At 32.7% G+C, this 113,719-nt stretch overlaps 7 protein-coding genes across 14 annotated transcripts; 3 read left to right on the top strand and 4 right to left on the bottom strand.

The window, feature by feature from the left end:
- The first annotated feature begins 2,195 nt into the window (after window positions 1-2,195).
- LOC149902867 (glutamate receptor ionotropic, kainate 2-like) lies at window positions 2,196-12,534 on the top strand. The gene is made up of 16 exons (XM_090109492.1): window positions 2,196-2,507; window positions 2,618-2,713; window positions 2,955-3,098; window positions 3,695-3,804; window positions 4,665-4,821; window positions 5,265-5,473; window positions 5,738-5,923; window positions 6,554-6,706; window positions 7,058-7,495; window positions 7,583-7,806; window positions 9,186-9,323; window positions 9,513-9,711; window positions 10,273-10,504; window positions 10,709-10,824; window positions 11,492-11,650; window positions 12,358-12,534. The coding sequence occupies exons 1-16, from the start codon at window positions 2,501-2,503 to the stop codon at window positions 12,532-12,534; spliced, it is 2,745 nt and encodes a 914-aa protein (XP_089965618.1). The 5' UTR covers window positions 2,196-2,500.
- A 1,556-nt stretch (window positions 12,535-14,090) lies between these two features.
- Window positions 14,091-33,374, bottom strand: LOC149902868 (glutamate receptor 4-like). Of its 2 annotated transcripts, XM_090109271.1 has the most exons (16): window positions 33,234-33,374; window positions 33,038-33,175; window positions 32,189-32,292; window positions 31,472-31,634; window positions 31,097-31,311; window positions 30,414-30,563; window positions 29,360-29,557; window positions 27,385-27,585; window positions 25,879-26,106; window positions 24,355-24,578; window positions 23,458-23,595; window positions 22,603-22,801; window positions 19,613-19,844; window positions 18,710-18,825; window positions 17,435-17,590; window positions 14,091-14,318 (listed from the first exon to the last, which is right to left on the bottom strand). In XM_090109271.1, the coding sequence occupies exons 1-16, from the start codon at window positions 33,307-33,309 to the stop codon at window positions 14,121-14,123; spliced, it is 2,736 nt and encodes a 911-aa protein (XP_089965397.1). In that variant the 5' UTR covers window positions 33,310-33,374; the 3' UTR covers window positions 14,091-14,120. The 2 variants fall into 2 exon arrangements, with proteins under 2 accessions (XP_089965397.1, XP_089965398.1); XM_090109272.1 differs by lacking the exon at window positions 25,879-26,106.
- Window positions 33,375-33,489: 115 nt separating this feature from the next.
- On the top strand, window positions 33,490-40,527 carry LOC149902869 (glutamate receptor ionotropic, kainate 2-like). Of its 2 annotated transcripts, XM_090109273.1 has the most exons (17): window positions 33,493-33,813; window positions 33,911-34,018; window positions 34,312-34,386; window positions 34,529-34,861; window positions 34,946-35,037; window positions 35,241-35,357; window positions 35,538-35,729; window positions 35,951-36,109; window positions 36,394-36,594; window positions 36,769-37,026; window positions 37,529-37,752; window positions 37,841-37,978; window positions 38,343-38,541; window positions 38,810-39,038; window positions 39,420-39,535; window positions 39,739-39,891; window positions 40,314-40,527. In XM_090109273.1, the coding sequence occupies exons 1-17, from the start codon at window positions 33,726-33,728 to the stop codon at window positions 40,500-40,502; spliced, it is 2,871 nt and encodes a 956-aa protein (XP_089965399.1). In that variant the 5' UTR covers window positions 33,493-33,725; the 3' UTR covers window positions 40,503-40,527. The 2 variants fall into 2 exon arrangements, with proteins under 2 accessions (XP_089965400.1, XP_089965399.1); XM_090109274.1 differs by lacking the exon at window positions 39,739-39,891 and having other exon boundaries at window positions 33,490-33,813.
- A 2,594-nt stretch (window positions 40,528-43,121) lies between these two features.
- On the top strand, window positions 43,122-52,999 carry LOC149902870 (PI-PLC X domain-containing protein 3-like). 2 transcript variants are annotated; one of them, XM_090109145.1, is made up of 8 exons: window positions 43,122-43,276; window positions 44,588-44,668; window positions 45,839-45,990; window positions 46,985-47,229; window positions 48,430-48,642; window positions 50,695-50,782; window positions 51,107-51,341; window positions 52,336-52,999. In XM_090109145.1, the coding sequence occupies exons 1-8, from the start codon at window positions 43,213-43,215 to the stop codon at window positions 52,677-52,679; spliced, it is 1,422 nt and encodes a 473-aa protein (XP_089965271.1). In that variant the 5' UTR covers window positions 43,122-43,212; the 3' UTR covers window positions 52,680-52,999. The 2 variants fall into 2 exon arrangements, with proteins under 2 accessions (XP_089965271.1, XP_089965273.1); XM_090109147.1 differs by lacking the exon at window positions 44,588-44,668 and having other exon boundaries at window positions 43,133-43,276.
- A 128-nt stretch (window positions 53,000-53,127) lies between these two features.
- Notum (palmitoleoyl-protein carboxylesterase notum) lies at window positions 53,128-64,061 on the bottom strand. Its single transcript, XM_090109144.1, has 3 exons — window positions 63,681-64,061; window positions 54,594-54,697; window positions 53,128-54,344 (listed from the first exon to the last, which is right to left on the bottom strand). The coding sequence occupies exons 1-3, from the start codon at window positions 64,011-64,013 to the stop codon at window positions 53,204-53,206; spliced, it is 1,578 nt and encodes a 525-aa protein (XP_089965270.1). The 5' UTR covers window positions 64,014-64,061; the 3' UTR covers window positions 53,128-53,203.
- An 8,473-nt stretch (window positions 64,062-72,534) lies between these two features.
- stac (C2 and C2B_Munc13-like domain-containing protein staccato) lies at window positions 72,535-112,211 on the bottom strand. 5 transcript variants are annotated; one of them, XM_090109726.1, is made up of 20 exons: window positions 112,017-112,211; window positions 109,288-110,264; window positions 89,901-90,168; window positions 85,688-86,034; window positions 85,360-85,407; window positions 84,785-84,944; window positions 83,386-83,565; window positions 80,840-81,041; window positions 79,832-80,264; window positions 79,416-79,673; window positions 78,847-79,138; window positions 77,722-77,954; window positions 77,191-77,281; window positions 76,605-76,814; window positions 76,209-76,292; window positions 76,029-76,103; window positions 74,746-75,052; window positions 74,342-74,465; window positions 73,575-73,768; window positions 72,535-72,911 (listed from the first exon to the last, which is right to left on the bottom strand). In XM_090109726.1, the coding sequence occupies exons 2-20, from the start codon at window positions 110,160-110,162 to the stop codon at window positions 72,799-72,801; spliced, it is 4,494 nt and encodes a 1,497-aa protein (XP_089965852.1). In that variant the 5' UTR covers window positions 110,163-110,264; window positions 112,017-112,211; the 3' UTR covers window positions 72,535-72,798. The 5 variants fall into 5 exon arrangements, with proteins under 5 accessions (XP_089965852.1, XP_089965848.1, XP_089965849.1 ...); XM_090109722.1 differs by lacking the exon at window positions 76,209-76,292 and having other exon boundaries at window positions 112,017-112,210; XM_090109723.1 differs by lacking the exons at window positions 76,029-76,103; window positions 76,209-76,292 and having other exon boundaries at window positions 112,017-112,209.
- Ssadh (succinic semialdehyde dehydrogenase) lies at window positions 90,698-93,006 on the bottom strand. The gene has a single exon (XM_090109353.1). The coding sequence runs from the start codon at window positions 92,791-92,793 to the stop codon at window positions 91,276-91,278; it is 1,518 nt and encodes a 505-aa protein (XP_089965479.1). The 5' UTR covers window positions 92,794-93,006; the 3' UTR covers window positions 90,698-91,275.
- Window positions 112,212-113,719: the final 1,508 nt, after the last annotated feature.

Here is a 113,719-nt window from a genome sequence, read left to right on the forward strand (position 1 = left end):
CCTACTTATACTTTTAGATATTGATAGCGTAAGATAAGCTTTCAAGTTTATAAAAATAAAACAATGTATCAAATCATCTAATAAAATCAAATACATACTTCAAATAAATTGACTCTCTTAAAAACCTCCCTCCGTAATATCAATTTATATTACCAAATACATATAATAAACTAAAAGAATCATAACATACTGCTCATATGAAAGAACAGATTAAATTTATATCAATAACTTCATATCAAACAAGGGTCTACACGTCAATATAAATCAAGCATATTACTTCCGCATTCTTCTTGTTCCCAGAAATAGAGCTTTTGGTATTTTTCCCAAAGCGGTTTACGACCACAAAAATGTTCCCTAACTGAGGTCGCCCAAATAAAATGGAATATTTTTTACACACCGCAACAAACTTTTTTAATGTCTACCGATCTATCTATCTTTGTAACCGTGGACAAAATACTTTTAATGTATATAAATTGTTGTTTCGAAATGTTTCACTGCTTCCGTATATTTATTTTGTCTTAAGTTTACCCTATTAGGGTAGTTTAGGAATCAATGCAAAATTGATATTTTATTTAAATTTTTGAACATTTTTTACAATCTATACATGAATACAACATCACCATACTACCAGCACCACATTTTGCAGAAAGATTTCGTGATAAAACAACAAATCTTGAATAAAAAAAGAAATTTACTAATCCACGGATGACAAGCGCTGCGGAAAGCATGTACATTGTACAGTGTAACTATATGTAATAATATGATGTTCCTGTCCCAGCCTCAGGCCGAGTCCATTTGACAAATTGACTCCATCAAATATCAGAGAATATCTCATTTAAAAGCATTGATTTAAAAGACTAATGACAATAAAATGCTTCAAAGATTATGCACGATGAAGTGCATTAGCTAATAATAAAAATAGTAGATGTTAGATCTGGAGTTAGGCCAAATGTTTGAATGGCCGTGACGTATCGCATCACCTGTTATGCGTACATGTATGCGAGAGTTGCACACATGCGAATTGCTATTTAGTTCAAAATTTTAATAGCAATGAAAAATATTGCTAGGCTGAAAAATACTTTAAATCCCTGCTTTCCTAACACAGTTTCAAATACCCACATTTACTTTATAAGATGAGCATTATAAAATGAAAATGTTGTATTGAATCGGAAATTGCTTTCATATTCCCATTGCATATCTATTCTAAATCATATGATATGCAAAACGTATGTGGGTTATGATAAAATGATTCAAGCAGGAATTTCTGTTTTTATAATACTTTATTAATTATGTCTTAAAAATAGAGTTATATATCCACTAACTCTTATATTACCTAATATTTCTATCTCTTTGGATATTTTGTCTCAATAAAATAGTTCTCTAAGAACAACAATATTATAACGCTATCTAAACGAACAATATGGGTCGTTGTAGAAAATCGATTAGTGAAACAGAACAGAAATATTTCGTGTACTGCCACTGCGGGACTAAGGGACGTCCAATTTACATGTAGGTACTGTTGTTTAACGGTAATTGCTTTTCCAAACCTTAGCGTAAGAATAAATAGAGTGTATGTGTAACTGTATTTACAGCTTATATAAAAGTATATTTTATAAAGGTTTGCGTATTGCATCATATATTATGCGTTTGTTCATGTTAGAACTAAATTCAATTGTTTATCAATTTTCACACTAAATGGAAAATTGGGATACTATATAACTTTTACTCGTGGATTTAAATGGATAAATCTTCATTTACTGATTGAGCTGATTTTATCATAACTCTATCAAATATAGTTTACGTTTAGTTTCTCTATCAGCTTTTATTAAACTAGTATTTCAAAGATTTATTCTGATACTCAGAATGTATAAAGTTAAGTCTGAGTTATAAAAGCTATAAAAATATAGTTTCTGTTATTGAAGTAGTATTCCACATCCATGTATGTTATTACACGCAATCATACAGGAACATAAATATTTTTTTAGTTTGTACATTATTCTAGAAAAATAGCGTACATTTTATTAGACTGTAGGTACCTAGTGAAGCAAAGTATAAGACTATTTCTCCTACCAACTCGTTATAATTGCTTGCTTTTATTAGATAATTATTTACTTTAGTAATCGGTGCACTTTGTAGTTTCTACGAAATATGTGGTTAATGCGTGCCGTTCGATCACGCAATGTATCATCGTAGTAACTACGACGTAACACGTGTCAAAGCAAGACTGTTTGGCTGCACTTCTGGCCAAGATCGCATCGACCGGCTCCACTGACCCAGTCTACATCTGCGCTCTCTAATCACCCGCACATTATCGAGAACATTGTGTTTTTAATTAATAAATCTCCCAGTTTATAACCCAAAGAGCAAACGTTGCAAGCTAGGAGAGCTAAGGTTGCAATACTCAAGGCAAGCACGATTACAATAAAGTCGTAATGCGACAGATGCCAGCGGGATCTCCTTGTTCCATTTCTACGTTTATTCGGAAAATATCATCATAAAAATGCAGGGCAAGTATCTTTTTATACTTTTAACTCCACCAGCTATTTACCCGGAATAGTTTCAGCGGCCCCTATTTGCTTAGGTCGTAAATGTGAACTCGCGAACTTTTCTCTTGCAGAATTTCATCTCATAGTTTTAGGACTTCTGGCATTATGCAGCAACACCGAAGGAGCGTTTCGACATTTTATATTGCTTAAAAAAACTATAAATATTGGTAAGTGTTGTGTTGTTCAGTTCTTGTCATACATGTACCATAACATAAAATGAAACTTTGGTACTAGCAATATATCTTACCGTAAATATAGTCTTGAATTGATGTATTGGAGCTATCAATGTAAATTGTAGAGTATATTGTTTTATAGGACATATTTTAAATAATACATCTACGACTACATATAGGTACTTATATTAATAAACATGACCAAAGTCTCCAATACAAACACAATCCATTGCAGGAGTGATATTGCCTCCAAATACGGTGACTGAAGTGGCATTCGCGTCGTCTCTCGCCCGTGCCTCTATGGAGAGTCAGAAATATAACTTCGTGATGAACATTAAGTACGCACCCCATGGCGATAGCTTCGCGGCTTCGAAAGCGGGTAAGTTCCTTCCTAGTTTTATTGACTGTTAACTGCAGGAACTTGTTATAAAGTAAATAATAAAATATATAATAGTAAAATATATATTTTTGTGGCTTAATAAGCTTTATTTTAAGGTCTATGATTGGAGTTATTATTTATTCATGCACGTTCTTTTAGTGAATGTTCAATGTATGTTGATTTAATAATGATAAAAGGACTATTATATATAACTAGCGGCCCGCCCCGGCTTCGCCCGTGGTACATATGAAAAATAGATGTTGGCCGATTCTCAGACTTACCCGATATGCACAGAAAATTTCATGAGAATCGGTCCACCCGTCTCGGAGGAGTATGCAGACTAACATTGTGACACGAGAATTTTATATATAAGATATACATATAGTTAATATATAAAGATATGAAATACATAAATCGTCATTGAGAATCACATTCCAATTTTAAAAAACCTCACACGAATTTTTAAATCTGTAAAACTTATGTACACTTAACCACGTCGACGATATCAATAATCCACACCAAACCCTTATACTCACCTCCCTTTACACAATTTTGAATCATATCCTTATCTAACTAAGATTCATATCACCTTGCAGCGTGTGAACTTCTAGCCAGTGGAGTTATAGCAATCTTTGGGCCCACTGACTCGAACTCCGCAGATGCTGTTGAAGCCCATTGTCGAGCTGCCGGAATCCCACATATCCAAGTGAGCTCTCGAAACTTTCAATAGTTGTTGTATATTCTGAGCATTGGCATAATTATGATAATCTGTGGTGAATGGAAATTGGAATTGAACTAGAAAGTTTGCAAATTCTATAGGTTTTGATCTGTAAAGCATTCCTTTTTAAGCAGAATTAAATAGAAAACCAAACATGCCCAGGAACTTTTTCTGAATTACATAAAAGAAAGGCGTTAAGTCCTAAAAATACTTGCCTGAAAAAGAAATAAAAAAGTATAATTTTCTCCAAGTACCTAAACACTAACCAAAAATGTAATTTTAAGAATGCAGTGTATGTGTTGCCAAACTCGTTTTAATCGTGTTAATGTTATATGTATTTTGGCAAACGAATTTGCGGTATGTGAGGTTACTGTTCAAGAGACGTAACTAATATCCTTGACAATGTCCCCAAATATTAGATATGTTTCCTTATATACGTATTCAGCTTAGATTACAAAATAACGTATTCAGTATTAAAATAACAAAAAAATAAGTAATAATAGTACAGTTTGAAACAAGTGAAAATTACCTACGCTCTCTATTTCGTTTTTATGATAAGCACATCTTCAAATTAAAAACTCTCTCAGATTCATAAATTAATATCATGAAAATGAATGAATAGATGAATGAAAATACTTTATTTGCACCAAAAACAAGGAAACAATACGAAAAAAACACATACAAACAAACACGTACAAAAAGGCGGCCTTATCGCTAAAGCAGCGATCTCTTCCAGGCAACCTTTAGTCGAGGATCATGAGAATTATGTTATAGGTGTGTACATTTTATGTGTACCTATTGTGGGAATTTTGTGTAAAATAGAGTTCAATGATATTAATTTTCAACAGGCAGTATGGCGACCGCCTCCCCTCCGAGGTCTAGATCGACCGTCTCCCCCAAGCATTAATCTGTTTCCTGAAGCCATGGAACTGTCGAGGGCAGTCGCTCTTTATGTTAAGGATAACGACTGGACTACTTATACACTATTGTATGATGATGATGAAGGTAATATTTTAAGCTTTTCTTCATTTCAGTCTCGATTTTCCGATAATTCATACTATATAAAAAGTAATATATAAATTTAGTTTAAGTACAATTTCTTTCAAGTACACGTTGGAATATGTAGTTATTTGTGTTTCTGTATATTAAGCTATTTTAAATTGATATTTAAAAGCTATAAATCTAATGACTAACAAAATATTTATTTAATATGCAATGGATGGAAATTGCTAATAATCATAATTGTGCATTTAAAGACCGAGAATTTATTTAGTATTTGTTTTACCCAATACTATGTTAGACAATAGATGCAATGCAATATGAGTTATTCCCACCTGCTAGCATTGATTGTTTAGTATAACCGCACAAAATACACATTGGGCAACAATTTATACAAATATAAACAGCAGTCGCTTCATTCACGATACTCTATGTCAATATTGTTCCAGGGCTAATTCGATTACAGGAAGTCCTCAAACACGCAGACCCTGAGCATAAGTGGTTAGTTAAGCGACTGAAACCGGGTGAGGATAATAGGCAATTGCTGAAGTCACTTAAAGCGACCGGTCAGACGAGAGTGATTTTGGACTGTCCTTCGGATAGAGTACTCGATTATCTGCGTCAAGCGCATGAGGTCAAGTTTTTTGAGGATTATATGGTACGTCGATTATTTAAGAATCTGTCATGGAAAGAAGGTAGATTTCAATATTGGATTAAACGGTTTGCTATATGATGTTTACGGACGTAAAATTTTGAAATTGTTATTTACTTAAGTGCCGAAATATGCCATTCATATTTTAAATATGTAACATACCGATTGCTTGTTTGTTTCAATTCGAAATTATAATAGTTACACCTATTAATACTCGGAACGGTTTTAATAGGTATTAATTAATATGCTTGTTAATTACGGTATTTCCAGAGTTACGTGCTACTGTCATTAGACGCTCATACATTAGATCTTCAGGAATTACGCTATGGATTATCGAATGTTACGTGTTTGAGGATATTCGACCATTCAGACTCAAGAACGAGATCCTATCTAGCTGATTGGGAAGCGAGAAGTACTGCGGATGTTAGAATTCCAAAAATGACTCATGAAATTACCGTATGTTATATAAATTATTAACTTCTTTAAATTTTAACATTCATAAATTCAGTACCTATGTCATAATAATATCACTTTTTACATTGTTTATACATAATATATTATGCAAGTTACACACATAACAATTTATTGCATTGCTTAGGTATGAATGAATGAATGAATGAAAAATACTTTATTGTACACCTTATAGAATACATTTTACAAACTTAAAAATATAATATAGCAATGTACAGTAGGCGGCCTTATCGCTGGCAGCGATCTCTACCAGGCAACCCAGAAAAGACGAGGAAAATAGATGAGTCAATAACATGGTGGTGCAAAATAAATAAAAGTGCCAGAATAATATTTTATTATATATATACTATACTATACCTACATATATGCAGCTTACATTATCATATACATACACAAATAATAATATTATATATACGTATGGTTGATTGTTTAAAAAATATTATTAATGACTCATCTACTAATAACTTATTAATAGTTTATATGTCTAAATTACAACTTCTTTATGTATCAATATAAGTTGTAAAATAATCCGCTAATCAATCAAAATAAAAAAAAAAATTTCATTAAAGAAACGTTATCTTTTATTAAAAGTTATATTCATACATTCTTATATAGGTAGAAGCAGCATTGGCCAGTGACGCTGCACGACTAATTACCGACTCCGTGGAGAGCGCTCCAGAGGACTTTAAAATCGAACCAACACCTATCGAATGCGATTCCGAAAACCAATGGGAAGCCGGGCCAGACTTTACTGAACATCTATTAACGGTATTATTGCTCTTAAGCGAACAATGCAATTTCTTTCTGTTCAACAAAAATATATTATTCCGGTGTAATTCAAGTTTATGTGACTCCACAGCTTTGTATTATGCACCGTATTTCTCTCGCGTTAACGCTACTCGTGTTGACGGTTTTAACTGTCCTTAGGGATATTTTCAGGGATATTGCAAAAATAGACTCTCGAAAAGAAATGCAGGATTTCACGTTTAATTTATTTTTAATACGTTCCGAGATCTACACATCTGTTTTTAACGTATGGCTTCATTTATTTGAAAACTTTATTGGTATCAGTTATAAGCTAGTTTAACCAAAATGATAAACGTGTATTTGTTATTTCAGAATCCAATCGTAGGAATTACGGGCAAACTTTTATTAGAAAACACAACAGGAGAACGAACTAACTTTAATGTAGAAATAATGGAGCTATCCAACAGCGGGTTTAATAGCATAGCAAAATGGAATGCTGAGTTGGGTTTTGTTTACGTCCGAACAGCCAACGAAGATTCCGATCTCTTGACAGAAAAATGGCAGAACAAAACTTTTCGAGTCGTCTCACGCATCGGCGCCCCTTATCTGGTTGAGAGGAAGCCTAAAGAAGGTGAAGTTTTCATTGGTAATGACCGCTACGAGGGCTACTCGAAGGACCTTATACACGAGATATTAAAAGAGACATTGCATCTTAATTATGAGATTGAGATCGTTCCTGGTAACGGCTATGGATCCTACAATAAAGATACCAAGAAGTGGGACGGTCTTATTGGACATTTATTAGAAAGGGTCAGTGTAATGGGCACTTTGTGGCGTAATAAGCTACGTTGTTATAGAATTAATAAATATATAGATAACATTAATGTTCTTTTGCAGAAATCTGATTTAGCGATTTGCGATTTAACTATTACTTATGAACGACGATCGGCGGTGGACTTTACTACCCCTTTCATGACTTTGGGGATCAGTATTTTGTATTCGAAACCGACGCCGCCGGAGCCGGAGCTATTTTCATTTCTAAAGCCCTTCTCAGTCGATGTTTGGATCTACATGGCTGCCGCTTATTTAATGGTTTCCTTATTGCTTCATATTTTAGCAAGGTTCGTAAGAATTTGTATTGAAAAACTTGGCCTTAAATTGTTAAACGTTTGCATAAAAATACATATTGTTAGACGTGACTTTTGATTTAATATTTTTGTGGATAAATAGTTGTCAATATAGTTGTCACTGTTTCCTGTACGAACATGCTTAGCTGTCGAATACTATAAATTGCCGCTTTCCTTTGACTCGTGGCCACAGAGCAAGCTCGTGGCGCATTCGTACGAATCGTGCCTAGGGGCTCGGACGCTGTTTATACGACGTTCGACCCAACTACCCTCACTTTACTAATAGTCGTTGACTAGCTGCGTTTTGTTATCAACTACCTACATCAATTAGGTAGCTGTGTAGAATCGCAGTACATTCTTATTACATTTCAAACTAATATTTAACCTTGCCTCGCGTGTTTATTTCTTATATCAGAAGCGGGATAGAATTCAAGCCTATACTTTTTAATTGTTTTGAGTTTACGTAGTTTTGTAACGGCATACTGGCGTTTGTGTTTTTTCGTGCGTTGTGTAAAGTAAAAGTTTGTTACGTGGATTATTGTAACGGGAATGTAGTTCATCGAAGGAATTGTGTGTAGTGATCCAAATCGCTAGTTGAACTCTGGCGTTGAGGTATTATCTAGTCGCTGGCGTATCGTAGTGATGTATTTCACTAGTCGAACGAGCGTAGATATACCAAGATACGCGAACGGAGTGGCTATGTCATGTGGACGTGGTTATTGTTCTGTCAGGTCAGTCTGGCCGAGGCAGGATGGTTGTGTAATTCCGAGATGAACTACCGTAGTGTTGTAATACGAGAAAAGGCGTACGAGGACGTACGATTGTCAGTATGGCCGTGTTAGACGTGACTTTTGATTTAATATTTTTGTGGATAAATAGTTGTCAATATAGTTGTCACTGTTTCCTGTACGAACATGCTTAGCTGTCGAATACTATAAATTGCCGCTTTCCTTTGACTCGTGGCCACAGAGCAAGCTCGTGGCGCATTCGTACGAATCGTGCCTAGGGGCTCGGACGCTGTTTATACGACGTTCGACCCAACTACCCTCACTTTACTAATAGTCGTTGACTAGCTGCGTTTTGTTATCAACTACCTACATCAATTAGGTAGCTGTGTAGAATCGCAGTACATTCTTATTACATTTCAAACTAATATTTAACCTTGCCTCGCGTGTTTATTTCTTATAATATTATAATTATTGGCTTCTACATAGAATAAATTCGCTCAATCTCTATTCATTATCGAGTTATAAAATTATTATTCCACGAAACGTTTGAATGGAACATCGGGAATTACTCAACACCGCCGTTCCTTGGCGCAAATTAAGTTATTCCGGCGACGTTCAAACTCAGCATACTCGAATGAATTGCAGGCTCGCGCCAAATGATTGGGAGAATCCGCATCCATGCGATAAGTCACCAGAGGAATTGGAAAATATTTGGCATATCAAGAATTCTTGCTGGCTCACCGTTGGATCGATTATGACACAAGGCTCTGATATATTGCCGAAGTAATATCACATATTATGATTTTATAGCCATCCATCATTTAATAATGCTTACATCATGTGAAATCTTTAAAAATTTGAATACCAATATTTGCTTTTTCAATTAATTTATGTTTAAAACAAGAAATATATGTTCCTTAAATAAAACACCTCCTAGGTAATCTTACTGTGTAAATTTACCGTTAATTTTAGAGGCTACTCAACTCGTTGGGTTTGTGGCATGTGGTGGTTTTTCGCTCTAATTATGTGCTCGTCGTATACAGCCAATTTAGCAGCCTTTCTGACTAATGCGGCCATGGATGATTCAATTAAGAGCGCTGAAGACTTGGCTATGCAGACCAAAATTAAATACGGAACCGTTGTTGGCGGTTCAACCTCGTCATTTTTCAAGGTGTGCCTTATTGAATTTATACGCAAATGATTGTATGAAACTCTGTAATGCAAAATCATTTTAATGTTGAATGCACAGTATAACGGGTAAATGTTATCACAAGGACACGTGGATTTCATTATCATTATGTCACATAAACAATTCATTAGCAGTCTAGTCAAAAATAGTAGCTTTAATTAATTATTGTAATAACTGTTGTTATATTTAGCAATTGTAATTTAAATTATCATCTTTAAGTAATGTTGTATACCATATATGTAAATATGTGGTTTTGGACTCTCAATCAAAATATATTTGGGCAATTATTCAAATTAAAAACACACGTTCACGTTAATTTGAAATTTGAAAGCACATATTTATGAGAGAGTAAGCAAAGGGGTAGGTGGGCCACCTGATGTTAAGTGGTCACCACCGCCCATAAATACTAACACTAGAAGTGTTACAGGTGCTTTGCCGGCCTTTTATGGACAAATAAGCTCTTTTCTTATATGAATACCGTATGCTCTGACACATTAATTATGTGACTCAGCAAATCGTATACCATCGCATTTCAAATTACAGAGGTCCAACGTATCTACGTACCAACGAATGTGGGCGGCCATGGAATCGGCCCGGCCATCTGTGTTCGTAAAGAATAATGACGAAGGAGTTGAAAGGGTTTTAAAGGGTAAAAGATCGTACGCCTTCCTCATGGAATCCACGGCTATAGAGTACCAGCTGGAAAGGCACTGTGATCTCATGCAAGTTGGTGGCTTGCTAGATTCTAAGGGATATGGAATTGCGATGCCTTTTGGTACGTAAGAGTTTACTTATAGCCAAACATTTACATTTTATCTCCGAGTGACAATTTTTTTATAATTACTCAAGTTTCAGATATTAAAATTTTATACTTATGTCTCAATATTTTTAATTTTTATTATACTTTCCATCATTAATTGTTCTATCAGCTTGTAATATTAATTGAGGGTTTGAACTAATTTTATGATAATTTTTTTAGATTCTTTTTATCGAACGGCCGTGGACAATGCAGTGTTAAAATTAGCTGAAAGCGGAAGACTAGTGGAATTAAAAAACAAATGGTGGCAGGCTTCAGAGGATGATGAAGCATGTGTTGTGAGTACCTACTCTAAATATTCTCTTATAAAATATTATATAATAACGTAACGTTATGCTGGAAATTAGTCGACTTGAAATTATTTATTTCCTACAGTTCTGTACTATTATAGTAAACGTAATGAGTAAACGTAATATGGACTTAATTGGTAAATTGAGTTATTAATTATAATGAATAGGTAGATTGAATTATTTTTCAATCAGAATAATTAAATAAAATCTTCTTTCAAAGAATTGAATGTAAGCAGTAAGACTAATCTTAAATCGCTTAAATCGTTGTACATCATTGTGTACATCCAGAAAATGTTTTTAATTAAAGAGCCCATTTTGTGTTCTCATTTACTGCCTTCTTGTTATTTATGATCCTTGAAAGAAGGATCCTTCGTTTAATATTGGACATTTGTTTATTTGAATAACAGTATTAGATAATATATATAATGGTAACGATATAAAACGTATATTTTATTTGAGATCCTAATATCTTGTAATTGTCAAATTATACCATAATATCTATTTGATTTATTTATTTTTACAATCAAGTTGAAATTAGTTTCCTATTACTTTACACTTTAAATATCTACGTGTATCTACCTACCATGAGCGAAGCCTTCCTATTACCCTTAAGAATAACCTAAACACAATTTTATTCTTTATTGAAATGTATTAGGAACAAGAAACCACAGAAGAAGGTGCCAGTGCAGCGGAGCTCGGTGTAGACAATGTGGGCGGTGTATTCGTGGTACTGGGTATAGGCTGCGGCATGGCAGCTGGTATGGGGGCTCTCGAATTTCTCTGGCATGTCAGGGACGTTGCTATTGAACAAAAGGTAAGTCATACGTACAAGTATGCTTCAAATGTTGACCGTAAAGAGCTACTTGAATAGCACATATCCTTCATTCAGAACCATGCGAGCATGGCTTGAGTCGAAGCTAAAAAAATTAAACAGTATATACACAGGTATATATTTGGCATATTATTAAGCTTGATATTTCGAGCAACAAGCTCTAAATCAAACACAAGTAGAATTGGTTGATCTGTAACACGTGTGAATAAACTTTACACACAAAGAGATATAGATTTCTTTTTCGTACGATTTATTTGAGTTTATTAAACTTATCCATGTGCAGTGAGGGAAACTTTATCCATTTTGTGTGGTGACAATTGCTAGTCTTAGGAGATCAAACTATCTGAGAAAACATTTTACATAATCGGAATTGTTGTTCCTGAGTTTTTTTAGGATGATGTCTTTTTCTGAAATGTTTAAATTAAAGTCCTTATTAAGTTACTTACCTGACATAATCGATTTCATTAAATTACTCTCTGAGTTAAAAAGTTTAATAAATAATTAATTGCTCTGAAAATGCGACAAAACAACAGTGGTATTTTTTAAGTTAAAAAAATGCATTTGCTCTGACATGCGTCTGCGATATATTTTTTAGATTAATGAATTAAAAAATTAACATAATCTCGCAAATATACTTAAATTCACGTATAAATGTAAAGTATTAAGTCTAATTCTATGTATCTGTTTAGATGACACAAGCAGAAGCATTCTGGGCTGAGTTAGCATTCGCGTTAAGTTTTTGGGAGACTGAAAAACCTGTACAGCATTCGAGACCTTCGTCTTCCGCATCAGGAGATATTGCATCAAGAGCCTCTTCAGTACTACGTTCGGCAGCCGATTTGTTCAACATCGATGTTTTTAAATAAATTATAGCAAAACACTGTGTGTATTAATTTAACGATTCTCTTGCAGAATTTTCGAACCGTCGAAACACATTGATTGAAATTTACTGAGTTATTAATTTGGGATTATTATAATTATATTTCTCTGTAGATAAAGATGAGTTGTTAATAACACAGGTATAGGGATAGGATAAAGTACTGTGCGTAGGAGAACTAAAATAGCACTTTGAACTGTCCAATATATATGTATTTTAATATCTGCGACTCTACGTATATCTACTAAAATAATACACGTTAGTACGTTAAGTGGTAAAAAAATACTTGAATCAACGTATTCTATTTTTAGATAATCTAGTCTTATTTACTTAGTAAATATAGTGATGAAAGTTTTTATAGCATTATGCTGGATTATCAAATTATTATTTTTTTTATGAAATATTACCGACACTGAATTTGCATTATTTTCATGATCCCGTCGCACAATTTAAAATCTCATCACTGTCTTTCTTTTGCGATCATTTAAACGATAAATTAAAGGATTTCTAAAACTGCATTACACTTTAATTCAAATAATAGATTATCATAAATAATTTTTATTAGTATAACATGAAGTTTCTATGCAATTTATAATAAATCGCATTTGCTAGTTGATCATGCTGCATGACAGACTTGATGTCTTCCGTGATAGATTATTTCACAATACTGATTGACGTGAATGACATGAAACACCAACAAAACGTTCGATCTGGTGATTGGTTGTTATATTTTACGAAACATATGTAGTGCAGTAGTAATTAATCACGTAAAATGTTTATAGCTGATGGATTCTCTCAGAATGACCACCGTTTCTGCTAAAATATACACTAATAATAAGTTCAGCTAATTTTGGCAATTAAGTACGATATTTAACTGCTGATTGTGTTGGTAATTCCGTTTCTTGTGATTTTAAAGAAAAAAGCATGTAGGATGTAGGTATTCAAAATAACCGTATACTGTCTCTAGGATTTTATAACTTACTGAAAGTGCTTACATGGATTTCAATACGAAATTTAGTCTGAATACCTTAATAAAATCCATTAATCTTACGAATGAAATAAATCACACAAATCAACCTATACATTTACAATTAATTTTTTCAGATAAAATAACCTTAATTACTTCTTTACTTATTAACTTAATTATTTCTTTACAAAACAATTTGAGAATCATCGCAAATAATTCAAATTTCGAGCATATTTACCCAAATTATGATTTTTTTTTCCTAATATTTTAAAAGATGTCAAGTAAGGGTCACGTATAATGAAATGTAAGCTTAATAGTGCAGTTGTTTTAGAGTTTGTGAGTTACTAAAAATAAACAAACATTTTAATCTCATAGCGTCGGGGTCACAGTTGGCTTTAAACAAATGAAATAATTGGTCAAATATCTGTATTTCCAACAACAATCAATAAATTTGATAGAATTCAATTAACGATATAACAGCGTAGCCTGCTCATGCAAAAATAAAATAATAAACCTTTTTAGTAAATAATAATATCATCACAACTACGTGTGGACTGTGCACAAGTAAAACAATTCAATGTACATAAAATCTTTATTTCCACCAACAATCAATAAATCTCATCAAAATTAATGAACGACGTAGCGGCTCGTAGCACAGAGACCGCCCGTGACTGCGAGCGTTCTCGTAGCGGGGACGGCGTAGCTGTGGACGGTGCAGCGGAGCGCGGTGGTGCAGCTGGCTTGTGCAACTGGCGCGGGTCTAGGGATACTCGCCATTCGCTTAGTAATGCTTCTTTGTAGCTTATCTAGAAAACAATACATAGGACTTTTTTATACTTACCACGTTTGTAGTGCACGCTAGGTCCGAAAGATAAAATAAATTAGCAGACTCAACACAATCAATACAAATACTAACAACCGAAAGTAAAAATACACACACTTAAATATATAGGTACTAGTTATATTAGTATTTCAGAAAGCATTTAAGCATTAAGGCACATTTTTTTTTGTAAAGGATCTAAATGTATAAGAATTATCCACTTGTGTATTTTGCACATCATTGTGTACAAATGCTCAATAAACGTCAAAAAACAAGAGTGTTTCATTTAAACTGTAATTGAAATGGTTTTACATAATCGGATCAATAACAGGGTAAAACCTTTCAAAAAGTAGGTAAATCAAATCACCGCTTCCTATCACGTTGCGTTTCATTCGTAACATAATAAATACGAAATACTGGTCTGATGGTGTATTCGGGGCTATAACACAATTTAGGAAAAAGTATGTATTTCAGACACTAATTTTGTTTTGTTAAAGAAAGGAAATTATAAATGTAGGTATGCCTTTTAGTTCTAAACCAAGAAAACTTCAGTATTATCATTAAAAGTCTCGTAGAGCGGAAGTCATTCATTAACGAGAATATTATTATAAAAATAATATGTTCACTCCCACATTCACATATTCGCGAAGAACGTAATATCAAAAGCATACGTCACCAAAAGCATCAAGACGTCAAATTAGTGCCTTACTGTGCCTTGTATGTTGGTAAAGGTAAAGGTCCACAAGTCGACAAAAGCGTCTTATATCAAGGATTCACGGCATTATTTTGATACGAAAACTCCGCACCAAATGGAAATGTGCCAAGAAGATGTACATTATTTTAATTTCTGAGTGTAGTGCAACTTTGTGGGGCTGTTTAATTACCTCACTTTATTAATTATTCAAAGTTGCTCCTAGCTGCGGAAAGTTACACGTACGTACAAGTGCACTAAATTATGACCTTTTAAAGCTCCGTTTGATAAACTTGCTTGTTTGTATTAAAGTAATTGTCTACCATGAAAATTTGTTGCTTGAATTACGCGCGTTGTAAAAGTAGCAATTTCGGTTTACAAAAGAGATTTACCGGTAATACCTTTCACAAAAATTTTAAATGAATCACTTAACTATAACTGAATTAAGAAAGAATTGTATAGTGGCTAAACTGATATCAAGGGGAAAATTCAATTAATCTCGTCTTTCATTCTTTCCAGGATTTACTTTATCTTATAATCTATAAATAAAGGAGACAATTTTTTTTGTTTGGAAAATAGGCCCACCTCAATTTCTTAGCGTATATTAATGAAATGTGTGTTAATTTGTTCCTTGAAGTCCCCAGATTAAAGTGGTGACATTACTTTTACATGATTTAACCGGAATCTTTAGAAATACGTGTGCAAACATTTACCTCATTACTACATAAAAACTAACTGATAATGAGCGATTTGTCTTGTGTGACCCATCCGAATCATTGGGTACAATATATTTAAATAAATGAATAAATAAATATTAGAAAACATCATGTACATTGTCACGATTCCAAGCTCGGAAATCGGACACAACGAAGGTACCGCAAACACAGAGACCCGATTTGGTTATAAATAGTATAGAAAATAGATATAAGTGGGTGTACCTCAAGTTACTGGACCTTGATGCGATTTTAGCGATTGGGAAAACTGATTCAATAAGAAATTATTAATTAAGTAGGTAGGTATTTAGGTACGTGATATTTTATGACTAGGAGTAGGTACATAATATTAGGATAGGTATCCATTTGCACAGCTATTCTATTATTCATGTTCAATTGTAATATTAAACGCTCTTAAGTTGTAGCAATTTCATTTTAAAATAGGTAAAAAAAACATTGTTTACATTAATTGCAAACATTGACGCAGGGGGCTACGACAGGAGGAATCTGACATATTCCGTCAGAGCAGCCAATAGATATAACGTTTCGTTACAGTGATTTTTTTTAGCTGAGTAGAAAAAAATTGTTTTATTTGATAAATGACAGGATTTAAAATCGCTATCAATCATATTCTTCCATATAAATAAGAATAAAAACAGTATCTAAAGTGGTTTATTGAAGGCAATTTTTTTCGCTTTTTGGTTTTATTTTCATTCTATCGATAAAAACGTTTCGTTCCAGTTTTTTTTTTTAATGTTGGCCATTGTTCTTGGTTTGTTGACAGCACTACAGCAGGGATGATATCAAAATAAGGCTTTTTAATTCGATTTCATGATTCCGGTTTCGTTTGTAAAACAACGAAGCTTCAAAATTCATAATATAATTTTATATTTTTACACGTTTTTTTTTATTACTATACGTTACCGAGTCTTGGTGGGCCCACAAAAAATAGTCTCCTTTTAATAAGAAGTTCCTTCCTAGATAAGCATTTATTACCTTTCAAAGTACAATCAAAATGAGATACAAAAATCCAATTAAATACGAGATAAAGATACGATACCTACTACAATTTACTGGAGAGAACTCATTTTCAGTATGTATGCTAATACGCAATTACTGCTATAGTAACAATCAAATTTTAAGCGAAACAACACAGAAATAATACTGATTTCGATATTCTGCTCAAAATACAAGTATTCTGTAACATAATGGAAGGTAAACGAGAAATCTCATCACTGATTTCCGACAAACATCGCCAAGGAGATCGAAGCATATTATTTATTACGCAAATACGTGACCTAGATCTGAGATATTTCTGAAAATAAATAGAAAGAACGCCTCAAGCTTATCCTATTCATACAATAAATTCTTTATACGGGTGTTAAATTGTTTATTGCTACTTCACCAAACACTTCTGAATAGAATTAAAATTCTTTCATTTTGAATGAATTTTGCCAGACAAAATATATTTATTTTTGTTAATAAACAATGACGATATAAGACATGATTTAATTAACTTTTTTTCGGGAAGCTTTTACCTGTGCTTTTACGTTATTATTGATCCGATTTTACATATAAACCCAATGACACACATTAAATTCAATGACATTTTAACAGTAATTTATTATTACACACAGTAATTTACAAATACACATATTCATATTCTTAGTATATCAACGCATAAAATGAAATACTTACCCTTTCCTTCACACAGATCTTTCGTGCGTGTAACATAAAGTCTATAACAGCTACTATAAGTCCGATAACCCCCCCAACACCGAGCACTAAGAAAATACCACTCGTGTTCTTCATTTGTAAAGAACCATCGTCATCTTCATCAGATTCTGTGTTTTCCTACAAAATGTGTATGGTTTTATTGTATTGGTAATTTAATAAGAAAAAAAGTGTATTCATATTAACACAAGATAATATTATTTTTTCATAATTGAATAAGACATTATAATTACGTCACATAAAGTAAAAATATATATTATTCTATTGTTTAATTTAATTAAGGAAAAGGAAAATTCACTTCATTTCACAATATATTCATATTCTTTAATTAATTAGGAAATTATGAGGACCTTGAAAAATGCTTTAAAACCCTTATCAAAACTACAAATTATCTGGAAACGTACTTTCAATATTCATAAAACTAACTGGAAAACTGTTTATATATATTAAAATCGGATTACATTTAGCAATCTATATTAGAAATCTAAATTGAAAAGCAAAGCTGACGGACCGATATATCAACGTACACCCAAAACCGCCGAGTCTTTGTATAATTTTATATGAAGGTTGACGTTAGTAGTGTTAAAAGCTAAAACATTAAGAATAAATTGTTGGAAACTTCTCAGTTAAAAGGGGTTAAAAGTAATCTTGAGTGGTACACCTAATGCCAAGTTATTTTATAAATTCCATTTCAAAAATAAGGAACAATAAAATTGTTTTAATATAATATGAGATGACACTTAAAGTGTGTCGATAAAAATGTAAGTTAATTCTCAAATTTTATACGATACACGTAGCTGAAATAAAGTAACCATGTCGAAAGGAATTTTCATCGGTATTTAAGTTGAACGACACTAGCGATAAAGGAAACTTTAAACGTGTTGAAAGACATTTTATTGAACAGTAGCTTAATAAGTAAAACGCACGTAAACGTTCCTTACAGTAATAAATAAAGATAATGTATGTTGAACAATTGTATCCACAATCGATGCAACTAAAATTAGTAATTGTTTTAACATATTAATGTAACGCATTTATTAAAAAATATTATACAAGTACCTAGTTAAAAACGCCCATTTTTACAAGAACAACTAGATGTCCTCAGGTTCATAGAATTAACAAGAACAAACATATAATAACAAATTAACTGTTCAATCTGTACTAAACGTTGAACACCTCTAACCAAATACTTCTAGAATATTCTAGAACATATAAACACTTTATAACTTCAATACTTACTTCACAATGAGCATCATTGTCCTCTTCCTCCCACCATTTTCTCTTCAACGCCAGCAACTCACCCGACTCTTGTAAACCTAATATTGCGGCGTCAATCAAACTTTTGAAGGGAGAATCTAAAAATTAATTAAAGATAACCATTATAAACGCAATAATTTTGATGAAAGAAAAGCAACAAAAATCCTTGTTAAACTTAGAGAAAGTTCGTTTGGACTTAGGATATTACCACAGTCTCAAAATTCATATTTTTATACAGTGATATTACTATACGATGCGTACTACAATGATGCAGTTTTTACATAAAATAAAAAGTAGTAAAACATGTCTTTAACAAAATGTTTTTCATTTTATGAATAACTTGTAAAAGAAAATAAAGTCATCACTTTAAAAAATTTACTTGAAACAAAAAATAGTGTTTTATTTTATTTTAAAACAAAGGTACAAATAAAATCTAAAATTAAAGACGTTTAACAAAATACATAGAACAAACTAATACTAACTGTCGATACTTGGAAAGATTGCTCTGATGAAATGAAAGTTTGTTCCGAAAAACAACTGTCTGCTGCCAAGAGTCAGAAGAATTTGGAACTATCGCGTAATACTGGATCGGAAAATATAGCATCAAGAACCGTTCTTATTCCTTAGATATAAGAAATAACATGGTTTTAAAACATACGCTTACTATACATATTTTAAAAAATAATGAAAACGTATTTAAAAGAAATATTAACACATGTAGGTACCTACATAAATACCTCCGTAAATTTACCCAATCAAATGGAAAATTAAATAAATATGGAAGCTGTTTCATCAATTTGTTTTACTAAGTAATACGTAGGTATCATTTTAATAAAAGCTTTTCAAATAATCTGAATTTCAAACCAAAAATGTTTTATTACTTACTTTTTGGCATAGCGATTCCATAATCCTTCGAATCCAGTTTATTTCCGACCATTTTAAGATCGCAGAATCTTTGCATATAATATTCTATGGCAGTGGATTCCATAAAAAATGCATATTTCCCTTTACTTTTTAATACTCTGTTCAAACCTTCTTCGTTATTTCGCGTAAAAACAGTGGGCTTTGCCGAATTCATTGTGGACCAGATCTTTTTGTAAACCGTATCATTTGATGTCTGTAGAAAAAATATGAATAGATATAGATAATAAAATATAACAAGGCAACAATTATACAACTATTATAATTTCGAGGTGTACCTACTAGTTAATACAATAAAATCAATGCGAAAAACGGACCACCATTTGATATTAATTACATTTTTTTTTGTTGATATAATTAATTAGACATCTTTTAGTATGCAGTCAAATACAAGCTGAATGAGATAAAATTACATAAAACAAGTTTACATAACCCTAATTTCAAAATAGAAACACAAAGCCATGAAAGATACGCGCTATTGTCTCCAGAGTGTGTCTGGAGTCTGGACAATCTCGTTTCCTCTGCCATAAAGTCATTTGGGTTATCGTGGCAATCTTTCATAGCACTCACTTGCATTACTTCTTTGCGAAACTTTTATGGTTTTCGCTTTAAAAAATTCCATAGAGCATATGAAAAGAAATGTGTAATTTTTACTTTTATTTTTCTTATATCTGGATCTTAAACGACATCGCTAAATGATAAAATTATCTATTGCTTTGACAAAAATTTTGATAAGTTTGTACGAAACATTTCTAATTCAATTAAGATTCGATTTGAACTTTGAGTGCTCCACTCAAAATTCAAGTTTTAGTCTTGTTTATTTTGTTGAAAAAATGTTGTTTGAGTAATATTTCTTGTTTTGAAAACAATTATGAGGAGCGTAGATAATTTCGTTTTAATTATTCCACGACCTCTGAGCTAGATTATCTCCAATGACAATTACGCTATGATACTAGGTCTTGTTTGTCTTCTAATACGCAATAAAACTTGATTAATTTCTCGTTGTTTAGTTCAAGATTAAATTTGAAATTAGTTAATTCAAACAAATTCTATATAGCTATATCAATCAAAGATCTTTTAGTCGATATTTTCAACCTATCCAAACGATCTTTCATAAATAGTTGATTTCTGTGCATAAGTGACTTCTATGTAAAAATGAAATGAGAGTAAATAAAATTGCCCACTAGTCAAAAATCAACCAAAAATAAACTTTTTACGTCAACTGAGGACAGCTTAATAACAGAACAATCCCGAAAAGTGGTAAGAATATCACGGTTTCACTAACACTCTCACCTGCGTTCCATTGCACGTGTCGCAAATCGCAATGAAACATACATTCAGCACATTTGCATTGTAATACCAAAACAACGACATTTATGTATCATCACGAAACGCGAAGGAATACTTTAGAATAGGTACGAGAAGACAATCCATACTAATATTATAAATGCGAAAGTAACTCTGTCTGTCTGTCTGCAGTTACTCAATCACGCCTAAACTACTGAACCAATTTGAATGAAATTTGGTATGGAGATATTTTGATACGCGAGAAAGGACAAAGGTTACCTTTTATTGCGAAATATGTACTACGGGCGAAGCCGGGGCGGACCACTAGTATAGAATATAATTAACACGTATATTAAAAGAGATTAAAATTTTGTAACATATTTAGAACTAACTTTACCCCGCCGTTTTGCCATACGCATTGCTCCTAGTTAGCGTCATGATATTGTAAAGCTTATAAGATGGGCTATATTCCTCGATAAATGGGCTATCTAATACTGAAAATATTTTTCAAATCGGACCAATGATTCTTGAGAATAGCGGGTTCAAGCAGACAAACAAAAAACTCTTCACCTTTTTTCTTCTACCTACCATCGTAATTTCAGTAAGCTTGTTACCTTTTGCCCAGGTTGCCTGGAAGAGATCACTTCTAAGTGATAAGGCCGCCTAATAAACTATGCTGTTTTTTGTTTTGTATATTAGCAATAAGTTTTCTATGTATAGTTTTATTGAAGAGTAAATAAATGATAAATAAGTATAGATTAAAAACTAAATAAAAAGAACAAAGGTGTACATTTAGAATAGTCTAGACTTTGGACAGTATCGTGAAACTGAGTACAAACTCATTAAGGTTATCAAACCGCAGCACACAGTTGCTCAACTTAGTTGAATTTATCTTTCACAATGCCCTTGCTACTGTTTAAACCAGCTAACTAAACGTTAGTAAAACATCGCTCTATTTCAATTTATCACAGCTTTTACAAGAACAAATTATATTTAGTAGTAGTTTAGTTATAACAATTTAACACATAATTCTACACTCTTAATTAATAAAAGCCTTGAACACGTCATGAAAAATAGAGGATGTTATTCTTTAAACGATATAACACCATCAGAACTTTTAACTACTGATGAAAGTAGACAAATGGTGCCCAATGAACACACAGTATTTCCTTTGGGCACCTTTTTATCTTATAACATTATATTGATATTAAACGCATCAGTTAATAAGATAGAATAAGATGTGTAGTATGTATGTATATTTATATCCCAAAATGGGTTTCGGGACTGAAATGACAGGATGGGAAACAGGTAAAGGATACGTTCACTCACCCTTATACTTATTGAAACGCAATCACACACCGTTAATATTAAACACTATACATAAAATCTATACTGACCATAAAATTTGAGGTGTTTTGCTACAAAATTTTTACTATTTGGTCTGTCGGTTTGTTCCTGATCTCTGGACCAGCTTAACTGATTTTGATGGTTCTGTGACTGCCAGAACTGATAGCCGTACTTTACAAGGAGTAACTAGATATTCTGATATTATAGGATACAATTACGTGGGGGAAATAGTGGGACGCAGCTAGTACACAAATAAATTACATCATTAACAATAGAAAACACGTTATACCATAACGCCCACAATACAATAAGTTACTTACTTCAAAGAACTTATAAGTGGAGGCGTTAGTTACAGCTCCGTAAGCGATTTTATTTTGTTCGGAGAGATCCTTTATGTCGGTTATTTCTGTGCTTCGTCTGTTGTTTCGTAGGAAAGTCGACATGTTGGCTGTGTAGGACGCTGTAACGATGAGAGCGAAAAACCACCACATTCCCGTCACCCAACGAGAACCAGCCGCTCTGTGTGGAAAATAACAAACTAAAACTGCAATATCATATTTATATACATTATTATAGCGGCAATTATCTAGCTGATACAGCCAAAAGCCTTTTTAACAGTTTTGAAGTATTTTCATACTTTATTTGTCAAATGATAGATAAGCTTAAAATATCATAATCTAAAGCTGTAAAACCGGACTATATATTCTTAAGATTAATTGCTATTTTCCAAACTATCACGAGACATAATTGCTTTAGGAATGTTAAAATACAGTAATTACTTAAATAAACGCTGTTTTACGGGCTTAAAATCCATTGTTATGTATAATAATATCCCATTATTATATTTCCATAAATAATTAAGAAGCAATTACCGCAAAAAAAATGAAAGTATAAAAATAATTTATATTTCTTGCGTTGTATTTTTTATACCTTGGCGGCTCTGATTAATAATTAATTTAACATCTGCGTATGGTTAAATTAAATCTCCATTTATTATAAGGTGATCTTATTATACGCTGATGCAATAAAAATGTAAATATCACAAACAAAATACGGGCAAGTTAAAATGAAACAGGGAAGAAACTCATTTTAAAAGCAATTGTATACCTAAATATTAAAGACTTAAAATTACACAAATCAGATATATTATGAAATTAATTAAAACGATACCTTACCTAGGCAATATATCACAGCCCTGCGTCATAATCGAGCCCATGGTCAACCACATACAATTGTACAGGCTCCATATATTCTGCAGGTTCTCCGGGTTCTGATTGCACGGGTGAGGGTTCACCCAATCGCCTTGGCTCATACTAAAGCACAGACACTAATTACTTACACACATTGTTAACTTGATACAAATACTGGCACAGACATTGTTAACGAAATGTCAAATGTCTTGTAAGAAACTACAGCAATGTAGAAAAACGTACTAAATAGAGAAATTCGTGTACTAAGTTTCAGAACTTCTACAATAATAGCTGTTTAGACTGTAGAAGAAAAATTGATGGCATAGTCAGAGAAATTTATTTTCGACGAGAATGAAAATGAACTTGCCAACCAAAAGTAATAATAATACACAAAAATAAAATCCAAATAAATGGAATTAATAATGTTCTGTGTAAAATGAACTTTCTAAATTAAAAATAACATATTGATGAAGCAAAACTGAAAGGACTATAATCACTGGCAGCTTTGATTCTGTATATATTACGACATATAGATTTTACGTAATTGCTTTTTTTCGCTGTATGAATATAATATTCCAGGATTTGATTAAATCATACATACCGAATGTTTCCAGTATTGCCAGTATTTTCAATTTTCGTTATTAATAAAGTTTTCTGTTAGTTGCTTGTTGGCGATGAGACTGAGTTTGTCAAACATACCAAATTAATATTAGTTTACAATAACAAAAATAAATGAAAAATTTATAATATTTTTCTAGGTTTACAAAGATGATATACTTACAGTTTAATAGTAGTCTCTTTGTTATCAAAAAAAATAAGATCTTATTCATAGGAAAAGTTATCAAAATTTTCCATGAATGAAATTAAAATTAATTTACTCACCGTGCACACAGCAGCAGCACAAAAGAAACTAAAATATACGTGGTTCCCAAATACAGCCACACATCCAAAGACAAAGGGCTCAAAAAGGAGAACATATCTGGTATCTCCGGTTCTGGTTCTTTGAACAACATACTGATTCCCAACGACATGAAAGGAGTCGAGAAATCAACAGCTGCGAGACGCTCGGACGTTATCGTGAAATCGCATACCGCTAGCTCAGCGTTCTGTAATAGAACGCTGTTTGTAATGTTACAGTATTGTAGGTTAGAACTTAATTAAATGAATAAATAAACACGCTTTAATAAAGAGAATTTATTAAGATAAAGTCATGAAATTATTGCATTGTGATCCTTGATAAGTGTAGGTACAAGGTTTGAATTCTGTGCGTTTAATGTGACTCAAAACAAGAGTTTAAAAGAGTCGGTTAGATACACATATAAGTATAGGTGAATCTAATGAAAGCGAGTTAGAAACGATTTATTTGAAGCGATTAATTAATAAGAACCACGCGTAGAATTGTCATAAGCGGTTTGTATGCTTTTTAAGCACAACACTAATATTAGTTTTCTAAAAGCTGCAAAATTTGCGTAATTTAGTGAGTGAAATAATTAAAAGATTGTCCTATCGGCATAAAGAACGTCTTTTTAATACGATCGAAATTTTATTAATACTTCTATAATAAGTACTATAATAACATTTTGCATAATTTAAATGTAGCGAATGAAAGCAAAAAATAACGATAGCATTGTGCGATTGAACAAAGGCGATTTCTACAATAATAAATTCTTGAATATAACACGATGTTAACAAATATGGAAGGAAAACGGATTATCTTTGCAGGTGTTTGCTATTTTTAAGAAAAATCTTTTAAAATTCCTCACGTTATTACATAATACTTTTATCACATTATAAAATTTAAAGATCACTTTTATTTATAATGATTTTTATAAAATTTAACAGTTAATAAACTTTGGCGATGTTAAATTAAAAACGCATAATGGTAAATAAGAATATCTAGGTAATTATATTATATTGCTGCTAAAAGAAAGATTCAATTTAATTTAACTGAAAGCTCATACCACTTGTTAGATCAAAATAACAAAGTTTGCAATTCACTGCTCCGAATAGAATTTAATCCAGTTAATGATGCGTGCATGGTAAATGTTTATATGTGTTCAGAACAAAAAATCTATTACCTACATTTACATGAATGCATTTAAAATACACATATTTTTATGGGATTTATTTTACGGATCATTCGGCTGTGTAATTTGTGATGGTTGTATAGGTATTATTGGATTTTGAAGAAACAGATTTTTTTACAGCTAGAGCGCATTTAAATAAAACAAAATTATACGTAGATTTTTAATTGACCTCATAACATTTACATTACTTACATTTAGATATATTATTACTGTTGTTTTAGAATTATCATTGATACTTAATAAAGCTTGAGGTAAAGTTTAAATGACCAATGATGATGGTGATAATAAGTATGATACAGAAATTTTAAAAATTACTTACATGCTCAAGCAAGTCCCCAACAATGCCATCCCATTTCTTGATCCCATCCACCTGATTCCCATACTTATCTTCAGCGACTCGATAGAACTCATACTTGAAGTCCTGATGATGTTCCCTCCGTATAAAATCGAATATAGCATCTATAAGGTCAACTGCGTAACCGCGATATGCAGTTGTGCCGTTAGAGGTGTCTATATCAAAGTAGGGTTTGCCTTTTTTTGATACAACCTAAGGAAAAAATATTTTTTTCTTAAAACACGTTATATCTATAATATCACTATTATGTTGTTTCGTTTCATGATAAAAGTTGATCTTAATTTTTAAAATCAATTTCGGCCTACGATACCCATACAATTTATCTAGAGGTTCGTCTGACAAACCTTCTAAACGTGTTTTTAAATAATAAAACATAGGTAGTTCTTACTTAAATTAATAATAAAAATACTTGCAAATTACAAAACGCAACAAAACGGAATAAATATCTTTCGAATAATATATTTTATTTTCTCTCGTTGTTAACTTAGTTCTGACTTCTAAATGAACAATGAACAAAACTAGTTTGTTAGTTCGAAGCTTGAGTACTTTTTATAAGGAGAAAACTATATTTAAGTTTTAATCTCAATTCCACTTCACTGTGCCTGGGAGTTAATAGTGTTGAATAATATTTATATTTATATTCATTGTGCACAACAACTTACTTAATATATTCAATTCATTTCAAATCAGTAAAAATGTTTCAATTTCTATATATTATATTATGAGTCAAACTAAAAGCAACAAAATACTATCACATTTAAATAAAAATATTACTTACATAAATCAGATATTTCCGTAACATCCTACATCCTACCTAAAGCTGCGTTGCTTGCCTAACAACACAACACGACACGATAAACTTATTTTTTCATAGTCATGGCCATTAGAATAACAAATAACAGCATACATGTGTTATTCTCATAATACCAAATATTTGTAGTATTTAATTAGTCTAATATTGTATGATATGAACACACCGCCAAACGCGCAAGACGTATTTCATCCCGACAGGGTCACCATATGGTGTAGATTTACGGAAAATTAAATACATCTGACATGTCTGAAAGTGCGTTTATTAATATTCAATGTTAGATAACAGGATATTCTGATGGTTATCGTAATCTTGGTATACAGCAACGTAGGCATTTATATATAGAGGTAATGTGTGACACTCTTTTTTTTTCTTCTGTTATATTATGCTAGGATCTTTATAATACTTTTCAAGGAATAAAATCAATGATCTCTAAGTGTCACCACTATACTATAAAGTATAAACCATGAGACAACCTAAGTATAAACATAAGTATACACCTAATATACGATACATATCAATGTTAATAAATTCAGTTTATGATACTTTGCGCAAGGTCGTCCGTCACATGATTAAGTTATATGATTTATCTTAAAAGTCACAAGAAATATTTTCCTAAATATACGTAACGAATATTTGAATACATAATAAATATTCACCCGTATAACAGACTTGGAGGTTCTCGCCGCCGATCGATCCGTGACGTCCTTTTCATCTGTAATAATGTCCGTCTTAGAATCCCAATAGCCTACGTAAATGAACTGACTCTCGTTACTGAATTTAGAATAATGCAGGACGAAGTTAGTTCTTTTGCCGTTCTCATCGAATTCAATGTTCCCCGTAAAACCTTTCGCTGAAGTCTGAAAACAGATTCTCCATTATGTAAATCGCGCCATTCATTTTTATGTTTGCATTTTTCAATTTATCGTTAAGTGAAGTCGAGTCGTTATAAGTAAATAGAATTACACTGAAAATAGAAAGTGCTTGAAATGCACAATAAAGAAATATAAAACCCATTCAAAAATAAATTTTACATAGTGTACGCCTGAAGTACAAGGTTTAGTTATATCAATATAAGAATATAGATTGAACATTGGAGAGGGACATACATTACTTTAGTCGTTAGACGAAAACTTGAAAGGACTGAAATTAGTGATGGAAACTAAATGGTGAAAGTTATACCATGATAAGATTAAATGCACCCGAAGCTGTGGACACAAGTGTATAGTTTAATATTATTATTTTACTTTGCACTGTTATTTCTGTTAGTTTGTGTTATTCGTGTTAAGTAATTTTTCAAAAAATAAACATAATGCAATAACTTACATGTAAACAGACGAAACAGAGAGATACAATTACTTGAAAATCATAATATAATTTAATTTCGAATTACTATAGGTACTTGTAAATATCACGAGTAATTGTTAAAAGCAAAGAATACTTATACTCTAAAAAAGAGGTTAAAAGAGTGGGCGCCCAAATATGAATCAAAACTACCCTCAACTATGACTTATGCAAGAAAGTTATCAAGCAACATAACCTGTGTCATATTTCATGAATCTAAATATTTATAAGAAATAGTTTAACTTGTTACATTGCACACAGCATAAATATAAGAGGTATGTAATTAATTATTAAAAGGTTTATTTAAATGTATTTGCTTGCTCTAGGAAATATCACCCCAGCCATGCAAACGCGTTGTCCAAACTATGTGTCAACTCTAGGGTTTCCTTAAAGACATTCACTAGTAATTTATTCCGCAATTTATGGGACGATTGCAGTCCCATAAAGATTGGACATATTTATGGTAGCTGATTACAAGCAACATTAGACAAGCGATAATTTTGGCTTGTTTTTAGGTTTTAATGTCATTTTATAGCTAAGTTTTATAGTACCTATCATAATTTTAAATATGCAACTGATTATATTTTAAAATTCTATCATAATATAATAAGAATACTTTGACATTACAGATGCAGTTATTCAATCATTAGATGGCGAAGTAAGTAGTTATTAGTGATAATTTAGAAGGACTTTATGTGTTTTTTTTTTATTATATCTAAAATAGAAATGTTAACCTGACAACAATGATATTAATAAGTAAAAAGGTGTAGATAGTTTTAAGCGTTCCAGGAGTAGAAAATCTAAATGTAGCTAATTAGCCACATTTTACTTCAGCTGTCTCTTTTTCATCTGAATCTTTCCATCTCAATTTGACTATATTCGTGTGTGTATTAGTGTGCCTTTACTAAAGATCGAATATTGTGTTGGTAACCTGTCTACACCTTTTTACTTATAATCTTTTTACTTACATAAAATATCTTTACCTGTAATATAATCTATATAGAAATTGCTTAGGCTTAGGGCCGATTTTTCAATGCTTGGATAAAACTTATCCGTCCAATAAAGTTATATAAATAATATTAAAATGTCACGTAAACTGTCAAATACGGGTAATTAGAATACGTTTTTAAAATGGTAGTTTTATAATTTATATACATTATTCGACGATTAAGTTTTATCCAAGCATTGAAAAATCGGCCCTTAGTAGACTTAGACTTTAGACTGCTCCGCCCATATCGGTCTATATTCACACATACACACAGACAGAAAACGAAACAAACATCTTCCTACCTTAGTCAAAGCTTCCCGTAACGCGTTTCCGCTCGGCCAAGCGTTCGCCTCGTAATCCGCGTTATTGTTCATAAAACATAATGGCGGCGGATCGCCCACTTGACCGTACCGACGCGGGTAGTCTTCGCTCTCTAGTTGCATGCTACGTATCGCTTTATCTAAATGACTTAGAGCATCTGCTGCTAACGCGGTTTCCAACTACAATTTCTCATTTATTGAATAACATAATATACAAAAAACTGAACCAAAAAAATAAACAAGACCAACGTGCGGGAAGGAAGGCTTTCAAATGAAAAACGATCATCAAAACCGGTTCAACAGTGAAATTTTTTTATATAACATATAAAAAAATACAGTAACATTGAGAGCCTTTTACTATTTTTGAAGTCGGTTGAAAAGAAAATTTACAGCTAATAAAATGGTAAGAAGAGATAGAATACATAAGGCCAATCACAATACTATTACTAATTTTTACATATTGAACATTGGTATGTTATAAAGCGTGTTTATAAAATAAGTCGCTAAAAACAAAATGTTTATTGAAGTTTATTAAAATCACATAACAAATGCAACTTTCAAGTTTTCAGCGAACCTCGAGTTATAATGTCAGTTTAAATGCTGCCGTAAAACTGACATTTACAGACGTGGAGGTAAAGTTTCTCGTATAAATACTTACGCTACGTATAATGCGAAATAAACGGGCAAAATGTAATATGACATACCCGAAATAATTTTTAATTTTCACAATGTGAGAAGTTAAAAGTAGACTTTATGATGTAAAATTCATTACTTTGATATGTTATGATGTTACTTTGATATTTAATATGGAAAATATTTAAATGAAAAATAATTAAAATCCTATTTCAAACTAAATAAAATTAAACAATTTGTTTGAATTCGCCAATCTCTTTATGTACCAATTGTAATTAAAATCAAATACTTAACATTTTTATTTCAATTAAAACCACAGATTCTAAACAAAACTTTTTTTTATAAATATACTTATAAGATGTCTGATGTCTACATTAATCATAACCAGTAATATAAAACTTACCCGAATAGAACAATTAGCAGTATTCATATCCATATCTTTCCATTTAATATCATTGGGTGTGGTTAAATGCATTGTAGTTACATTCGCCATGAGATCCGGTACATCTTCCAAATTAACTGTATATGCGTCCAGATTCGTCAATATAAAACTCTAAAAACACACATTTATGAGAATGTTGTTATTTAATCAAACTAAAAGTATGTACTTAAACATTATGAAAATACGAAACTATGTAAAATAAACGTTCATAACTATAACGATATTACATCAACTGGTATTAAGAACAATAATGGATAAGTATAAATCTAATATATTACTTTTACAGTAATAACCAGTGAGTAATGTGTGAGATTCTCAAATTATATCAAATGTAACAAAAGAATAACGCTACGGACAAACAAATAGACTCGCAGACGTTATACCATTATCGTAGCGTCATCATTACACAGAACAAAAGCTTCCCGCCCCTTCCGAAGGTAACTACTAACAAAACATTAAAAATGTGCACAGAGCGTAGAAAGCAAACGGGAAGGAAAATCCATTCGCTTTTATGTACAATTACATACTTCGTACCTATATCTAGGTACCTTAAAGTAAATAAGAGATTTTAATAAAATATTCATCAATCAAACACAACACCGGTGTTCCGTGGACCAAAGAACATTTATCCAATAAAAACGTACTTGATATTGCGTGGAATTTTCAACTTGAATAATCTCCTCCATATATTTCCGAACATTTTCCACGGCGCAATCCATTACGTGATAGCTCATGTGCTCCACCTTGAAGACATTTTTAAATATCTCCCTATTGTCCCCTTCCGGGTCCAGTTTTCTGTATAGAATTGGATCATTTTTGTACGGCCATGTGTTTATCACTTCTTGTAAACGGATAAAACCTATAATGTTTTGTTGAATTTAAAATAGTGTAAGATATCAAATCAATGTTATTTTGGACTCAATTTTTACATTTTTTTTTCTACTCGTGAAATATTCACTAGTATAATTAAAATAAAGAAAAATGACATATATTATGCATGCAAAATTTTCATGACTTACTCCCGTCGTCTTCGTAGAAAAATGTAAATTTATCCCATTGCAACTTTTTAATTAGCGTGGCATACGCTTTTGATATAAGTTCCGGCGGCGGGTGGTACATTAATGTATATGAATTTTCATATAACGTATCTGGAGGTTCCCAACTTAGAGCTAAATGTGATATCTGGAAATATTTTTATTTTAATGACACGTGCGAGAGCTCGTTAAATCTTAAAAATAGGCGTTTGATTCTGTGTCGAATGTTTCAAATAATGAAGGATCTCATTATACGTGATTGTTCTATTTTAGGATGGAAAATAATTGAATGAAAAGATATTTTGAATAAATAAATGTACTCTGGAAATTGAATATATTTTCAATACTTGCAAATCGCAGAAATATGATAGAAAATACTACTCAATAGTACGAGTAGAAAATATAGCTTTATTTTTTAACTCACTGAGTTTTTATGTAAACAATATTACATTTAGGTACACGATTTAAATTATCCTAAATCATATTCATTCTTTAATGTCTAGCATATTGAAGGCTGCTATTCATGCAAAAAGCGTAATACAACAAAACAGCGAACACATACATAAATCTAGCAAAAAGAAATCTCACACCGTATTTACATGACAAACACAAGACGTTCAAAAGGCATTTTGCAGCGTGTTCACTCTAAAAGCTGCAATCTAGTCCGTGATCGTATTTGCATTTATATGGATCATAACGTACATTGAGTCTGTTGCAGAGCAAGCAAGTCGTGTCACAGATACCGTTCGTCGGCCGAGGGTCGATGAGGGCCACGATGCCTTTGTTATCTGACGTGTATGGGCACACTGGAAACATTTTGGTTTATATTAAAACCTGATTTTCTGGAATCTCTTTTATTTACGGTCAATGCGGGTAGTTAAAGAAAATCCCCATGGCAATGAGATGATACATTGCAGAAGCCTGTTTCTTTTTAGCCTCAACTACATACACAAATATCGTATGACTAAATTGCTCCGCTGCAATGTGGTTGCGAAGTGAAAGAAAGGAAACAAACGAGCAGAATTTCGTATTCATATATTAGTAGTAAAATAAATATGATAAGGCCTGTAGTAATTGGTATACGAATGTTGGTGGTGTTCTTTAAGAAGACTAATATAATGAAAGTTAGTAACTAACCAAGAACAGTTTGAAGACAGAGAAATAGGCTCTTAGATTTTATAGGCTTTTAAATCTAACGACCCAGCTTAATTTCGTCTGGTGTACGCAGTAAAGGCCTAGGATAGATTTTTAAGGTTTTATAGATATAAGCCTTGAAATTAACTTAGTTACTTTATGTACTTAGATCGGGATTAGAATTAAAAGTTTGATTCATTTTCAAATTCTACGCTATATCTGTTGGTCTCTGGTTCAGAAATCCTAAATCCTAAAATAATAAGAGCAAACACTATTTGCATATTTTTAATAAAGTTCAATATTAAAAATACAGCAGAGATGTTACAATATCAGTTTAAAGTCAGGATTAACTAACAAAGTAAACTACTTTGCATTTCATAATATGTATTATAAGTACTAATCAAAATAAAAACTTACGTTCTAAAGCCGTGGAATAGCTGTCGACGACTTGCAAGTACATAGCCCGCCCATGATACGACCTCGTAGTGCCTGAATTCACAATATTCTCAAAAGCCTGCGCCGACGTTGGCAAAGTTTGTTTATTAAATAAGCCGCCTGAAAAATAAACAAAGTTAGCATTCGAACGATTGAAGCAATACTATTGCAAACGTACCTATTGGATAACGTGTGCTCACTGCTGCATCTGTTATTGAGTAATTTATCAAAAATAGCAATAAAATTGCTTTCATTTTGTAATGAAAGGTAAATAATCCTAATGTCAATAGTGTTTAGACGGGCTTGCGACTCGGCAGCCGCCTCCACACCGTCTGATGTATTTTTGGAAAATCATTTTAGGTCACGTCGTTTAGACGCTGCATGCGACGATTTTCGTCATCATTGTGGACCAGTCACGTTTCGAGACATCAAACGCTAGGAATTTCCTTTAATACAAATAGTTAACTAAAACAGTTAATAGAGAATTTCTCAGCAAAACGTACCGCTTTTGCTTTCGACAAGCTCGTCATAATTAACGACAGCTTATTTACACTGAAAGCTCTTAGTAAATATTTTGCTTTATACATCGTTGTTTAACACAAAGTAAACAAATAATGATGCCGGGTATTTTTTTTTTATAATTTAGAGTAGTTTTTAAATTCTGTGAACAATGTGGTTATTGTGGATATTTTGTTTGATACATCAAAGCGCTTCGCAGCTTATGGTTATAGAAACGAGTGTAATATCTTATCAAATTGGTAAGTTAAAAGATGAGGCAATTTTTTTGAAATAGGTAATATAAGTAAGATTATAGATTTATTTTCTTTTTCTTCTCATATTTTAATATTTTTATAGGAGGCATATTTGAAAAACATGCTTTAACACAACGTTTAGCTTTCAATGAAAGCATGCGACACAATCATCTCCGGGCATCAGATTCAGCATCCGATGATCCAGACAAGAGTACGTAAAACATTTAACTTATTTATACAAAAGGCGGAGAAAATATATTTTAATTGTGAACAAATTATAATAATAATAATATAATTGGTTTTCCGAATCTCATAAATTTTAATAATACCGATTATGTGAAAATAACATTTAAAAGTTTCAAGCATAATTTACGCCTCAAGGATATGTAACAACCACAGTAACAACTGACGCAGATGTCTCTTGTTTACGACCATCCTATATATAATCTCTTTATTTATAAGTAAGTAGGTACTTGCTTCTTAAACAATAATGGACAATTTCAGAAATAAACGATTGGCGTCTCGAACCTGTAATACTTCGACCCAAGAGATCAGATAGTTATTCAGTGTGGAGAAACCGTAAGAAATTTTATACATTTACCTTAAATCTACCACACTTTATATCGTTCTGTTAAAATTAAGTCTATATTATTATCGATTCATTTTGCACTTTTCATGTTAAATAATATCGTACATTCTATTAAGACGTTTCATTTTATAGTTTGTTCAAACAAAATGATGCAGCCGATCGCTATATTTGGTCCGCAAACACCAATCTTTGATGGCGCTATTCGGGACCAATGCGCCAAAGCGAATATTCCACATCTCCAAGCGACCTGGCAACCAATGGATCCATATCTAGAAGAGGAAATCGAAAACACCGACGAAGAAATTGACAGTGAAGTTGATGAAGAAGCTGCTGATGAGAGTCCAGTTTATAGAAACATTTCTATTAACTTCTATCCTACTGCGGAAGATATATCGTACGCTTATGCAGCATTATTGAAATATTATAGATGGGAAAACTATGCTGTACTGTATGAAGACGATTTTGGTAAATAATATTCTACAGACTATACATATAGCAACTTATATTATACTTATCTGTGAAATAACACCTTTATACTCCGTTTTTCAGGTTTATTAAGAATACAGAAAATTCTTGCTGAATACACGGACCAAACCCCTGTTACAGTGCGTAGGTTGGACCCCAATACCGACAATTTTAAGGTTAGCACAATGTTTTATTACAAAACCAAAACCAATATTTCGTAGTCGGGTGTGTAATATGAACTGTGTAGCATCACAAATTGTTAATAAGTAAACGTACGTAGTTTCATAATAGTAATAACGAGATGTTATATTATTAATTTAATACATCTACAATCTACATGTCTCGTCTTGTCATGTAAAAGCATTTTCTTTATTTTTAGATATTCAAAGAATTAAAACGATACAAAGAATTCCGTATAATATTAGACTGTCACATTGACCGCGTTTTGAAATATTTAAATGAAGCCCAAGGAGTTAATATGGTCAATCATTACCAGGTATTTGTAGGTTAACATATTGTTGATGGTGTGTATATTTATTTTGAAATCTTAATCATATTATGAAACTAATCTGGTGTTTTAAGTTAGATAAGCTTTAAGGCAACTTAATAAGAAAAGTTTCTTAATTTTAATAAGTTTTATCGCAATATGTTTACTTAATATAATTTTATACACTAGCACTACATTCTGACTACAATGGACGCGGGAATGATAGCAAAAGACCTTACACCTTTTCACTCAAACATTACGTGGCTCAGTATCACAGATTTCGATAAATTAGAAGATGCACAACACTTCTTAGCTACACGTGTTGGAAGGTGGACTACTGATAAGGTCCAACTTGACTCCCCACCTGTCACCAATTTAGAGGTTTGTATGCATTCGAATTTCAATAGACATACAAATTCTGCACAACTTTTACAATTTATGATTTGATACAAGCATAATAAAAAATTGTTACTAGTTAATAAAACTTGTCATTTTCAAAGGCATTCCTATAACTATGCAATATTGTAAGATTATGTTTTGATTCAATCAAGAAAAGAAATTGACGATAAAAGATTGTGATATAAGTAAAAAATTGTTTGTAGATCGAAGCTCTCGTTATGAACGATATAGCGAATCATGTCCTCCAGGCATTGCAAAAAGTAGGTGAAGTGGAAGATATTACAAAACCAGATGAAGATTTGTGTAAAAAAGACGCCGACCCTTGGCCGTTCGGGGCATTACTTCAAGCTGAAATATTAAAGGTAATTCTTTTTCGCTTTTACTTTGTATTTATCTAGGATGCCGTTACAAAAAGATAACAAATTGAATCCTTTTTATATGAAAGCTTTCTTAAAACAAAACCCGTTTTAATTAAGTATTTATATCTTTCCGAAATGGAGTAAAAAACGACCGGGTATTAATAAATTTTGTCCTTCTTTCTTAAAAAATCATAAACATTTGTATTCCAAATTAAAAAAAATTGTTCTGATACTTTCCTATTATCATTTATTACAAGAGAAATTACTAATGTTTCATTTCATTTCAGAATCCCAGTGTTGGCGTAACAGGGAATATTCAGTTTGATAAATACGGCCGCAGATATAATTACACTTTGTACGTAAACGAGATTCATGTATCGACGAGACAAACAGTTGGCATTTGGAATTCAACGGATAAAGGAACTATAATAGAAAATCGACCAAGCACTGAAATTAAAAGTGCACAACAAAGCAGTAAACATTTTATCGTAAGTTCATTTGCTTAAATGTAAAAAAATATGGCACAAATTTGGTATGAAATGCAGCGTAGTAAATTACATTTAATACAAGTGCAATGCCATCTTGGCTCCAAGAAAAGCTTTTGCTATGGGATCTCGACTCCCATGTAGGATACATTTCTGACCTATTTCGAAATTTTACAGATAATATCGCGCAAAGCAAAACCATACTTTGCGGATAAGATCAAATGCCCAGAGGATAATAAAACGTGTGTCGAAGAAGATGCTGACGAGAAATACGAAGGGTTCTCTGTTGATTTGGTTAAACATATATTTGATATTTTGAGAAAGCATAAATTTAATTACACGTATTCATTTTTACACGAACAAGATAAGGATTATGGAAAATACGATCCAGAGAAAAAGAAATGGAATGGTTTGATTGGAGACTTACTGGACAAGGTAATATATTCGAATTACGAAGGTAATAAAACATAAAGCGCATTCTAATTAATCTTGGTTAACTCATTAATCATCACATTGTCAAATGCGATATCACTAATACTTTACAATGAGCATGGTCAAGTATAAACACATTTATAATTCTGTTTTTATCCATATTAATTTCACATAAAATGTAATAAACAAAATTGCTATTCAAAAGACTTATTCTGTATCATAGTCAATTATTTCAAACAACCCGAACAAGAATCGTCTTCAAAATGGCATTTGTATTAAAATCATTTGAAATGTTAATAATAGTCATTAAATTTCCAACGCTATGAATGATCGAAGTTCCCAAATTGCCACGGTATTTTGGTGAAGTTCCACTCAGAAACCGACATTTAATTAAGATTCCAAATTGTATTAACGGCATAAACAATGCAATTTATTAGTTATGACTCTGACGCTTTTGGTTTTCAATAGGCTTTTCGAAAATATACTTCATCATTTTTATTTACAGAAAGCAGACTTGGCTGTTTGCGACTTAACAATTACGGAAGAGAGAAAGAAAGTCGTCGATTTTTCGGTACCATTTATGACACTGGGTATTAGTATTTTGTATACAAAGGAAAGAAAAGTGCCTCCGGGATGGTTCTCATTTCTTAACCCATATACTTTCGACGTTTGGATGCACATAGCAACAGCGTACTGCGTAGTTTCTATTGTCCTATTCATTTGTTCAAGGTGATTTCAGTGTTTGATTGATTATGATCGATATATTTGAAGTATTTTAATTACATTGTACATATCAACACATACTTCATGTTATCAGGATATCGCCAGCTGATTGGGAAAACCCCCAACCATGTGATAAAGATCCTGAAGAGTTGGAAAATATATGGAATTTTAAAAACTGCACTTGGTTGACCATGGGCTCCATTATGACGCAAGGATGTGACATTTTACCTAAGTATAATTATTTTTCTTTGTTTCTTTTCCCAATCTAAGAACTACATATTTGAATTGAATGAGAATTATTCTAATAAGTGATAGTTAAGTTTAGTGATAATTTAATAATAATAATAAATCGATTGTTTACTACAAACGGGTATCGCTATCTCTAATTAAGGAAAATAACACGCTGTTTTCCTGTGTTATATTGATAACAATGGCATTAGGCAAAAATAAAATAACATTAAATCTTCTATCTATAATACTTGAAATTAACAATGCTATGAATTATGAAATTACGCATGTTTATCGTTTTTATTTATTTAACTACCTAGGAACGATTTACCGAAAAATTAGAAACTCATGTTTGATTGTTATTCTAGAGCAATTGGTTCACGATGGGTATGTGCAATGTGGTGGTTTTTCGCTGTAATCATATGCCAGACATACATTGCCCAGCTCTCTGCGTCCATGACATCAGCCCTAGAGTACGAACCAATAAACAGCGTCGAAGATCTAGCCAAACAAACTAAAGTGTTGTACGGAGCGATTCACGGAGGATCCACTCTGGACTTTTTTAAAGTTAGTAGTTTGTTTCTAACAAAAGTTTTCTAACACTCCTTAAGCCTCGCCCGAAGTTAACAGCCGGAAGACGTGCGAAAGTTTGGGAATTATTCAAATGAAAATCTTGACTGAAATAATTTGTGACATACATAGAATAGAAGCGAAAGTTTAAAAAGACAGTGAAATGATTCTTCTTTACAAAAAATACGTTATTATTAAATAGATTTGGGAATTGATAACATTTAATCGTTTTGGAAACGACGGTTAAAAATATCTTATTTTCCAGAGCTCGAAATATAAAGCTTATCGGCGATTATATGATAACATGATCGCTAATCCCGTTGTTTTGGTAAAGAGTAACGACGAGGGCGAAAAACGAGTACTCAATGGAAAGAGCAAATACGCTTTTTTCATGGAATCAAGTACAATTGAATACAAGTTAAAAAGAAACTGTGAACTGAAGAAAGTTGGTGGTGAATTGGATTCTAAAGATTACGGGATAGCAATGCCGGCGAGTAAGGATCCTTTCAATTCAATGAATAGAACTTGCAAAAGTCTAGGCAGTACTTATCTGATCCTTTTATATACTTACATTTAAATTAATTTACATTGAGAATAATGTCTCTTATTTTCCCGCAGATTTTAATTAAATAATTCTCAGCCAGTAATATTAAGTTCACATGTATAATTAGTGTCACTCTTAAAATCTAAACATTTATGTATTCATAAGCATTAGATAAACCGTTTCTTAACAAAATAAAAATTATAATTACCTTTAACTTATTTTCTTGGTAAATTTAATACGCAATCATTACTTATATCTATCATGATATCGATTATTTTCCATCCATTGTGTTGATATTCCATACTGACATAGGTAAATTTATGTATTTCAGATTCACCATTCCGAACTCATATAAACCAAGCAATCCTGGAATTGAAAGAACATACAACGCTTGATCAAATTAAAAGTAAATGGTGGGATGAAAAATACGGGGCACAAGAGTGTGAAGTAAGTACTTTCGACTCATCCAATTTCAAAATTAAATCTACTACAATTTTATGTTTTACAAGCTTAAGCCAATAAAATAATTAAAAATAATAAGTTGATATGTAATAATAACTGTAAAAAGTTAAAATAATGAAATCTTCGCTTTTTTATTTCAAAAATAGTTAATCACGATAAAATATCCTTACTTTTTATTTTAATTTAAGGGAACCACAGATGAAAGCGATGTTGAAGGAGACCTTGAGATGGAAAATTTGATCGGCGCTTTTATAATTCTTATAATCGGTTTGGTGTTAAGTCTCCTAATAACTGCTGCAGAGTTCATGAATGAAGTGCGCAATATTGTCGTCCGGGAACAGGTAACTTTTAATATTATTATGTATTAAAAAAACGCGAAACACTTAATTTTAATATTTTACACAACCTAAACATGGTTGTGTAAAATATTAAAATTAAAAAACCATGTTTAGTCACAATATTTATGATTTACAACACTAAACTTTTGCCGCCAATTAATGATAGTTTTTTTTATACTTTTTTTTTCTTTTATAGAAACAATTGCCAGCGTAAAATATAAATTAAAAATAATTATGAAATATTTATGTTTTCTTATATTTTGGAATTTTAAAATTTAAATACATTTTAAATAATTAAAATTTGTTCATATCAATAATTTAGCGATTTCTTTTCTTTAAGTCATAAATCATAATAATGTACCTAGTAAATATTAAATTGTAGTTTCGTGCTACTACTAGCTAAAAAAACTTTTTTTCTATTTAAGGTGTCTCACAAAGAAGTTTTTATGAAAGAATTGAAAGCGTCCTTAAACTTTTTCCAACTCCAAAAGCCAGTCCTTCGTAACCCGAGTCGAGCGCCATCTATTGCTTCTACGGATAGCACTGAAAAACATAACATGAAAAGAGCGGCAAATATTGAAAATTTTATTGAGTTTGAGAAAGAAGTCATGTAATATAATTATGTATTAACTTTATCATTACAAAGACAATGTTTATTTTTGTATAGCTTTGAAATAAGTTTAAATTATTTGCAATATTTGTAGTTTTGCGATTAAGTTAAAAAGAAATGATTTGCTTCAATTTATTTGTTTGATTTCATATGGATGGGTAGTTCATACACTATGTTGAAGAAACTATGAGATATCCTGTATATATCTAATACCAACAAATATCTACTTTTATCTATATTTTCAAAAAATTACAAACAATATTTTATGACGTAGGAATCACGTAATATTTTGATACCATTTTATCAGTATCCCGATAAACATAATCCGAAGTAAAGATTAATTACTTCATTAAATCTGTATATTATAATATTATTACGTGATACGTAATTTAAATATTAATCTAAAATATTTTATTATAATCGATATATTATTAATTAGGACAAAGCTAGTCGTCCGCTAAACGGATGAATAAAATAAATTAGTCGTCCGATTACCGGATGAATAAAATAATTTAATCGTCCGATAACATCTATTTATCTATATAGTTAGGTTATCGGGGTTTCTTTAGAGAACTGCCGCACGTATTATAGGTTTTTTGTGGGGGGAGGAGGGCACACGTAGGTACTTGATTTTTTTTTGCGCGTCGACGGAGCCCCGCTTCGCGGGGCTCCTATTTCTGTGTAGTTTTTTTTTTAAGAAACCTAACCTAACCTAACCTAACGGCTAACCTAACCTAAACTTGATTTTTTTTTGCGCGTCGACGGAGCCCCGCTTCGCGGGGCTCCTATTTCTGTTTAGTTTTTTTTTTAAGAAACCTAACCTAACCTAACCTAACGGCTAACCTAACCTAAACTTGATTATTTTTTTGCGCGTCGACGGAGCCCCGCTTCGCGGGGCTCCTATTTCTGTGTAGTTTTTTTTTTAAGAAACCTAACCTAACCTAACCTAACGGCTAACCTAACCTAACCTAACCTAACCTAAACTTGATTTTTTTTTTGCGCGTCGACGGAGCCCCGCTTCGCGGGGCTCCTATTTCTGCGTAGTTTTTTTTTAAGAAACCTAACCTAACCTAACCTAACGGCTAACCTAACCTAAACTTGATTTTTTTTTGCGCGTCGACGGAGCCCCGCTTCGCGGGGCTCCTATTTCTGTTTAGTTTTTTTTTTAAGAAACCTAACCTAACGGCTAACCTAACCTAAACTTGATTATTTTTTTGCGCGTCGACGGAGCCCCGCTTCGCGGGGCTCCTATTTCTGTGTAGTTTTTTTTTAAGAAACCTAACCTAACCTAAAGGCTAACCTAACCTAAACCTAACCTAACGAATTAAGGGCGAATATCTCGGCCATTTTTGATTTTAGAGAAAAGTTGTTCCTATAAAACATGCTTATATTAGCGTAATCTTTACGATAAAACAATAATAAATAGGTGTTATAATGACACCAACTCCATCAAAAATTTTCTAAGTCCTGCGCCCCCTTTGCTTTAGTCCAACCCAACTAGCTTTAGTGTTAAAAGGTTATCTATTAATCCGAATAATCGGACGATTAAATTATTTTATTCATCCGGTAATCGGACGATTAAATTATTTTATTCATCCGGTAATCGGACGACTAATTTATTTTATTCATCCGTTTAGCGGACGACTAGACACTTCGTATTAATTATATAAATAAAGATTTCAATGTAATCTAACATTTAAAGAAATATCATCATAGCATGGTACCATAATATGAAATGCATCCGAAAATACATTTTTTTTTATTTTGTATCGTTTTGTAATAAACTTTAACTAGAACTTCGAAGAGTTCCTTCTTCATTCCGCTCGATTCGAGTTTACGTTTTTTATAAGATTCAGAGATTATCGGATCGAAAGAGAGTTAATCAAAATAGCCTATATTTCGCTTTCTCTGTTCAATCCTTAGAGCTGAGGACATAAATCAAACCACCATGTAAAAATTAGGACATCTGTAGTAGGTACCCAATAGCTGCGTAGTAAATCGAAGAGATGAACGATCACATTTGATAAGACACATCCTGGGGCTACACGTGCGTCTGGTCGGAGTTAGTCTCGTGCTCTCCTAACATGCGAACCTAGACTAGGTATACATAATATTATACTAGATCGGAACTGAGGATGTGACGGAAGCCGGCACATCGTTACTCATCGTTTTACATAACCATTCACATAAAGCGACGTCCATTGAGTAACGTAGAAAGTATTTGATACAGCTCAATCATATCATGCGATGCGAGTGGGGTTGCCAGATGACAAGTTGAAACTGCCACATCCGATTGGAATTTTCACAGTTCTAGGCAAATTGTTAGATGTAAAAAAATATTTTATCAGAGACATCTTTTATTATAGTTAAGTAATAAGTACTCATGTTGTTTAGTCTTAGTGGTTTCAGATTAGTTTAGTAAGACAGGATTCAGCTTATGAATATGCTTGTAAATTTGAAATTATTTCTAAAATAAAATGAAACAAACATATAGCCGATAAGTCTTCGAAGTATTAACCACACCAACAAGTACGATACAAATTAATCCTTTTATCGGGAAATTTGATAATCACATCTGGTCACCCCAGATGCGAGCAGGATGCGTCGATTTGATTGCGGCGTTTGCGCCAGTCAATTGTTGCGAAAGAATGCCAAATCTACGGGGCAGTACTAACTGCTAATACGATTTAGTGGCGCGGGAGCCACCGCTTGAGATGGCCGTCTCTTGGGTCTCTGTGGCCTTCCTGGCTGCTACCGCGCTCGGTGCTTCTATAGGACGTGAGTACAATAACAAATATGTTTGTTATTTTTTTTTAATGTTTTGTTTATTTGCAGTGCATTGTTATAAAACTTGTAACTGTATCAATTAATTGTTGTGTGTTTTAATTATATTATTATGACAAGGATGATCCTGACCTATGGATATCAGTGTTTTATTTACTGAAGATGCAACGACCTACTTCACAATGTGTAAAAAATTTTGCAAAGGATATTGAATTAATTTATATTTTAAGGAAATTATTGTTACTATAAATTATATTTTTTCAACAGATAACATCTAACCAATAACCAGCTCTAATATGAGCTTTTTTTTAAATAAAATAATAATAAAATTTATTTCATGATATTTTATTTAATTATTAAAAATAAGCTAACAGGCTACATAAGGTAAATTAAATACACAAATTATTTTTAATTTCAAATTTATATCATACAAAAAACTTATAGATTACCTGTTTTATTAAATTGCTTTAGAATTTAGAATTTATTAAAAATTGTAATGAAAACTTTTTAAAAATTAAAAAAAAGTTTAATCAGTTTTAAGTCCAATCTTTATTTAAAAAAAATGAGAACGTTCCAATTTCAAATCTGTAAAGTTTATGTGCCAGTCAGTCTGTGAGTGACCAGTGTGCGTTTTTATACAGAAGTTAAAAAGTACTTATTAGACATAGGAATAGTAAAAATAATAATTCATAGTGATAACTGATAATCGTTATATTATGAGTCGATAATATCGCTTACAAGAAGTGGTCATTATTGTGTCACGGAGTTCCTTGTTCTTACATAATTTGGAGCCGTTAAAGGAGTTGTACGCGCATAGACTGTCTTTGCAAGTTATGTCACGTGTTACGTAATAATTAGGTGAATTAACTCTGTTTGCATACCAATAAATACAACAAAATATAATGAATGCAGTGACCGATATTTTTCAAGGTAAATGCAAAGAAAAAAAATCTTTTTCAAAGTGCTCATTTACGAATTTTGCGGGAATATTTATGTCATTAAACCCGGAAATTAATTACTATTAATTATATTTCTTCATACAATACAATATTACGGACTCCACGATACTACATTATTTGTTTTATGGTTGCCCTACCCTAATAGAAATTCTTATATAATTTCATTATTATAACATTAAATTTTATCTTAACGACATATTTATTAACCGTTGGATTATGAGACATCATTATTATAATAATTATAACTAGGTACTTATAATTTTTTTAAGCAAAAAGATAAATTTTCAAGAACTTTGCTAATTAAAAGATTGTAACAATGTTCCTACATATTAATTTTAACTTGCAGTATCCTTCCTTCCATACCGGACGCCATCATTGGAAACGACGATAAAATCGAATCGAATAATGCGGATTCTGAAACGTGTATGTACGTAGTAGAGGCGGGAAATTATTTGGTGACGGAATAATATGTAAATAAGGGTCACATGCATGATCAATGGGCTCCGACCTCTTGATTAGCACTTGTCTATTAAAGGGACTTTGAAGTATAGAACTAAAGTTGTAAATACTTGTCTAACTAATAATTAACACGCCCCGCATCATTACCTATAGAACAAAAACTTACTAAATTATTCGGTAACATGGTTTATTTATTACTTAACAATTAACATTATTTCTTTTAAAAATTTAATTAAATAGAGCACCAATATTTTTTTGAATTTTCACAAAAATATCACACGTTCGCTGCAAATATAAAACAGAAACCGCCGCACATTAGCCCATTAATTACCACAAATTACTAAATAACCGCTGCAATATATCACTTACTCGCCATTTTATATTTAAATGGAGTGTTTGTGTTTATTAAACACCACCATTTCGTTCATATCAATGTTTACTATACAACGTTTGTGTGATAAAATTAATTTATAATTCAAATTAAATGCAAAAGCTAATACAAGCTATAGATGCATAAGCAAATAATGTACTCGCAAAAAATTTCATAGACTAGCATGTAATTTATATAGTCTTCCTGAGGAAATGATGTTCAACTATTGAAGATTACTTCCACGCACGCGATCTTGGCGATATGAATCGATGTAAAGGTTATTAGTTATTATGTTGGCTTATTTACGTCTACGATGATTTATACATATAGGTGATTTACTCGTTATCGCTTCTTATATTATAATTCTATATAGCTGTATGTTTAGGAAAGAAAATGTAATAAATTGTTCACAACATTATTAATTTCAATTTATTATTTAAGGACATATGGTTATTGTACATGAGTTTATCCAAATTAAAAACATAAAGTAAATGTTTGTAGAGCGAAGTAAGTTCAGCAGTTCCTTTCACACGTTTCCGACGATTTAACACAATCTAATTATTTCCAGGTGGTGGTATAATGCATGTTCTAGTAGCTACTATAATTGCGTACACTTATCCTTTAACAACACGATCCTGAGCTTTCAATTAGTATAACCCAAATTAAATTTTACTCTGCAGATATAATTTCAAAACTCAGCGTTAGTTTACTTCCCGTAGTTTTCGATGTGAAGTCAAATAATTCTTCTAATAGTGGTATTCGTTTTAGCTGCGGAAAAACTAATAATTGAGAAATCGATTTGTGGAAAAGTATGGGCCACGGTTCATTCGCCAGCTATTCGGTTGGGCGTCGGACGAAATCTACTTGACGCTATCGAACTTAACTGGGACTTCAGTTCCTGCGCTAACTTCCCTAATCAGGTAAGAATAAATCTGAATAAATTATCTTTGGGTTATTACGGTTATAGTTCACAAAAAATTATATTACAAATTAACACATTGACTGAGAATAAGTTGGAAGGATTTATCTAGGATTTATATGGGAGAGTTTTGAAATTAAAAACAATATTTAGCGTATAATTATTCTTTACTTTACTTTAGTAATTATCTCTCATATTTCAAAATTTTATTTGATACAAAATATAACATAATTTAATAGAAAATATGTCTATCTCTTCACTTTTCCACACTTTGTAGAGATATTTTAATTATCTAATAGCGAAATTAACAGAACTTATTCAGAACCACTTTGTGAAATTTTAATCGAGACCATGCATAAGTACAAAAGGATGTCCGTCGTTTTATATTTTCTCTTTCATAAATGGACAATCAATCAGAGTCAACGATTTGCATGTGTTACAAAATAATGTTCTGATAATACGATAAAATTGCATATCAATGGACACTATACGATAACAATTCATTCACATTATTTATAATGAAAACAGAGGTAAATAACTAATATTTAGATAACTTGAAACGAAATCAAATTTGAGAATAATAGAGAATCTGAACTGTGAATTTTTACCAATGATCGGTGCAATATCTACCAAATCTGAAATCTGATAAAACATTTTCTTGATAAACCTTATCTTCTATGTATCGTACAATATATTACAGTTCTATAACTCTAACGAGTCCTTATTAAATGACCCTAATAAATCAGTTGCAAATTAAATTTGTCTTCATACATTTTGACGGAATCTATAGATACCTTCCGGACCTTAGTTTCGGACCATCGCATAATCTTAATCGTTTTATTGTTTGAATATTATTTTTGTTTTGCATTGTTAGAAGAACCTAAAGTCAACGACTGATGGTCAACTAAGTTGGAAATACACTATAAACGTACTAGATACAATAAGTTAATTAGAGGTATAAAATTTAAACTATAGGTAAGATAATCCCTCCACAGATCGGTCTTTTCGATAACAGGCCAACATCATGGGACAACGCGCTCGCAGTGTTCCCAGTAGAATCCATCTACGGTCACATAGTAACAAATATATCTTTGGGCGAGCCTGACTTACCAGCTGGTTGGCAGTCAGGTGGAGGTCTACGAGGACCCCACTGCTTATGGCCCTGGGTTGGGGCTGGTGACCATTATATAACTACTTTTAATTGTTTGAAAATACAACCTACTTGGATGGAAGATTATGGGTTCGTATCATTGTTAGATTTTTTATCGTAAGTAATCATTTCATGCTTTGTGTATATTAAAATAAGTAACGATACTTACCAATGCGAAAATTTTTCTTTTTGTAATTTAATAAAATACTAAGTCACCTGATAATTTATTTTCTGATGCTTCGATTCAAAATCTATAAAAAGATCAACCTCAATACAACAAACATTGTAGGTATAATATTTCAATAGAATTGTTATCGTAACATAATCAAGCAATTAGCGGAATCTAATTTGCTTTCATATTCACGCTGTTATTGATACGTTTATAGTGGAAATACAGCCACATAACATAATATACCTGCTTATAGTGAAAATTGTGTTGTGCTTAACTACTCAATCGCAGTGTTTGAAAGTCTCATTAGCTAGTAGGTAGTGTTAGTGTTATTATAACATAGTTTACATATTATATTTATAAGCGAAAATGAAAATGAGTGAGAAAAAAGAAATCTCACAACAAAAGTGTCAAAAATTTTACTTCCGGTAATAAATTGCTCATCATCGTTACATAAACGTCAATCTCACACATTTGGACACAGCTTGACAAAAAAATGTCATACTTTTTGAACATAATGCACAAGGGAAATGAACGATTGAACGAGACAAAGATAAAATATCATTCACTCTTTAATCAGAAGATCGGTTTATGTAGTGTCTCGTTACTTTCCTGCCTACGTATTTCCTTACAAGTTCGTTGCCTCTAATATTATGATTAACTTGAAAAACAATACATTAATGTGCAATATGATTAATTCTCTTTTGTTTGCAACTTACACCATCTTTAAGTATATATGTACTATTAATAATGATTGATTATAAAAAAATGATGAATAAAGATTTGGAGCAATGTTGAACCTACAATTGTAATTTTTGTTAAACACAAGACAGCTTGAAATTTTTATAAACCATATTATTTTATCAATTTACCCATAACCGCTTCGGAAGCATTTTGCACGTATTTCCTCACAAAAAAGTCGTACAAGGTAATCTGAGGGGTAACCGTGATGACTTAGGTACAGCAGTATATTAATACTGGAATTATCCAGTGCGCAGAAATGACAGAGCTTCGTCTAACGCCATCAATTTTCCTAACTGGAAATAATTCTGCTTTAAGACATCATAGTAGGTACCCTGAAGTCCTTGCAAATCTAAATAGAAAACGTTTTAATTTTCCAGAGACAAGATAAATAAACTCCGTATTGGTGAGCTAGCGATCGCCGGCACACATAACGCGGGCGCTTGGCGCTTCGAAACAGAGATAAGTACAGTCTCCAGAGACAGCTTCGTGCTCTGCCAAGACCGGTCTATATGGGCACAGCTTGTTTATGGCATCAGATACTTCGATTTCAGAATCGCGTACTACGACTTCTATCCGCGACTTGAAGATAGGTAAGTGTTTGTTCAACTCTATAATTTATAGATTGTTTACCTGCGAACCTTATCATTAGAACAATATTTTCAGAGACAGACAAATAAAGTTATTTGTCTGGTAAATAATCGAATGAAATTGTAACTGCTGTGTAAAAGATTTTCAATATACACACGAATGACAGGATAACAAATAACAGATTTAATTAATATAGAGCTATACCAGTGAAAATTGAAAGGACAGGCTCGATTTTATATATTGTTTAGATAATTCGTATCTTCCAATTAGAGTTATATAAAAAACCTAACATTTGTCAAGCATTCAAATTTCATTCAATTAAAAGTTCTATTATAATCTTTGAATTTATTGCTTACTGATTGATCGCATGAATTTGTTTTTATTAGAATGAAATATTCAGGCAAACATAAAGCCGAAAGAAGGCTCTATCAGATGAACTTTAAAATCGTAAGTTGAAATACATAGGTATAGAGACATTTATTTCAAAGACAGACATAATAGAAGTAGTGCGCTACAAGACAATTATTGACAAAGATGATCTTTTTATTATATATGTATGCATAATATTTAATAATATACATTAATTTGTATGTCCTTATCTGAACAAAATCAGTTCAAGCTATGGTTCAAGCCGAAGTAATTTCGGTCACCATTTCACAATGAAAAAAAAAACACACCTTTCAGACAAATAATCTTTTAGAACTGAGAAGGTTAACTCAGATAAATGACCAAAACCACCGCTTAAAATTACGACATTTTAATATTCAATTTGCGTTAAAACAATGAAGTGTGAAAAGTGTATCTCATTATGCAATAGTCATATTCGAAACTCGCGAACCGATATTACACGAATCGCGGTCAGGCGGTGGTCACGCTTCGCTTCGCCCGGCATATTTAGAGGAACACAATATCATTGTTTATATAAAAAAGATTAACATAATATTAATTGGACTTGCGCTTAATTTCGTCTATTGATTTATAATTTTAGAGGAAGGATTGAAAATATTAATTTAGATCAATCTCACTCATTGTTGTCTATTGTCATCTAGGTCATTCTTAAGTTTCAACGAGTTCTATCCAGTTTTAATTATACGTATCCTTATGTGTGTATCCTTAGGTGTTAATGGTATGAGAAATTCAGTCTTGCTAGTTTCGTCAATATAGAGATTCAAATTATGTGTTAAATTTAATAAAATTTCATAACGAGCAACAGCGCCTAGGTGAAACGAATAACAGAAACACAATATATCAATAAACAATGCAAAAATATTGTATCTATACAACATATTTTATACCTTTTGACTAATAAAGTACCTAATAGATGTGTTTAACGTAATGGGGTAAAATGGGGTAAATACATGGGGTATGTAACAAACCAACAACAACATTTATTATTTATTTATCAAAAATATCAGAGACAATTATTATTTGTTCAATATCTCTCAATCGACAATGTTGATGTTATTTTTAATAACTGGTAATTATTTGGGATTAATAAACGATTAAGAACTTATCGCTACTAATTATTAGCTCTATCTAGTTTTGGGGATCTCATAAGTCGTTTTCAAAGGATTAACAGTAGGTACAATATAAATGATACACTAAAATCTGATTAAATTTTACGTCGAACAGTTTTCCACAACTGTAGAAGAATTCTTGATTACCTATATACAGGTATTTCATATTATCAACTATATAATAATTTTATTACAATAGAAATTTAATATTATTACGTTTACGTTACACAAGCGGAATTATATAGATAGGTATGTAATTCACTTAACTATTCGCTGAAAAATATAACTACGTAGATTACTTATTACGATATTAGACACTATTATTAATTATGATAAAGCGATGGATATAGTTTCATAACATCCAATTAGTACACTGCATGTACACTGACTTAATAATAATTTATTGTTCTGCTAATAAACAGGTGATAAAGCCAACCAAAATAATATTAGGAACTATTTTCCTATAAATTTAAATTGATAATTAATATTTCGAATCAATATTTAACATTTAATAATATATTTTTTTTTAATTTACAGGTACTGGCTCAACCATAACTTAATTCGAGTCCGTCCACTTTTACCTCTCTTACGAGAAATAAAAGCCTTCTTAGACTTAACAAAAGAGGTAAGCCAATTCGTAATTATACCCCGATTATTTCGTTTTCAATATAAGAAAATAAATAATGTAGAGATATTTTTAATAGCTTTTAACATTATACTTTTAAGTACCTACCTATTTTATTTATAGTTTTCTCCGAATTTTAACCTTATAATTTTCGTTAATTATTAATTTAGTTAATCATTCAAATTTTAATTTTAAAAGTTTCATCAAATTTAGTTAACAGTATCTTAAGCTAACAATACAACAATGTCGTAAATAACCTATGAAGCAAAAATATCGATACATGCTTTCATGACAATATTCATTTTACATCATAAAATATTTCAGGTAGTGTTCCTAGACGCTCATCATTTCCCAGTGGGTTTCTACGACCCGAATGGGGTTCCAATAAGATCCGTTCACGCGGGTTTGCTCGAACTAATGCATAGAGAGTTGGGGCCCCACATCGCTACGGCGACTCAGTACCATACTGGGGTCGGTACGCGGGGCCCCACATTGCAAACTCTTATTGATAACGATAAGCGTTTAATCTTCAGCTATGTAGATAATACTATTGTAGCAGGTAAGTTTATAGCTATTTTCATAATATACCAATAGTTATTAGTTATTACATATAGCAATATTTTAGACAGAGATTTGATAATCCACGGTTTATTACCCACAACGGTTTACATGATTTTATTTATTCATTTGATTTATTAATTTAGTATCTATTGAAAAAAAACTATTGGTAGGTAATATCCGATTATCATAAAACTTATGAAGAAAATCCATGAGACGCTGTTATTAGTTTCCGAGCCGGCTCTTTATGAAATAATATTATAAGCCAAAAAATCTGTTCACATAATTGCTATTCATATTTGGTAGGCGACCCTTAATTGCGTTTTATTATTCACATAATATTTTAACTCATTTTACCTCTTTTTCTTCTAAAATTACAAAAAAAAATGTTGTGTGGTTTTATGAAACCACGGTAAAAGTGAAACTGTTCGAACGGTTCCGAACACTGCTTTGTGTAGCGCATGTCGCGTGACGGTCGGCTGCCGAGTAGGTATACCTACTCGGCAGCCGCGATACATGCGACATGCGCTACACAGACCAAAAAGTTTGAGACGATGTAATAAAAGTTTCACTTTAAAATCTAATAAACAATATCTTAAAGCAATTCTATTCATTATTGATACAAATATAGCGTATACGGACTATCTCAGGTCAAGGGTAGTCTGTGGCGAGAAGCTTGACCTCGAGACATATTATGTAGTAGTGATTAAGTACATCGCTTGTAGAAAATAGGGATAATACATTATGTCGGTCATTCCCTGCCTTCTTGACAAATTCTTTCCATTTTATCAGGATTTATACGGTCAACAGTTAAGATACCGTGGGTCTGATATATATATTACCTTAATTAAAACGAAACTTCTCATTTTCTTCATTAAAACTTCGATTAATTACCAAGTTTGATCGAGATTGTATTTGGTTTCCGAGAAACACTTGTGCCGAACAAAATTCATAGTAAAAAATACTTAATTAAGTTTGTTTTTAATTTGTTTCAGAAAATAACTGGTTGTGGCCAATTCTACCTCACTTGTGGGCTAATACAAACAGTCCCACAGAACTTTTGAAGTACTTAGATCGCGCAATAGGTACCTCTCCACAGCCATCAGCCCGTTCTCCAATGTTCTCCGCGATGGCTCAAACCACACCCACTGTACTTGACATCCTCTTCTTGAGAGGGTCCTTACGTGAAAATGCAGACGCAGTTAATAGAAATATTACCCATCGACTCGCAACTCTCTGGAGGCATCAAGCCAACATCGTATCTACGGACTTCTTCCTGGCCAATGATGTGATCGATTTGTCGATACAGATAAGCGTAGAGCGTTCCAACAAATTATGACGTCACGACAGGTTGCGGCATGGTGGACTTTTCTTAGATTTTAAATACACACACACCAAAGCATTGATATATCGCTCCCCTTGGCTTCCGATTGCGCCACAAACTCGGTATCAGTTTAAAACCCCCAGTTTACGGGGTCAATTGGTATAAATCGTTACTAATCGAAGATATCCGCTGACAGATCGAGTCACTGCCATTACCATAGGGTCAGTGTGAAATAGTGAGATAATTTAACTTATTTGTAGTAGGAATCATATGCTAGTCTACATTCCCTTTACGTAAGGAGAATTATATTTAATGTAAATAAATATTTACCACAGCTAACTCTTTAATTTTATATCCTTGGGTTTATAGTATTATTTGGTTGGGTTAATAAAAACAAATATAAATTATTACACTTTACTTATATAAATACTGCAGCATCTCATTACAATAAATAATAACTAACATTAATAATAATTGTACTTGCAACAAAAACGAGGTAGATTCTTCGTGCTAAATGCACATAAACAGTCTATTAAATATCACGTATGTGGTGCCAATAAGGGCAAAAGTTCAGCTCGACTCATTCTTGATAAAGCTCGAGCGTCTAAGCCCATGGCTGCCGCAGCTCCATTCACATCTAGCCCGAAGCTTTGAAGTAGAGCAGCTAATGCTACTTCTTCGCCCGTCCGCGGGTCGCGCAAACGTGGACAGGAGCCGTTACACTGCGGCCACGAGCATCTTTCGATGAGCCTGCGCGGTGCACATCTGGTCCTTTCACCTCTATTTCTACTACTCAAGCGACGTTCCCAACAACTAATCGCTTTTGGAAGGGAAATACCGGACACGTTAATAGCCAGCCACTCGGGTCTCGCTAAAGCACCGTGCGCAATGCACGCAGGAGCAAATGTTGCTCGCACGCCTTTAAGGCTGGCACGGAGAGCAGTCCCCGTCTCATGTACGGCATCCCATTGCGCTCTTGTGCGCGGGGCTCGTACACCTTCCGCTGTTAGTTGCGCTGAATCAAATAAATACTGAAATACAAACAACGGTGTCCTTATGTGTGGATAGAGGCGATACCCAAAATAGCAGAGCCACGGTTTATCTCTGTGTTGTCGTACACAAGACGATGGCGGTGATCCTTGCCATAAAGTATGTCCAAGTCTTGCTATTGCATCTACGGAAAATGACCGTCTCGCTCTCGGTGGCCTATCGAGAAACCACCCAGAATCGGCGATAGCCGCCACACGTACACCATGTGTCCTAAGACTTCTTCGAGTAGCGTCTGCATGGAACATAACTCCCGCTGCCCCAGCACTCGAACCGACTAGTAAAAGTCGACCACGTAAACCAAATTGCAACAGTTCATTAAGGACATCTTTAACTATTAAACGTCCCGTGAATGCGAATGAGTCGTTCTTCGTTTTTATCCTGGTTCCAGCCCACATGTCGCTTGAGCAGTAGGGTAACAACACGTGGTTTGAGTTATGCCATAACGGGTTTGCTTCTGGGTCCATTGACAGTATAGCCGGGGCTCGGCGAGCTCGAGGCCATCGCGTCGAAGACATGAGCCCAGGTCTACGTCTCCAACGCGCTGCACATGACTTCTTGTCCCAACAATATCCTCCACCTTCCAAGTACACCACCCAGTGATGACTGTTTGTGCCACGCCGTATATAATAGCTGGAAACAAAACACATTTTTAAATTAACTTTCATGCTCATTAAAAATCTAGAATTCTTAAAATACGAAATGTTTAAAGATCTTTTAAACATACACATTACAGGCAGGCATTTAAAAAAAAGCAAAATAGAAAATCTCGTTTAAGTATTTTTAATACCGTTAACTTTACTGTATAAAGTTTCGTTTTAATTACTTCTACAGTTGTTAAAAAATGCAAAAGAAACGTTAGAGAACATAAGGGATACATACCCCGCTGGCGATCCATCATTGCACGTTAGAGAGGAATTAGTGAGCCAAACTAATCTCAAGCTATCCGGTGGAGCGACGCTGTCACTTGGAGCGTACAACAGCACCTGTAATTACACAAGCAATAACATTTAATTTAATAATAGGACATAAAAGATAATTGTATAGAAAATAGGCACTTAAATTTCCATTGACTTATGACTATGAAGCGTAAGAAACAACTCATAAGTTATTTGATACTAGCTGTGCCCGCGACTTCGTCCGCGTGGAATAGTGACTGCATAGTAGTTACTACTTAACTTTTATTGAATAAACACGTACTACCATAAATAATTAAAAAAACTTTTAGTAAAATTTATTACTAAACTGAGCTAAAAAAATAAATGCCTAATTAATTTTCTACGTAAAATTTATTTTAAATTATGTCATATTATTTTTTAGGCACCAGGAGGGAAAGGAGCAAATTTATTTTCCTTCCTTCCTTGTATGGATGTTTTTGACAATACATATATTGTGCAGCAAATGAGTGCCGAGACAAACGTCAAAACGCAAAGGAATAGAATCCGCTATCGATATCTACTAATTGACATAAGCGTACTGATGATGTTTTGCTAAAGATTTGTTCACCCTACCAACGACGACGACGATCACGAACAAAATTTTCATCCAGTCGCAATTTAATAAAATTGTGCAAAACACATCATACGCTTATGACAATTAGTATCGTAGCGGATTCCTTTGCGTTTTGACGTTTGTCTCAGCGCTCATCTTTCCTGTCTCGCGCCTGTAGTAACTAAACCGTTTAGACTGTGCAATAAAAATTAAATTAAAAAAAAAAGACGGGTTGCATTCCGGGAGTGCCGGCAGAAGTGAAAACTTGATTATTAACGTTCAGCATGTTTGATATTTTGTAGAACCGCCATCCTGATACAAATGACCCGAAATTTTGTGGGTCATTTGTAACAGGATGGCGGTTCTACAGGGGTCTTAGTAGGTACGCAATGACAAAAAGAAAAATGATGGTCAGAACGCTGATACCGGATACCTTAAGATACTGATAAAATATTATAGTATCTTCACCGTGTGTGACGCACTTTACGCTTTTTCGATCAGGCCACGTGTCCTGACGCGAGTTTAAGATTTTATACCCAACGCCGATAAAGAAGTTTTCACTTCAAAAACCCAACGCAACGAAGAACATATAAATACCATAGAAAATAAATACCATTTTAAATATTTATAAAAATAAAAAAAAACAAAGTCGTCGGGGCTGCCATAGGTACTATCATTATCATATTATCATAATTTTAAAGATCGTCGGGAAGTTTGTAAAATTATTTATTCCTTTTCCTTCATTGCGTTGGGTTTTTTTTTAATTTTTAAACTTCGGTTTCTTATTTTCATGTAATATTTTCAAGTGAGCGAGACCTACCTTTACCTCCATAATACATTCCTACATAATATTGATATCTATATAATATAAGTTTGTTGCTCCTTGACATCTTTTAAGTTGGGCCGTAACCGTGCACAAATTGTAATGGACCACAGTGGCAAAAGAAGTGGTAATTGCCAAGCGCCGCGCCCGCGCCAGGCCTATGTGGCTTTGAGTAGAATTCAAAATTTCCAGGGTGTGGCTATCCTCTCGCTCCCATATCCCCCTCTTCTTTCACAGACTTTCAAACTCCTTCCATCCCTAGTAAATGGCAGAACCGATTTTGATGTAAACCATATTATCTAATTGTACCTATATGTATACGACATATCCTGTCGTTTGATGCTCCATTTGGTTTATTAATCTAACCACTGTCACCCCTAAAGTGTAATAAACGGATGAACCGATTTCGATAAAACATTACTAATTGTAATTTACACGTTGATCTTTCATATTTTGATATGCCGCTTGAGATATTATTTGACCACATTCGATTATTGTTCATTCCCACTTTTGTAATCTGATCACCGCTGTAATCTATGCTGTAATCTAATAAATGGAAAAACCGATTTGGATAAAAATAGAACTATAACTGTACTTCACCCGTTATGCACTTTCATTTGATATGTCACTTAGGTATACTTGACAACAATCGTTTCTTTCATTCCAACTTTTACCCATATATAGGTATAGTAAATGGATGAACCGATTTTGATTAAATATATCCAATTATACTTTACACGTCATGCCCTTTCATTTCATATGTCACTTGAGTCAAAATTAATTTTTTTGTTACCTACAACTTTTATACCGTTTATCAAATAAATGGATGAACCGATTTTGATAAAATTTGACTTATTGTTACTGATAGGTCGTTCACTTTCATTTAATATATCACTAAAGTATATTCGATAACTTTAGTTATTTTCATTCCTACTTTTACCTCTATATGTATACCTAGGTATAATAAATGGATTAACCTATTTTGATACAGTTTATCTAAGAACCAGCGTCGGAAAATATGCTGCCTAATCACTAAAGTATATTCGATAACTTTAGTTATTTTCATTCCTACTTTTACCTCTATATGTATACCTAGGTATAATAAATTGATTAACCTATTTTGATACAGTTTATCTAAGAACCAGCGTCGGAAAATATGCTGCCTAACAAAAAAACCGCATCTAATTACCTGCTAGCGAGCTACGGTGGCACAAACAGATACACACACAGACACACATAGCGGTCAAACACTTATCACCCATCTTTTTGCGTCGGGGGTTAAAAATATTATAATACGACATAATTTAAAGGACATTTTATGTATAAAATTTACCTAAAAATAAGCATAATTTTAATTTGACCCCTCCCCCCCTACTACCTCAGCTTACCCCCCCACCCCCACCCTTGGGGACTTTCGATATGATCACCTGGACATTTTATAGAAATAAAAAACTGTAGCGTATAACAGATAACTTACGTTTTATCGTACATTGTGTAATAGTGTACCATAGAATGCCTTAGCAAATGTTCGCCGTGAATACTTAAATGGTCATAACTTTTTTATTTATAAACCGATTGACATGAAATAAACACTAAAAGTTAAATGAAGATTACCACAATATATTAGTGAAAACCGCATTTAAATCGGATAAGCCGTTTCTGAGATTAGCGTGTTCAAACATACAGACAAACAGACAAACGGACAAACGGACAAACAGACAAACAGACAAAAAAAATTTTAACGACAGTTTTGGGTTTGGGATCGATTTAGTAATAACCCCTGCTAATTTTTTTTTACATATTTTCATTGTACAGACACCACTTTTCTAGAATTTTATTATATGTATTGATGATGATGATGATTATAGTGACCCCATTGCGAGTAACATTTATAGAAAAATTCCACATCTTTTACACATTTTGCTTTCAAATAAATACATATAGACTAGAGTAGATAATTTTTGAAATAAAAAAAAATCGCAGTCGGATGAAACCCATTAGAAAAGGAGGGGAATATGATAAAAATGTAAGGAAAAATAAATTACGGTCAATCCGAGTTCGGGAAGCGGGAGGAGGGAGCTTTTAAGAGAAAAAAATGGTTTCTCTCGATTTCCGACAAAACTACAAGTCCTATAGAAAAAAGTTCAATGGCAAAGTTGTAGGTAATTAAAAGTTCTACAACTTTTGTATTCACAATTTTTTCACATAACCTCAAAATTTAGGTGAAAAATTCAAAAAACCAAGCTTTTGGTCTTTTATTTTTATCTACTTCAAAATTTATTTTTTTTCTACGAAATTTGGTGGAAACTTACTTTATTATGTCCCAAATACACTGTAATTTATTTGATTGAAAATATTTATTTTTTCGCCTTATTTTGAATTAATACCAAAAAAACAACCTAATTTTCAATCGAAAAGTCACCCGTCAAAATATCAGCTTTTTTCAAAAACTTGGGGTGCCTTTTATTCATTGAAATCTCTACTTTCATATGGTGTAAAAAAAATAAACACCACCATAGTAAATGTTCTCAGGAAATGCATACAAACAGTCTGAAAATTAGCTTTTACTAAATCAGGCACACTTCTCGAACTACCTGAAATGTTTTTATCGACATCATTTTGCTTTTGAATATGCTGTAAAATATTAAACTTAGAACAGATAATTATTTTTCTTTTGAAATATTACCGAAAAGCCGATACAAGAGAAGATATAGAGTTCAAGAAGTGTGCCTGATTTAGTAAAAGCTCATTATCACACTTTTTGTATGCATTTCCTGAGAACATTTACTATGGTGCTGTTTATTTTTTTTACACCATATGTAAGTAGAGATTTCAATGAATAAACGGCACCCCAAGTTTTTGAAAAAAGCTGATATTTTGACGGGTGACTTTTCGATTGAAAATTAGGTTGTTTTTTTGGTATTAATTCAAAATAAGGCGAAAAAATAAATATTTTCAAACAAATAAATTACAGTGTATTTGGAACATAATAAAGTAAGTTTCCACCAAATTTCGTAGAAAAAAAATAAATTTTGAAGTAGATAGAAATAAAAGACCAAAAACTTGGTTTTTTGAATTTTTCACCTAAATTTTTAGGTTATGTGAAAAAATTGTGAATACAAAAGTTGTAGAACTTTTAATTACCTACAACTTTGCCATTGAACTTTTTTCTATAGGACTTGTAGTTTTGTCGGAAATCAGGAGAAACCATTTTTTTCTCTTAAAAGCTCCCCCCTCCCACTTCCCGAACTCGGATTGACCGTAATTTATTTTTCCTTTTATTTTCATCATATTCCCCTCCTTTTCTAATGGGTTTCATCCGACTGCGATTTTTTTTATCTTTTCATTATTTTCAAAGGCTTCTACCCCAGTCTAATAGTTATTTTGTTAGCATAAAGCACGTGCAAAACGACTGATGTGAAGTTAACGTCATAAATTCAACGTACATTCGTTAATAAATTGAAACGACAATTTAGATTTTAAATTTAACATGTTTGTATCAACATATATTATGACGTGTTTGCCCATGTTCTGTTTATATGCAATACAATTGAATAGTTACTAGATAAGCGATGCATCATGTAAATACATCTCTCTCAATAGAAATATTTTCTATATTTTTTCCCATTTCTGCAATATTTTTCATTACTTCGCACCTATAAGTCCTAGCATGGACATTGCACACTGTACCTATATAGCTTTTCACGATAAAAGGAGCTACACGAAAAGAATTTCTCAATTTTAGACGAACTAAGTCTTCAGCTTTATATAGATAACTCTTGGGTTATATCAAAGTTGTCTTCTTCATACGATATGTAGTTGGTTTGGTAACAAGAATAATGAAATGAAGTTCTACGAAACAACGACCATTAGTTTGTCTCTGTATGATGTCTTCAAACGCTTTGTAGATCTATTTAAATAACTTCGGGAATCGCGAAATTGGTTTACTTTGAGTGTGCATATATTATTTTGTTTGTTATTATCCTTTATGAACCAGCAAATAAGAGAAGTCGACGGAAATTACCATATCTTGAATAAATAATAAACAAGTATAGAACGAAATTATTATTGCAGATACATTGCAAGTGATTAAGTATAAATTATGTTATAAGTAGTTTTAAAGCTACATCTATCTACTTGGAAACTATAATAATGTTTCATTAGCAACAAAAAGTCAAATAAGTAACTGTTTAAAACAAATAAGAGCAAAATCAACTTCAATTTTTCTCGTCAAAAATAACTGGAAGTATTCTTTGATGTATTATGTATCTGGATAAAATTAAAAATACATATATGTCACTCAATATTGATCAATATGGTTTTGTAAATATTCGAGTTGTAGAAAGATTTTCATGTTAATCGAATCGAATTTAAGTATTTTAATTAACAGAAATAGAATCAGCAAATAATTAAAATAATTTATTGTAGATTTGGAACGTAAATGAGATGATACATATTTCACGTGTATTCTGCCTGTTGTAACCACATTAAAGAAAGCTCATGTATGATGCATGACCGCCATAAACAACTCTGCACTGCTAATTACAAGGGATTACAGTAAAATTTATTACTAACTAGTCTATTTGAATTACTTAATTTAATGCAGCAATAACAAACCTTCATGATTTAGTTATTTGTATTTGAATTAAACATGAATTGAATAGGCTGTACTATATTTATAAAATCAACTGATAATGTTATGGACGCTTTTTTCACGCTGAAATCTTTTTTTTAACTAAAGGCGCAAACCAAATCATTTGTACTTGAAAACCTCTTGAATTCTAACTAGGTATTTACTTTACCTATTTACAAGTCTGATTTCGTATTCCTAAGGGGAATTTAAAAATAAAAAAGGCTAAGGATTTAGATACGGATCTCCTTTATTTAGATTATGCTCTCAAGATACAGTGACATTTTTAATAATGAGTCTCAAAAATAAGGTACCTTATATACTAATACTAATTTTATTCTAGACTAGCTTTCCATGTGGACTACATAATTTTTGCGTGGCTCTTCGAGGTAGAGGCTCACCTACGACGATAGTATGACTTTCGATGCATATATCATAACTATATATATATATTTTAGCAAAAGCACTACATATTTAGAAACCACAGACACTTAACTCACATTTGAAGTATAATGTAGCCTTTAAAAAAAATCCATATTAATGCATTTAGTTATTCTCTTTAAAATATTTAATGTAAAGAAATAGTCCAGTTATTTAATAATTATTAGGTACAGTTAAAAATATGCAAATATAAAACTACAATCAAAATATAGGTATCTATACAAACAATTCAAATTTCCTCAATAACACGAGCAATCGAATACCTTCTCATTTTCTGACCTACAATTGGTTTTCCGGGTTAGGTCAGTTACTACTTCTATATCTTACAATCCTTGCTCTACAATAGCGTCAACATCTTGATTATTTTTAAAATCGCTCCTCATACATGACCATGAACATCGCATATACCATAGTCAATACTAAACCATAAAATAGTACCATAGAATCCCTATAGACAACGAAAATTAAAAGCCAATTACTAATTATAATAAACTAACAAAATGATCAAAACAATTCAAATCCTTTTTTGTGAAGTATGCATCTGTTCAATGCCACATCTGTAAATCGATGCATTATTTTTAAACTGTTTAGTTTACTTCATGTAGATTTCCACTTTTCATAACAAAATTTTAAAGGCTAATTATTATTAAATTAGCTATAACACTCAATCGAACTTTCCGTATTTTAATTGAATAAAAATAGAATGTATGAAATAAAACGCAGATTTCATGAAAAAAGTTGTAGCCTCATACCTACATGGACTAAGCCGTCTACAGTAGCAGTAGTAGCAAGAGATAAAGATTTATTTAAAGATAATTTAAAAATATATTGTATATTTTCGTATCTATAATGTTTTGTCTGCAAATATTTTGTTAAAATTAAAAGATATTTCCTATTAGTTTACCGACACAACGTCGCCATTGTCTTTGAATATATTATCTGCATAATTATTCATCGCTTCTTGTACGCACGACAATAAATTATATTTATTGTAAAATGCTAATAGAAATAAAACATAAAGTTAAAAACGTGCACGGTACTATACAATCAACATTATTTCCATGAATTAATACCAATATAATATTGTGTTAAGTACTATACTGTAGAGTTGTGAATGTAACTAGTTGTGCCCGCGCGGCATTCCTCGCATAAACGCTAGGAAAGACTATTTTAATTACCTGTTTATTAGAAGAAAGAATTAGAGTGTCTATACACCCTATACTAAGTAGTTGAATGATTTTAATTTTTAATATAATTTTTTTATATCTTTTTCATAACGTCGGTATAAAATAAAAATATTTAACAAAAAAATATATCGGCCGAATTGATAAACTCCTTTTTTGAAGTCGGTTAAATAGAGCTTATTTCTTATATTTTATATTACGTAGTAAGTAAATGACCCTTTCAAAGATAAAATTATAACAACATTTTGATTGTTGATAGAATACCTAATTAGCCCGGTTTACACGCACGCTCTTTCGCGCGCGATTCGGCTTTCACGCGGGAAAGAGCGAGCATTTAAACGATGACAGAGAGAACGAGATTGCGCGTCCACTCCGCACACACTCCAACGCGCCATGCTTTTCTTCGTTCAATCGCGCGTGATTATCGTTTACACGCACAATCTTTCCTCTTTCCTCAGCGCGCGTGCTTTCCCGCGTTCAATCCCGCGCACTCAATCACGCGGTAAAGAGTGTGCGTGTAAACCGGGCTATTAATATTTAATTCGAATAATAGGAAGTTGAAAAACACTAAAACAAAATATTGATACTTTTAAAGCAATACCTAATATTACCTACCGTAAATATACGCTTAATTAAAGTGTTTGTTTAAGAAATTTAATACAAAACATTCTACTCATATCGTTTTACATATTTTTAAAAACTTGTAAAAGTAAGTTTAAGTTAAAATAGGCCTAAGTGTCAAGTTTCTACACAATGTAGAGCGAGTAGAGCCATTTTTTAATGTAAAAACCAGTTCATTTTTAAAGGCATCTAAATTTATAATTTTAAAAAATGTAGATTATTATAAAGTATAATTTCCTTCAACTTAACATTAATAGTAAGTTATGTTAATATGCTTTTAATACAAAAATGACAAAATAAATCCAATTTATAGAACAAGCTTACAAAAGTAATACCAATCTAAGTTTATGTTTTTATTGAAAAAACTCTATATTAGAGCATTCAACAATTCAAGCAACTCTCCGGTATCAAGCAATTACTTTTTCCACATTTTGAAAGTAAGTTATCGAGATTAGAATAAAAATAGAACCTACTAAATTTTTAAACTTTATCAATAAAAACAAACAATCACATTTAAACAACACGTGCCATGTACCTAGTTAAATAAATAAACATTTATGTAATTCCACTTCGCGGCAACTCTACATTTAGCAACTATATACAATATACATATTTACTGAAAATCTAAACTACGTCATGTTGTTATTAAACTTCAATACACTCGCCAAGCTCGGCACTGGATCGACTGAACACAACATTAATATCAAAACAAACAACACAATCTCAGAACGATCACTGAAGTTCGCTGTAAAATTGCACAAAATAAATAATGAACGTACACATAGGGTCCATGTCAGCCAGCACCGGCAGCACCGACCTTGAGGGCGCGGAAACATCACTAAGAACGGTTCGAGAAGCGCGGCGAGCGCCCGCGGCGACCGCACCCCATACTGACCGCGCAAACACCACTGCCACGGCGCGCTCACGGTAGCTCCCCGTTTACAAAAGCCTCTATTTAGAACGAGGGCGAAGGGCCGGCTCCATACGCGGCGTCGGACCGAATAAAGGTAACAGGCGGGCTCGTTTATGCGGCAGGGGCGGCGGGACCAGTCGGCGGCGAGATCAAACGCTCCGTAGATCAAAGGGGCCGCCGCGCGATCGGCATCCGTCATTATTATTATGCAAGCATTACGGAGCGCGCGTGACTCAGGCGAGAGGGCCACGCGAGCTGCGCGGGCGCCGCGCCGGCTCGCCCCTCCCCGCGCAACCCCAGCACCCCCCACCTGTCAACAGCCTCCGTGCGCCGAAACGGTGCGGTAATGCGCCCCGTAGTGATGTAGCGCTCACTGCTTACAATATCGACTGATGAGCTTTCCCTCAACTGTAAACTTTTAAAGAATTTTTTAAATTTTTGTAACTGTTTAATTATTTTACATACTCAATTTCAAAGCACCTTATATACTTAATAAGAAAGCGTGTATCAATAATAGAAACATGGAGTATTCTAAAACGTATTCATTTCTACATAAAGATTGGGGTTGTCTAAGCTGTTGGGTTGTCTAAAACATCATCGATAAATATATTCACAGATCACCAGTCAGAGGCGGCCTTAGGGGGTGGCGAACGGGGCAATCGCCCGGGGCCTCGCTCTTGCAGGGGCCTCGCGCAACAAGCAACCACCCAAGCAAATTTAAAAAAATGAAAATGTGTGCGTGTACTGAGTATGTTCATGCGTGTGTATGAAGGAAACGACGATATTATCTCGGTGCTGAAATACATAATAGAAAACAAATTAACTGAAGTTTACCCCACTATCGAAATAGCCCTGAGAATTATTGCCACCACACCTGTGACAGTTGCGTCTGCTGAAAGGAGTTTTTCGAGGCTTAAAATTATTAAAACATATTTGAGGAATTCGATGACACAAGATCGGCTTTCAGCCCTTACTATTCTTTCAATCGAAAGTGACGTAGCTCATTCGTTGGATTATTGTGCTTTAATTAAAGATTTTAGCCTTAGGAAAAGCCGCAAACATCAATTTTAAAATTTATCATCTCTGTATTTGTTAATTTGGTAAATCTTTCTATGTATATTTATACATACAGGGTGTCCCAAAAAGTAGTGATATACTGAAGCTAGGAGGTAGAGGACCTAGAGGGCTATCCGAATCACCCCCATGTATGTTATGCGATTTTTCGTATTTTCGGAGTTATGACATTTTTTTCAATTTTTCATCTATCGCTGAGTACGATGAGATTTTTATTTATGGTGACGTCAATTATTGCGAAGGATGCTTGATTTTTGTGTGCTAAGCTGAAAGATAGGTCAATTCAGTATGGCAACATTTACTATCGTTAGATCTTTGAATGGAATAAAAAAAAAAAAATTCCAAGAAAGATAAAATTACCCAGTATGTTCACCACTTCAAGGGCCCGTAAAAAAATAAAATCACATAAAAAAGTTTTCCGTTTGGCTTTTAAAAACTTGCTCTATCTATCAGGTAGCTACCCTGAAAATTTAATTTTATTATTCAGAAGGCTTCAATCGAAAAATTGAAATCTAAATTTGGTAAGTGAAAAAATTGAATTAACATGATGATTAATAAAAACAAATTAAAACCAATAAAAAGGTGTTTAATTACCAGAAATTTTTAAAATGACGCCGCTGTTGCTCAGTGCAAGTGCGACATCACCGTAAAAAGTTGTCTTTTAAATGTCTGAATGCCCTTTTATCGTTTCTAATGGTTTCTTCTGCTACTATGAATTTCCGGGTTATTTCGTCCAAATTGTGGCAGTCTCTCGTCTTTGTAGTATCCCCACGGAAAAAAATCAATAGGGTTTATGTCCGGGGACCGTGGAGGCCAGGCTAAAGGGCAAAGATATCTTGAAAGATGGATTGGTCGTTGCAGCCTGCGCATGCGCCGGTGACGCCTGCCTTAAAGCCTGGCCTCCACGGTCCCTCAACCTAAACCCCATTGATTTGTATCAATGGGGATACCAAAAAGACCTCGGCTACTTGAGAGAATGCCACAATTTGGAAGAAATAACCCGGAAATAATAAAAATGATAAAAGGGCATTCAGACATTTAAAAGACAACTTTTTACGGTGATGTCGCACTTGCATTGAGCAACAGCGGGATTATTTAAAAAAAATCTGGTAAGTAATTAAGCACCTATTTATTGGTTTTAATGATCACCATGTTAATAAAATTTTTGCACTTACCATATTTAGATTTCAATTTTCGATTGAAGCCTTCTGAATAATAAAATGAAATTTTTAGGGTTGCTACCTGATAGATAGAGCAAGTTTTTAAAAGCCAAATGGAAAACTTTTTTTATGTGACTTAATTTTTTATGGGCCCTTGAAGTTGTGAACATACTGGGTAATTTCATATTTCTTGGCATTTAATTCTTTTTTTATTCCATTCGAAGATCTAACGATAGTAAATGTTACCATACTGAATTGGCCTCTCTTTCAGCTTAGCACACATAAAAAATCAAGCATCTAGCGCAATAATTCACGTCACCATAAATAAAAATCTCATCGTACTCAGCGATAGATGAAAAATTGAAAAAAATGTCATAACTCCGAAAATACGAAAAATCGCATAACATACATGGGGATGATTCGGATAGCCCTCTAGGTCCTCTACCTCCCAGCTTCCGTTCATCACTACTTTTTGGGACACCCTGTATAAATATTATAAAACTCAAATTTTATTCATTTGTATAACTTTATCATTTCTCCTCAAATATGACAAATACTTAAACCAAACAACCAGACCTACTTTCGCATCACATACATTTCACAAAGAGCAAAGGGCCTCGCAAAGGGCCTGCCGCCCGGAGCCTCGCAATGGGTAAGGCCGCCGCTGTCACCAGTATCATTAGCAAATATTTTAAAAGTTTAGACTCCTTTGATCCTATATTATTATCCTGATAACTAGAAACTCCTACAAATTTTAAATAAAAAATCAGATGTTCTTGAATTCAGTCAACAAGATTTGCAAAGCTTATTCGGAATAAAATTAAAAAATAACTCTTTGTTCATGGACATGCCAAAGTTTATCCATCGATACAATTCACGAAAAGTAGGTACCGATATCGATATGTCAGCACAGCACATCACTAACGGCTAAGGACTGTTCCGCCCTCTCACGAATTAGCTGCGCTATGTACACACGTGTATCTCCCGAACATAATTTTGCACCTTATTTAGTTTTATTACTTTTTTGCGAACGTTCCGACAACAGGTGCGTACCTGACCGTTCATTATTTTTTATATTTTTTAATCTAATGGGCACTTATAAAAATATGAACATACTTACCATAGCTTATAAATTAATTGCTTCATAAAAACGGTTTCCATAATAGTTATGAGTTAAAAGAAATTTAATAATAAACGGTTTATTACGCACAATATAATTAATTGCGTAAATCAGTTAGGAAAAAAATGCCATAGTTTAATGTTAAGCCCCTGATATATGCAATAATAATTGTTATTACATTTAAATCTCACAAAAAGAAGTAATCACACTAACAGTGTCTCATTAACTGGAGGCTCTACATTAACAAATTCCAAGCCTGTATTTAAAAAAAAAAAAAATGATGCACGCATATTTTTTCTAGTTGCTAGCTCGTTAAAATTACATTTGGATTCCTGGGTACAATCTCCATTGAGATTAACTTTGATGAGTAAAATTTTAAAATACAAGTCTGTACGATATCAAAAGTTAAAACGATATATATTGTGCTTAAACTATTTTCATCATGAAAATAAACAACGGAACACATCAATCTAGATAATTTTAGGAAAAGTAAATTCTAAATCCTCGTGAAGTGACCTTCTTTAATATTTTCCCTTCAAGAACTGGCCTCACTGCCCTTAGCTTAGAATTAATAACTGGTGTTGATTCAAGCTTTTCTCAGAATTCTTCAAAGTTAAGAGTTGAAATAGGTTCGTTTTTGTAAATTTAACTGTCTAACACAGATTACGTTTTACAAAATTGTTCACTTGAGTTCTTCTCCAAGTATATAGAATCGTTCTTTTATTCACTTTTTAAACAAGATTGTCTAGCATCACATTCTCCGTCTACACCCGAATCCCGATATATATTTTTATTGAAAATATTTCAAAACCAAGATGTGTATTAAGTGAGAGATATGTATTAAGTTACTGATATAAATATATCAGGACAATGATAAGCATAAAATATCTATTACTAAAGCTATCACAATACGTTAAACTGTAAGAAAGCTCTCTGTGAGAATATAGAGTCATAGAGCAACCACACCAAAAATAAATAGGATTTAATAAAAAAAACATTTATAAGTCACAAAGTGATCGTAGTAAAATTCTCTTTACAATTTATCCTCCGCACGAAACAGATGATATGGATTCAGTTAAGTAGAATATAATTGGCGGGCGGCTCAGCAAGCGTTCAAAGCTTGTACCTGCCTGTAAAAATGCCATCATAAAGCCAAGCCGCCACAATAAGCCCTTTGACAGTTGGTACCCACCTTTATGATGCCGACTCTGATATACGAGCCGCTCTCATTAAACTTATTTTATCGACTCCCGATACAACATCTAACTATCCGTATAATAAATCAGAACGCTTAAAAGAAATGTGCGCTACTTCTTACAAACAAGGCGGAATTGAACGCACATTCAAAATCTTTATGGCTTATTATTCAATCCCATTATGTTAGTCGGAACGATCCTTTTAAAGCGATTTAACCCATTGACCACCGTAAGGCCCGATCGGGGCGCGACACAATAGATTTTCTATTGTGTCTGTGATTCCGAGGACTGATGGATTAATATAAAAGACTATTATACAACTCATTTTCCATAACAATAAGCTTATCAGACTTTTTATGCGTTCTTTAATCGCTGCTTATTAAATTGTTACGGATAGTAAATAATGCCACAAAAAGCTTCGCTTACACTGTAAGCTTCATTTATTTTATTATGGTTATACATATTTTTATATCTTGTAGGCAATAAAACGACGTTATGTTCTTCTGCCCAGTACGATTTAGTATTTAACCTTTTTGTTTTGTTAATTAAATAGAAAAAATAGATACTTTTTCTTTGCACTTAGAGTACAGAGAACACAGTGACCCCATTTCACAAATGGATAGGACAAACCACCAAAATAGTACAAAAGTAACGAAGCAATACGCAAACAATGGCACCAAGTAATAAATTGCTAGTCACCTTGCGTCCGAGCAAGAAATAATGGTAGTCTTTTTACAAGCTCTCCAATCGACTCGCTACCGGAGTTGCTGATGTCCGCAAAAAATGCTTTGGTCATTCCCGGTGACGCTTAGATGTACACTTATCTACATAAGATTATTTCTCTTGGACACTATTTTATAGTGTTTCTTTTTTACGGTTTTGTATTCTTATTTCTTGTATTTCTATTATTACGTTGTAGAATGTTTATTATTTAGGTATTATTCTTGTATTATTTGAAAACATGTACATACTATAGAGATTCAAATAAATGATTAGATATTCAACCAAAACAATCTAATTTTAAAGGATACCATAACTCTGAAATTGAACTCGTAAAATATGAAAATGGATTTTTCTTCCTATTTGCTTTTTTATTGGAAAATATCCAAATCCAAACCATGACATTAAAAAAGATCGAATAGGTATGCTACTAAGATAAAGAACCATATTACCTACTCTTACGAAACACGTATAAAAATCCAAACAGAAACAGTTTTAAGTCGAAATTTTGCTCACAAACATTGTATAATATATAGGGAAGGTTATAGGTACTCGATATGAAAACAAGACAAAAGCCGCAAGCGGCTAATTAACGCGCCAAACACTTTTGTCAGTGACAGTCCGCATGAATAGGCATCGTAAGCGGTGTACGAGTAGCGTAGGGTAGTGCCGAGTGCGATTCCCCGCGGCCCACAGCCTCCGATTCACAATAAATCTGAACCGATAAGTAGTCAGGCGGATTGTCGGCGCGGCGCGATCAAAGCGAGGGGGCACATGAAACGAGCCGCCGTGCGCTCAGATGTTACATTTGGTACCACGTTTCCACGCCACCAACGCCCGGCACGTCTAATTGGCCCTTTGTTCGATGACATTTTAATTAATTTGATTTTAATTTTGAATGAAGCGGCCGAGTGACGAAGGTCGATGTTGAAATGTTATTTTTTGCAACCACTTTTAAATTTACTTTATAAAGCTGATGCTGTACTTTTGTGTGTTAATCAATCGTGAAATGTTTCCATTCAGATTTAATGAGAAATTTGCATCTTAATAACATTTTACATGCATGTCACTCACAAGTTCAGGGCGATACGTTTCTTGGTATTTATGGTTTTCAATTGGAGATTATTAAATTTAAATAAGGCGATTATAGCAAAATATAATTAATTAACACAAGCGACAAGCTCTATCACTTCATTTAATAAGCTCGTAGCTTAACGGCCTACCACAACGTTGCGGTATTGCAATATTATGTAGGTATAATAATAATATGTCATCATTCATATCCCTATAATTAGACAATGCGTAGGTATTATAAATTTGAAATGATTTACAAATAAGTCTCATCCATCTACATATTACTCGTTACATGGTACATACTTACTCATACAATTGTCTTCTTCAATAATTCAATAAAAAATATTAATATAACTTTTAAAATAGTGAATCCCGTGTCGTACAACAACGAATATGCAGAGTGAGATCAAATGCTGGGCAGCGTAACAGTTATTATCGCTTTATATGCACGAAGTAATAACACCTTTGAAAAGTTCGTCAGCTCCTGGCGTCTTATGTAATTAATTTGCTATAAGTTTATATTGACGTACATAACAACCCGTACTTTATAGCTCTTATAACGTACATACTAACGGGTTGTTTGAATGTTCAATTTGTTTGTTACGCTCTTATCTTAAACAGTTTTAGAGAGATTGGGTGCTTTTAATTCGGAAACATCGAATTATCAAATACCATAATCGTCAAGCTTAAAATTATACGGTCAATTTCTATCGTTTTCTTTTTGAATATTTAAATATCATTAGACTTCTCGTCGCTTTAAATTATGCGTCCTGATTAAAAGTAAGCTCTAAAGATATATTAAAAAGAGTTAAAAGAAGAATCTATTAAGAAACGACCAATAGGTTTTTTTTACTGGTTATCATTTGCCTGTATAATTTTATACTTATATTTCGTGAATGAGAAAGGAGAGCAAAAAAAATGTAAGCACGAATGGGAATGAATTATTTATTTTGTCATAACCAACAGCGATTTGGTAATAAAATTTTCAAATTCTCTTGTCATTTTTAACAGGAATCAGTAAAACGGTGGATGACCTTTAAAAGAAATTAATACGGCGCTCAAGTCGGCAATGTCAAATATTTGTTATTATTCAATAGCCAATAATTTATTCAACGATACGGTTTCCAATCTGCATCATCCGGGTAAATAATATGGAACAAAGATATATAAGAAATAATAGCACCAATTTGCATTTATACAGCTTTATTGACGAATAAATAAAATATGACACAGAATATATTATTAAAATAAAGAAACAGAAACGATGTATATAAAAAGAAATCTTTAAAAAATTCCATTTAGCAACTGGCAATAATATAGAAAAGCTGAACGTGCGCAGTTATATGACAATATATTACAATAAATATTCATACAAATAAATATTATGTAAGGCACGTTTATGTATCACAGAACAACAACTATATAATCAGATAAATTTTTCTCAATATTTATCGGACTAGCCATCCAAAAAGAGCCAGTCACACTACACAACTTTACTAATCTTAGCATTTTTTATAAAATATGGGAGGTTATATCTCTTTGTTCGAAATTACAATGAGATATATTTTACATTGCATGCAACTATTGCTCAAACCTACTCTGATTTTACTGGGCAGACTTTACTTTGATTTTTTTAATTTGTTTCATTCTCTGTATACTTAAAAATGTTATTGCTTTACATATTCTAAAAGTATTAAAATATTTCTTATTCGATTCATTTATTATCTAGAAAATTGGCAAGTATACTTTTAAATTATTTTTTTTCCATAACATAATGTAGCCCAGTACGATAAAATTTAGCCATTTACATATCGGCATTCTATTAAAGACTAAGGTCGAAATAATAAATAATCGTCTCTTTGATGAGAAATGCAACCGACCAAAAACAACAAAAAAAAACACTCATAAATTTGAGATCTAAACTCGACACAAAATAGCATAATATCTTATAATCTCACTTTGAATTACAAATAAATAATTTTTTTTTGCATACAATTTAGCCTGAGATTCGTGAACAGATACAAAAAAATGCTGTTCGAACGTTTCAATTTAGGAAACAAGTTACTATAAAATATGAACTGTCAGTCTACGTGTTTGCTACACGATGTTAATGGTCTTATAAATTAATATAATCATGATTTTATTGCAATATAATATATTATATAATATAATAGTTAAGACTACATTACATTTAGTACTTTTTTATTTTAGGAATAAGCACCTTCGTTACGCAATAGGAATTTTAGCATGAAAAGTATTATTTCAAATTAATGTATGATATGATAGTAGACAATATTCTTAAATTAAAAAAATAAACAATTATGTACTCTTCGAAAAATTGACAGCATTTTCTTATGTAAACATGTTTACTTAAGAAGTATCGGTTATTATCCGAAAATAATACAAATTAATCACAATAGCACACAAAATATTGCTTGAGAATTTCACTACAATCAAAAAAGTACTATTCCATACAAATACATACGCAATTTCGACATAGTAAATATTTACGTACAACTAAATTGGCAAAATTATTGCATCTACACAACCACAACTAAATGACATATAAAGCTACATTACGTAACATTGTATTTATGTACAGTACTAAAAATCCAGTGTTTCTTGTGCGTATAAATCTATTCAGCCCAATGAAAAGAACTGTTTACTTGGCATCTTTTGTCGCTGTTTCTTCACGAAGTCCCTCGCTTGTTTGTCGCCTTGCCTTGACTCCAGAGCTTTAATAGCATCGCCATCTAAATAGACAAATAAATAAAAAGTAAATAAATGTAAAAATGAACAATATTCTAAGAATTTAAATAGGGTCAAAAATCTGAATTACGCAAAGTTCAACATACTAAATTCGACGAAAGTATGTTTTGAAAGTTATTGTAAAGTATTTGGTTTCAAATGGTCATTTGTATATTTTGATATAGCAATAACTAAATTAACGAATGGTTTTTGTATCCTATCACAACTATACATCGATCACTATTCATTTCTAACATCACATTAAAGATATACTCAACTAGACATCTTTATAAATCATTTAAATCAACAATAAATATAAATATATTATCCATACCACTCATTTCTGGCCTAGAAAGTGGCAAGTGTTGTTGCTTTCCTAAAGAGCACATATACCAACGAATGCTCTCACTAAATATGTATTTGACCTTTATCCCCAAGTATAATAAAAGACGTGTAGCACTCGGGGACTGCCGCGGTAAAGCTATTGCATGCTATGCCTTCAAGCCACACCTCCGAGCCCGTCGGAGTGGGGAGCGTGAGGTTTTTCGTTACGGAATTGTAGATTCGGTCCCCGCGCCCGCGATAGAATCTATGCAATAGCTTAAAAATTCTCCTTGTATACGACGTTTCAAAAACCAATAGTGTATTAATTACTTGTTAATTCTTACCAATGTTCCCGGGTCTGGAAAGTGGCAAGTGTTGTTGCGGCAAGCTGCTGATAGGTGCAGGTGTATCTGGCACTTCGCTAAAGTGCACATACGCTTCGCCCACGAATGTGTTGCTCACACTGAACATGTCCTTGTCCTTTATCACGAAATGGAGTAGACCGTCTTGGGTGCGACGCTGTTCAGGGGATAGCGTGCTGTGGAAAATATTGGTTAATACGTGACTAAACTGTCAGTTACGAATATAATTGTATGATGTTACTATTTGTTTTTTATTTTTCCATTGATACACACACTACATTTGATGATGTTCTGTTCTGTATATACATGTAGTGAATGTGATATTTTTTAGCCATTTCATAGTAACATTGGATGGAATTCTTTCATTAAAATTTTGTACTTAATAGGTACATATCTTTTTTATAACATTATACATATTATCAAACTAGCTGCTCCGCGCGGTTTCACCCTCGTGGCTCCACTCCTGTTGGTCTAGGCGTGATGATATATAGCCTATAACCTTCCTCGATAAATGGGCTATCTAACAACGAAAGAATTTTTCAAATCGGACCAGTAGTTCCCGAGATTAGTGCGTTCAAACAAACAAACAAAGAAAAAAATATTCCGCTTTATAATATTAGTATAGATTTAACCGTTGCTATTTAAATCTAAAAAAAATTGTTACAAGTTAAAATGTATTTTTCGTGTTCATTGCAATTATTTGACCATATAAAATTCTTTCATCTTAATTCATTTCATTTCATACTCACATTACAAACATTTCATCATACAAGGGGAAGAGATTCTTATTGTGCGTCTGAGTTTTAGGTTTCTCTACATTTGCAAACGTATCTTCAGGTAATAACGCTACACGGACATACGAATCACATAAACCTGAAATCAATAAAATATAATTCATTGTATACAAAGTACATATATTAATTATTTCTATTCAAGTATTAATGAACCTAATAATAATACATACATATTAAATACAATAACTAATACATATTACAAACAATAATGTAATAACATATGCATTATGCACATAGTAATAACCACAAAAAAGTTGGTTCACTATCATTATTTTGAATTGCCACTACTATAACATGTTGTCTAAAATAAAAAAGGTAATAAAGTTACAAAACATTCCCACAACATACAAACAACCCACCATTAGAGTCCGTGGCGACCAAATTCCTCGCATTCATGATCTCTATCTTCAAGTTGTTCTCAATGAACTGGGCTCGTACCGTCAGCAAACCCATTTTGGGCTCACTAACCGCCTGTTGTTCCTGCCATCTTTCCAAATGGTACTGATGTATTAACTCCCTTGTCTCCATACCATGCAACTTCAGCAAATACTCCACCCGTTTGAGCGTATCAGACGAATATATCTCCTTGTTATCTTGTCGGAACGATCGAATCATTATCTTGAGACATTCGTGGAGGTTCGAGAAGAATGCTGGTGGTCGACGTTTCTGGAAATGCCGTTAGTTTTAGGCGGGTTTTGGTACCTTCAGCAGCGGAAGTCGAGTTCGTGATAGATTGTTTGTTAGATTATAATTGTACTACATTCCATTGTGGAGGAAATGTTTACTAAAATTTTGAAAAATAATTTCGTTTGCTATTGACCGACTTTCATTGCTGACTATTTAATTTGACGACGCGCGGCCTTTTAATGTATTTAATGTGGTTTTGAACACAATGCAATGATAATATATAAAAATTTCAATACCATTTCGTCAAAAGATCAGAAGATGCACATTTAGTGAATAAAAAGGAATTAAATTTCACATAAATATTCTTTATCAAGACATTATGACACGGATGATAATTTTTATTTCGAAATAAATGAAAACATGCCCATTCCGTGCATATAATTCATTCATTGTATATTCATCTTAAAAATATAAGGGATAGGTAAATATAAACTATTCTATTGTATTGTAAAGCCACATATATCTTATACATAAACAGCCGAACCGATAGCATTTCCATGTACATGATTTCGAGAACAAGACAAACAAAAGCAAATTAACCAATGCATTGGCTAAAATAACAGCACCATATGCCAATATGATAATATACTGCATGTTCCCTGTGATAGGCTTCAAATTACATAAATATTTAGATGAAATTTTCTTAATGTACTACGTGAACTTGACCAATATTTTGAAACATAGCATCCCATAAAAATATCAGTGAATAAGTGAATTTTATTGTTTTTGTTTTCAAGAGAGTGCTAATGGTATGACAAAACCAATTAATTGACTTTCGTCTTTTGTATCACATCCCTGCCCCTTCAAGCATGGTAATGTTACAAATTGGCACATAATTCTCCCAAATGACATATATAATAAAACACCAAACACAGGGCCCATGCGATACTACGGGATACACAGCACAGATAAACAAACAGAACATAAACAAGGTGCTCTGTAATCTATGGTTTACCGCGTCTAAGTTGGCGGCGGCCGATTTGGTCAATCGTCTCGGGTCGATATACCGTGTTATCTTTGCCCTGCGGTGCTATCGAACAACAACAAAATAAATAAATAAAAGTTAATGATGAATTGCAGATAAATCATAATTAAAGTGCATTAATCACGCGTGCGACATATACCAATTATTTACCCGAAAGGTTAAGTTCATTGGCGCAACTTTGTTTTTGCTAAATCGTAATCTAAACAAGCGAATACGAGTAGCAACTGTTTCTTTCTACAATTAAAATTGAGAGTTAGTAGGATATTAATAAACAAATGTTAATATAAATGATGATCTAGTGAATATAAACTATTTACATAATACTCAGACATATCTATTATTGATTTTTAAGTAATAATTGAACAACATGTATAAATACACAAACTTATATCTACACGTAAATTATATTTTCTATAAAAAATGTTAATTACATACATAGATATATTGCACTGTTCACTAGACCATAGATATTAATAAAGATGTGATTAAAATGGAATATTAATACAAAAAATATTAGTTTAAAAAACGATAAATAAAAGGCAGTACCTCCAAATTGGCTTGAATCAATTCATATAAAACTTCTCCTAATTGTTCCCATACAATATCGAGTGTTCTAGAAAAGTTCTCATTATTTAAGTGTTGGTACAAAGTGTCGAGATTCGCCTCGAGGTATCGCATCACTCGGTCCATGCTTGAACAATCTTGGTGCAGTAATTCTGCTCCTTCCATTAGGAACCTTGTTATTGAAGGCATCATCTGTGAAAAAAAGTAAATTGTATAAATTGTCTTATAACAAATGATGTAAATAAAAAGTACGAAAACTTAAAAAGTGCATATTTTATAAATGAATTGTCAATAATTTAAAGATTTCTTGAAAACTGAAATAATCTATACTAATATTATAAAGCTGAAGAGTTTGTTTTAACGCGCTAATCTCGGGATCTACTGGTCCGATTTGAAAAATTCTTTCGATGTTAGATAGCCCATTTATCGAGGAAGGTTATAGGCTATATATCATCACGCTACGACCAACAGGAGTGGAGCCACGGGGGTGAAACCGCGCGGAGCAGCTAGTATTATAATAAATGCTAAATGTGTGAAGATTTAAATAAAAGCAAAACGTCGTACGTACCTTTTTGATCATTACTTCTAGTAGTTCTACAATTTTATTTTTGACCGTATCTATTGCATTAGCTATCACGTTATGCAACGTATCTCTACACCTGAAATAAATTAAGATATTATTAAATGCACAACTAACAATCAAATCTAAATTAAATATAGTTAAAATAAAGCCAACAAAATATACTATGTCCTAATTTAAACCTAAATGACAAAAAACAGATACACAGATACAGAGATACAGATAGAACATCAACCAAAAAGTATCTAGTATCATTATACAATGAACATAATATCTAAATATTCTGGGGTGAAAACTATAAGAGCCAGGACAAGCATTTTTATCCTTTTTTTAAAGTGTTGCCAATATTTAACATTTTGATGTACAAACCTTAGCCAACTCGACACTAACAAAATTTTTCGATGTATATAATATAGGCTACTAGCAACCTACTAATATGTTTTATCAGACTCCACACTAAAAATTTTATTGGATGCACATTGCACAAATACCAATATTTTAATCAACTTTACTATTTACCTCTGAGCCTCCAACGGCGTTCTGGTCTCACACATCTTCTGTATAATCTCGTCCATTCCCAGTTCTTGCACAAACGGCTGCAAACTTTGCCTCACATAATCTATATTATTTATCGCGACACACCACTCCGTAGTCACTTCGAATCGTTCCTCATATACAGATGTTACGGTACCAATGTTCTCAACGCGCGTCGCCATTTTGTCTGAATAGAATACGCAGCAACGACAGATGTCCTGGAAAAATGTATAGATTATGAAAATAAGTTGTTTAAATATGATATTAACATAGATTATTGGAAATAAGTTTTTTAAAGATAACCTTAACATATAAGATTGGATAAATAATAAGAGCCAGCAAGCATATTTAGTGTAAGACTGAAGAGACAATTATAGATTTTTCTCAATTAATAGTTTGAGACGATAATCTATACTTATAATAAATCTGTAGAGAGGCCAATTCTGTACATGAAATATATTTAAAAAAAACTATGAAGGGGTGATAAGGGATCGCTACTGATGCCAAAAATGCAATCAGTAAAATTTTTGTCTGTCTGTCTGTCTGTCTGTCTGTCTGTATATTCGTTATAGAAACAAAAACTACACGACGGATTTTAACGAAATTTGGCACAATTATTCTTCATACTCCTGGGCAGGTTATAGTAAAAGAATCATGTAAATCGGTGTAGAAACACCAAAGTTATACATGAAATACGCTATAAGTCATCGCGCGTGAATTACATGCCATAAGGATTATTTTTGTGTATCAGTTGCCGCGTTCGACGCGCTTCGCGGCGGGAGCTATAAAAAGGCGGCGGGTCCGCACCCGTTTCGCGTTGTCACGGCATCACGTGTGAACGGCTGAACCGATTTCGATAATTCTTTTCTATTATATTCCTTGAAGTACGAGGATGGTTCTTATGTAGAGAAAACGTAAATATGTACCACGGGCGAAGCCGGGGCGGACCGCTAGTAGCAAATATTATTTGTTAACGTTGTATCAAATCAAACACAATGCGGTAACAAGATGTGTATAATGCAACTTTATAATAGAAACCTTGTTAAATTGTTGTGCAAAATCTCAAAAACATTATTCAATAGACCTATAAGATAAACCAAGAAAACTTACATCAATAATCTTAGCAACAAAAGTGTAGCACCCTTCCACATCAGGCCAGGCTAATTGCTGCCAGAATATTTTAATCTGGTAGAAAATAGCCAAAGTGTCCACTCCAGAACTGCTGTATTTAACGTTAGAGTCAACTGGCACTAAATTATCCAACTCTACAGCTTTTTCTATTCGAGTGAGAGCTTTGAAAGCGGCTATGTCGAGCCATTGGGCGACTCCGCCGAAAAACCAAGAGTGGAATTTAGATATTGAATAGGAACTCCATTCGGCTTCATTGAGACCTTGACCCAACCTGAAAGGAATAAATTAATTTCATTAAGTTAAGTCTTTCGCTATTGAAAATGGAAATATCAGTCTAATGCTATTAAAATATTCTTTACATTATAGAAATATAGCCAATTAAATTAACAATGACAAGCAAAATAAAAGTTCTGAATATCTATTTAATTATAATTCTCTTCAGTAAAACTAAAAAGTTCTTTAGTTGCTGTTTTATCAAATCACCTCATTACAAACACCGAATATAAAATTTCAATCAATAAAATAAAAATAATCCACAATTTACTCACGTCAGGAACCTCTGCAACGCCAAATACAGTTCAAACAGCGTGGTTCCCATGGCCAATGGTTCAGAACCAACATCAGGAGTTCCCAACCCAGTTTCCCCATTCAACCCTCCCGCTAAATGCACACTATTCGTCGAACCTTCGCTATACCTTAACCGTTTCAGGCTTTTACACACTTGCAATACTTCTGGCTCAACGAGAGACGCTATTTTATCTTCGTACACTCCGTATAGCGTTTTTGAGTAGGGGAAACTCATTACCCTGCAAAATCATTGGTTTTTGTATAGAGCACATTTATAAAATATACTTAATTTAATTAAAAATCAAAGTCGTTGTTCCTTAAATAAAATTATGACACAAACACGCATTTCAATAAGATCAAAACAATATCTTAAAGTAATATAAAAAAGTATACTCACTCAACAAAAACCCTATCAAAATATTCGATAGCGCGCTGTAGATCTGAACGCACCAATTGTATAACCCGTATTAAATGCTGCAGTCTAGAATCTTCTGTCTTATCCTTACACTCGTTATTGTCCAAGATATGAACGAACCAATCCGCGGCCCCTTGTATTGCCGCTTGGTTCAAAACATCCGAAATAGTCAATTTACTCCCATCGCCCTTCTCTTTCAACCAACCATATAAATTAGCGGGGAACAAATCAATCATTTCTGGCACATCCAATGAGGATAATTTATAAAGTATCCTTAAAACTTCCCGTAGAGTTTTCATAACAGTTTTATCGCCAGCTGTCTTCTTTCTTAATTTCCTGATGTGACTGTAGCATGTTGGGAGCAGCTTTTTAGTGCCGTCCCAAAATAGCTTTACATCCTCTTCGTTTACGAGACCTGAAAATAAATTTTACTTACATAATTCATTTGCATAATCTATATTCTATGCTAATATTGTAAATACATTTGTTTGTAAGACAGTAAGTGTAACTATTATAACATTTTCCAAATGATTTCGAAACCAATTTCTAATTATACAAAACACACGTAAGATATTTGAGTTAAACAAATTAATTAAATAAATCAATTTGAATAATTGTTTGACAAGTTGAGTGGCATATTATTAAACTTTATTTGAACAACCAATTAAGTGATTGAAATTGTTTACTAACACCTTGGTATTAATCATCCTCATAGTTAATATTTGTGGAAATGCTTCTTTAGTCGTAAGTAGAGTAATTATGTAGGCATCTATTCGCGATTTATATTATTTACATCAAAGTTTATTTTACTTATTTAAGGAAGTATACTGTTGGAAGAAAACGATGCGTCGGGATGATAAAAACAGTAAATAAATCGCGGAGGCAATGGTAACAGAAACAGAGAAAATTTTTTATTCCGCAAACAGGAAAATTTCTAAATCTAAAACCATTTTTTTCAGATCATTTTTTGACGCAAAATAAAATACTCACCACTTTGCAAAGGTTTAGCGATCTTCTCCAATAAATTATTGAATAGCGCGAAACTAAGCGGATGGTCCACAGTAACCGCGCAGAAGACCAACCACTGCGCTAACATGTTGTCCGTCTGAGTCAGCCCGCTTTGTGCCGCGTGCTGTGTGAGGATACCCTCAGCTGGGGCGCTGAAGTTACCGCACCACCAGTATGGCGCTACCTTTAGTATTAAAAAAAAATTGGTTGTCTGTAAAGTCGGTTTACTGACGATAGTTGAACGTGACAACGTCCGATTGTGCTTCTTTGTCGCTCGTTCCGCGCTCTCGCTTGCACTTCAAGCCTTACATGGAACGCCTCAGAGCGAGGTAACGCCGCATGCGTCATGTTTTTTCGTGCGTGCAGCCGGCTCTATCGAATTATAAGACGTTGTCACGTCAAAAATTCTATTAATTCACGCCACAAACTAATAGAAGAAAAAATACAACCTCGAGTTAACTTTAAGTTTATAAGTCGGTTAAAAATACGACGGATATTAAAGAGTATGGCCCTGTAGTTTACGGAGAAAAGAATGCATTTTTAACACCAGAGACTAATAAAAACAAAAACACAACAAAGAACCTCTGAATTCCAGAAGTTGATTCAAAATATGACGAATGTGTAAAGGCAGTTATGGAGGCAGATATGTAGTTTATGGAGAATAGAAATCATTTATTTAAATAACACCTCAAAATAATAAAAACAAAAATATATCACCATGAATAGAAAATGGAACCTCTTAGGGCGTTTGTCCACTACAAGGAATTTTACGGTCCGGCATTCCGATTTTTTACGGTCCGGTATGGCACGCCATTAATCTATATACTAGCTTGTGCACTATACGTAATTTTACTGTCCGACATTTTACTTTTCCCTATTCCGGATGGTTTTTTGTGTCTACGAGTCGCTGTAGGTATAATTGTTTTCGAATGCCCACTTGCTTGGATTTTACTGTTTTTACTGCATATGCCAATTAAAAGCAAGCTCTTGTTTTACTTTCTTTTAGTTGGCAATGAGATTTGAGAAGTCGGTATTGTTATTTTATATACATTGACCAAGCATTGACCTATAATTATTATCTAAGTAAGTGTTGGTAAGTTAAAGTTCAAGTGGGAATAGCTTAATTAGCTCCTCGTCACCGATTAAAATAAATAAGTGAAACACGCATTTTAAATCTCTTACGGAACTTTACTTTTTATTATAATGAAGTAATATAATATTTCACCTTCTATATTTTTTACTCGTTTCTTGTAAAATACAAAAACAATCATTTATGATAGCATTATACCGCCAAACTTCCTTGAACTGTACCGCACTGATCCGAGTAAAGACGGACAGGTGCACAAGCAATTCATCGGTTTTTTCATGCCACACCGGACCGTAAAAAATCGGAATGCCGGACAGTAAAATTCCTTGTAGTGCACAAGCGCCCTTAGTTTAAGAAGTCGATTATGAATAAGGTGAGATGGTAATAAGTACACATTTATTTATTTGTGACTAGGAAGCTTTAATGATGTTGGTAATATATTAATTATTGTTATTAAAATATAAAAGCAGTATTTATTAGGAAATAGTATAGACAGAATATAAATATTAATAGGAAAATAAAATAGGAATAATTCCTATAGCATAATTTTAGTACAATAATACATTTGTAACCATAAGTAATAGAAATCAAGTCACTTTGGTTTCTTGCCATTATCCTTATTTCACAAAATAGTAACAAAAATGTAGACACTGAGGTGGCCTATACTATAAAAAACTGTACACAATGATGTTATTACATTGTTTGTTATATTTTTAATTTATGACTAATATAGTCAACTACCGATCACAAAATATATAAGAGCAAAATGTCAAGGTTATTTTTAAAGTACTAATTACGTCTTGTATATTGTATAATTAAGGCAATTGTTTTGAAACATAAGGAAAAACTTGATGAATGAGAACAAAAATAAATGACGCGGCTCATAATATATAAAAAATAAATACGGTATATAAAAACATATAATCCGTATCATTCAATATAATTTCTCCACATTTCGCAAAAAGAATAATAGAGTAAAGCTGGTAATAAAAAGAGCGTGAGTGCCGAGCTCACGTGTCAGAAGTGAAACTTTTTGATAAGATTCGAAGATACCAAAATCGTCTGCAGCTTACCTCATAACGCGACGGTATTGCCATGACGCGACCTTGAAATTTTAATCTCAAGAAGTTTCACTTCACATAGTATATAACCCACTAGAGGTCCGCCCGGGCTTCGCCCGTGGTACATATTTCGCAATAAAAGGTAGCCTGTGTCCTTTCTCGGGTATCAAAATATCAAATATCATACCAAATTTCATGCAAATTGGTTCAGTAGTTTAGGCGTGATTGAGTAACAGACAGACAGACAGAGTTACTTTCGCATTTATAATATTAGTATGGATTGAGCCCCGAACGGCCCGATCGGTCCACGTCACAATAGATTTTCTATTATGTCTGTGATTCCGGGGCCTGAGTTATTAAGAAACCATGTAACTACAAACCTTCGAACTCTCAAGCTCATGCAGTAGTAATATCCTTAACAAATGTCTATGCTCTTGCGCAGCCACTTGCGAATTCTTCTCGGATGAGAAATTAAATCTCACTTTGACGACACCTTGACGCCTCACTTTGCTTTTTTTGCTTAAATTCAACCACATCGTCATACCACCCGCTGGTATTGACTGAAAAACATAAAATAATTATATGAAATTAATTTATTCTATGGAACTCACATGCTTAAATAGCTAGCTGTGAATAGAAGTTGATATTATGCAAGCGGCACTTATTGTTTAGCATTCACAAGGTAGGTTCAAGGTTCTGTATTATGCCCCTAAAAGACAATTAAACGCACAGAATAATGCTTTAAGTCAAAATTAATTCGATTGCATTAAAAGTATCAGCATCTCAGCATCAGGCGAAAAAAGTCGGTTCTAAAATTCCGTGTCACGATCTAATTCTATTTTCAATATAAATTTTCAATAGTTGCTTTTTTTGTTCATTTTATAATATAATAAACCGTTATCATCGATCATCTTAAAAATAAAATATTATGTAGGTATTTAAACGATAATGGTGCTTAATGACAGAGAAATATGTATGTAGACGCAGTATGTGCTAGACAGCTTGTATTGTGAGGAATCTTTCTTTAGAATATTTCTAGAATGTGGTTAGGTTATTGAACTTCTAAATTAGAATGCCAGACAAATTGGCATCATAATATCTATAAGCAATTTTGAATAATTTAAACTAAAGAAAAAGAATCGAAACTACTCATACATTTACATACTGGGTAGGTACTTATTCAAAAAATTATAACCGCGTAAGTAAGTCACTTTGAATATTAAGCAATATGACATTGTACTTAATAGCTTTGTTTTTAAACGTATTGATAATATTTTAGTTTTATTATTACTGTAACAATTTCGCACAATGATAAAATTCACGTAGACATCGTGTGGGTGTGAATTGTCAATAAAGATGCTGTGATAAATTAAGCTAAGTTCTTTGCACTAGTTATTTTTATGTATTTATTTTTTTCACAATAAGTCTGCATATTTACTTGATCGAAATAACTTCAATGTGACTCTACATTTAATTCCAAAGAGCTATCTATACTATACAGATATTTTTTATAAAATCTGAACTTCCGGAAGACGTGAATAATACCTACTGTCTTCTAAATGACATAACCAGCTATAAATCATTTCAATAACAATAACATAATTTTTAAAACATCATTATTTCATAATAATAAATAAGATGAGAGTTCCAAAATAGAGCTCTCAGGTACTTTATATCACTAACATAACTTCGCTGGGGTTACCTAAAATCAGACTTTAATTCCATATTCAAATTTTTCCTATACTTTGACCTATAATATAACCTTATAGTTCTACTAACTTTTAATGGTATATTCGATGTCCCAATAAGCTCATTATCATGTTTGCCAGTTGACGCGGTTATTGCTATCTCTTTCATGAGCTTTCGCAGACCTTTAACGCCTTTCACTTCAAATATTTTTGTCATCTTTTCTTTCACCGTTTCCGCTGGATCAAAATCCCTGGAAAGTACATGAAGCATAAATTTTATCACTTATTTCTTTCTTTCTTCCTTGTGTCAGACAACTCGAAAATAAAAAAAAAGGTAAAATTATTATTAGGTACTACTAATTAATTATTATCTATATATAAAGCTGAAGAGTTTGTTTGTTTGTTTGTTTGAACGCGCTTATCTCGGGAACTACTGGTCCGATTTGAAGAATTCCTTTGGTGTTAGATAGCTCATTTATCGAGGAAGGCTATAGGTATATCATCACGCTACGACCAACAGGAGTGGAGCCACGGGGGTGAAACCTCGCGGAGCAGCTAGTTAGAAATAAAATATTAACTACGACTTTAGAATGAATATTTAATACCAAAAACAAACATGGATGTATTAATTGAAACCATGAGTCTTTTAAACGAAATTAAACTTACCAAACTTCTAAAACTAGCGAGTCTTCATGAACATTTCCTGACATGGGCCTGCAAAACAATAATAACAGCGTTTTCAAATTATATTATCAATATTGCAACCATTCGAAAATACAAGTGCATAGCTATTACCACAAATGTAATCGTAAATTTAGTTACGGCTAGTGAATTTGACTCGCCATACTACATACTTGTTTACAAAGATATACTATAAATAAATATATTATAAGGGAAACAATTCATTACGGTACGAATTTCCAAATTCTCGCCCAGTCTATATATAATTGGACTGTTTACAGTTAACGAAACCTGTATAATATCAGATACTTACAGTGAAAAATATTCTTCCCATACCGGATTTAGTGTACTAGATTTCACAGAGGTGTTATACCTATGCGATGTGTTGGAAGTTAAATATATGGTGACGAAGGGGTCACTAAGGCCATTGGGGTCTTTAGGAACTAAGTCTTTGCCTTCTATTACTTCTACGTTTAGCATCAGTTCTGGCGGCTCTTTGGCTTCGGCTTGTGTTAGGAGCTCTGTGTGCTTCTCATTTGATATTTTAAAAGCCTCTTGTACATAAGACAACATAGCCTGAGCTCCGATCTCGCATCCTACGTCACATCCGCCGACATTGTGTAAAATTTCATACAAAATCTCCAAATAGAGTTCATCGACCTAAAAATAAAATATTTGAATTACAAAAAATATCCCATATTCATTTTTTATGTCGTCTTGATAATGAAAATATATAAGTAAACATATTTATCACAGCAAAAGAAATTTTTACTACACCCGACATTGACTAAAACATGAAGCACTAAAAGTTCAAAAATAAAAATGCATACGAGCTAAATTAAAACTGCTGCGAGTGATCTTTTTTTACGTCGATCAAAAGAGCATCATAAACAATCCAAACTAAAAACGTACCGAAGTATCGTAATAATAAACTAATTTCATTAAACAAGAATTGGTAACTGATTTTCCTTCCGCGTTCCCACTGGGTCATTCACAAACTAACGCTAAGGGTCGCTTGTTGCCTAGACGTACCCCAGACAAACAAAAAAATGGATCAATTTTGAATGGGGATACCTAGTACCACGATATAATATGCACCAGTTCTATAACATTGGTATTACTGCGCCGTCGTGGGAAATCTATCGATCTAACAGAAACCCGATGTCTTCGCCGAAGCTGGTCCTACACAGTAAAAACATTGTATGCAGCTAACTAAGCATGCATGCAACGTTGGAAACTATTTTAATGGGTTTTGTAATGCTCGTATATCATGTTGTAAAGCGAAAATCATTATAAGATTTCAAAGAATTGAATGCGGTATCTCGTTGATTTAAATTCATGAACACCTACTTGACGAATGTCTTTTATTTTTAAACGCTGAAGTCATTTGCGAGTTTTTTCAAAGACAAAAACGGACTAAGCAAAACTCGTCATCAAACATTTCCGGTACAGAAAAACACACATGGTAATTTAGATACGCTCATGTAAATAGCGCAGATATTGTCATGCATTTTGGATCGATATTTACATACAGTCATGGATTGTATGAGCATGCTGGTCTGCCGCTCTAGCATTTCCTTCTTCACCCCCCTGAACTTAGTTCGCAGAGTCCCCATTCCATTCATTGTCACAGATAACTGAGCCACTATTTACGACACACACTCATCACTACTATTCGTATGCGACTTCGCCTCGCGGCTCGTGGTAGCTCATAGGTCAGGTTAGATAACAGATATAAACCTGGTGCGAGCCGTCTCAGAACTGACGAGACCGACCGGGACTGGGGATTCAAACACTGATTCTATTTTCGCAAGGCGCCGCCAACGGGTCGAACGTCGAATTCGACCAAATAATAAAAAAGTTATTTTATTTTTTATTAACCACTCATTTTAGTGTTTCAAAATATATTTCAGGCATCGCCCAAACGATCCATAAAATTTTATAATTTTTAATGCTACTTCAATGCCAGTTTATGGCTCAATGAAAGTATATATTAGTACCTCATAATAATATCTTTCCGACAGAAAACTAAATATATACGCTTATTTAATAAGTCATAACTCATAACCCATTAAAAGTACGCTAGGCAGATACTATGCACTCATTAGTTATTACTATGGAGACTATCAAAGTCAAGAGTGTTCAAACGTTTAGAAAGCACTTGAATCTAAATTGAAATTGGTTTAGCTATTAAGCATTAATAAATCCATCTTACTATTTATGATTTCAATCATAAAAAGGGTTTCTTCAGTTTAAAAAAACTGTAGGTAGGTACATAGAGCCTTCATAGAGCCAACTTACCTACCACAAGCCTACCACAGATACCCATTGAATTAAGTAAATATTTTAATAAATAATAGGGGGAAAGCAGAAAAAAACTCGAAGTATATTAAAGCAATATTAAACAACATTTACCTAACAAGAGAGTATTTGAGCAATCAGAAACAAATCCACATTTATACTTCAAGACGGTGCATAGGTTTATAATAAAGTAATAGTGTTGTAATAGGAAGGCGAGCCAAGGTCCCACGAACAGTTTACTTTGCTGAGAAGCACGTGCTGAGGGATTTATTTATTTTATCAACCGCCTTAGTTTACAGTTTACACTTACCGTTAACAGAAACTATAAGTGTATTAGTAACTAATAACTGTGGTATGTAAACTATCTTAGATGGAGTGTTGCAAAACTTTCCCAAACTTGTTAGCAAAAATAATATAATGGCAAAGTTATCTATATAGAGTAAAAAATTTACATTTTATCATAAGAATTAGTTACTATGTATCTTACATATGAAAATTATTGAATTGGTAAATTGTCTACGGTAAATTGCAAGTTACCATCAACGTGGATGTATAATTTATTCATTATGATTTAAAACGAAGCACATTCTTAGCATTAAGTCATTTTACAGATAAAGCAATTATATTAAATCCATGAATCAATCCTTGTAATACGTAGGTAAAATGATTACGTAATGTATGCAACTTGAGAATATCCAGACTATAGGTGCGCAATCTAGACGTTTTAAGCGTCTGTAATTGAATATCATGTTTATTTCCATTAATGCTTTGCACGAACATTAAATAAGCTATAAATCAAAGATACCGACTCTACTTTTTCCTATCGAATTCAAATGGATAATGAAATGTACCTCCAGGAAGATCCTTTGAAATTGTATCCCTTGAATTGTGATGGATAAATATTAAATAGTTAAATACCAAATAGTAAGTCATTTTGAATATCACGCGTCCATAGAACAGGAGTTCAATAAACATATTAGAAGAACTTCCATTATAATTTTAAGAAAGGGGATTGACATTCGAAGAACGCTTATTCTTGGCCATTCAAAACAACCTTGGCAGGGAAGTTGACAAAATAACTGTTGAATATAAAGATTTGGCATGGAGCCACCACCTGACTATTATGTGGCTACCACTCAAAAGTTTCGTATCATACCTATGTGACTAACTTTTATTTATTGTAACTCTATCATATACAAAGACTGATTAATAAGGATTAGGATCTAAGAGTTATGAGTATAATTTAATAGGTCAAACCGTATAATGAGATCTTTAATGTGATGGAGAAGGTTCCACTCATGACTTTCAGAATGTCTTTTCTTGCTTCATACAAAAGCAATAAGGTAGATAGTAGTTATCATTGGAATATTGCCCATACTGACGTATATTGTAAATGCAAAATACATAGAATGTTCGGTATTCCCAAATCACCGACGACCCAGTTTCTTAAAATAAATCCAATGTCTAGTTCACTTCTCAGCTGACATTTCATAATTGTTGACAATAACAAGGGTTCTTAAGATAAGCAAAATCGTCTATAAGAATAGTCTACTATTGAAAGCTGCCCCTGAAAATTTGAAATAGCTATATTATGTACTGTTATAATGACTGTTATAGTAGCGTTAGCTATAATACTATTAAGTATTCCGTGCGGTAGGTAAGTATATGACAGATATACATATATCAAGCATTTTTTACTTATTCATCAGGCATGAATGTTCATCGACGAATGTAGATGTATAAAAATATTCCTGCATCAAAGTAGAACGGAACTCATAAGACGATTACGTGATGAGCAAATGGACTGAGGACTGAGGAGCAACGTAATTCATTTTTCCGGATCATAATGGATGGGATCGCCGGACGCGCTTGATGCTGTAGCATACTGAATACTGATGCACTTATAAAAATGTATATGCGTTCAAAGTAATAACCCTTATGTATACCAGCTATGTAGGAGAATTGCCTATATTGAAATAACGAAACTCCTTTTTTCAATTAAGGAGTTATAAACAAGTAACAATCACGAACGTTAGTGGGTGGAACGACTTGACTACCTACTATGGAAAGTAAAAAAATACCTAGGTATAATCGGTATAATAAGTTTATTCAACCTATACTTATTCATAAAACTCTATATAAGGAAAATAAATTACTTGTTAATAATATATTTCTGAATACTCACTAAGAAAAAAATTACATTCAAGCTTAAAATAGGTACTCACATTCCATCCCATGGCTTCCACGTAGAAGTCCATTTTCTCTGCATCCTCGGGTTCTGAGTCCGTATCAAGGAGGGTTTCATTGCCGCTATCCGAATCCCTGGTAATGCTGGTCGCACCAACTTCCGTGATCTCTTTCTGCTCCCCATCTTGTTCTTCGACCTCCTTCAAGGGCGCTAGCGGCGTTGATTCCTCTAATGCAGCCTTTTGTGACACTTGTTTCAGTATGGAGCCGAACTTTTCGAAGAAACTGTCATCTACTTCTTGTATTCTAAAAATAAAATAATATGTTCAATCTAAACTTGTTTTATTACATATAAATAGGAAAGACTAATCTGTTATGATTTAGCTAGGTACAAAAATTCTCGGATAATTTTATATCCCAGTGCAACCTGGGCAAAGACAAATGGCTATTATATATTTTTTTTTTTGGAAAATTAAGTTAAAAGTAACTATGTTGCATTATTTTTCAATCAACAATATTTTTAATATTTAAATATTTAGAGACAAATTTAAAACTAGATAAATAACTGGATAATTTAATCCAATAAATAATTAATGCTTTAAGAATAAATATAACGTTTTAAATTTCATTCTTATCAAACTTTTTGTTTTATGATTTATCATCATTCAAATTAGGTATCTATAAAATAATTGATTCGCAATATACACATTAGGAAATCAATATATTATGCAAAGCATATAAATAGGTACTTGAGTCACAAAGAACATACTAGTCCTTTGTTGTGATGTAATAAATTAGCATATCAATTATAAGACAAAGAAATAACAAGACCACAGCAGCTTCAAAAATTTATTTGTTTGTAATAACCACAATGTACACTTATTTAAAAGAAAGTAAATGCAATCTTATTTAACACAAATGTTTAATAAACATAAATCTTTAAACTTATTTATAGTTTAAATTTAAACTATAAATAAGTTTAAACTTATAAAACCAGCATAGAATAACTTATTTAAATTTCAAATTCGTTATGTAGACAAATTAAATTTATCACATTAACCGAACAAAACACAACAATACATTATAATATTTAAAACATTTGCGGGAAATATGGTTTAAATAAATGCAGAATATCTTATGATAAATATAAAATCTTATCCTAAAATCACAATATCATGGAAGACTGGAATGATCACTTTAATTATCTTTTATTAATCAGCTAATGATTACAATGTTTCTACTGAAATGTTCTCATGGAAACCAATTCTTGGGGATATCTTGTGTTCCAACACTGAATACAAAAACATAAAATACATACACACATACATAAAAGTATCAGGAATTTACTTTATACAAAAAGGTGCAAATAACAGAATGTCAAACAGTCATAATTCTTTTCAATAACTACATAAGTTATTTATCAAGAGCAGAAAATAGTGTGTACTTTAAATCAGTGTACTCCTCGGCTCCATGTTTACTTCCCTCTCTACCAATTCCAGATTCTTTTATTCCTCCAAATGGAGGTTCTGCTGCAGATAGCACACCGTCATTAATTGCAACCATGCCAAATTCGAGCTGTCGGGACATTCTAAAAGCTTGGCCCAAATCTGAAGTAAAGACATAAGCGGCCAACCCACTCCTGGTACTATTGGCTATTTCCAAAGCTTCATTCTCAGTCTTAAACTTTAAACACACTGCAACCGGCCCAAATATTTCTTCCCTATAAATGTCCATATCTGGTTTGACATCAACTAAAACAGTTGATTCATAGAATTTTTCTCCAATATCCTTTGCAACTTGTCCTCCAATCTTCACCTTTGCTCCCTTTTTAACTGCATCATTAACTAAGCCAGACACTTTCTTGATCTGTTCCATATTAATTAGGGGACCACATGTGACCCCTTCTTTATGGCCTGGACCCAAGATACATTTTTGACTAATTTTATGTTTGAAACAGTCAACAAACTTATCAAATATTTCTTCATGTATCAGGAAACGATTTGCTCCAACACATGCTTGACCATTGTTTCTGAACTTTGCCAACATTGCTTGCTCAACTGCATGGTTTATATCTGCACTGGAAAATACTATGAATGGGGCATTTCCACCTAATTCTAAGGCAACTCTTTTAATACCTTTGGCGGCCATGCCATACAAAATTTTACCAACATGAGTTGACCCAGTGAATGATATACATCCAACATTAGGGTCCTCACACAATACTGATCCAACAGCGGGTGCATTTTTTCTACTTGATGTAACAACATTTATTACACCCTTTGGTACACCAGCTTCTTCAGCTAATTGAACTGCCGCTAATGCTGTTAATGGTGTATCTTCCGCTGGCTTTATGACACAAGTACATCCTGCTGCCATCAATGCTCCTACTTTGCGAGTAATCATAGCAAATGGAAAATTCCATGGCGTAATGATAGATACTACTCCTAAAGGTTGTCTGGTTACTATTATTTGCTTATTGGGCCATGGACTAGGGATAACTTCTCCATTGATGTGACGAGCAGTGTCAGCAAACCATTCCAAGAAAGAGTTTCCATAAGCCACCTCTCCTTTTGACTCGGCCAATGGTTTTCCTGCTTCAGCAGTGATAATATCAGCTAGATGGTCACTATTCTTCTGACAAATATCAAACCACTTTCGTAGAATACTGGACCTCTCCTTCGCTGAAGTGTCTTTCCATGTTTTGAAAGCATTTGTAGCCGAATCGACTGCAATTTTTGCGTCAGTAGCATCCATATCAGGTATCTCAGCAATAACCTTGTCATCTGCCGGGTTTATAACAGGAAACACTGAATTACTCTTTGCATTCACCCATTCTCCATTGATATATCCCAGCTTCTTCAATAAATGCAAATTGCGACACTCCATAGTTAACAGATGTTTAGGAAGTAGTCCCAAACGAATAAAATTCATATTTTTTTATAACTGGACGTCCACCACACAGTGTTGTTATGATAAACTTGTTTATATAACACCGGGTATGTCAAGCGATAAGATAAATTCTCTTACATCTCTCGATTTACTGTACAAAGCATTGTACGAACAGGTATAGATACGACAATTTATTAATTTAACACATTCTCAAACGGAACTGAGTTATCGAGCGACATACAGTGCGTAATAAAACGAAATTAAATGAAGACGAAAATCGATTGTCAAACGTCAAAGTGACGTTGAGGTGTAGCCCGTTTAACTGACAATGACGTTAGACGTAACGTTCCACTGGAAGAACGTCGCGTTGTTCGAGAAGACAGGTTTAGACTAACTACAATAGGTAATTTATTTTTCATGAGTTGCAAAAAAATTAACACGTATATGAAATAAATAAAGTAAGGCATTTTGTACTTAGATGTTTAAAATTGTCAGAACAGTACGGTGTCAATATATTCTGAGGCAACATTACATTAAAATACCTACTTAGTTAAAATATTATATGCATCAAACCTGTGCATCAAACAAATGCAATACTATATTCTACAAATCAATGCTATACTGTGATGCTATACTTAGCAACAACTTAGCACAATACATATAGTTAGTTACCTATATCAAAATATAAGTTCAAAAGTATGCACAGTATTTAAATTATAATTTTACGTACCCCTCTAGTATTTAAACTTAACCGCTTCACGGCAAAAATAATATATACTTAGTATATATTATAATCATAATCATGCTTAATTGTATATGCATACTTTTTTCTATAAATAGTACAAAATAGTCATTGCAACTCATTCTCTATAAAACAATAATTAATGATTCACAAATAGGAAGGTACATAATTTAAACATTTTTCTATAGGTAAACAAAGCTCAAGAACTTACTGGCTCTCATGCACCTGTTCCTCTGTTGACTTTTGTTGCTGCAATTTTTCGTAAAAACCTTTCCACATTGATTCTTCATCCATTTTATTATTTTACTTATTTTTATTTACGTTAAATAAATACGAGTCTAACGTTTGATAGGACAGCTTCACGGCGTCGCGTCGTCGTTACCATAACAATTTGCGGATATTATGATTCACTGAACAACAAGTCGAGTCATATGTTTAACAGAGCAATGACGTAAACAGAAACTTAACCTCACAGAATCCGCATCGGTAAGTACCGTTTCGTAAGTAAATTGATTCTCACTTCTCACTCCTCATTGCTTGCTTCATCAAACAAATGTCACTGACCTTAACTTTCTCACATATGACCTCAATTGGGAGCGTTAATACGAATTGCTTTATTTTATTTCAAGCGTTAATGCGTCTTAAAACGATTGTTTTGCTTCGCGATACGAAACACGAATGGAATGAAACTGACGTAATTCAAGGCAGTCGCGTTCGCCGGTTGAAACAGACTATAGCACCACCATGCACTAACCAGAATACATGAACGCACGTGCTTTTGTAATAATTATAATCAGTATTCAAACATTGATCATCTACGTGTCTACCTGCGTGTTTATCAAACTTCCTGTTATTTCAGAAACTACCTCCAATGATGTGATCCTCCGAAGATTTTCCTAATGCTTGAAAATAAGTACCTAAATAGAAAGCCTGTAACACAATTTTGAACTAACACAGGCTTTAGTTTTCCCAAATATATAAACTGTATTATTTAAAAAAAAAATTATATTTATCTAATAAAGTAGGTAGGAAATAGCACAGACTAATAATAATATATGTACTACGTATGTAATAGGTATCTTCTTAAAGAAGTCTATAGGAAAAAGTCTATAGATAAGATAAAAATTCATTACCTATGCAGCTTCATATTCTGCCGGAGCACTTCTCCGGCAGAATGCAGCAATGCAGATTTAATATTTTATATTGTATATGGTAGATATATCGTAGAACATGACAATGGTTAATGAGGATGGTACTCATTAGGTATCTAGTTGCAAAGCTGTCTCTCTAACCAATCGTAGCGATAAAATTACTGTAATTCGAAAACATTTATTAGACTGATAGATAATATACCTAACTAATCAAGGCCGTAGGAAATCATTTTTTTATAAAAACAGCAAAGAATTGTACAAAAACCTTGTAAGAGTATAGGTTTTTTAACTAGGTATTAAATTACGTCACGCAAGCTCTGTGAACGTCCTTCACCCGCTCACGCAATAGCATACAATTAAAACTTTTTGCGCCTTTTTTCCCGGTGGGTTACATACTATTTTATTAAAAGGTTCCATTCATGACTCATATTCTTTTATGTAGATGTATAAACTACTAATTAGTAACAGTACAGGTACAGGTACAAATTATAAAACGTTTCTAACTTCATATGAAGCAAAATTCTGTTTAATTATCTAAATGAAAACCAGAATTATTATATTATACACACAATGCCTTTCAGAATGGTTTCCATACAGACTAATGAATAAGTAGGTAATACTTGTATACGTAGTATATTATTATTAGTCTGTGGTAATACCTAATGAAAATAGTAAATACAATATAATATACCTAACTAAATAAACACCCAGACAATTCAAAACAAAAGCGAAATATTCATGATATTTAAAAAAATTCTATTAAATTTCCTAGAACGCTGCAAATGGTTTTCCCCTATTTGTGCAACAGATTTAGGTAATAAAATGTTTTATATAAGTTGTGTTGACTACGTATCTAGTATCTACATTGTCTTGCTAACTAAGAAGATACACAAGATAAATAAGTACACAAAGTGCATTATATAAAACGATCTCAAGGCTATTTTATATAACTTTAGCAAGACTCCAAAATAGAATGTTCCTATTTGTCGCCCACATCCATGTATTTTTTTGTTACCCACAGTCTGCGACACAAGAACATATATTGCATATAACTACTTAAGTAGGTATTATGATTTATGGTATAAAAAATTAAAAAAGCGAAGTGTCGCTGCACACGAGCCACTCGCGACAGCCACAAGCACTGCCACGAGAAGATATATTGCACCAGCGCAGGGGCGTAACTATACCGCCTCATCAACCATATCGATTATACGGGGTCCCTGATCCCTCACGTTATTTGCGATGTCTTTATAAACCTTATGATCCCTCCAAGATATTTAGATACAGGGTGAAGGCATAAAGCTGACAATAAAAACAGTCAATAGGATATTGTTCGGTTCAATTACGTTTCTATTGCATTTTCTTGGATAATTATAACGATCCATTTCGCAAATTTATAAAACACAGTAACAACAGCCTTTTAACTTACATCCTTGGGCCGTACGTTACAGGCAATTATATTATTCCTATATAGTTTTTATTTCATTCATAGTTGTAACGTAGCAAATGATTGTATTTACTTAGATATTATCCTCGTAAGATGAATAAAAAGATGACATTAAATTTTAACAGTGGCATATTGATCAAATTCTTCTATTATGGAAACAAATGTTTTCTACACATTACCTAAATTAAACGAATAGACTCGGTAAAAGCATAACTAAAGAAAGATAACACAGCTCAACAAAAAAACAATTTTTTTTTGTTGCCCTAGATATTTCTACAGATTTATATATTTCAAGTACCCAGTTTGCGAATATAATCATTAAAATTATTAAATAGGCTATTTGACAGTATAAAAAATAAATTACTTTTTTGTGTGATCCATATTTAAATAAGGTTTTTGAAGTGATTTAAATTAATAAATGATATAAATAATAACTTATTTATTTATAAATCGTCGAGAAAAAACATCATATTTTTTAAAATTACCACGTGACCGAAAACATCCATGATTGGCTGCATCTGCCATGACGTCACAGCGGCGTAAATAACAAGTGATCCCAACGTTTACTCACGTCGTTGCTGAATTTCACTTTTGGTTTTGTTTCTTGTTTAACTTATTTCTTGTGATTCAAGGTGTCTGTAATCAGTTTTGTTCTTTATGTGTTATTTTTGTTTGTCATGGAACCTAATTTCGAAAAAGCAGACAGTAGAAATCTACCTAAAGTGGACGCTATAATGGTTGGCATGTTCTTTAAAAACAACCCAGATTTTTACGCTCCTGAATTGAGAAATGTGAAAACAGCGACGCAAGTTAATATTTCAATCGTCATTCATTACCTTTTTAGTTATATGTACCTACAAACATGAATCACAATAGCACAATAATAATTATGAAGTATACATTTTTTAGGTTATGCCCTTTTTTTTTCATTTCAGCCATCCAGTTTATAGGATTGACGTGTTTGTATTGATTATTTTCAATATCAATACAAACACGTCATCATCAATTTATATACATATATCATTATCTTACCTCAAGCAGGTAAGTAATGAGACGATTTATACTATATATTGCAAATAAAATAAACTGCCTACTAGTTATTCAACACTATACTTACATCGAAGTGGTCTTCACAAAAAAATATAAATGTTTTAATCGATATATCTAATATCAATTGGATTTCTGCGAGCTAACTGCAACCACTTTCTACGCATTTTTATATCTTTTGGATCACATATAAATAGTTTGTCAGGGGTTTTAATAGTTGTATTTCTGCATTCAGGTACTACACACAACCTATAAGAACTCATTTTCTGGTTTTTAAACAGATTAACTTAATTATACTATAATTAAAACAAAAACGAACAATAAGTACTAGGAGCAAGTTGATATTTACGCCGCTGTGACGTCACCATGGTCGCGAGACGCCATATTCTTCAAAATTGTGTTTTGGCGGCATATTTGAATATCGTGTTTTTATTTTCCATTTTCTCAATGATTAACTACAAAAAATTAAGAAACATGTGTTTTGTGTGCTCTATAAACGTATCTTAATAATTTGAGACAGTTTTCAAAACCTTGTCAAATAGCCTATTGGCTCTAGTTTTTTTTTTAATTTGGATTTTCATATATTAAAATATTTTCTTACGGCCCTTCAGAATACGGGTTACTAACAACACCAAAAAAATAAACACGTTTATTTTTTTGGTGAATAACGTTTTCTGCACATTTATTCCCTCAGACATAACCCTATTCTATAAAACTTACTGTAGAATATCAGAATAATAAATGGTTTCTGTAAAAAAATCATTTTTATGAACAACAATGTTCGGTTTTTATTGAGTTGAAGAAACCCAGTAGCAACTAGCACTTGGTCAGCAAAGCGGATAGGTATACGAAATTCCCTTGAAGTTTTTACTAATAGAATTAGACAAAGCAAATTCATTAGGAATAATTAAGAATTTAGGCCTTTGAGGGTATCTAGAAGTATAAGAAGAATACCCGACGGCCCTACATGACGGGCGTGTCGAAAATTGATAAAATATGAAAATTTAACAAAATTTTATAACTGATGCTGAATGTAAATTATGGAGAGATATAGTATTGGTTAATTTGAGGTAAATTTAAAACACCAAATTATAAAGAAATTGCACAACAGTTGTTAAAAAACTTCATTATTTCATGAGCAAATACGAACATAAAGCTACAATTTCCCCACAGTCTCCTGGATAGATATCCAGTAAATCTGCAAAATTTCTGTGAGAAACAGGAAGAACGCATCGAAAAAGAAGTAAAAATTATGGAATAAAGGTATCAGGGTATATGGGATCGTCACATGATGGCAGATTACTGATGGTCCATATAACAAAACTATTGTCGCAAAATTAACTAAGAAGAGAAGCTTATAAAATCTATTTCCTTGTACTACTTCATAAGTTTTAATGATTTTTCTCTATTTTAAAATCCATTTGAGTTAATTAAATACTAAAACAAAACAATAATTAAAACTTTGTAATAAATAAATGATGTTAAACAAATATACCTTCTATTTCATGCTGCGTTTTATTGAGTCTAATAAGAAAATTAGGATTTTAAAAAAAACTAGAGCCAATCTACCAAAACCATTATTAGTTTTATATACATATGCATTAAATTATTCGAAACCACTTTCAAATCCAGGGCAACAAAATCATTGTTGACCAGTGTAATCTATCTATCTATTATAAGGGTTGATGTCTTGTGGTAATATATTATATGTATTAAAAAAAACAAACCATTAAAATACCTACCTCGAATCACAAATCACATACTGGTCATTTGTGATATGTCCTATAATGATCATTGATCACAATGCAATTAAACTGCAATAATAAATAAACAATTCCAGGAATTCTAACAATAAGTAGGTAACATTTTTCTCAGTATCATAATGACATATCATATCAAAATAATATCATAGGACTGAGGAAAATGAAACTAATATAGTATCTATACGTACTTATATTAAAATCTTGGAAAGTCAAAACGTAGTACATAGAATATTTTTTGGAAAATAGTACTTGGGGCGTGATCTACAATTGAAATCGTAGGTAGGTACTTGATAGTTGATAATATAGTTTTTAGAATTTTTGTTTGTTTGGCGGTATATCTGGCAAGACCACTTTTCAAGGAAATTCATATCAAACACTACCTCAAAGTTACGTCTACAAACAAAATAACGTAAACATCTACGTAAAAGATACAGCGGCTCTTGCGGAAATTTTTCGACATTCGCAAGGGACTCTAAACCTACAGGGTACTACCACAAAGAATCTTAAAATTTTGTTACAAAAATTAAGGAATAATTGTGAAAAGTATAGATTATCTCAATTTTTTTTATATTGATCTTTTACAAGGTACATATTATATTATAAAGAAGACCGGCCAAGTGCGAGTCGGAATTGCGCACCGTGGCTAACGTAGGCTTAGGTACTATAAACCGGAAAAAAAGTTTAGTTTGTGAAAAATATGGAACAAAAAAATAAATAGGTACTTTTATTTAATACAAGGCAAAAACTTTAAAACTTGGTGTTTAATTTCTCTGTTTGCAATGTAATTCACGCACGAATCATTCTTATACTGTTTCAGTTCCTGAATCCTGATATAAGTTACTGTTCATTCATAAATAAAAATATTTTAGTGTCCAAGGTCAGAGGATCAAGTGGATCAGCTTTGAGCGACTGGGTAATGTTTTCATTCGATGTAAACATTCATAAAATAAAACCTAAAATGTATTGTACCTTAGATGTACATACTTTTAATTATTACAAGACAATGGTTTTCTTTCATCAAAAAAGTCGATATAGTTGAACGACCTTCACGGTTTAGTAATATAAAAGCCTCAACAGTTACGTATATTGCTTCGTTGTTGCACGATATCTTATAAAATAACGGAATTTTATTTATCAAGTGTTTCAGTAAGAGCACATAGAAATATTAGGCACCTCATTTACATCCTCGTACAACTAATTAATCCCTCCACTTATTTATATATTTTTCATAATATAGCTTACTATGAATACTTCATTAAAATACTAAATTACTAATGTCTTAAACAGGAAATGATTCGTGCATCTTTAGCTTTTATCTGTAGACAACTGTAAACAAAAGTGTATCAGTTAATCCAGATGCAAACACTGAGCCAACACTTATGTCAGAGCTCCAGTAAATATGATTCATTCTATATTTAAAATTTGCTGAGGTTTTAGCAGTTTCCTGATAAAATAACAAAGGAAAATGTAACTACTCTTGACAAATAAAACAATATCTTTCCCAAAAAAAATCCCTTGAGCCTCAAGAAAATCGCAATAGAGGTAGTTAAATATATTATGTTGCAGTTTTTAAAGTTCATAATTTGTATAAATCTTAATATTATAATCTGTTTTACTAGTTTTAATTGTTCACATAAATTTAGTTTGAGAAGTTGTAGCAAATCATTAAAATGTACTACAAATTATCTATAATCACCCAAAAACTCACTTGTTCCTGCTCACAATCTCTTTCTCAACTAAACTCTTGAACACAAACTTCCACGGATCTTGCACTATTTTTCGATCCATTTCACATAATATATTTTTATGAAGACTAGGTTAAAATTACTCAAAACTTCAGAAATAATTATTATGTACAAAACGTCGCCAGTTTTCAGGCTGCGCGTATCACGTTATGCCGGCGACTGGCACTTTAGAGATCCCAGTTCAAAGCTTTGTTTGTGTTAGCTTCACTGTATACTTCAGTTTTTAGAGATCCAAGGCTACAAGGAAAATCACCTATTGTTTATTTTATATAATTACAAATAAGTAATTACTTACTTTAATGTACGGTATATTAATAAAACAATGAGAATAACGCCACATAATAAACAGGTATGTGCTTAATTAGCAAATTATTTTTTTATATGTACGGAATCAGTCGTAAAAGATAACGTTACATTTTTGCTGCTGGTATTGGTTATTCCAACTTCTTGAATGTGAATCATGATATAGCGTGGTAAGACGTTTTTGAAATAATAGTGTGGGAACTGGGAACTTGTAATGAGTATGGGTACTTCCGAAGCACAGCCAATGTACTATACATTTTAATCTGCTATAATGTAATAACGATAGTTTAATACGATTGAAATATAATCATTTCAAATCATTGTCACCAAATAAATAGTCACCTTTCACCCATAATTAATTGCCGCAAGGACCATTATATTAACCATAGAGTCACAAAATGTAGTAGTCCTTATTTTGAAATGTTCATATTTAAAAATGCATGGGTGATGGGAACCAAGCAAGCTGAATTTTGGACGTAGCTTTAACAATTACAAGGAAAGCTCTAGTTCAAATTCTCGTTTTTTGCAACAGCTCTCCGTCCATACAAATTTCAACAATGCTCTACAATTTGGTCTCCATACATTTTAAACTAATTTATTGTTTTTCCAGGCCTAATGACTTGACTTATACATTGTAATTATTTATCATGATATAGTCAAACGAACATTAATTCATGTATCTATTTACATAGGTAGATTTGATTCTGGTTGGATTGCTGACTCAGAATCATACATTACCTAAGGAAAAGACAATAAATTTGTTATGGAAAACAAACCAAACCTATGCTACTTTTTATTTTCTAAATTTAATGAAATGTTACTTGAATATATAAGAGACCTTACAACAAATCATAATTCGTATAAAATAAATGCAGAATTCGTAAACTAGATAAAGGAGGCTATTCTCTGGCTGTGCTTTAGTTAAGTAAAAACATTTTTTTGTCTTGCTGTGATCTATCTATAAAAATCTAGTACGTTATTTCAGAGTTCAGAGTATTTACAAATCCTTGGTGATTCATTGCTACTGCATTGAGTAGGTCGACCATTTATGTTGGATGCCCACAATACAAATTACAAGATTGGTATGACTTATTGTGATGCTAATAGCCAACTTATTGTGTGTAATCTTCATATACACGACTGCCATCTTAAATAACGTCATTATTTTCTTTAACTATATATATTTACTGATAGAGTAAATAACTAAAGCCTTAGTTACAGACTACGCTAGGTCACTCAAGACGTAAGTACCTACCCAGTACCCACCCAAGGCGAATTTTGGTAAAAAAAATATGAGATAATTTTTTAGTGTCTATAGCGTTAGTGCAGACTGCAGACACCAAATGAGGTCACAGAGAATATTCCCTTCTTGTGATTTGACTAAGATTGTTGTGGCTTGAAGGGGAAAACCCTTCATTGGCTCAGAAAAACAATATTCGTTTACCAACTGTCATAATGAAATTGATTTCGAAGCAAGTTTCGTTTGTTTCTTAGAAAATATCTACTATACAGGGTGTCCCAGAAGTCGACGTCAAGCTGAAATTTTCTGACAGGTATTGCCACACCAGTTATCAGAAAAATTAAAAAAAAACCGGCCAAGTGCGAGTCGGACTCGCGCACCGAGGGTTCCGTAAAATTTAAGGTTTTCGGAATTTTTCCTTTATGTGTGCTATAAAACGTTGCTTCATGCCAAATTTCAAGATTCTAGGTCGACTGGAAGTACCCTTTAGGTTTTGATTCCCTTGCGAGTGTCGAAAATTTGCGGCATAAACGGCTGTATCTTTTGATTGCGTTGGCTTAGAAGTTTGATTTTTTCACAGCTTCAAGGGACAGTAGACCTGAGTAATTGATATAAATTTCAGCTTCATACCTCCACGCGTTCCTGAGAAAAAGGGTCTTGACAGACGGACGGACGGACAACAAAGTGATCCTATAAGGGTTCCGTTTTTTCCTTTTGAGGTACGGAACCCTAAAAATTAAGTCATATACCTATTTTTGAAGTAATGGATTTTTTTTCATTCCAGAAAATGTCCACCATGCGATAGTTTTTTCATTCCTGTTGTTACAAATATTTACTTTTTGCCAATTTTTTTTCTCTTACGTCATCCCAACAAAACCTTATCCTCTCGATAGTGTTGAAGGCATACGCGACAGTCGTCTGCAATGCGCTGAAATTGATCTTGAATCTAGACGCACAATGACGTAAGATAGAAAACGACAAATACTCCCTCTGGGATTTATATAATTTTATCTCATTCTTAGAATAGAGATTTCGATAGATAAACATATTCTTATGATCTTATAGGTCTTGAAAACAGCCAATCAATTAAAACCGTTATCGTAATTTTAAATTCGGAAAAAGTTTTATATCATTAATTTTGTTAACCACGAGAAGGCTCTCAGTCGTATCGTTGAACTGGAATGCAGTTTAATGGAGGTTCAAGAGGATAACTCCAAGCGGCTATGCAATTCATCCAACAGTCTTTATGGTGAACTGGTTGAATGTGGACAGTTAAGTGGCTTTGAAAACAATAAAAAAATCAAGTTAAATTCACATAACAAATTAAAAAAATATCTCAAATTAAGTAGGTTTATTAAGCACACAAAATCAGTAATTAAAAATAGATTTTCATTAAGAAATGTAGCACAATTGCAAACTAAAAATAAAAGCCTTGTGAAAGAGTTAGATAGATATCATAGGGACTTAGAACATTATAAAATGATATATGAAGTGGAAACTACTGAACTAAAGGAGAAAATAGACTCATTAAATGATATATTACATGACCTCAACCAAAAATATTCTGCTGCCCAGTTACAAATCAATGAGCACATAAAAGAGGCAGATTACCTTATAAAGTTAAGCAATGAAAATATGGATCGTTTCGAGTCTCTAACCAATAACTATGTATGTAAGTGTTCCATAAGTGACAAGGAGCAACCGTCGCCCCATAAGCCCATTGACTGCACTGACATGCATAGTATTCCATCCACGGCAACAATTTCATCTTGTAAAACAAAACATCTTTCCATGCAGGAAATTATTGTGTTGTCAGATAACATTGGTCAGGGATTTGGCGCTTTGCTTAACAACTTAGGGCATAAAGTAACTAATTTTTGTACTCCTAATAGTTCATTTACATATATCATGAATTCATTAGATAATTTTAGTTTTAATGAAAATAGCATTGTTGTTATATTATATGGAGATAGTCTTAATCTAAAAAAACATGACATTGATATAGGATTTCAAAAAATGTTGAAAATTAGTAGTGAGACAAAATGCAAATTTATGTTGTGTACATTACCATATTTGCCTGGTTTGACACAAAATCAATATAGATTTATCTATAACATTAACTTAAAATTATATAATTTAACAAATCATCATAGTGATGCATTTATATATTTTGACATAAATTCATGTACAAAATCTTTTTGCTTGACAAGGAATACAGTGTATCTGCCATTTAGATATAAGAGAGAACTTGCTATGTTAATAGCATATAAAATTATTAACCAGTCTGGTACATGTTTGGTATCAGACCATCGATCTACTATAATTTTATGTAGTAGTAATTATATACATCAACCGAGGTTAAGTGTTGACGGACAAACTAGCCCTAAGCTAGATTTAAACTAGTATGTAAGACAACAGCTAAGCAGCCTTTTTCCATTGTACATCAAAATATTCAAGGCTTGGCTAGCAAATTATTAGAAATAGAATTATTTTTAAATCATAATAGTATAAAAATATTTTGTGTAACAGAACATTGGCTTAAACAATGTCAGTTGTTATTAAATATTGATAATTATAAATTAAAAAGTATATACTATAGGGCACATGCTATTCATGGAGGTTCTCTTATTTTTGTACACAATAGTGTTAAATGCAAAGAACGAACTGACATTGTAAGTCTTTCTGTAGAACGCACCATTGAACTGTCCTGTGTTGAGCTTGAGCGTTATATTATTGTTTGCGTATACAGACCTCCTTCCAGTGACTATAATATGTTTGAGACAGTCATGGAAGAAACATTAAAGCGTTTAGGCAGGAGTAAAAAGAAGGTAATAGTATGTGGTGATTTTAATATTGATTTACTTTCACACACACAGACGGTAACACGAATAGTTAATTTGTTTCACTCATTTAATCTGTATAAAGTTTTTGATGAACCCACACGAATTACACCTACTTCTGCAACTTGTATTGATAATATATACTGTGATTGCAACTGTCTAGAAAAAAATATCCTCAATATACTGACTTCAGATCACTGTGGCCAGAAAGTAGTTTTGGAATGGGATTGCATACCTAAGTTTAAAAGAATTAATGTTAGGCCTATAACTAAAAAAGGCATTGATAAATTTAGAGATAATATTAATAATAAACTGCCTAACCTGAATGATCAATCCTTTTATAATAATCCTTGTGAAATGTTTACAAATCTTTTTAATTTAGTTCATAATGAGTTTAAAAAAATATTTAAAGTTAAATCTTTAAGTATCACCAAGGATTTACCATTTAGTCAATGGGCAACACCTAGTATACACAGATGCAGGAACATTCTATATGAGTTATATGGCATGAAGCAATATAACAAAGACTTGTCATTCCATAATTATGTTAGAAATTATTCAAAAACTTTTAAAAAAGTTTGTTTCACTGCCAAGTGTCTATATGTCAGAGATAAAATACGCAACTCTGATAACAAAGTTAAAACTGTTTGGACAATTATTAATGGTGAAATGGGCAAAAGCCGGACAAATAGTACCATAAAACTTGTAAATGCTGGCAGGGTAATTGACAAAAGTGCTGATGTTGCGCTTGCTTTTGAAGATTTCTTTAGTAGTGTCCCTGTTAGTATTACTAAAAAATTAAATTCATCATCAGTGCTTGCGGAGTCCTATTTGGATTTTATTAAATAAAGTTCTTGCAATAACCAAATACATATTTTTTATTTTTTTTTATTTCAATAACCATGTACGTACACGTTTTATCCGGTATTACAACAGGGATTTCAACTTTGTGTTATTTAACATTATTTCCTCGTATAACGGGTAGAACAAATTGCTAAGCAAGTTCGTATGTAATTAATTATAATTCGCTCCAGATCTAAGAATACACTGACTGTGGCTAGACCAGATAGCAATAAAAATCTCTTATATATGATTATATCTAATCCTGATAGTACCTGTACTATAAAACAACTGTTTTAACAACAAATAAATCATTTTAATATCAGCTATTATGACTTTTACTATACAAATTTGCAGTTTATATGCCAGTGATTTCATTGAACGTTTTAAGTTTCTTGGCGCCACATTATCTATGCACTTCAAAGTTGTACTTACTTCAAACTGAAATATCGCATTTGGCTAACAAGGAATGACTTCCTAGTATAGATATAGTATTTTTATGACAAGATAGTGATTGGTTGCATTTTAACCGCTTTTAAAAATAGAAAACGTTTTTCGAATAAAAAATTGTGTTTGTGATTCTCTATGATTATTTACATAGGTGTTTATGTGCAAAAGAATTGTACATAAATTTTAATCGTAGTAGGATTTCCTTAACCTTAGAACAATGGAAGAGTTAAATCGATTAATATTTACCAACTTTACGTATACGGTATATTTAAATAACCCACGCAGTAATTTCCCTCCTTTTTAATTATTAAAAATTGAATTAGACTTAGTCATGGTTTCTCGTATGAACAGGTTTTAAAATATACTTAGATGATTCTGATAAATAACCCACAAGGAAGAATACGTCATTAAGGCTTCACTTACAAAACTCCAATAGAGAGTAACTTAATTAGTCCATTGAAATGTTACATTTTTTAGCCCTAACCTTGCGTTTTTTAGAGGACGCAATTTTGTTTTTTTAATATGTAGGGGGGGTCAGTGTGAAGCTAAAACCAAGTTTGTGGGGTCGCCACCCTTGTCCCACGGCCGCCATCTTGAAAATAGCGGTTGAAATAGTTTTAACGATGTATCTCTTAAACTATTTATCTGATAAAAAATATCGTTAACATTATTTGTTGCAAATTAAATTCTCTACAACTTTGGTGCAGTAACTTTTCGTCGTAGAACTATAAATAAAAAAGTTATAAGCGAAAATGTTCAGAAATTAGAGCCATTTATATTTTTCAATAAAACTTTTTTTATCATTTTACGAAGAAATGATATCAGACCATTTTTGTAGATTGTTTTTCGAGGAACAACTTTTACGTACAACATTTTTTCATAACGTCAATAACTAAGGTTTTACAGCGCTCTGGAGTGAGTACTATTTTTCAGTAAGTACTCTTAACTATACATATATGTATTGGCTATTGGCTCTTTTCCCATACTCCAGAGCAATAGAAGCACACTGCAGAACATTTCAGACCTGCTTTTCGACGTAAAAAAAGTCGCGCTTCCAGACTAGGTGGTGGGGAAAAGATAAAGATTATAAGTAATTAATTATTAGTGATATTGCAAAATTAATTATTAAAAATATTATAATAACAAAAAAAAAACAATTACTGATGACAAATTATTATTAGTACACACATAATATAAGTATAGTGTATAGTTCAGAGTACTGAAAATTAGTACTCACTTCGGAGCGCTGTAAAACCTTAGCTATTTACTTAATGAAAAAATGTTGTATATAAAAGTTGTTCCTCGAAAAACAATCTACGAAAATGGTCTAATATCATTTCTACGTAAAATTATAAAAAAAAAAACGTTTTATTGAGAAATATAAATGGCTCTAATTTCTGAACATTTTCGCTTATAACTTTTTTATTTATAGTTCTACGACAAAAAGTTGCAGGACCAAAGTTGTAGAGAATTTATTTGCAACAAATATTTTTAACAATTTTTCTATCAAAATAATAGTTTAAGAGATATATCGTAAAAACCATGTCAACCGCTATTTTCAAGATGGCGGCCGTGGGACAAGGGTGGCGACCCCACAAACTTGGTGATAGCTTCACACTGACCACCCCTACACATCAAAAAAATAAAATTGCGTCCTCTAAAAAATGCAACCCCAAATGTAACTTTTCAATGGAGTAAATCTGTGCCCTAACTAAGTTTGGGCAATGTTAGGGTGATTCCTGACAAAGTTTCGAGAGTATGCGAACGTCGAACAAAAAATTTGGTATACCTATAATAAAAGAATAAAAATAAATTACGTAGGTGTGTACAATAGTTACATTATTTTAATTTCTATTAGGGAAAAATTACATAAAATCATCAGGCTCCATATTATTCTCCCGTGTAAATTAGAAAAAAGTCAAACAGAATCCAACAATAATATTTCCAAAATTATAAAGGAAGGTAAATATACAAATACAACATAAAAATGTACTCAGTAATATCAATTTTCATGAACTATCAATTCATACTATTATTAATATTATAAATGCGAAAGTAACTCTGTCTGTCTGTCTGTTACTCAATCACGCCTAAACTACTGAACCAATTTGCATGAAATTTGGTATGGAGATATTTTGATAGTTTGATACCCGAGAAAGGACATAGGCTACCTTTTATTGCGAAATATGTACCACGGGCGAAGCCGGGGCGGACCTCTAGTACATATAATATATATTTCAATAATATTAAATATTTTTTCGTTGTAAGCGCCATCTAGTAAATCGCGAATGCACTACTTGATTAAATCCACACTCATACTCGAACCCTGCGAGCATAGATACTATTTCGATGATCGATCTACATAATATTAAATGCTGTGTTAATGATTTTAGCACAGGCATATTATGTATTATTACTTAGTAGTTAAACAATATTTTGAAACAATATTTTATGTTCTCTACAGTCCGTTATATTCCATTAGAATTTAGATGTATGGGAGACCGTAGGTCCCGTAAGGTCAATAAACCATAAACAAAGACATTTCTTTCCAGATACGTTTCTTCAATTAACACTTTTTATTCGCTAATAACTCTATTAATATTGTTAGAAAATATTTATGGTAGGTATAGTATATTTATAATACCACGTATTCTAAATGTTTTATACTATCGCATAATTGTACTTCATAAAGACATCATTTTGTAGGTAATAAACGCTTGCAGGAAATTGCATAATTTTGCCGTGTTTAGTTAGTAAGTATTAAGGAATGCGTCCTTCACAACAGATGTACGGGTGCATAGTAAGGCAATTAATCTCAACTGGAAACTTACCGGACCTATTAACTACTTTCCTAGTACGTAAGATTATACCTTATCTATGCAACTGACAACCGCAAAGATATATTATGCTCTGGATCGAATCAATTTGTAAACAAAGTTAAAGAGATAAAGAAAAATAGCTCACTTACTTTGTTTGGTTTGGCGAAGACTTTTTTCCACGCCATCGAAGTAAACATTCGAACGTACTTTTACGAAACGGTGGCTTTAGAGGTTTTAAAATTTTCCAACGTTTTCTTGCATCTAAAGTTTTGTCCGAGCTCACAGAACTAGTACTTGCAATGTCGGGTTCTGAATTGCCTTTCTTTAAATCACTAACACTGTAATTTGAACACTTTTCGAAATCAATCACTGACACTGAATCACCCGCAGGACACGTTTTCCTGTTCGATAACGGGGTAGAGGTCGCAAAATTCGTCCTATATCTTATTTCAACACCACTATCACCAAAATCGGATATGTCCAAAATATCTTCACTAATACTATGAAGTTTTGGCCTCGTAACTGGGGTTGGTTTTGTATTTAGTATGCTCTTTTCTTCAAAATTCTTACTCTTCATTGTTCGACTGATATCTACAAAAGCCGTTATATCCTCGCAACTTTTTGTGTTATATTTTGATATATTAAATTGAGGTTTAACTGTCGGTATGGGGTCAGGAGGATAATCCATGACACCAATTCTGGCAAGATTATCTTCACTTTTGGAAAACTTGGATCGCAATTTCTTCTGCCTGGCAGGTCGGACGGGTGGCTCTTCAGGACACGTCTGCAGTATTGGATGTCTTTCGTTTGTCCTTTTGGCTTTAGAGTACTTTGCGATAATTCTATTAACTTCAGCACTGTTTTTGCGTCTGTTAGTGTGTCGTTTGAAGTTGAGTGGTTGCTGATAAGACTCGGCCACGCTTATGCCCGCGACCCGGGCTGACCTCTCTCGCCATTCTGACACTTTGTCTTCGATCAATCGCTGCAATTCCAGCGCTCGAGTTACTGTTCCGAACTCGGGCATTGTGGCTAATTTATTTATTTCTATGATTCTTAGCTAATATCTATATTATTATTTATGAGTTTAAGAACTCCTTGAATTGTTCAACAGCATATAATCGGGACACTGAAACGAATGAAAATAAACTTGAGTAAATAAATGTAAAAACTGTAATGACTTCAAATGGCTAGTTATCAACTACAAAGTTAATTTAATTAATGTCCTTTTGGAATGACTAATCACGGCGTTATTTAACAGAGGCCCCTTTGTCAACGCGGCTTATGTCTTCAAATGATAAGGATTGTAGTTTACCATATTTTTTTTTATTTTTTAACGAATTCTGAGTAGGTAGATGAATATTCGAAAACACTATATAGATAAGAAATAAAGTAGACTGTATTGTTATTTCTCTGTAAACTAAAACTCAAATTCATAAATCGTTACTTATTACAATTTACACTTTCACCTCGAAATGACGACCAGAATCTCAATCCATATCATCACATTTTATGAGATCCGGCGTTTATCTTAGTAACTATTTTATGAATAGAAAAATACGCTTCCGTTTGTGTAATACGCACGATTCTTAACCATTAGAGGATGTAGGTATTTATTGCGATTTCTATCCACGAAGCCTCGAATGCCCTTCCCAAAATTTTAACCTACCACCTACATCCTCCGGTGTCAATGCCTTACTCTTCAATATTGTAGTTAAAATATTAAACTTGATGTCAAATGAACAATTGGAGCTCTATGTAAAATTGTTTACGATTGGCTGCGATTTTGAACGCAAGCCTATTTGCCCCCGACGATTTCATTCATATAAATTTCACGTTTGACGTTACGTACCAACTACATAATAACATTTTCAATATTTTAATATATGGTAAAGAATTTAATTTACCTATCTTCATTTAACACAACCACAAGTGGTCAATGTTAAGTGGCGTAACATAATAGTGCGATGTTTATAATTTCTAGAAGCACTTAAATTTATACACAACAGTCAACAGCTTGTTAACGTATACTGCAATCTGGGATGCCTTGATCGATAACATTTGATAAGAACATATCGGAGAGGAGATAATAGAACCGTATTGTGAAATATAATACGTCATCATACTCTCGCTGTGAGTTTGAAATAAATATAACAGGTACCTACATAATTAATAAGCTAAATGCATGACAGGGTGACTCTTACATTATTACATGTATTAGTTAGTGTGTTATAATTACTTTTTATAAATACTACATAGGTACCTAGGAAGAAAGCTATTTTACGTATATAAATAATAGTTGTTATGATATTTTATTATTGTCTTTGTATATACCTACGTAATACTTACACACTGATAAAGAAAGAAGATATAAATAATATATAGAAAACCATGGGATTCTATAATAAAGTTACGTAATTTTGTAGAGACGCTCGGTTGAACATGTAGGTCTACATGTTTCGGAAATCTAATCTAAACAATGTCTTTTCTTGTGTAAGTGAATGATGCACTTTTAACGGTTCTCCTTTTTTAAACTGGATAAATTTGACCGCAATTCGTGAAGGTAATTAGCTCTATATATTGAGATATGTAACGCGATTTGAGGATAGCCTGTGCCCTGTATATCTTCAGAAAGCTGACAGAAAGCACTTAGGTGGATTTAAAATAGCTATGATGATGCCAATACTGTTTTATATTTTTGTAAACATAGTATAGAAACTCTTAGTACTTATTGATAAATATGTATGTATTACCGAGCCTGCACTATTTCGTAACAAAGAAATGAGAACTTTATCATGCACACACCAAACTTACTTCTAAGCTTTTGTAAATTGACTTATACCTGTATTAAAAATATAAGAAAATTTTGTAAAATACTCACTTTTTATATGGGCGAACATTTCTGCGCGAACAAGTTAAGCTGTCACCGCACACAACTGTAAGACTGGTTCACTAATCACAGTCATCGCTAGTTTCCGTATAGAGACTGCGAAGACACCCTTGCGTATTCCGCCAGGCACACTCCACGCGTGTGGCTGGCCCACGTGCAGATTCCACAGTGAACGACGCGTTCCAGACCACTGCTCCTACACTTGACTCATACGAGCCCAGCCTAGCACTACAATGGAGTAAATAGAGCACCCAGTTTACACAAAAATTATAATACTATTGTTAAATAATGCGATCCCGGCGTCGGATATCGTTACACTCCAAACGATGATCAGCCGCAGAGATTGGGCGTCGAGTGGTTTCGCCTGCGCGTACGCGATCAAAAATAATAATTACACCAAAATTTTTCTTCCTTTTCCACTTCGCGTGCATCTTACACAGTTTTACAAATCGGTTGTTACGTAGATATCGAATCGAAAGAAAGTAGCAAGCGTACTTTTCTGAAAATTCAGAAACGTAGACTAAAAATATATTCCTTAAAAGTTAATTTGTCGAAACTTTAATTATTATTGGTAGTTAAAAGAAATTCAAAACGTAATTTAAAATAACGTAATATCTGATTGTTTCGTGCTTCTATGACGTTATATTTTTTACTTGCAAATTAGTTTTTTATTTTATTTACCGTACCTACACGATAAAACGTCACTGTATAACTTCTATTCCACCAATCTAACTTTTTTTTAATAAATTGTTAAACAGTATTAAATCCAACATAGTATGTATGGCTTTATTGTCAATCTATCCTATCAAACCAAGAAAACGGTAAATCAAACGATTGATTTTTATGGAACCCAACCCTAATCATAATCAATAAATATAATTTACAATTCAGCAATCAGTTCAATATAAATATCATTACTAATTTATTATTATAAAACATTATAGAGCGAGTCACGCATACGTATAATAAGCATTTATTTCAATACGGTACTACTGTAATATCTATAAAATTGTGTAATAGCCTTTAGCCTAGAATTTCAAATCACACATAAATTCACCTCATCCCATTTACAAGTGAAGAGACTTAATTTTTCGAAAGCGCTAACCTTCCAAATGAAATTAGATTTTTCATTGTTGTTGAAATACCTAATTAGATGTTTAACGACCGAACCCAAGCTATAATAGATACCACAACTACTATTTCACCAGATTAATATTGTACAGAGTGACTGTTGTTTGACCTCTGTTAAAATGTGCGCCGATGCACTTGTCACTAATAGCACCTAATAGTATGTGTATTTGAGGGGCGTTGTGCGTTGGTGCGGGCGTGACAATGGTTTCCGCCAAGTTCATTGTCGCTTGTCGTGACGCTGACTGTCCTACTAACAACTATGTAATGTTGAAACGGTCCTATACTTTTATTAGCTATTTTATGCGCGATTACCATTGAATTTTAATAATTAATAAACTTCCTTAATTTTATTGCTAAGTATATATCGGTATAGCAATATTACTACTATACTAAATACTAATAGTAAGGAGATCAAACTTTATTTCAGGAAATTTGGTTACCTGCAGATAATATCTCTTTGCAAATATGCTCCTGTTTCTTTATTTTCCTTAATGTATCGAAGTCAGTAATCTTGAAAACAATTCATATATAGCAAACGAATTCTCTCAGAAGTAGGATGTTCT

Source organism: Colias eurytheme, chromosome 14 (genome assembly GCF_061535395.1).
Source record: "Colias eurytheme isolate Ceu_HAF_F1 chromosome 14, ilColEury1 Martin Lab GWU primary, whole genome shotgun sequence".
Lineage (NCBI taxonomy): Eukaryota > Metazoa > Arthropoda > Insecta > Lepidoptera > Pieridae > Colias > Colias eurytheme.

What these genes read in the sequence shown, in the direction of transcription:
- LOC149902867 (XM_090109492.1), top strand. An exon ending in CCGGAATCCCACATATCCAA is followed by an intron (nt 3,805 to 4,664) that starts GTGAGCTCTCGA and finishes AATTTTCAACAG; the next exon opens with GCAGTATGGCGACCGCCTCC. An exon ending in TTGGACATTTATTAGAAAGG is followed by an intron (nt 7,496 to 7,582) that starts GTCAGTGTAATG and finishes GTTCTTTTGCAG; the next exon opens with AAATCTGATTTAGCGATTTG.
- LOC149902868 (XM_090109271.1), bottom strand. Translation starts at nt 33,309, where the DNA reads ATGAAAGCAATTTTATTGCTATTTTTGATAAATTACTCAATAACAGAT. An exon ending in TTTCTACGAAGACGACGGGA is followed by an intron (nt 31,312 to 31,471) that starts GTAAGTCATGAA and finishes AAAACATTATAG; the next exon opens with GTTTTATCCGTTTACAAGAA. An exon ending in AGATCTGTGTGAAGGAAAGG is followed by an intron (nt 14,319 to 17,434) that starts GTAAGTATTTCA and finishes ATTGTTTTCTAG; the next exon opens with ATAAGCTACAAAGAAGCATT.
- LOC149902869 (XM_090109273.1), top strand. Translation starts at nt 33,726, where the DNA reads ATGTGGTTATTGTGGATATTTTGTTTGATACATCAAAGCGCTTCGCAG. An exon ending in TGTAATATCTTATCAAATTG is followed by an intron (nt 33,814 to 33,910) that starts GTAAGTTAAAAG and finishes ATATTTTTATAG; the next exon opens with GAGGCATATTTGAAAAACAT. An exon ending in CCAATACCGACAATTTTAAG is followed by an intron (nt 35,038 to 35,240) that starts GTTAGCACAATG and finishes CTTTATTTTTAG; the next exon opens with ATATTCAAAGAATTAAAACG.
- LOC149902870 (XM_090109145.1), top strand. Translation starts at nt 43,213, where the DNA reads ATGGCCGTCTCTTGGGTCTCTGTGGCCTTCCTGGCTGCTACCGCGCTC. An exon ending in GCGGATTCTGAAACGTGTAT is followed by an intron (nt 44,669 to 45,838) that starts GTACGTAGTAGA and finishes TATTCGTTTTAG; the next exon opens with CTGCGGAAAAACTAATAATT. An exon ending in TATCCGCGACTTGAAGATAG is followed by an intron (nt 48,643 to 50,694) that starts GTAAGTGTTTGT and finishes TTTAATTTACAG; the next exon opens with GTACTGGCTCAACCATAACT.
- Notum (XM_090109144.1), bottom strand. Translation starts at nt 64,013, where the DNA reads ATGACGGATGCCGATCGCGCGGCGGCCCCTTTGATCTACGGAGCGTTT. An exon ending in GGCTGACATGGACCCTATGT is followed by an intron (nt 54,698 to 63,680) that starts GTACGTTCATTA and finishes GTGTAATTACAG; the next exon opens with GTGCTGTTGTACGCTCCAAG. An exon ending in AATGATGGATCGCCAGCGGG is followed by an intron (nt 54,345 to 54,593) that starts GTATGTATCCCT and finishes TTTTGTTTCCAG; the next exon opens with CTATTATATACGGCGTGGCA.
- Ssadh (XM_090109353.1), bottom strand. Translation starts at nt 92,793, where the DNA reads ATGAATTTTATTCGTTTGGGACTACTTCCTAAACATCTGTTAACTATG.
- stac (XM_090109726.1), bottom strand. Translation starts at nt 110,162, where the DNA reads ATGCCCGAGTTCGGAACAGTAACTCGAGCGCTGGAATTGCAGCGATTG. An exon ending in TCTTCGCCAAACCAAACAAA is followed by an intron (nt 90,169 to 109,287) that starts GTAAGTGAGCTA and finishes TTTTATTTTTAG; the next exon opens with AATACAAGAAGTAGATGACA. An exon ending in CAATGAACTTAACCTTTCGG is followed by an intron (nt 76,104 to 76,208) that starts GTAAATAATTGG and finishes GTTGTTCGATAG; the next exon opens with CACCGCAGGGCAAAGATAAC.